At 39.7% G+C, this 126,257-nt stretch overlaps 2 protein-coding genes across 2 annotated transcripts in view; one reads left to right on the top strand and one right to left on the bottom strand.

Moving 5' to 3' along the window:
• The first annotated feature begins 8,068 nt into the window (after window positions 1-8,068).
• DCTD (dCMP deaminase) lies at window positions 8,069-72,068 on the top strand. The gene is made up of 7 exons (XM_070757481.1): window positions 8,069-8,255; window positions 15,008-15,119; window positions 16,217-16,352; window positions 24,494-24,610; window positions 35,073-35,169; window positions 38,751-38,825; window positions 70,772-72,068. Exons 1-7 carry the CDS (start codon window positions 8,215-8,217, stop codon window positions 70,779-70,781), a joined length of 588 nt encoding a protein of 195 aa, XP_070613582.1. The 5' UTR covers window positions 8,069-8,214; the 3' UTR covers window positions 70,782-72,068.
• Window positions 72,069-115,497: 43,429 nt separating this feature from the next.
• Window positions 115,498-126,257, bottom strand: part of TENM3 (teneurin transmembrane protein 3) — a 1,937,374-nt gene continuing 1,926,614 nt past the window's right edge. The window contains exons 36-39 of the mRNA XM_070757504.1: window positions 125,266-125,562; window positions 121,734-123,345; window positions 119,943-120,073; window positions 115,498-117,100 (exon numbers count right to left, since the gene is read on the bottom strand). Of these exons, the coding sequence (XP_070613605.1) occupies window positions 116,345-117,100; window positions 119,943-120,073; window positions 121,734-123,345; window positions 125,266-125,562 (2,796 nt within the window). The 3' untranslated portion in view covers window positions 115,498-116,344. The remainder of the gene's footprint in view (window positions 117,101-119,942; window positions 120,074-121,733; window positions 123,346-125,265; window positions 125,563-126,257) is intronic.

Raw genomic sequence — 126,257 nt, 5'->3', positions numbered from 1 at the left:
CTTCCCAAGCTTGACCTACAGCTAGATAAGCTCATAAGCCAGGGCATTTTAGTTCCTGTAGAGCAGAGGCCATGGGAAACACCCATAGTTACGCCTCTTAAACCGGATGGCTCTTTGAGGGTTTGCGCTGACTATAAGTCTACGCTCAACAAAGCCCTCCAACATCACCCTTACCCCATTCCAGTGGTACAACAGCTCCTTCACTCCCTGGGGGAAGGGAAAGTGTTCGCAAAAATCGATTTAGCCCAAGCTTACCAGCAGTTCCCTGTCGATGAACCAACAGCACTCGCACAGACAATTGTCACCCACAGGGGTGCATTTAAATGTACCAGATTACAATTTGGGGTAAGCATAGCTCCCGGGATTTTTCAAAGCATAATGGAATGTTTGTTGTCAGGAATTAAAGGGACCATTCCCTATTTTGATGACATTTTAATTTCAGGAGAAAACCAATCTCAACTCAACAAAAGAATAAGAGAAGTATTACATAGACTACAAGATAAAGGGTTAAGAATCAAACCTGACAAATGTGTGTGGGGAACCAACAGTGTAGAATTCTTAGGATATAGAATCGATGGGGAAGGCATACACCCCACTACTGAAAAATTAAAAGCCATCAGGGAAGCCCCAGAGCCACAGAATAGAACAGAATTGCAGGCATTCTTAGGCCTTCTAAACTTTTACTCTGTCTTTTTAAAACAGAAGGCAACAGCAGCAGAGCCTCTACACCGGCTACTTCAGAAAGGAACCCTTTGGACATGGGGGAAAACTGAGCACGAAGCCTTCTTACAAATAAAGCAGTTGTTAACTTCCGCAAGTGTAGTAGTCCAGTATAGCACTTTACTACCCGTCAGGCTTACGTGCGATGCGTCCCCATATGGCGTGGGAGGGGTCTTGGCACATGTGTTGCCAAATAATACAGAGGCCCCAATTGCTTTCTTTTCAAGGACAATGACCAATACGGAGAGAAATTACAGCCAACTAGATAAGGAGGCTCTAGCGTTAGTGGCCGGGGTGAAGAAGTTTCATAATTATCTCTTTGGCAGGAGTTTTGAATTGGTTACCAACCACAAGCCTTTACTAGGCCTCTTAGCCCCCAACAAACCAACTCCCCCATTTATGTCTCCAAGATTAATCAGGTGGGCCTTGTTCCTCTCAGGATACCAGTACGAGCTCATTCACAAAGGGTGTAAAACCATCAACCACGCAGATGGTCTCAGTAGGTGCCCAATGGCAGAGTTAGTAGAGGACCCTGCCCCATCTGCTAATGTTTTAATGATAGAGCTCGAAGATAACCCACTAACAACAGCAAGGGAGGTGGCTGCACACACGCAACAAGACCCAATTTTGAAAAAGGTGGTAAACTGTGTACTTAAGGGGTGGCAGAATGACTCTGTAGAATCTGATTTAAGTGACTTTAAAACCAAAAGATTGGAATTGTCATATGTTAAAGGTTGCCTGTTGTGGGATGATCGGGTAATCATTCCTGGGAGTCTAAAGACCAAAGTACTCACAATGTTACATGTGGGCCATCCTGGTATTGTCAGGATGAAGGGCCTAGCTAGGGGGCACTTATGGTGGCCAGGTCTGGATACTGATATTGAAAAGTGGGTAGCCAAGTGTGATCCATGCCAAGAGTCTCGGCCTAACCCCCCCCCAAAACAACTCCAGCTGAGTGGGAGCAACCTGCAGGGCCTTGGTTCAGGGTCCATATTGATTTTGCAGGGCCAGTGGGGTCACAATATTTCTTAATAGTGGTAGATGCATTTTCCAAGTGGGTGGAAATCATTGCAATGAATAATATAACCACGAGTGCCACAATTAAGGTTCTGCGCCATTTGTTTGCCACCCATGGCTGTCCTGACATCTTAGTGTCAGACAATGGACCCCAATTGACAGCCAGGCAATTTGAATTATTTTTAGATAACTTGGGGGTCAGACATGCTCTCATCTCGCCTTACTCGCCCTGGGCTAATGGTTTGGAAGAACGATACGTTCGGGTTGCAAAAGAGGCATTGCGCAGGTCAGGCCCTGGAGATGTACAACAGCATCTGGACCAATTTTTGTTAACACAACATATTACACCAAATTCCCACACACACATAAGCCCTGCTGAAATACTAATGGGAAGGAAACTTAGATCCCCACTGGATAGATTACACCCAAGGTTTTGTACTCATAATCCTATGTATGTGAACCCTGAAAGACAATTGTATTTGGGTCAAAGTGTTTTTGCAAAGAATTTTGATGGGGGTTTGAATTGGATGAAGGGAATAATTGTACAACAAACTGCTCCTAAAACATACATTGTAAAATTGGATGATGGTCGAATGTGGAAGCGGCACATTGACCATGTACGAAAGCGCATTGAAACCTCCCCTGAACAAACCGCTAAAACAGACTCTCCCACTCTAATAGACTGTAACGCGCAACCCGCATTAATGGACATTCAAATGGACTTATCCAGTCAGGAAGGGTCCTCCAGCGACGCCGAACCATCTTCATCCTCAGAGGTCGGTGTTGTGCCTGCCCAATCGACTCAGCGGGCCGGAGCCCAAACTAGGCCCCAGCCACACTGGGGAAGTACAGGCGAACCGACCTCCACCATTGGAAGCGAGGACTCAAATGAACTGCGCAGGTCGGAGCGAGCCCTGCGAAGACTGAGCAGATTGGAGGACTTCGTCACATGGCTTTCTTGAGTGATGTATTCTGACTAAGGAGGGAGGGGTGTTGTATCCTTGTAAATAGTTTGTTCCATGTGAAATGCTGTCTGAGCGGGAAACAGGAAGTCGCGCCTGATTGGCTCAGACGCGGGCTGCTCTCTTTTGGCGGGAGCTGCAAATGTATAAAAGAAGCGGTTTCTCCCCAGGTAGAGCAGACGTGTTCCGCTGATTGTCACTTCCCCTTTTAAGAGCTGAATAAAGGAACCGTCTTTACTTAGCCTGTCTCCGGACTCTTCACCTTGGATAGAATTAAAAGATATTTTCTTACATCTTTTACAATGTAAAATATACAATACTAATACTTTTCTATGATTACCCAGTATTAATCTTATCTAACTGTTGTTCGGTTGTTCCAACTACAGTATTTATATCTTGATGGACATCATTTCACTCCGATGTTCTTCTTTGGTCCTTGTAAGCTGATACCCGTGTAATCAGTGATAATATCTAGCCACCTCGTTCTCTCAGCTTCTTCTTTGATTGCCTTCATATTATATGTCCAAAATAGCTGAGATTTAGCTTCATTATTAGCACCTCCAGTGAGCACTCTTTTCTTTATCTAGTACAGAATAAAATTGCTCTTGCAGCTAGAGATATGCTCCACATCTTTCCAGCTTCCACTTTTTCAAAGGCATATTTTTTTCTTCATTCAGCTTTCAAAGCTACGTTATAATGGAAAACCTTCACTATAAGAATCTTTGTTCATTATCTCTGTGCTTTAATATTGTCTACATCTGTTGCAGTTTTCTTCCCAAGCAACATTTTTGTTTATTTCAAAGCTAGTCACCATCCTTGTAAGTTTTTGATTTGAGAATGATAATGTCTGCCTTTATTTATTCTATTGACAAGCAATGCCAGCTTAATGCAAGACAAGAAATAAAAGCAGACAGTACCTTTCTAAAGTCAAAATTCTTCTAGCTTCCCCCTCCCCAATTTTGATCTGCACCTTCAACAAGATATTCCTAGTATTCCTTGCATCCAGACATCAAATTGGTATTATCCACAGAGCTAATATTTCTTATATCAAATCCTATTTTTTCTAATCTACCATTTCTCACAATAAAGTGGTACCTCTACTTAAGAACGCCTCTACTTAAGAACCTTTCTAGATAAAAACCAGGTGTTCAAGATTTTTTTGCCTCTACTTAAGAACCATTTTCTACTTAAGAACCCAAGCTGGGAAAATTTCCCAGGAAATTTGAGAGCGGCACAAAGGCCCAACCAGTTTCCTGCCATTCCCCCTTTAATCCCAGCCATCTGGGTTGCCAGAGAAGCCTTTTGGTGACGCTTAAAGAGGCTTTGGCAGTCCAGAGCGAACAAAGCATTTTCCTTTCTCTGGGCGCTTGGACAAGGAATACACCTCTTCCAGCGCCCAGAGAAAAGAACCGCTCCCTTCGCTCTGGGCAGCCGAGGAGTCACCACAGCGCAGGAAAGGCGCCAGCTACAAAGTGAGCGAGCGAGAGGAGAGGGGATCCCTTCAGCATTGGAAGGAAGAGGCAGCAGGTAGCAGCAGCAGCAGCCAGTGTATGGGAGGCAGTGTATGGGAGGCAGCTTTGCGCCGGGTGTATTGGAGACACGTGCTCTTCCTTGCCGCCTAAGAGTCCCTCTTTTTTTTGTAAGCCTTAAAGTTTTGGATTTTTTTGATTCCCCTCACCTCACCTTCTTCCTTCTGCAGTGACTCTCCTCCCACTCTTCTTCCTCCTCCCACCCAAATTCCAGGTTTTTATTTCTTTCCTAATGGGTTTGCATGCATTATTTGCTTTTACATTGATTCCTATGGGAAAAATTGCTTCTACTTAAGAACCTGGTTACGGAACGAATTAAGTTCTTAAGTAGAGGTACCACTGTATATGATGGATCTAAGTTAAATAAGCTGAATTGTTACATATTTTAACTATAATCATATAAGCAGGTGAGACAGCCTGCTGCACCTATATTTTTAAGGACAACCCATACTTTCTTGTGACATGCATTATCAAAAGCATTTGGATTATCAATAAATCAAAATAAATATATTTTTAGAGTTTCCTTGCTTTTTCCATTATCTACTGGATGTTAGCAATGTGATCTCAGGTGCTGCTGTTCAGTCTTTTGTCATCATTCTCTATGGTAGATAATACAGAATAAGCATTATTTCTTGATTAAATCAAGAGGGTCCCATTACAGCAGTGCTTCTCAATTGTTTTCTGTTATAATCCCCCCCACCCAAGAAGTAAACATTTCACGCCTCCCCCCAACTCTCTGATCTGGACCCCAATGGAATTTCATTCATTTATTTTATTTTATTTATTTATTTTGTCAAACAAGTATAGAATTATAGTTTGAATTTTAGCGTTAATATTTATTATTTAACTTATAAGCAGCAAGCAAATCATTGTCTGGGGAAGCTGCTCTACTCACTTATCTGGGAGTAAGTCACTCTGAACTCAGTGGAGCCTGTTTTCAGTTAGGCTGGCATACACTACCTCTTCTGACACTGGGCCAGGCCAGCTTAATCAAGCTGATGTTTTGGGGTCGCTGGCCTCGCCCATAAGTGCCGCCTTTGCCAGGCACTCACGCCAAATAGTGTGGAAGGAGGCTTTAGGGTGCCATTCAAAGCTTCTTTCCAGCTGCAGCATGTTTGCCATGCCGTTTATGGCTACTGTGGCGCCTGCCAAGAACAACGAGTCTACAGAGAGGGGCGGCATACAAATTTAATGAATAAATAAATAAATAAACAAGAACCCATACAGCCACCCCATCTGGCCACCTTCTCTTCCGGGCTTGGAGTAGCGTGCAGCTGAGAAAACACTCCCCGCCTGGGCAAATCGATTGAGAGGGAGCATGCATGTTCCTCATGGTCACATGTGCCCCTTGGCATCACGCCGTGCCCCACTATTTGAGAAGTACTGCATTACAGCAGTTAGGGATGCATAATCTATTTTATCTTGCATTTTCTTTTGAAATAGTTAGGTCCTGCTTGTGAATGTTGCCACAGATGTGGGCACCTCAGGTGTAGTCAAGACTTCTTCCTTCTGTTCTTAATCAGCATTTGCTAGAGCAGAGATGGTGAACCTTTTTTGGCTCAGGTACAAAAAGATGCACACATGCATGATAGCGTGTGTGTAATTGCCCGCACCCATAATGTAATGCCCTCCCCCTGCGCTGTCCTCCCAGGCATGAAAATGGGCCTCACTAAAGGCTCTGGTAAGCCCACTGGCTTTCCAGGGTTCAGGAAAGCCTCCTGAAGACTTTGAACAGTGAAAAATGTCCCAACGGCTAGTTGGAAGTTTGAAAACGAAATGGAAGTGCAGCTGCCCTACTCAGATAGTTGCACACCTATCACACAGGCATCACACACCTTGGCCCATTTCTTTTGCAGCCAGGAAGGCTTTCCTGAAAGCCTCTGTAGCTGATAACAGAGCTCCGGATGGATCTACAGCTCTGCTATCAGCTGCAGAGACTTTTCCTAAAGACCTTTCCTGAAGGCCTCTCTAGCCAATAACAGAGTCTGGATCACTCCAGAGCTCTGTTATTGCTGAAGAGGTCTTCAGAAAAGCCTTGTGAGCTGCAGAACAAATGGGCCGAGGTGTGGGAGGCCTGGCTCCAATTGTCCAAAACCGAAGAAGTTCCTGAAATCCTCTGGCAGCGAAAAGAAGTCTGGGGGTGAGCACACAAGTGAACTTCTGGTTGGGCCATTTTTGCCATCCCCAGGCTTCAGGAGACTTTCCTAAAGTCTGGAGAGTGAAAACAGCAGAAGTGGCCAGTGCATATATGTGTGCTGGAGCTGACATAGAACAACTTCTCACATACCCTCAGATATGGCTCCGCATAGGCTCGCCATCACTTGCTAGGGGTACTATATTTAGTTGCAAAATCCAGAAGATCACTACATGGGTGCAAAAGATTTCATCATATTTTTTACTATCAAATCATCAGCCAGATTTCTGAAGCCCAGCTACAATTCTCATAGCATTTGTGGGCATTTTTCTTCTAGCATTTGCCCTCTCAATTAGAGTTCCATGCAAAGGTAAAGGTAAATTGATGTAAAGCTGATCTGTTCAAATAAGAAATGATATCAGAATAACACAGGAGACCCATTCTTTTACAAATTATTGATTTGTGCAGAAATATCAGGAAGAAGGTAACTTCAGAAGGTGTAGTATTGGCAGTGTATAGTGCCACTATGTATTGGCACTGAATAGTGAGGGCACTGTAACACACTTCAGCAGAAGCCACAGAGAGGATGAAGTCACAAAAAACAGATCACCAACTTTCAAACTGCAGTATTTCCCTGATGCAGAAATGATGGATAGTACTATAAATCAATAGTGGAGAAAAAAGTCCCATTTCCCAAATATTTATAGTCATAGTATCTACTCTGTAAAAATTTATAACACCATTAGATGATACCCAAAAATGTTAACTTTGCTGCTCAATTATGGTAGCCCAACTATATCTAAGAATTCAGTCGGTTTCTAAACAATAGGGTCAAGCATTTCCCCCACCTTGCCTAAGCCAGTGTTTTCCAACCTTGGCAACTTGAAGATATTTGGACTTCAACTCCCAGAATTCCCCAGCCAGCGAATTTATTTATTTATTCATTTTTTATTTATTTCATTTTGTCCAATACACAATACATATTGAAGAGAATAGACATGTAGTATTATATATAAAGAAAAGGGTAGAAGAAAAGATATAAAAATAGAGGAGAATGCTGGCTGGGGAATTCTGGGAGTTGAAGTCCAAATATCTTCAAGTTGCCAAGGTTGGGAAACAGTGGCCTAAGCAACAAGAGGTTTAATCCAATTCTGTCACCATGTGATAAAGTGATTCTCTTTCTAACGCTTGCAATTGTATAGAATAGGTTTACAGATTAAATCAGTTGCATACTTGTACTAAGGAATGGCCAGGAAGGGAATAGGGTACAATCAATTGCAATATGCAAATAACTTATATGGCCCACAAGAGCACCAAATCCTAAAATAAAGGACTCATTGTGGCCTTAAAAGGTTAGGGAAGTCAGGTGACAATTCCTACAATTTCTGGACACTGTAATGTTAGCTAGAACCACGAGGAGGAATTATGTGGTGTAGTCTGACTGAGATGAAATCAAGAATATTCATTGGAGAACAGGATGCAAAGGCTCCTGAAATAACATATGGCTCCATTATACTCTTGCATTAAATTAGATTTTAGTGGAGCAAAGAAAACCACCCCAGTGCCCTCCCGTCAGCACCGAACAAACTTCCCTCGCGAGGCAACTTTCCTGCCGAGATGACCCGACAAGGTCGGCGGAGCAATGCATTCTGGACAATGTAGTCCCCAAGGACGCTCAGGCCCTCCAGTGTGTTTGCAGCATCCAAAGGAGGCGAGGCTTTCCAATCGAACTCCGCCTTCCTTTCCCGCCAATTCTTATTCCAGTTTTGGCGCCAAGCGGCAAAGCGGGTTCCTCTGTTGGGAGGCGGACGCCGGTAGGACCGTGTCTTGTTCCCGACGTGGAAAAGACGCCATGAACGCTGACGGTCAGCTGGAGACCAACTTCCCCAATGGGTAGGGGCACGGGTTGCCGATGGGCTGCGCATTCATTCGCATAACGTTATTCTCTCTCTTTACACTCACTCGTGCATCCACCATGGCTGCTTAAACCTATGCCTCCCCCCCCCCATCCCCTCCACCTTTGTATACACACTTGTGTTTGCTCGAGCGATTGAATCGCGTCCCTCAAAAGCAACATGAGAAAATATTATTTTACTGAAAGAGTAGTAGATCCTTGGAACAAACTTCCAGCAGGCTTTCTTTTTAATTTTCTCCGTCTCTCTTGCTATTTTTAATGAATTAAGCAGCCGCAGTCTCTTCACTATATTTTTGTGCGGGTCCTTTTTGATTTCCGATGCCCGCAGTGCAGGAGGCAGAAGAGGACCAGAAGTGTACATTCATAAATACAATGAGGGACGTGCGGGATGCCAGCCTAACCTATTTTGTTACACTGTAGGCTCCCATTTTTTTCATTGTTCGGGTTAAGAATGAACAAACCTCGCTGAATCACAAGTTTGTGAAGTAAAAGAAACACTAGGAGAAAGAAATGGGAAGAGCAAAGGAAAAACAAAACCAGTCCTGTGAGAAGGAAGCTTATTTGGTGGGCCTGGGAGAAGAAAATTGAATGGCACATGCTGGAACTAGTGTGGCTTAATCGCCAGCTGGCTGAGCAATCCTTTTGTTTCACAGTAACATTTCATTGCAAGAACTCAGGTTGGAATTCAAATACAAATCTTAAGCAATTGCTGAATGCACTTGCTGGTCTACCATTGATTGTTGTGGACAGAATGATCTTTATTATGTGGTTTTATAGAGTTCACAGATTATAAAGTAGTGTGTAAAATTGAATGACAGAATTAGAATTTAGAACTGGGATTTAGAACGGGAGTAATCTACAACTCCAACATCATATGACAAGCTGGAAAAAATCAGTTCACTATTAAAGCACACAATGAAATTTTAACACCCGGAGGTAAATACAGGTGACTGTATTTAAGAAACTTGTGTTCATGTATAGCTTCCTTTATGTCTGGAGGAAAATCACAGTTATCCTACTTGTGTCTGCTTGGGAATGCAGAGCACAGACAGTTTTGTTGCTCTGCCTGGCAGGAAATCCTGACCAAAAGCAATACTTTATGCAGCCTGCTGTTGTCAAATCTAAAGAATTGTGGTTGTTTGCAGTTTGGAGAAGAGGCATTTCTTTCAGCGGGTTAAATTGCTAGGGATTAAATATAAGATTAGTGTTAAATATGTTGCTGGAGGTCTTTGATTTCTGAAATTTTCTTGTTCAAATAACCTTTTTCAGAATTCCATCTTTTCTAAAAATTAGAGTAATTAAAAAAATAAAGTATTCTTTACAGATGTAGAATCAGCTTCTTTTAGGTGTACAGTAATAAAGATGTTGAAATTTACATAGGTTATGAGATACATGCATTTAACTAAAAGCAGTAAAGTCTATAGTGAATGCTTGTTTTCTGTACCTTTGTGAATTTTAAACACAAGTTTTCATGATTATGAGAAAATGCTAGTTCTGATTTGCACTGATCTAAACAAACAAAATAATGAGAGTGGAATGACAATCCTAAAAAATAAAGGTAAGAGCTCTCCTTCCACATATACAAACTCAGAATTTAACCTAACAGCTTTAAATGTATTCATATTATTTTACTTTCGGAATCACTTTCAGTTTGAGTGCAGGACTATGTGCTAAACCAGTCATGTGCTGGCCACATTCATGATTGGTTTAGCAAAGGGGGAAAAGTCATGTCATGTGAAGACACTGTGACAATGCAAGTTTGACATCCTTGGTCTAATGGTTAAGGTACCAGTTAAGAAACCAGGAGATTGTGATTTCATTTCCTACTTTGGCCATAAAAGTGATTAGTCACTTTCTTTCCAATACACTTCACAATTTACAGGGTTGTAATTGTGGGGAAAAGAGGAGGAAGGTATGTTGAGATATATTCTTGACTTGTTTATAAAAACAATAAAGGTAGGCTACAAATAGATACCTAATATAAAGTAATTTAACCTGAAATTTCATTACTAAATGTTTTATTTTATGAAACATTTGTGTCCTATGGTTCAAATTTAAAAAGGAAAGCAAGTTGATTTATGCAGTAATTAAAAACGATCAGACTTGATCCTAAAAAGTAATATCATGAAGATTTTAAACTTAGCAATTACTTAAAAATACTGTATGTTCTGGTGGAGAAATAAAGTCTTTGAATCCAACCATTGTAAAACCTGAAATACTGAACTCATTACGCCATGACTACTTTAATGTCAAGATTAGGCTCACCCGAGTGTTTTAACTGATCTGCTATCATAAAATAATGAAGAAATGGCCTCACCTTGACTAGCTTTTTATCTAAGTTCAATTTCTAGAGTGCATTTTATATCTTATTTTATGATAAAGTAATGATTAGTTCTTCAGATGGGTTTCCCTAAGGACAAAATATTTAAAAGCAACATTGTTCTTCATTAATGGAAGTCTTTCTTTTAAAATCAGAGAAGATATTACTTCATGAGAAAAGTATGAGCTCGCTACAGATGTACGGCTTCTTGTTACACCATGATAGGGTTCATACTACATATTAAACTCTAAAAGCAGATTAACAAAGGATGCCTATATAATATACAAATAGAAGTTGGTATGTAATGAAAGTTAGTATGATGGTCCAATTTACACAATACACCAAGACACTGACTTGTCCTAACCTTTTGGACTTCAGGGATCACTACATAATTTTAAATTTTGCAAACCATTAATAGGAATCCAACGCACCCACTTGAAGCTCCTGGACATCCATTCTCTTTCCCACTCTTTGTCTATCTCTCTCTCATCTCTTTCTCTCATCCCTCTCTCCCCTTCTTCTCTCTCCCTCTTTTTCTCTCCCCCCTCTCGTTCTTTCTCTCTTCTCCCTTCTCTCATCTTTATCTCTCTGACATCTCTATCTCTCCCCCTCTTTTTTCTCTCATCTCTCTCTTCTCTTCCCTCTCATCTTTTTCTCTGACATCTCTCCCCTCCTCTCTTTCTGTCTGTCTGTCTGATTCTAATTCTCTGGTGCTCTCTGGGTCTTGCGGGCACTCCTTTGACCTTTGTTGATGCTGGACGCACCTCAGTTGCTTGGGGAGACTCACGACCTGCTCTCTGTTCCAACGCCCGTCCAGCTCAGCTATAGCTGATGCTCTGTCGTACTGGGTTTCAGGAGGGGCAGGAATGCCATTTCCGCCATTATGAAGTGAGCTAAATTTAACTGCAAAAATAGCGGGCAGGCCATGGACCTGCCAACAGCAGTATCAGAGAGAAATGGCCAGGCCAGCGTCTCGGTACTGAGAGGAAGTCATGCATCTCCCTGAGAGACCAAGATGCATGGAGCATCAACAAGGCCCAGAAGAAATGCCCACAAGACCCATCAAGAGATGAAACTTCACTCCCGCTCTGGAATTTGATGCAAATCTCCATTCCCTGCCCTTCCCTTCTCAGGCCAGGCGAGGAGTAACTGGGAGGGGCGGGCCAGTCACTGGTGGGTTCAGCTAACTGGAAGCCACAGGAGACGGAAGAATGAGCCACAGGTTGCTGATACTCGTTGCTTTGGCCCACCTATCCTGCCCTTCCCCTGCACCATTACCTCGTTCTGACTGGTGAGGGTTTTTACTGCAAAGTTGCATGTTTCATGTTGCTTCCTCTGGCAGAGATTTCCAACCCCACCATGAGCTGCCTGGGTGTGTCGCAGACCACCACAATTTTCTCATGGACCACCAGTGGTCCATGGATCACTGGTTGGTGACCTGTGGCTTAGTCTATCGTATTACGTGAACACAGCTACCCTGTTTCCCCCAAAATAAGGCATCCCCTGATCATAAGCCCAATTGTGCTTTTAAGTGCATGGCAATAAGGCCAAGTGCTTATTTCAGGGTTCAAAAAAAATATAAGACAGGGTCTTATTTTTAGAAAACATGGTTTACAGCTTATTTTCTGGATCAGATTTGGGGATATTCTTTAGAAGGAGGCATTTGTACAGTGCATATTGAAGATACTCTGCATCAAATTTCTCTGTATGATGTGAAATCTTTTGGTTTTCAACTAATTTTTATAAAAGAAACTGACAGTGCAAAGCAGAAAGTGTTTAGGAAATGTTTGGAATGCTTTCTGTATGCAGAGAGTTAGGAAAAACTAACTAAATCTGAGGGCAGATATAGCATTCAGCCATTTAATCAGAAGGCACTTCCCTTAGGAGTTGAGCCAGAATGTTTTAATCTTGTATATTTTATTATTATTTGCTTATCTGCTGATTAGCTTCAGAGGTGGTTTTTTTTTAATTAATTAATTTATTGGATTTGCATGCCGTCCCTCTCTGAGAAATTTCTAGTAAATAAGTTTCAACGCATTTTTCGGAGTATAAGACGCACCTTTTTACCCCCCAAAAGAGGGTGAAAACTTGGGTGCATCTTATACACTGAAATCACAGCAAACATGTACAGTGATCTCTCGGTTAGCGCGGGGGTTACGTTCCAAGACCTCCCGCGCTAACCGATTTCCGCGTTATACTGGATGCGGAAGTAAAAACCACCATCTGCGCATGTGCGCCATTTTTTCATGGCCGCACATGCGCAGATGGTGGAGTTTGCGTGTGGGCGGCGGGGAAGACCAAGGGAAGATTCCTTCAGCCGCCCAACAGCTGATCTGCTCCGCAGCGCAGAAGCAGCGAGGAGCCGAAGATGGGGTAAAGGCAAAGGGGAAACCCCATCTTCGGCTCCTCGCTGCTGCCGCGCTGCGGAGCGGATCAGGTGTTGGGCGGCTGAAGGAACCTTCCCTTGGTCTTCCCGCCGCCCAGGCAAAGGGGAAAGATCGCTTGCCGCTTTGCAGCTTGGAGCCTTGCTTCGCCTCCTTCGCTGCAATAGGCAAGCGGCAAGCGATCTTGAGAAAGAGAGAGAAAGGAGGGCGACTTGCCAGTCCACGCCCCCCTGGATGAACAGCCTCGCATGGCCCCAGCGCCGGGCTCCGCTGTTGCCTCCGCCCCCATTCGGCTCTGCAGCTGAGAGGCCTTCCCGGCAGAGCCCTCCCCAACAGCTCCCACCGCCAGCGCAAAAAAGAAAAGAAAAAGAAATCCCCAAAAGAGGCAGGCACAAAGCGGGGGCACAAGGGGAGCTGCCCGGCAGAGGTTGCTTTTTTTCTTCTCGTGGGCAAGTGGAGGGGGGGAGAGAGAAGGGAGGAAGAGAGTGTGAGAGAGGAAGAAAGAGAGAGAGAAATGATAGAAAAAAGGGGAGAAAAAAGAGAAATGAGAAAATGATTGAAGCATAGTGACAGGAAAGAAAGAGAAAGAGACAGAGAAGTGACTCTTGGTGATGACGTATGACGTCATCGGGTGGGAAAAACCGTGGTATAGCAAAAAAAACGCGGACTTATTTTTTAATTAATATTTTTTGAAAAACCGCGTTGCAGCGTTTCGCGCTAATCGAGAACGCGCAAATCGAGGGATCACTGTATATCATCTGTGCTGTTTGCTGGGAGGCAGAGGCTATTTTTCCTTGTTTTCCACCCCCAAAACTAAAGTGTGTCTTATACTCCAGTGCATCTTATATCTGAAAAATATGGTATGTTTGGAAACCAAAGCTTACGTTTGGGGAAAGCAAAGCTCTCTGAACAGCAGGAAAAATTCATTGTTATGTTTATATGCATCTTTCAATTTAATTGTGAGAGTTGCCTATCATGTTCTTAAAAAACATCAGTGACTTTGGTGCTCTCAAATCAAGTTCAACTTCTGGTTAGTCTGAGAGCAAAGGCTCACCATATTAATCCATATTCAGTATAATCTTTAGGCATAGACAAAATATTACAAATATCTTAGGTGAAATAAAATAATGCAGTCCATGATCTTTGCAATTCAGTTCAATTTGAATGACTATAAATATTTTCCTGGGTTCTTATGTCTTTAGAGCATGAATAGCAAAATATTTCACAAATCATAACCCACTTTGAACTCAGAAAACCTGTATTTATCTAGAAAATTATAAAATAGTGCACATGGGTTACCTGCTTATTCGTGTTTGCTAAAATGCAAAGCAAAGAAAGGGTTATTATTAAACTCTACCACAAAAGCAGTCAAAATGGAACACTTGACTTCTGACATTGGATTATATGTTATCAACATGGCTTATGAGCGGTATAATTGAAAATCATTATTAGCGGGCATTGACACTCAAAAATATTCAGGAAAAAGATACTGTATTTCATGTTCGCTGTTTATTTTAACTAACAAATGAAACTGCATCAGACGCTTGCTGTAATAATAGCTGACTGAGTATATCTTTATTCAAACAACTTAAGTCAGGTTTGTTGGGGCAAGTAAGGTAACCTTTGCCATATTTTTCTGCAGAAGATAATATTGAGGGATAGATAATAGTTAACATTGTATGACAAACACTATAAATTGCAGTTTTAAATGTGATAATTCAGTCTCCTTTTGGCCTTTTGGCCTGAAAAGTAATGTTCAGAGGCCACTAGGCAGATATAAAACACCAATATTTCCAATTATTAAAAAATTTGATTTGAATCTGTAACCTTCAAGGTCAGATTCTGCTCTTTTAGTTGTACTTAATTAAACTTTGGTGCTCTTCTTCTGTATGGCAATAATTGATTTATTTCTGCAGATTCAAACACTGAGGTCAAAGTGCATCTTGTATAGCTTTTAATTTTCTTTAAAAAATATCTTATTTCATGCAAACCATAACCATTTATTGTCATTGTGTAATTTCTGTAGGCATGCTTGTGAGATGACCTGTAAAAAACGAGATGATTACTTGGAGTGGCCTGAATATTTCATGGCCGTAGCATTCTTGTCAGCACAAAGAAGCAAGGATCCAAATTCTCAGGTAGGAAGATGATATTTGGGGAGACCAAGATAAGGCAACTAAGCTGAAGTCTTAGGCAAATTATCCTTTGAATAGTTACATTGAATTGAATTCATTTGGGGTTATTTCTGAATGGACATGACTAGATCTGTCTCCAAAACCTATAAGAACTATCCTGAAAATAAGCCCTAGGAGGGTTTTTTTTACCCATATGTCTAATATAAACCCTAACCCTAAAATAAGCTCTACTTAAGAGCCTGCACAGCAGGCTGGCTGCCCATTCCATGTGCTTGTCAGTTTCATGGCCATAAGGTGAGGTGTGGGCTGGAACTGCTTCATGTGCCCTGCATCAGTTTACCTGCAGCTAGGCCATCCATGCCCTGACACTTTCCTTGTGGTGGTGGCTCCGCTCTAAATCTTGCTGAAATATAATAAGGTCTTAATTTCTGTGACTGTTTAAGATAAGCAATAATATCATGATTTTTCTCCAGAAACTGGTACGATTTTGGAAGTATTTGATCAGATGTGCATTTGTAGCACCTGCTAAAATTTTGCAGTTGTGTTTGCAATTGCTAGTTCTTGGCAGGCTTGAAAAGCCACCATATATACAAAGCATTGTACAACCTGATAAAAATCAAATAGGTTGTTTCTGTCTAGGAAGGTCTGCAGTTAAAGTACCAACTTTTTAAGGCACATTGAGATAACCTGAGCTTATAATGCTAGAGGTGCATGAATGCAGGTATGTGTGCTTCAGGTTCCATGTCATGTTAGGGAATCTAGGAAGTATACCTATTGTGTTGTAGTTTTTTCTCACCCCCAAGATTCCTGTGGCTTGGAAACTGTTCAAGATCTGGTTGGTTGTTTTGCGGGCCTTGAGATCAGTGATTATGGAGCCTCATATATTTATAGTTGGTCTGTAGTTGTTCCGGTTGGTTGTCAACACTCATAAATAAATATAATATAATTTGGACTAATGTTGAGCAAGACATCATGGAATAGGCAGCCTCAAAATTTGATATATTAATTAATATTCCTGTGTTACTCTTATCCTTCTGAGCCATAGTCAATAGGTAAATGGATGACAGGAGTGAAACAGTAAACTAGATGCTCTGTTTTAGGTTGGAGCTTGCATTGTGAATTCAGAAAACAAGATTGTTGGAATTGGATACAATGGGATGCCTAATGGATGCAGTGATGATCTTTTGCCTTGGACAAGAACAGCAGATAATAAACTCAACACAAAATATCCCTATGGTAAGGAATGTAATGTAAGGTCTTTATTTTTCCTAATGGAAACAGAAGACAATATTATCGGAGATGCCTGTCACCTTTTAGGCAGGAACCTTATTTCCTACATGGCAGGGATGAGATCAACCTCCCAAACATTTACTGTCTGTTTGCAAGCAGACTGCTAAAAAATCTCTAAATTAAACTTTCTCCTTTCTCAATTTCTGTTGATTTTTTTCTTCCTATAGGACTTTTCCTGGACACAGCACTAGTCTCAGATAGTTGGGGCTGTTATTCATATGTCTAGTTTTTTTGACAATAATTTTACCAGAATAAGTACTCATCAGCGTTCCTCGTAAGCTGCGCACACGGGCCCCCCAAAATACCCCCCCGCGCACCCTTTTTCACGGGTGCGCGCTCCCCATCCCCCTGCCAGCCCGCAGGGGGCGGGGAGGCACCTGCAGTAGAAGGGAAGGGAGCCGCGGCCGCCCCTGCCTCCCCACGGTGCTTCCGGCCCCCTCGGCCTGCTCGATCTGCCCCCTCTGCTCCTCCGCTGTCTCCTACCTTGGGGCGCGGCTCCTCCCGCACCAGGAACGCACGCCCTGCCCGTCTCACAGTCCCTTTGCCGAGAGCACTTTCGTTCCGGGCTCTCAGCAAGGGGGTTGCAGGAGAGGCGGGGCAGGCGTTCTCACAGCGGAGGCCAGCGAAGGTGATATTCAATGTCGGGGGCACGCGGGCGGTTGCGCGCGCTCCCTATCCCCCTGCCAACCCACTCGGAACATTCAAAATAAGAAAAACCTTCGCCGGCGAAGGCTTTTCTTATTTTGAATGTTCTGGGTGGGCTGGCAGGGGGATGGGGAGCGTGCGCCTGACATTGAAAATCACCTTCGCCAGCCTCCGCTGTGAGAAGAACGGAGAGAGAACGAGAGAGAGAGAGCAACAGACAGCAAGATAGAGAGAAAGTGAGAAAGAGAGAGAGAGAGAAAGGGGGGAGAGAAAGAGATAGCAAGAGAGAGAGAACAAGAGAGAGAAAGAGTGTGAGAAAGAAAACGAGAGAAAGTGAGAGAGAGAAAGCAAGAGAGAAAACAAGAGAGAAAGTGAGAAAAAGAGAGAAAGAAAGAAAGAGAAAGATGAGAGAGGAAGGAAGCAAGAGAGAGAGACAGAAAGCAAGAGAGAGAAGAGTGAAAGGAAGAGATAGAGAGAAATGATAGAAAAAAGGGGAGAAAAAAAGAGAAATAAGAAAATGATTGAGACAGAGAATGACAGGAAAGAGAAACAGAGAGAGAAGTGACTCTTGATTTAAAGCATATGGTAAAAGCACTTAAATAATAACAGAGAAAAAAAACCCCAGCCCTCACCTGTTTTTATTAATAGTTATGTTTTTGGTTTTGCTGGTTGATTTAGTTTTAATAGTAATGGATTTTAGATTAATTTCTTTTAATAAAAAAGAAGGGATACCTATTCAGGAAGTGGAAGTATGGGGCTATCCTCAAGCAGTCAAGGGACCTGTGGATTATAACATAATTAATGTTCTTTTTGATTGACAGAGCCACTTCAAACTGGACTAATGTAGATGTAGGTGACAAGTTTTCTCACTGAACTTTCACCTTCCATGTTCAGTTCTCTCACATTTTTGGGTCTCTGAAAAGTGACCTTTCCCAGCAATCAATCTGGGCTAATGGCTGAACATTGGGCAGTTACCACGCAGAGATATTTTTATATTAGGACTTAGTATATAATCCAAAATGAGGCATAGATGTTTTGGCAATTTGTTAGATTTTGACTGTGACTAAGTACAGTGGTACCTCATGATACGAACCCCTCGTCTTACGAACAACCCGAGATACGAACCCGGGGTTCAGAAATTTTTTGCCTCTTCTTACGAACTTTTTTCTTCTTACGAACCCGCTGCCGAGAAGCTCCGCCGCCCGGCTGTCGCTTTTTGAAACAGCCGGGGGGCTTCTCAGTGTCCTCCTGAACCCGAACGCCGAACCCGAACTTCCGGGTTTGGCGTTCGGGAGGCCGCCGAGAAGCCCCCCGTCTGTTTTAAAAGGTGACAGCCGGGCGGCGGGGCTTCTTGGCGGCCTCCCGAACCCGAACGCGGTTTTTTGCGGGGGGGTTTTCCGTTCCAGGTTCGGGGTTCGGGAGGCCGCCAAGAAGCCCCGCCGCCCGGCTGTCACCTTTTGAAACAGCCGGGGGGCTTCTCAGCATCCTCCTGAACCCGAACGCCAAAGATGAAGAATGAAAGCAATTCAGCAGGAACTGGTTGAAGAGGTTTTACTCCTGAATGTAGCAAAAATAGAATCTCTCCTATTCTTCTATTTACAGAAAACACTTTACTACAACTATAAACCACGATACAGTAAATCAGTCCACCTACTAACCACAATACTAACCAACCAACCACAAAAACCACACCTACTGCAAAAGTGCATTGCTTCTTATTCTGTTCTAGCCCAATCAGGTTGTAGCTTAGTCGCTATGACTCAGCAGTATGACTGCTTTACATACTCACAAACTTTTACTTAAATGGAATATTACCTACCGTGTTTCCCCGATAGTAAGACACCCCCGATTTTAAGACGTATCGGGGGTTTCAGGGGGGTCGGCTAATATAAGCCGTACCCCGAAAGTAAGACATATGTCTTACTTTCGGGGAAACACGGGGGTATTGCCGCCTCCCTCTCATCTACCGGTAGCTGCCTTGCCGCAGTCGGAGCTTCCGCTCGTGCCGCAGCCAGAGCCGCGCCGCTTCGGCCAGGGCCGCCGCCTCGCCCGCCGGGTGGCCCAAGCTCTGGGCGCAGCGCGCCACCGCCAGCTGGCACCAGGCTGCGTAAGGGAGACTCTCCTGGGCGCGCAGCTCCCTCGCCAGCGCCGCGAACTGCTCCGACGCCTCCGACACATTGGGCTTGCGCAGGAAGCGCTTGCGGAGCTTAGACGACACCAGCCGGTAGCGCGTCAGGAAGTCGCCGCCGGCTCCGGCGCCCGAAGAGGCCTCACCCGGGCCAAAGCCCGAAGACGAGCCAGCCCCGGTGCCCGGGACAATATAAGACATACCCCGAAAGTAAGACATAGTGGGGCTTTTGGGGATAAAAAGAAAGTAAGACACTGTCTTACTTTCGGGGAAACATGGTAGGATAGTACTGATCCTTGACAGTTCGCACCACTTATATTTGCAAAGTTGTAGCCACAGTAGCATCACTGTAGTTTGCTTTAATCACATGATTGTGACTTCCAGTGCTTCCTGCCAGCTTCTCACAAACAAAGTCAGTGGAGAAGCTGGTTGGAAGTCATTCCCACTCCCAGTTGTTTTGCTTACCCGCAGTCATCTGGTCTCTGTTTAGGTAAGGAAATACTGTATATCTGAAAGGATGACCCAACAAATCATGGATTATTTAATGGTACTTAGAAATAACACTCTTTATTAATATATGTTCCCATAAAATTTTAAATATTCAAAATGGCAAAATATGCATTTAAAAAATATTAACTGCAGTTTACTAGCCAAAGTTTCCCCAGTTTGATATTTTACAGATGTAGTTAAGTGTATATTTTTGGACAGCAGCTTCTGAAACTCAGCTGGCAATTACTGTTCTGACTAGGAAATGTGGAAATTATCAGTTCAGTTTGTGGGTAGAATGAGGGTGGGTGGGTGAAAGGGAAAATCATAGTGACAAGCTGAGCTTGAGTATAGAAGGAATATCTTGAAATCCATGTACGTAGAATTTGCTTTGCATGGCATTAGCATAGCAGCACAATAAACCTTTGCTCCACAGGATTCTGGTTCTCAGTGGTCTTGACAAATCTTTCTAAATAATTTGACTACATAGACCAACACCCAAAGAATCACAGAACTGGTTTTGTACATCAGAGACAGCAGCCCCTGCTGCCAATATATCAAAACTAAAGTGATTTCCAGTCCCACTGAACATGCTGCAGATAATTTAACTTGCCAGCTTTGGCTTTTAGATAGTGAAGACTTTGCTTGCAGACAGTGATCACAAATAGGCAAATCATTGCTAATTTAACACATATACTGCCAAAAGAATACATTTCCTCCTAATAAATTTATAGTTTCTTTATAAAGTCTTGTGCCTCCTGGAATTTATAAATATTCATTTCAGATTGTTTATGATGGTCTGGTTATCAAATAACTATTTTAATTGTGTTTCAGAGTTCTTACTGGGCATTAATAATAGTAGTAACAGGGCAGAATTTTTTTTCTAAATGGTGTTCTTTGTGCCAGTCATCTTTTCTGTGCCCTGGTTGCCAGTTCATCTTAATTGTAGGAAAGGACTGCTTGCTTTTTTGTCATAATTCTTGGTTTTTTTGGAATACAACGTACACGTACCCCATCAAAAGAATATATCCATGCATGTAAGCTCCTATGTGAGCCCCTTTATGTAGGCAATTAGATACACTCTGGGAACAATAGTGGACATTGGCACACTTAGGGTGGCTGAAATTAGCACTACAGTAGTCCCTCACCTATCGCTGGTGTTACGTTCCAGACCTGGCCACGATAGGTGAAATCCGCGATGGGGAATTTATCGACTGATAGTACTTATTTAAGTATTTATATTGTAATTGTTTGGTAAGTTTTCATTGTTTTAAGTGTTTATAAACCCTTCCCACACAGTATTTATTTTAGATACAGTATTTACAATTTTAGATTTTTTTTTTTAAAAAAACACCTGCCGATCGAGTTCGGCGGGCTGTTTAAATCTGCCGATCGACTTCCTCAGAAACCCGCGATGAAGTGAAGCCGCAGTAGGTGAAGCGCGGTATAGCGAGGGACTACTGTATATGTCAGAGAATCGTTAAAAACTATGCAGATGAAGAAGGGAGAATACTAATGATGGTGACATCAATAAACCAGAAACAAATCAATATATGCTCCAAATAATAAGCAGGAAGTTTTATAAAAGATAATCGGAATGGACTATGAAAATATTTGTATAATAAAGGACTTCAATGCAATTGTGGACATTAAAAGAGATTACAGAAACATCAAAAGAAGTTAAAAAAAATAACACTTCCAAAACCCTTTTCTGAAATGAAACAAGAAATAGGTTTGTAGGATGTATGGAGAGAGCAAACCCAAAGACAAACCAATATACAGTCTGTTCAAATAGACACTAATCGTAGTTGAGAATAGACATGATGTGGATGATATCAGGAATGAGAACAGATATCCAAGAGATAAAGGTAGCAATAAATATACGGGCAGACCCAATCCCATAAAAGTTACATGGAAGGGAGAAAATAGGAAATTGAGATGGACAATGAATCAAACCATTCTAAAAGACAAATGATGAAAAAATAAATGGATGTTTTCTTTAAATAAAGTAGAAAAGAAGAAACATCACTGTAAACTGTCTGGGATACAGCAAAAGCATACATGCGAGGATTAGCGATAACATATAGCAAGAAGAAGCAAGAAAAAGAAACAACAGCAAAATATATTATAAGACAAGCTTAAAAGACTAGAGATAGAACTGCAGAAGGACCTGCAAAAAAGAAAAGAGAAAAGTGATTTGATAAAACATAAATTGAGCTTAATAGTGGAAGATAAAATGACACAAACAAAATGGTGAAACAAAACGTCTTTGAACACACAAATAAGCCAGGTAGATGGTTAGCGTGTAAGTTGAAGAAAGAATAGCAGAAGAAAGTGATATACAACTACTAGAAGACGAATGAGCCCTTCATCAAAATGAAGATAAAACAAAAAAAGATAAAAAGGAATTAGGAAACTACAGTCAAGAAAAATCAGTGAGAAGATACAACTAAATATCTGGAAAAGGTGGCTCTAACCAAAATATCAGACTCAGTAACTGAATAATGTTAAATGAAAGAATAACAACAATGGAAATAATGGAAGTAATCAAAAGACAAAATAATAAAATCTTTGGACCAGACAGGCTTCCTGCAGAACTTTATAAAAGTTTACAATAGGCACTTAAACTGTTATTGCTGGAAGTCCACAATGAAGCATTGTCAAAGGCCAAACTCCAAAACTTGGATAGAAGCATATATTACATTAACACCAAAGGAAGACATATATCCTCAACAGATAAAAACTACAGACCAATATCATTATTCAATGTAGATTATGAATTATACACCTCCATAATTTCAGAAAGATTAAAAAGAGTTTTAACTGAATTCATAAATGCCAACCAGAATGGTTTTTCTACCTAAAAGACAACTGAAAAATAACAGGATTATTGCGAATATTGAAATACTACAAAGTCCACTCCGAAAACCAGCTAGCATTGATCTTTCTGAATATACACATAAAGCCTTTGATTACATGAACTGGCAGTTTATGATATTACAATTGAAAAGCATGAACTTCGGTGAAAACTTTGTAAAAATAATCTAAGAAATTATACTCTAATCAAATGGTGAAAGTGATAGTAAACAGAGAAACAACAGAAGAATTTAACATAAGCAAGGGCACAAGACAAGGATATCCATTATCCATTCTTTTATTTATACTAACTCTGGAAGTCTTACTTAGACAGACCAGACAAGACCCAGAAATAAAAGATTTGAAAATAAAAAACAATACAAAGTGCAAGTTTTGCAGACGACCTGGTGTTTATTTTGGAGGAACCCTTAGAAACAGGACCTAAACTAATAAAGAAAATAGAAGAGTTTGGTGCGGTGGCAGGACTTAAAATAAACAAAGAAAAGATCCAGATATTGAAAAAGAACCATCCAAATAAACAGAAAAGTGAACTGATGGAAAAGATGGACATACAGATAACTAAAAAAGTTAACACCGTTGAGCATTGAACTAGTGCCCTAGTTGCCAGTTATCTTATTTGGAGGACAGGACTGCTTACTCTCATTTTTAGGAATACAACATATACGTGCCTCATCAAAAGAATGTATCCACGCATATAAGCCCCTAAATTTATTTATTTATTTCTTCAATTTCTATGCCACCCAACTCCCTAGGGCAGTGATGGCAAATTTATGGCACGGGTGCCACAGGTGGCATATGGAGCCATATCTGCTGGCACACGAGCTGTGGCCCTAGTTCAGCTCCAACATACATCTGTATGCTGGCCAGATGATTGCAAAGAGGCTTAGAAGATGTTTTTGGTTTCCAAAAAACATCCAAAGGGATGGAGGAGGTGTTTTTACCCTCCCCTAGCTCCAGGGAAGCCTTTGGAGCCTGGGGAAGGCGAAACGAGCCTACTGGGCCCACCACAAGTTGCGAAACAGGCTGTTTCCGGCCTTCAGGGGGCGTGGGAAGCTGTTTTCACCCTCTCCAGGCATTGAATTAAGGGTGTGGGCACTCGCACATGCGTGATAGTGCATATGCACGCTCTTTCAGTACCCGAGGAAAACAAGGTTCGCCATTACTGCCCTAGAGACTCTAGGCAGCTCACAGCAAAAATTTAAAACATCAATAGTACAAAAACCTCTAAAAAAGTTTTAAAACAATTTACAATACAACAGTTAAACCCCTGCATACCATTCATGGCCAGATCTCGCTGGTTACTACCATAAGATCTGACCTGTTGCAAAAGCCAGGTCTTTATCATTTTTCCGAAGACCAATATGGTGGAGGTATTTCAGATCTCAGGAGGTATCTGGTTCCAGAGAGCTGGGGCAGCCACAGAGAAGGCCTTCCCCCACGGACCCACCAGCCGACACTGTTTAGCTGATGGGACCCGGAGAAGACCAACTCTGTGGGCCCTTACTGGTTGCTGGGAGCTATGTGGTAGAAGGCGATCTCGAAGATAGTCTGACCCTAAGCCATGTAGGTCTTTAAATGAGCTCCTTGATGTAGGCAATTAGATACTGTCTGGGAACAATAGTGCTATGACATATTGACACACTTAGGATGGCTGAAATTACTTAGTGTTCAGCCTATGGCTTTGACTGTCCTGTAGGTGTTGGTGAATGGTCCTTTTAATGTTCTTAATTATTTCATTCCTCATTACTAGTCTGGCCAGACCACTTGACCTCCATTGATCTTGAATTTCTCTTGCCTCCCCTGCTAATTTTCTCTTATGTGACGGATTGTATTGGTGTTTGCTTCTGGAAGGAATTGGGCATTTGCAGTTAATACTTAGTTACGTTTTAGATTGATGATCTTTGATGGACATACCTAATAATATTTGTTGAAATCTTTTTTCTTTAATCAGTATGTCATGCTGAACTGAATGCCATAATGAACAAGAATTCTGCCGATGTGAAAGGCTGCAGCATATATGTTGCTCTGTTTCCATGTAATGAATGTGCAAAGCTCATCATCCAGGCAGGTAAGAAAAGGAGCCAGCTTTATTTTTGGTATTAGAGTGCTACTTATTTGGACACATAATTACAAGTGCCGCTGTTTAGATCTAAATTAATTGCCCTATCAATCTTTAACTTACTCCTTGTACTTTTTTCTATCCTTGACTGGTGCCAGGTTTTCCCATACTAATTGCATCCTCTGTGATTCTTACTTGTTTTTAATTTAAGTTTTTAACTTTCTAGACCAACAGCTGCCAAGAAACTGTGCAGACGTTGCATATCATTACTGTCGTTTTACATTGCTGACACATTGTGCATAGAATGTAAGAGGAAAAGATGGAAGAATAAACTTTGTGTGACATAAGATCTCCTGGGAATATATATGTTACATATTAATTTGAATATCAGACATGGTTAGCACTTGAAGATTTTTATCTCTTTTGTCATAAATGTCATAAGACTTCCAGGATCTTTCTTATAATTGTGTTTTTCATTACAATAGTTACACATTTTCACTACAGCTACAGTTGTGCAAGTGTGACAGTTGGGCCTTTCATCAGATTATTAGATACTGGTAAAATGCCCATCCTCGTGACAGCTTTCATAGAAAAGTCATGTAGGTTTCTCAGCCATCTGGAGTTGTGCTTATTGTACATCTCTACAGGTTCCTTGGCAGTGAGAGTCAGACCATCTCATGTCATCCATGGTAGCCTTTCTTTGCCCTTATGACTCCATTGTCTCCAGTTCTTTACCTGGAGATATTTTGTAGATAAGTGGTAGAGATCATGTGTAGTATAAAAATGATCTTAAATTAAATTCCTTACATTTCAATTCAATTTATTAGATTTGTATGCCGCCCCTCTCCCTCTCTAATTTCTAATTAGTTCTGGGGAAATTAAGTCCGCTTGAATACAAAATCATTATTAGTCAATGTGCACAGTAGTAGCTTGGTAGACTACATGTCTGACAATTAACAAATTTCCCATGCAGTTGTCTTTTACTTAAGTTCATGTAAAATAAAAAAAAAGATATGCATCATTGGGAGGGAAAACAAATCCATTGCTCACATCTGCATAGTCCCATTCCTTTTTTTGTTTCCTGCTCATTTAAAACATAGGAGGGAGGAGACAAGATGGAAACAACCTAGCAGCTCCTGAAATGAGTTTACACCTCTCACTACTCTGGCACAGTCCTTCAATTTAAAAATGGCATCCAGAAGTAAGGAAAGAAGCTGGGCAATCCCCAGTAGTAATAACAACAGAGCCCATAAATCCAACAAAGCAGGGGGGGGGAAACATCAGACGAGGACTGACTCCTATCTCCCCACTATAGAGGCAATTTAAAAAATGTGAATAGCATATCTAGAACCTCATAATCCCTTTCATCTCCAAAGAATTTGACAAACAAAAGCCAGGAATAAGAGCATCTACCCTCACCAATCATCCAAAGTTTCAGGGCAAGTCAGGGAAATAATTAAAATAGTTTTTGGGAGTAAGTCTCCTGCAACCCCCTCCCTTACAGCTATACTGTTCCCCTCTTACCATAAGGTCTACTTTTTGTCTGCAGAACAAATGGATTGGTTTTCCTACTTCAATGGATCAATGGCAACTTCCAACAAGTGTTTGATCTGCAATTCTACCGTTGACAAGTGTTTGGGGACTGCAAATAGTCCAGAATGCAGCCATGAGAGCTGTCATGGGTGTACCTATATAACACCTTTGCTCCACAAGCTGCACTGGCTTCCTATTAGTCTCTGGGCACAATTCAAGGTGTTGCTTATTACCTATAAAGCCCTATATGGCTCAGGGCCAGACTATTTATGGGACCGTCTCCTGCCGCATACCTCCCAGAAACAAATAAGAGCTCACAGAGTTGGTCTCCCCCCGGTCCTGTTGACTAAAGAATGCAGGTTGGCAGGACCACAGGGGAGGGCCTTCTCTGTGGCTGTCCCGGCTCTATGGAACCAACTTTCCCCCAATGTCTGTACTGCTTTCACCCTGCTGGCCTTTTGCAAGGCCACGAACACCTGGCTATGCCAGCAGCCCTGGGGGCCATAAATTTACATCTTCGATGGGCAATTGCATGAATGGTGTGTATGTATATGAGTGTGACTATCATTTTTTATAATAACTTTTTAATGGGGTTTTAGCTTGATAATGTTTAGCCTTAGATAATGTTTGACTTCTTTTTTACTGTTTTGCATCTATTTATATCGTACTCATATTGTTGTAAGACGCCCTGTGTCCTTCGGGATTGGGCGACATAGAAGTCAAACAAACAAACTCCTCCATGGCAATAAGAGGGTTAAATTTGGGTTTTTTATTATTAATTTTTAAAATTAATTTTAAGAAATAGAATATAAAACTCACACACAAGATAGAACAAGTGCTCCGTGATCGGTGCCCACCACCAGACAAACATTCACCTACCACCACCACCACCACCTTGGGGGTGTTTCTTATATATACCATTTTAACTCAAGAGCAATGTCTCTATTTACATACTACAAAGTGATTCCAATTGATTGGAATCGGATTCTACTAATCATATATCTCTCGGATTCTACTTGGTCTTGGATTCTACTAATCATATATCGTCTTACCTTGTCCCATCGTCCCATCAGTTGTTGCAAATCAGTTTCATTAACGGAATTCATCCTTTTATCCATAATCTCAAATTGAATATGATCCACCATGTACTGGTACCAATTTTGCATTGTCCATTTTGTCGCATCCTTCCAACCCAATACTATTACCACCTGAGTGTTTTCTATCGCTGCTTGTTTTATTTCTTTAAATTCTCCCATCACATTGCTTTTAAATTTAACCAATACTGCCATTTCCTTTGTAATTCATCCTATTAATATCCTCTTGCACTTTTTGCCAAAAATTCTGCATTCCCAAAGCATAAACACTCCTTTATCTTGATATCCATGCCAACAATTATTTTTAACATTGTGCTGGAAATATAATAACAATAATAACAACAACAACAACAACAACAATAATAATTTATTAGATTTGTATGCCACCTCTGTCTGAAGAGTCAGAGCGGCTCACAACAGTGACAAACAACGTGACAAATCCAATACTTTAAAAAAGCTAAAAACCCATATCATTAAAACCATACAACTCAGTCATACCATACATAAACTATTTTAGCCTGGGGATATCTCAATTAAACCATGCCTGGTGACATAGGTGGGTCTTCAGTAATTTACGAAAAGCAAGGAGGATGGGGGAGGTTCTAATCTCTGGGGGGAGTTGATTGCAGAGGGTCGGGGCCGCCACAGAGAAGGCTCTTCCCCTAGGTCCTGCCACATGACATTGTTTAGTCGACAAGACCCGGAGAAGGCCAACTCTGTGGGACCTTATCGGCCACTGGGATTCGTGCGGCAGAAGACGGTTCTGAAGGTATTCTGGTCCGATGCCATGTAGGGTTTTAAAGGTCATTATCAACACTTTGAATTGTGACCGGAAACTAATTGGCAGCCAATGTAGGCCGCGGAGTGTTGACGAAACATGAGCGAATCTAGGAAGCCCCACAATTGCTCTTGGGGCCGCATATTGCACGATCTGAAGTTTCCGAACACTCCTCAGAGGTAGCCCCATGTAGAGAGCGTTGCAGTAGTCGAACCTCGAGATGATGAGGGCATGAGTGACTGTGAGCAATGACTTCCTGTCCAAATAGAGGGAAGGTTGGAGACTGGACGAAAGTTGTTAAGTATGGCTGGGTCCAGGGAAGGTTTCTTGAGAAGAGGGCACACAAGTGCATCCTTGCAGGGAGCTAGAAAGGACCCCCTCCTCAAAGAAGCGTTGACAATCTCCTGGACCCAGCTCCGTGTAACCTCTCTACTGGCCAAAACCAGCCAAGAGGGAGATAGATCCAGTAAACAGGTGGCATAACTCACAGCTCCAGTGGCCTTGTCCACTTCGTCAGGTGTCACCAGATCAAACTTCCCAGACAGATGGACAAGGACGGGCCGCAGCCACCTCGACTGACTCGTTGTCAGCTGACATGGCTATCCAATCGGAGTCAAGGTCCGTCTGGATCCGAGCGATTTTATCAGCAAAAAATGTATTAAATTCCTCGGCGCTGCTCTGCCAGGGCTCCCCAACTCCCCCCTTGTTAAGAAGGGAGCGAGTCACCCTAAACAGAGCGTCCGGGCAAGATTTCACTGATGCAATCAAGGCGGCATGATACGTGCATCTTGCCACCTTGAGCGCCACTTTGTACGTCTTAATATGAGCTCTTACAAGTGTTCTATCGAACTCGGATTTACTTTTCCTACACCGCTTCTCTAGACGTCTCTTCTGCCGTTTCAACTCCCAGAGTTCCTCGGTAAACCAAGGAGCTGTCTGGGGTCTAGTGCCAGAGAGAAGTTGCAACGGCGCAATCCGGTAAAGAGCCTCCGTCGCAGCCTTGTTCCAGGCCACAGCAAGAGACTGCCGAACTGTGAACAAGTGAATCTGGTAGAACCCCAAGCGCCCTCTGAAAGCCCTCTGGGTCCTTCAGGCGTCTGGGGCGGAATCACCTAGTCGGTTCCGCCTCCCTGCGGGGGAGGATTGGAGCCTTGAAGATGAGCCACAATAGAAAATGGTCTGTCCATGACAAAGGCAAAACATCTAAACCCCCCTTAGTCTCAGACCATTACTCAGTTGCTCCGAGAGAAATATATCGGGTGCATGCCCCCTCTCGTGAGTCGGACCTTGAACTACTTGAGTCAGGTCCATGGCTATCATGGTGGACATGAACTCCTATGCTAATCCAGAGGATCCGCCTAGTGACTGTAGGTTAAAGTCCCCCAGGACAATGAGTCCAGGGAACTCCACCACCAACCCGGCCACCTCCTTGAGCAGCACAGGCAGGGCTGTTGACATGCAGCTGGGAGGCAGGTACACGAGCAACAAGCCCACCTGAACCCCTAGGTCCAACTTCACCAAGAGGGACTCACAACCCGCAATCTCAGAAGCAATGAGTCTACGTAGGCAAAAAGTCTCCTTGGCTATGATAGCCACTTTCCCCCCCCTTCCCTGGGGTCGTGGCTGATGCCATACCTGAAACCCGGCTGGGCATATTTCGGAGAGAGGAACTCCTCCCTCCAGGCCCAGCCAGGTTTCAAATATGCAAGTTGGACGGGTGTGTGATACCACTTATGCAATACTTTCCTTCTCATTTCCCTAACCCTTGTATTCTTAATTTTCCTTATATTCTCCACTATATTTTTCATCTCTTGCACGTCTACTTGTAATTCACTCTGCCACCATTTAGTCAATCCTTGAGTCACACTACTGTCCCGTGTCAACTATGCATCCAGAAGCAACCAACTACCTCTATACACAAAAAACAACTCATTGAAATACATTGGAATGCTCATAGCTTGAACTGCCATAAGACTTATGACTTCCCTATCTCAGCTCCCAAACTGCCAAAATAGAGAAACTGATTTGAAATGCTTTCATTACTTACCCAGCTCAAAAAACACTAAGCAATTATTCCTGCATTTCAAGTAATAATCTCTCTCCTCTACATTTATACAAATGAGTGAATTTCTGTGGCAGACTCACCACATCCAAATTATCAGAGTCTTTAAGGATGAGTTAGCCTGTGATCTCATCACTAGGAAAGTGACAAATGGTCAGGACCCTGCAGATAAGAGCCATAAAAAAACTTAGGCTCTAAAAGTAATTCTGACAGACTTGTCAAGAGCAAGAATATAAACGCAGAACTCATTAATCTCAGGAAGAAAGTAGCAGACAATCAAAACAACAATCCTGACATCTCTCTCCCCATGCTGGTAATGATATGGAAGTCCAGCAGCAACTTTACACATCTGCCCTATTGAAATGCTCAAATCATCTCACACTGCTGCTTTTTCTTTGACTTAGATAGGTAGAAAATTGTCAGCATGCTACTGTAACTTTTTCACTAGTAACATTGATAGTGACTCTTCGGAAGCTCCATTTCAGCTATATTAAAAAAAATACTGAAGGAACTGTCTGACAAGCAAAACAAATTCCAGCCAAGCTCTCCAAAAACGCAACCTGGAAACATACCCTCATCTGCTTCCAAACTATCCTGCCCTTGCAGGAACCTGACTCTCAAGATAAATACATCTCTCCCTCTCTTTCTCTCAATCACTGGATAAGCCAAAGGATGTTCCCCTTGCTAAAGAGTTGGGAATCAAAGTAGCATGGGCAGCAGACGTGGGATACTGGTGAGCTCTAGTAACCCACAATTTGCTTCCCATGGTGCTTTGATTCTGCTGTCTCTTTGCCAGAATAAGCTCCACTGCCCCTTCAAAAGAAGGGAATCCCAGACAAATTTAAGATCAAAGGAAGAATTGGAACAAAGTGGTAAATCATTAGATTGGTGGACATATCTACAAATAAAAGATGCCTATCAAAAAAACAAAAGGGAACATGGCTTTCAAGTAGGAAGGGGGGATCTAGACAAGACGCTCTGAGGGAACAATGAAAAATTAATTGGTAAAATTTACAAATACCTAATTCGATATGAAACAGAGGTGGAAATTGTAAAGGAAAATATAATAAGTTGGAGAAGAAATTTCTGATATACAATCGAAGTAGAAAAGTGGGAAAAGCTTTGGATTTACAATTGGCAGATGACAAAATCAATTACATTCAAGGAAAACCAGCATAAGATGTTTTTATAGGTGGCACCTGTGACCGGAAAGACTATCCAAAATGTTCCTGAAAGTCTCTCCAATATGCTGGAAATGCAAAAAAGAAAAAGGTACATTCTACCACCAATGGTGGACTTGTCCAGAGGCTAAAAATTACTGGAACAAGGTGGCTGACTGGTTGAAAGAAATAACAAAGGAAGAACTGGGGGAAAAAACCCAGAATTATATTTATTGGGTATTTTTAACAAAAAAATTAAAAAAAGTAAGATATTTGGTCATTCATATTTTGACTGCTGCAAGGATAGTTTACGCTCAACAGTGTAAAGCTGATAAAATACCCGAAGAAGGTATGATAATTAAAAAGGTGTTAGATTGTGCAGAGATGGACATGATGTCAAAAAAAATTAGAAGGGAAAGAAGATTCAGAATATTATAAGATATGGGGAAATTTTTATGATTGGTTAGAGGAAAGGACAACAGTAAAATAAATAAATTATAAATTTTCAAAAGACAGATTTTTTTAAAAAAGGCAAAAGCAATGCAAAGCAATACATTAACAAAATAATAAGTTATGAGAAAAAATTTTCTGATTTAACATTCTAAAAGAGTGGGGAAATTACTTTTTCCAAATGTTCTGTTTATATGTTTTGTTTTGTTTTCTGTTATGTTTATTTGTCTATCTGTTTGTTTGTTTTTATTTACTTGTACTTATTTTGTTTGCAATGTCTTTGTATGTATAAAAATATATAAAATAAAACAAAAGAAGGGAATCTCGGCAGACAAAAAGATGGCAAAATAGGAAGAATAGGATCTCAAGGGGAAAAGCCAGTGCAAAAATTATCTACCCAGTCCCTGGCTCTTGGCACCTTTGTTTGTTAGCCATGAGTTCACCATAATGTCATCCTTCTAATCTGGAATGTGGCTGGATGATTTGCTTCCCTATTTTGTTACATTCAAGTAAAAACAAGAGTCAATGAGAAATCACTTTGTGTTTTAGCAAACAATGTGGACTATTCTGAAGTGCGCATGTAGTCGCCATTATTTGAGTTCAGCTTGATGTCATTACCATCAATAAAGTCTGTAAAGGAATTGTACTGATACCTTCACTGTTGACTCATAGAATATAGAATGGAGGGATTCCAAAATACGCCACATAAATTGGTGCTCACTTGTCACCATGTGTAAGCAATAACAGTTAAATCAGCCAATATTTAAACTAATGGGTTTTTTTAAAATAAAGTTTCTAAATTTGAAAAGCACTGCTTTGAAGACTCCTTTGCAGACATAGCATTTATCTCTATGAGTGCTTTTTGTAGGATATTACACAGTGGAGTGAGGTCCCATTATTCTCCACAGCTCCTGACCATTTAGTTGTTCAAAAGGATGAAAATGCAAGTAGATAAATAGATATCACTTCAGTGGGAAGGTAACAGCGTCCCATTCACCTTGGTGTATAGCAATGATAGCATGCAGAACCATATCTGAGGGCACGCGAGGCATTACCCTACATCACCTCCAGCACGCATGCCACCTGATTTTCAATCTTCTTTTCCATCGTTTTCGCTCTTCCCAGGCTTCAGGAAAGCCTCCCGAAGCCTGGGGATGCCGAAAAATGCCCAAACAGCCCAACTGGAAGTTCACTTGTCCAGCTTCTTTTTTGCTGTCAGAGGTCTTCAGGAACTTCTTTCGTTTTCAACAGTTGTAGCGAGGCCTCCCATACCTCAGCGCATTTCCTCTGCAGCTGGTAAGGTTTTTCTGAAGGCCTCTGCAGCCGATAACAGAGATCCAGATCAATCTGGAGTTCTATTATCAGCTAGAGAGGCCTTTAAGACAGCTTTGCAGTTTGCAGAAGAAATGGGCCAAGGTGTGGGAGGCCTGGTTGCAACAAACTAAAGTAGTAGAGCAGCTCCACAGCTTCAGTGAAGCCTTTGTGCATACCCAGGAGGGGAGCACGTGGGTTTTGCGCATGCATGGGTATAGGCACCAATGTGCAAGCTATCATGCATGCACACTCTTTCAGCAGCCAAGTCAAAAAAGGTTCACCTCGCTGGTGCAGTCCTGTAGAGGTGTGTTTGGCTGGCTCCCTTGATTAGGAAATGGAGATGGACACAACTAGACAGGGTAAATAAGCCTTTATCTTTTTTTTAAAAAAATTATTTATTTATTTATTCATTCATTCATTCATTCATTCATTCATTCATTCAATTTTTATACCGCCCTTCTCCTTAGACTCAGGGCGGCTTACAACATGTTAGCAATAGCACTTTTTTAACAGAGCTAGGCTATTGCCCTCACAATCCGGTTCCTCATTTTACCCACCTCGGAAGGATGGAAGGCTGAGTCAACCTTGAGCCGGTGATGAGATTTGAACCGCTGACCTTCAGATCTACAAGTCAGCTTCAGTGGCCTGCAGTACAGCACACTACCTGGTGCGCCACCCTGGCTCATTAATGTGAATATATTTTTGTTTTAATATAATATAATGCCATCACTGCTAAATAAATAATTCCTCCAACACTGTCAAACTATTTACTAAAACTGCACTACTATTAATCTTCTCATCGTTCCCATTACCCATCTTCTCCCACTAATGTTTGTAACCTTGTTGCTTGTATCCTTGCAATTTATATTGACTGGTTCCTAATATGATTTGATTTCTTATATGTACCAGGACTAGCATTAAGTGTTGCACCTTATGCTTCTTGATGAACGTATCTTTTCTTTTATGTATATGTACCAAGACAAATTCCTTGTGTGTTCAATCACACTTGGCCAATAAAAAATTATATTCTATTCTATAAACTTTTGACAGAGTAAGAAATAAGTTTGGCTCTGACTGTTAGTGATGAGATATAGAGTTGGAAGCAGCAGATAGAAGGATTTTGAATTTTTATGGGAGGTGAGCAAAATTATATTCTTCAGAGAAAAATTGTGATTCTATGCTCACAGATGGACAGTAGTGGCTTACTCATCTGCCTACAGAAATGCAAACAGTACAATATGTTTTGGTAGCAGCAGTTTCTTATTTACAATTTGTTGCTGAATGTATGGCATCTGTCTACAGTTTTTAAAATATATCCTTCAACAGTTGCTTAAATAAAGACAAAAAATAATTTATTTGTGTTACAGACCTTGAAATCCTAATAATATATTTCCCCCTTTTTAAAGTCTTATAGCCTTGAGGCTACAAGTACAATTTTTTGCCTCATTAACAACACTGCTCGTTTCCAAAAAATATTTTTATTTATAGCATCTAAATTACAGAATACATGATCCAGATCTGTCATACTGATTGTAGTTGTTGCTATCATGTTAGATGACCTATTTAACTTGTTTATAATGTGCAGGATCAGCATGCTGCATTTTTACTGGTTGCATTCAGTAGTTGAGTTTAAAGTAAATGGGATTAATAGGCAATGTAGGGATTTCATTAAACAGGATACAAATTTACAAGTGATATTTCTAATATGGGGAATATTCTCCATACCTACAACATCTTTGAATCTCTGAACACGTAATTACTTCTGGGCAAACATTTCATTCCACTTTTATAAAAGCTTGACTATGGAGTCAAACATACTAGGGGTTTATACCAAAGAAATCTGCAACTGTTCCCTTTGCAGTAATTAAAATATAATGTCAGTGATCAACAGAACTCATGTTGCTGCTTCTGGCACATAGAAATTTGTACAAGAGTCTTTTTTCCCCCTTTAGCTGCATGGAAATTTTATTGAACTTCTCTTAACAGGATTTTTTTTCTCTACATGTCTAAATGAACAACTGTATTCTTGGCTTGTACTTGATATTTTTGTTTTCAATTCTGCTTTCTTTCACTATTCTAGGAATAAAAGAAGTCATTTTTATGTCTGATAAATATCATGATACTCCGGAAATGATAGCTGCAAGGCGCTTATTTGATCTAGCTGGAATTTTGTACAAGTGAGTCAACACTTTGGGATATAAATCATTAACACCACCACTACCCCCAATCCCCAATCTTCCTTTTGTATGCTGCATTGGGTGGCTATTTCTTTGTCTTAAGATTGTAAAGGAATCTGTTGCCTCACTTCAATAATTTCTCTTTTCCCTTTTACATACAGAATGGTGTAAGTTGAGATAGCAATGTTATTAACATTAAAAATAAGGTTGGGACAATAATGGGAAAGTAATCAATTGTGAACTTTTCCCAGAGCATTCTTATTATGCCAAAGAAGCAGCGATGAGCTGTTTTTCATGGACCGATTTTCTTGTATTGGACACGCTACTATGGTTTTGATACAACCAAAGCATGCAGAAAATTGTACGTTAGATTTAGTTTCTTTGAAAAATATAGCAAACTTGTCTGCAGAGAAAAGTGGCTTATGATTGGGACTTAATAAGCAAATATATAAGAAATTATTGTGGAAATAATAGCCTCTGTTCTGCCAAAAAAGAAACACATACTGTTCACAAACAACAAACATCCGTAACATTTTGTGCTTCAGCACTGCCTTAGTTACCGCAAATAGGGCCATATTCATCGTGTAATTAAGAAGGTTTCAATCATAAACAAAATGGCTGTGAAGATATAGACCTATAAAACCAAAATGGACCTCTAGATCTAAAGTGAGTAGCCCAGGTGTCCTATGCAGCCTTCAAATCTGGAAAAATCTTTTACAAAAGAAAAATTTATGCCTCTAATGAGAAATCTGCCCCTAGTCCAACAACCTACCATCTATCGCAGAAAAGGAAAAAAAGAGGGTGTCAGAAATAGAAAATGAGATTCTGCAGAGAGGGGCGGCATACAAATCTAATAAATAATAATAATAATAATAATAATAATAATAATAATAATAATTTTATTTGCAACACTTCATTGCTTTTTAATTAATCTATCCCAAACTAGTTTACAATTATTATTATAAATAAAGTAAAAACTTATAGAAACCATTTTTTAAAAGATAGTTTTTGAAAAATAATCCAAATTGTGTGATGTGACAAAATCAAGGGAATATCTGGATGAGGGACACTTTGCAGAGCATATTGGTATGAACAAAGTAGCCATCTGTGAGAATTTGAAACAGGTGTTCTGAAAGGTTCAGTCTGGCTCCAGTTTTCTAGGTTGCCTATATGGATACATAGACAATACTTCCATTGGATTGGCTGGAAAAGCAAAATGCTTACGCATGCTCATGCAGGCAGAAGCAAGCAGCACATACTGCCAACAGGTGCCCTTGGTCACTGAAGTTGCTTTGGATCTCCACTTAAAAATGCTGAATCTATTAGCAGTTATGGGCTACAGGATTGTTCCTTCATGGAGAATGCAAGTCCATCCAAAAAAAACCAACAACCCCCAATAACTATCCACAGGACATGAGAATTACCTACACAGAGAATTTCAGACCCACCAGGATTCAATTGTACCCTATTTGCTTTCATTTACTCTGTATTCAAACTTTGAACTGCAGTTTGTTGGATTTGGTTATGCATGGCAACGTTTTATTCAGATTTGATAGAGAATCAAAGCTGTATGTCATCAGCTTAACAATGACACAATATCTACAAAATATTTTTATTAAATAAAAATAGATTTAAATAAAACAATTCCAAATGGAAATAGTTTTGTCTCAAAAATAAAATCAGACTAAAGCAATCTCTGAAACCATTACTTGTAAATGTCTTTCTTTAAAGCTGCTATGTTACAAAATGAAGTTTTGGTGGTAGACTTTAAGAGAAACCCTTCCACCCTTCCACCTCTCACAATACTAAACAACACAGTATCAACAGTAGAGACCTTCAAATTTATAGGTTCTATCATATCTCAAGACCTAAAATGGTCACCTAACATCAAAAACATCATCAAAAAAGCACAACAAAGAATGTTCTTTCTGAGCCAGCTCAGGAAGCTCAAACTGCCCAAGGAGCTGCTGATACAGTTCTACAGAGGAATCACTGAGTCTGTCATCTGCACCTCTATAACTGTCTGGTTTGGTGCTGCAATCCAACCAGACTGACACAGACTTCAGAGGATAATCAGAACTGCAGAAAAAACAATTGCTGCCAACCTGCCTTCCATTGAGGACCTGTATACTGCACGAGTCAAAAAGAGGACGGGGAAAATATTTACTGACCCCTCACATCCTGGACACAAATTGTTTCAACTCCTACCCTCAAAACGTCGCTACAGAGCACTGCACACAACTAGACACAAGAACAGTTTTTTTCCGAACGCCATCACTCTACTAAACAAATAATTCCCTCAACACTGTCAGACTTTCTACTAAATCTGCACTTCTATTCTACTAGTTTTTCTCATCATTCCTTTCACCCATTTCCTCCCATGTTGACTGTATGACTGTAACTTGTTGCTTATATCCTAAGATTTTTATTAATATTGCTTCTTCATTGCTTATTTGACCCCTATGACAATCATTAAGTGTTGTACCACATGATTCTTGACAAATGTATATTTTATTTTATGTACGCTGAGAGCATATGCACCAAGACAAATTCCTTGTGTGTCCAATCACACTTGGCCAATAAAAATTCTGTTCTATTCTATTCAACACTTTCAAAGGCACTGGGAGGCTAACTATTAATGTGATTGAAATCTAATTTTTTAGTCTTCAGAATTTGAATATTTTGTATGTTCAACAGTTCTGACTGACAATTTTACCCTAATTTACTGAGATAGAAAACATTAAGCGATTAAATGTTGTATGAATTTGGTATGTGTGCCCAAGTCATTCTGTTATGAAATGTTTCTAAAATTTGTCTGTGACTGGCATGACACCAAGTATTTCTGACCAATTGGTTGGATAACATTTGTGTATAGTCATTCTCCCAAGCATACCCTTCATTATTGACTATTTCTGCCTTTTGTAATGATTTGTGAGGGTTTGACTAGGTTTAATGAATCTCTAGTACTGAATTGTCATGCTTAATGAGACACTAAATCCACATTATTTGCATATTCTTCTGTTTACTAGTAGATTGTAAAATATATACAAAGTCCCCAAATACCTCTCTTGCTAATTGCTGCAGCAGATGCTCTAATGATGTAAAAGGATGAGCTATGGTGATGGTATTAATTTTACAGTTCTAAAATGATTCTAGCTTCAGTAGTTTCTATTTTATCCTCCTTGCATAATGCGATGTTTTCTGCCTTTCCTTTAAGACTATAAGAAGCAAACTTTGGAAGTTTCCTATTAAAAATTGGCATGGAAAGAACATATAAAATGTTACAAAGATGCTACCCCCTGTAGCTAAGTTGTTAGAAATCCTTCTAACTCCTGTCTAATTTATGAACTCCAATAGCTGAAGAACATACAGACTAAGCAACCCCATGTGTCTTTTTGTCTTAGTCTTTTTTGTCCGGGTATCTCTCAGTATGGTGCACTATAATTGGCTCCTATAGAGATAAAACATAGAATGAATCCAAGGATATGCTTTTTCCTTCTTAAAATTTAGTTGGGAGCCAAAGCAAACAAAATGTTTAACTACTTCACTAGATAATATTCCTCTCTCTTTGTTGTTTTTAGAAAATTCAAACCAAAGTGCAGCAAGATCATCATTGATTTTGATTCAATTAACAGCAAACCAAGTCAAAAGCCTCTGTGAGTTACATCTAATTAAATCTCCAGAAGAGTGTGATTATCCCTTTCTTAGAAGCTGCTAATGCCTTTCATCTTGAAGTTAGGCATAACTTTTTAATAGCCACTACAGTTTAAGCAGACATCTAAGGAATGTCAGAACTTGAACGTTTGTGCTTTCTCTGCTATACATTTAAACCTTGACTTCCAGGATTTTACTAAAAATCATCTGTGAATGAAACTGTGTGTGAGGTTAGTTTTAGTGGGTAACAATGCAAAAGGCCTTCAATATATTGTGTCAATTAGCCAAGAACACATCTGACTTGAAGAGAAATAAAATTACAATTCATATTCTGTGAATATTGACTCTACAAGAATGGTTAATGAATCGCTTCAGCAGCATACAACTGTGGAAACACATGTCCTAGCTTAATTTAGTTCAGACTGGCTAGACAGTTATATAACTAGTTCTTTAACACTTTGAAATCTTCAGCTACTTAATTGCTTCTTTATATGATTTACATTTGAAAATGTTTTGCATCGGATAAAATTTTACAGTAGCTTTCATCCCCCTTTGCCCCTCTGCCCCCAAACATCTTACTTTTCTTAGAGGATGTGAATAAATCATCAGAACCAATAAGAATTTCTTTAGAGCTGATTTTTATACTCTAAAAAGTAATTTGTCCATTGATCTAAAATTCTGGGAGACAATCTATTAATTTGCAATGTTAAAACTCGCCTCTAAGTTAGTCAGTATTTTCTTCTAAGGGAAATGAACAGGGTTAATCCATACTGAGGCTACATATGCCAAATGGATCATGGTTTCAGCTTGCATTGGTTTGTTAAAATTATCATTAAGTTTAAGAAACATTGATTAAAATTTTCACAAGACTTCAGTATAGGTTCTTTTATTTGATTTTGACAACAAATATATATTTAGATACTCAAATTATTTCATTTGAAAACATGTTTTGCGAAGTTTAAAATGTATATTTGTATTGAAATTCTGTATGTTGAGTATTTTTTAATATGGCATGATTATAATATGTCTATTAAATCTTTATGAAAAATATTTTTAATTATATCACTCCCTGTGCTTGTTTCTAAATCTTGGTATTTCTTTGGTCATACACACATACATACATACATATAGACACATACACACACATACACACACACACACACACACACACACACAGTGATACCTCTACTTAAGAACTTTTCTAAATAAGAACCTGGTGTTCAAGATTTTTTTGCCTCTTCTTAAGAACCATTTTCTACCTAAGAACTTGAGCCCAGAAAAATTTCTAGGGAATTTGAGAGCCGCATGAAGGCTCGGCCAGTTTCCTACCATTCCCACTTTAATCCTGGCCATTTCAGGCTTTTCTGGGCTGCCAGAGGAGCCTTTCTGTGGCGCTTATGGAGGCTTTGTCAGTCCAGAGCGAACAAAACGTTTTCCTTTCTCTGGATGCTTGGAGAGGGAATTAACCTCTGCCAGAACCCAGAGAAAAGAAATGCTCCCTTCGCTCTGGGCAGTGACTGTCTTTCTCCTCCTCTTCTTCCTCCTCCTCCCACCAAAATTCCGAGCTTTTCTTTCTTTCCAAATGGGTTTGCACACATTATTTGCTTTTACATTGATTCCTATGGGAAAAATTGTTTCTACTTACAAACTTTTCTACTAAGAACCTGGTCATGGAACAAATTAAGTTCTTAAGTAGAGGTACCACTGTATGTATGTATGTATATATATATGTATGTATGTATGTATGTATATATATATATATATATGTATGTATATATGTATGTATGTATGTATGTATATATATATATATATATATATATATATATATATATATATATATGTTTGTTTATTGTTTTCTCACTAAAGATAAAATACAGAAAAAGAAGGGGAGGGGAAAAAAACAAACTAACAAGCATCCAACAGTAACAACAAAAACTAGGTGACCAAAAAACAACCACAAATATATCTAACATTAATCCTTGTTGAATGCTGAAAGATACATCAAAAACCTCATATATTCCCTTCTCATTATATTATTTGTGATATAATTAAATAAGGCAATACCTTCAATCATTGGTCATACTAGTCATGTTTAGTAGACTCCAGTTACATTTGGAGAGCCATTCTTGGAATAGAGGGTTAATTTCATTAAAGAAATGTAAATACTGTGTAGTTCTGGAGTATTGTTCCTAAACTGAAATAGAAAAGTTCTAGTCAAGGTCAGTAAAGGAATGATAGATTAAATATACAGTGATACCTCGTCTTACGAATGCCTCTTCATACAAACTTTTTGTGATACAAACCGGGCGTTCAGGATTTCTTGACTCTTTTCACGAACCATTTTCATCTTACGAACCCTCGCTTCTCTCCCGGCTGCTGCTGCTGTGAGCAGCGGCCAAAACAAACAATTTTAAGTTTGCAGGTTCTGATGATCCTAAGGGAACTGGGGCCAGGCTTTGCCGTGCAGGGACTTCACACCCCATCCCTTCTGCTAGAAAACGACGTGTCCAAGGAGCTCTCCGCAGCCCCCCCAGGGTGGCAGGTGGATAAAGAAAGGCTAGCGAAGTCCTTGGAAGGCAGCGAAAGAGGGGGTGTGAGAGAAGCCAGGCTTACAGCATCATTTGAAGGCAATGGGGAGGGATGGTAGTCTCTTGCAGTCGGTATGATGCGGAGCGTCTCCCATGCCAGAGTCCTCCCAGAACGGGCCTCAATCCCGGGCTGCCCGCTCGCACAACTGTCAGTACTTTCCCTTCAGGGAGAGAGCGTGCGATTCACCTCGCCCCCCCCCCCCCCGTGGTCACTTCTGCTGCGGCAGCCAAAAAAGTTCTTAGGCGGCTGTGTCTCCAGAGCTGCTGCCTGCCCATGGCACCCCACAGATGGCTCAAGGCGGCGACTGCCATCGGAGAAGTGGGCAAGTAGGAGACGCAGGCGCCCTTTCTCTGCAGCTCCCGCCATGTGGAAGCTGCGTTGCCTGGTTCCTGGATGGCCCAGCCTGAGCTGTTGGCGCTATGCCAGAACAGGGCAAGACCGGCTCAGGACAGCAGGCCAATCCTATAGCAGGAGAGTGAAAAGAGTGGTCGGCCCCCTCCTCCTCTGCCCCCCCCCTTTGAGAAAAGGCTTTGCTTTCCTGGAACTACTCGAGACGCATTCCGTGCAGGGACGGGGAGAGGGGCGGGGGGAGTGTCTCTCAGAGAGCCTTCCACAAAGACCGAAAACTCCACACTTACTGTCCGGCCGCAATGACCAGAAGGGAAGGGAAGGAAATGCACGGGCTGTTCATACGTGCGTCTTCTCCGAGTTTTCATGTCCAGGAGGCCCTACTGGGGTTCTAGGATTGTCCTGCGGAAAAGAGAGCAGCTCGTCAGAAAGACGTCGCTCCTGCTTTGCCTGCTTGCCAGGAAGGAGAGCTGCCCTCCCTCCTGGAGGATTTCTTCCCGCTGGTGTCTTTCAGGCAGGATTGGCCAGGGTGCCTTTGCCTCTGCTGCTAAAGAAATCCTCCAGGAAATAGAGCAGCTTGTCAGGGAGGCAACATCGCTCCCGCTTCCCCGTTAGCCCACTTTGTAGCAGCAGCAGCAAAGGTGCCCCAATCAATCACCCGGCAAAAGCACCCTGGTCAATTCGCCCAATTTACAGCCACAGTGGCAAAGGCACAGCGTCAATCCCACCTGGGAGCCACCAGCGGGAAGAAATCCTCCAGGAAGGAGAGCAGCTAATTGACCGGACATGCCGAGGCTTCCCGGCCTCATTTCTGGGCACTGGCCTCCCTCTCTGCCCTGCTAGAGGGGAGAAATCGGACCAAATCCGAAGCCGCTGTCAGACTCCCGCAGGACGATCCGTCTTCTCCGGGGTTTTATGTCCGGGAGGCCCTACTGGAGTTCTAGGATCGTCCTGCGGGAAAGAGCAGCTCGTCGGGAAGACGATGACGTTCCTGCTTCGCCCACTTGCCAGGAAGGACAGTTGCTTTCCTTCCTGGAGGATTTCTTCCCACTGGTGGCTCCCGGGCAGGATTGACTGGAGTGCTGTAAAGTGGTTGAATTGACCAGGGTGCTTTTGCTGAGTGATTGATTGGGGCACCTTTGCCCTGCTGCTGAAAAGTGGGCAAACGGGGAAGCGGAGCGATGTTTTCTCACTGACAAGCTGCTCTATTTCCTGGAGGATTTCTTCCTGCTGGTGGCTTTCAGGCAGGATTGGCCAAGGTGCCTTTGCCTTGCCATTGATGCTAAAGAAATCCTCCAGTGATTCCCCTCTGCCTGTCGCCGCCGCCACCGAAAACAATTTCAAGGAGGATGGAAGCCCCGCCGGCTGACCAACCGCCAGGCAGCTTCCCGCGGGTATCAATCTACCCACGAGGCTCCCTCCGGGCAGCCTGCGCTGTCTTCCCCCTCCTCCACCTGCCCCCAAACAAGGATCAGTAATGAGGCAAAATGGGTGAGTTCTGGGATTGCACGCATTATTCGCTTTTACATTGATTCCTATGGGAAACATTGTTTCATCTTACGAACCTTTCTACTTATGAACCTCATCACAGAACGAATTAAGTTTGTAAGACGAGGTATCACTTACTGTAAAATATTAGAGCAGTAAAAGATTTTCTTTGCATTTTGTTTTTTCATTAAACTTCCTCTAGCCTTTGTCTTGTTCTGTGAAAGTATATCCAGTGTAGATGAAAATAGGACTATAATGAGATTGGTGGTATTTTGCTCATCCATAAATTACTATTGGTTAGGCAAATGTAAATGTAAGTCCTACAATCTGCTATTATTGTCATACCCTTTTTCACACCAATAAATGTAATTGGACAAAATAACATGAGAAAGATCTTATGGTCATAGTGGAAAATGTATGAATATCATCAACTTTTTCATGAGAGGAATAGATTCTATGTACAACTAAAGAAATTTTCATTAATTTGAAAATAGGAAACAAAATGCTAATGTAGCCAGAAAATAGATTACATTCTTAAAATGGTAATGGTTCCGAAACTGTGGCTTTCAAGGGACTCAATTTAAAATGTGAAATAGAAAGGACTTAGTAATCCAAACCTGAGCACTGAAATAAGCATTTCTGTTAGCTTTCTCTGAATAGTAAGCCAATATATTACAGAATTTATTAAAATTTTGCAAGAAGGGAATTAGCAAAGCAATTTATATTTTGAAGTGATAATTTTTGAATTCAATATATTATAGCAATAATTAAGATTTCTGGAGGGTTTAGTCCAATTTATCTGAAGAGATACTGTTTCCCTGTTTCATAACCAAATGCATAGCATAGCACAGTGATGGCAAACCTATGGCATGGGTGGCACAGGTGGCACACAAAGCCATATCTGCCGGCACGTGAGCCATTGCCCTAGCTCAGCTCCAGCATGTATGTGTGTAATGGCCAGCTGATATTTGGATCCCACGGAGGCTCTGGGAGGATGGGGGAGGGCGTTTTTGCCCTCCCCAGTCTCCAGGGAAGCCTCTGATGCCTGGGGAGGCTGAAAAACAGGTCTACCGGCCCACCAGAAGATTTCTGGTCTCCAGAAGGCCTCCAGAGGCAATTTTCGCCCTCCTGAGGCATTGAATTATGGGTGTGGGCACTCGCGCAGGTGCAATAGTATGTGCGTCCACACTTTTGGCACCCGAAGGGGAAAAGGTTCACCATCACTGGCATAGCAATTGACAGAAAAAAATTGTTGGAAAAATTGTTATAAATAAATTTTGTTCTTCAAGGTCAATACTGTATATGGCAATATCCATGCCAAGTATTACCAGTACATCAAACAATTCAGCCTTTCCAGATGCTTTGGTCTCTCACTTCGGACAGTCATACTATCAAGGGATTATAGATTTACTGATAGCGTGAGAAGAATGCTCTTTACATTCTTTAGATTCAGAACAAATAAATATTTAAAGTACACACTTCCATTAAGAAGTCTGCCATGTTTTAGAAGTAAAATAGCAGATTGTCTTTGCCTTTTTAAGAGCTCTACCTATAGCTATCATTCTGAGTCAAGAAGGCTAAGGTTAATCAAAGCACGTACACATGTCTGATTGCTCTGTTGTTAGTTATTCTGATCTGGAGAATGAGTGGAATCGTATTGCTCCAAACTGGGAGTCAGTATAATTTTTGTTGATAGTGTGCTTGTAAGTGGCTACCTATTGAAGGAAACATTCCATATATACAAGTTCTGGTTTGTAAGACATTAATTAACAATCACAGCATTGTGACATGAAACGAAGAGGAATGTTGCTGACTTTCATTACTAATAGATAACACAAAAGGTTTGTACTTTTCAATAGACTTGCTATATTCAAAGGAGAGACAAGCAAGAAAAAGTTTGAATCCCAGTGTGACTATAATATTCCTGTGTTGATCTTCAAAGATACCATGTTATAAGGATGAAAATTGAAAAACTGTTTTAGGCTTAAAATAAGCTACTTTTGACATTTGTTTATGTCCAATAATATAAGTGTATAATACCCTAGATAACGACTAAAGAATAAAATACATGTACATGGACTTTAACTAATTATTGCTATAATCTTTATACTCCCTTGCCATAACGCCTTTAATTAGAAGGAATGCAAAGTACTTGCATTCTCAATTAAAGATAGGCATGGTTGCAGTTCTATAGTGGACCAACACCAGCAGGTGACATGGCTCCCCAAATCAACACAGATTGTGGAAAGTTCACACTGGACTTGCAGTGTGTGCCTCTCCATTCTTCCTCCGTACTCTAGGTCCTTGATTTCCAAATGAGATGCAAATGTCTGTTCATTTGGGGAGCCATGTCATCTGCTGTTGTCGGTCCATTGTATTTCACTAAGTCCAGGGTCAACACAGCCATCTACCAGAAGATTTGGAGCACTTCATGTTTCCTTCCGCAGACAAGCTTTATGGGGATGCTAACTTCATTTTTCAGCAGGATTTGGAACCTGCCCACACTGCCAAAAGCACTAAAACCTGGTTCAATTACCGTGAGATTACTGTGTTCGATTGGCCAGCAAACTCACCTGACCTGAACCCAATAGAGAATCCATGGGACATTGCCAAGAGAAAGATGAAAGACATGAGACCGAACAATGCAGAAGAGCTGAAGGCCATTATTGAAGCCTTCCATAACACCTCAGCAGTACCACAGGCTGATCGCTTCCATGCCAGATCGCATTGAGGTAGTAATTACTACAAAAGGGGCCCAAATCATGCTTATACTTTTCAAAGGTCCGAAATTGTTTTATGTACAATCCTTGTTTTATTGATTGCATGTAATATTCTAATTTTCTAGATGGAGGATTTGGGTTTTTCATGAGCTGTACCCCACAAATCATCACAATTATGACAAATCACAGCTTGAACTATCTTGCCTTGCATGTTATGAGTCTCATATATTACGTTTCACCTTTAAGTTGCATTACTGAAGTAAATGAACTTTTGCATGATATTCTTGAGTTTCACCTGTATCTAACTTTTTATAATGAAGTAACTAATTTTATTTTTGTTATATTTTATAAGGAAATAGAATAACTCCTAGGACTATGTAAACTTTGAATATGGGAAGGAAAAAAAACTTCATAGCAGCAACATCCCCCCCCCACACACACACACTCACCTTTCCACCTTTCATTAATATGATTCGTAAAGCGGTAGCATCTTTTTTGCAGGTCCACATGGAAGACCCTGGAAGAAGACATAGATTATTTATTGAATAGCAGAGATGTGTGATTTTGACTAGTCCTAAAACACTACTAATAAATCATTTTAAAATATTCCCAAATTCTGATTCTATTGAAGGAGATTGTAGCAAACAGGGGGGAAAAAGAGGAAGAGAATGACTATCTAAAGCAGTTTTTCAAAATTGTTAATATTAAGAAGTGTGGAGCAGCTTCCAGAATTCCCGTGCTAGGGAATTTGCGGAGCTGAAGTGCAACATCTTAAAGTTGACACGTTTGAAAAATACTCGTCCAAAGAAACAAAATTATATAACCTTAATTCTTGTATCAGAAATTCAGTACTAGTACAAACACATGCATATCTTAGGCTTTTGCGTTAAATCCATAGACATGCACACACACATGCACCAAAATGCTTTTCACTTTAAAGAGAACACTACAAGTCCTACAGTCCTTGAGCTTTTATTGCAATCTCTGGAGAAACAAGCTTTGTTGAAGATGTGTTCTTGTACACATATCAGGCAAATGCCTTTTTCTATGCTATATTCCATCCATCTAGGACTGCAGGCATCCCAGCTGGGCCTGTAGAGATGTGAGGAGTAAGCAATGCAAGAATATGTCTACCTGTATGGGCTGTCTGTTTTGATTTGGGGAAGAGGAAAAAAACCTCAATGACTGCTGCACAGGAAACAGACAGGTTGTGGAGAGGGAGCATTGAGGCTTTTTCTGAAAAGCCAGTAGTAATATTCATTAAAACATGCCTGATTTTTCCAGGGTCTGGAAAGAAAGTTTGAATGAGCATGGGGAATGAAATTAACCTTTACATCATTCTGATATAACTATACTGAAACGCAGGATAAAAATTTGTGTGCAATCATTGTTTAATTTACAGAAACAACGCATGAGTGAAGGAAAATAAATTTACTTTGCTACAGATTTGGTAACTACTTTGATATGAATATAGAAAAAGTGTATAAATTCATAATTTAATCTCTGCCTGATCTATATGCAGTATATTGGATGGCCATATTTTCTTGGTGTTATCCGGTTTTCAAATTCAATTGCAATTTTTATGTTCTACTCACTGGTAGAATCCTTCTGTATCTTGACATACTGTATATATAAGAAGATTACTAATCCTTTAGTAACAATTTAATACCACATATTATTTTGCGTAGTGGAGTTTTATATTAATATGAATATATTTGAACATAATGATAAATGACAGCAATGGCACCTTTGCATATAGAGAAAATCACAGCTGTAGGTTTAAATGCAGTATTCATATTAAGTCTCAGATGTACAACAATCTCCTATGCCTAACTTAGGTGACCCATAAATGAAAGAAAAGTAAGTTTTTAATATCTCTCTGGGGCAAAGAAGTAGCCAGATATAATTTCCCTTTCCACCGGAGTTCGATAGTGCTAATGTCTATAGTTAAGATCAGAATGGAGCACAGAAATTTATATCTGTCAATTGATGCCTGCTGCAATCATTAGAACTTGATAGTTTGCAATTAAGAAACAGTTACAAATCCATGGTTAAAATAAAAGCTAAAACAAAATATCCATAAATTAGTCAGATTGGGCATTTTAATCTTAGATCCTTTGGAATGAATTCAAAAGTTTCAGAAATCCAAAAACAGATTTATACAATAACACCATAGAAGTATCCAATGCCACACCATCCTCCACCCGAAAGAGCCATAAGAGCATGGATCCAAACTATTGATAGATGAGAATATACTAGAAAACATCTAGAAACATAGAAACATAGAAGACTGACGGCAGAAAAAGACCTCTTGGTCCATCTAGTCTGCCCTTAAGAATCTACATTCTTAAGAGGCCAAAAAACCCCAAAGATTGGCCAAGATACTACCCCAGTAATCCCATTGGACTCTTTCTTCCCTTTAAGAGTCAAGAAAACTTGTAAATCTGATTGATTTTTATCAACCAAGCACTGTCAATCGTAACAGTGGGGAGGCAGGGGCGCTATTTGATATTCCTCCCTCAAAAGGCTACCATAGAAACATAGAAGACTGACGGCAGAAAAAGACCTCATGGTCCATCTAGTCTGCCCTAATACTATTTCCTGTATTTTATCTTACAATGGATATATGTTTATCCCAGGCATGTTTAAATTAGGTTACTGTGGATTTACCAACCACGTCTGCTGGAAGTTTGTTCCAAGGATCTACTACTCTTTCAGTAAAATAATATTTTCTCATGTTGCCTTTGATCTTTCCCCCAACTAACTTCAGATTGTGTCCCCTTGTTCTTGTGTTCACTTTCCTATTAAAAACACTTCCCTCCTGAACCCTATTTAACCCTTTAACGTATTTAAATGTTTCGATCATGTCCCCCATTTTCCTTCTGTCTTCCAGACTATACAGATTGAGTTCATTTAGTCTTGCCTGATACGTTTTATACTTAAGACCTTCCACCATTCTTGTAGCCCGTCTTTGGACCCGTTCAATTTTGTCAATATCTTTTTGTAGGTGAGGTCTCCAGAACTGAACACAGTACTCCAAATGTGCTCTCACCAGCGCTCTGTATAAGGGGATCACAATCTCCCTCTTCCTGCTTGTTATACCTCTAGCTATGCAGCCAAGCATCCTACTTGCCTTTCCTACCGCCTGACCACACTGCTCACCCATTTTGAGACTGTCAGAAATCACTACCCCTAAATCCTTCTCTTCTGAAGTTTTTGCTAACACAGAACTGCCAATGCAATACTCAGATTGAGGATTCCTTTTCCCCAAGTGCATTATTTTACATTTGGAAACATTAAACTGCAATTTCCATTGCTTTGACCATTTATCATAACATGATATGATACTATCAGCTACCATAACATGATACTATCAGCTGTCCTATAGTTCATCACACTAAAGCATTTCACCTTATTATCTTGATTTAGGCTTGAACGTGAACTCATACTATATTTCAGTGATGGTGAACCTTTTTTTCCTCAGGTGCCGAAAGAGCATGTACACATGCCATCGCGCATGCGTGAGTGCCCACACTCATAATTCAATGCCTGGGAAGGGCGAAAACAACTTCCCCCACCCTGTGGAGGCCAGAAACGTCCTTTTCCCCAACTTCTGGTGGGCCCTGTAGGCCTATGTTTCACCCTCCTTAGGCTCCAAACACTTCCCCCGAGCCAGGGAAGGGTAAAGACGCCCTCCCCCATCCTTCAGGAGGCTCTTTGGAAGCCAAAACCACTCTCACCAAGCCTCTGTGAACCCAAAATCAGCTGGCCAGCACACATGCACGCTGGAGATGAACTAGGGCACCAGCTTGCATGCCAGCAGATATGGCTCTGTGTGCCACCTGTGGCACCCGTGCCATAGGTTCGCCATCACTGCTATATTTGGTCAATTTCTTCTTATTCTCTTCTATTTGCTAGTTGTTAATTCTGCCACATTTTCTCCTGAGATTCCTCAGTATACCAAGGGACCATCAGAGTTCAGTACGCAAGACAGGTTGCTCAAGAACTGTGTTGCCAAATGCCCAAGTCATTCTTAGATGCCAATGGGCAATCGAGCATTCAGTGGAACTATTAGTAAGATCACTGGGAACCTTCCCAAGTATTTGCCCAAAATCATCTCAATAGATAATGTGCTAGGGGTGAACTCTCCAAATCATCCCTTTCCCTTCATACAGTTATGGGTACCTATCAATTAGACTTTTTGCCCTTTCATATCGGGCCTTAAGATTACTTTAGATAAGGTAATGGTAGCTATGAAGGGACATGAACCTCCAGGCTCTACCTGGCCCAGCCCTGCAGCATGGACTGTGAAGCTATTGAACAGTAACAGGAGATTCCACCACCTGAGCACTTTAGGGAGGGTTGAGCACAGTGTTATCAGCATCCCTGTCCTGTCCTTTTGATCAACACTATACTGTCTTAAAAAATATCAGTGCCACTTCACCTTGCTGCCAAGTATCCTGAAGGATAAAGGCTTATATCTTTACCCTTCCAGATTTTAATAATATGCACCATGTCTGAATGTTCATAATCACCCAATAGCAAGGTAAAGATCTGGAGTTTACTACCAACGGATGGATGGATGGATGGATGGATGGAAAAAGAAAGGAATATGAGCTGAATGATTACAGCACTTAATTCTGTATTCTGTCTATAATAGATGTAGTGGAATTCATGAAAAATAATTTAGGATTGCAGCCAAAATGAATGTTAATTAAATAGCAGTTTAAACTTTACAATTAAGACTAATGGCTATGCTTAAAAAGCATATACATAATACATGATAAAAATACAAACACACGCCTAATAATTGAATGGACCTAGACAGAATAAAGGACTTTTAATGAGGAATGTGTGCCAAGCAGGATACTCTAAAGCACTCTTCTCATAATACAAACTGTATTGCATTTTTAAGTAGCAAAAATGCTAATTGTTTTCCTTCAATAAATAACAGGACAGAAAACAAATATCTAAAATATTTAGTATTTTTTGTTCTAAATTTACAACAGTGAGAAACAAAATCTTAACAACTGAAATCATTTATAAGTACCCAGAAGACAAATATAATATTGTTACTGTATTAACCCAACATATGCCAGCATGGAAATTAAGTCCATAAACCGTGGGATTTTACAGGGAATGTTGTTTTTCTTTAAAATGAAGCATGGCTGGTACCGAGTTATCATAGAGTTGTCTGAAATACAGTAAAAGTAATATGACTAAAGATGCATTCTTCTTTCAACTTGACTCCTTAGATATGCTAATTTTTGTGCATTTGTAAAACTTTCCAAATGGTGATTTGTTATCACTTGAATGCTCTTTCAGTGTCCTGTAATCTCCAACGAAGCTCAAAATGAGCATAATATGGACAAGGACAAGGACTCCCCCCAAGGATATATGCAGGCAGTGAAGGGCCACCAAAATTTTCACTACACCACTGCGTTCCCCCCCATCCGGGCAGTAGCCCACCCCTGAATGCAGGCATGCTAATAATGAAGGAAGTGATTTTTCAAGAAGTTTCAAAATTAGCACACTTTTTAAACTCTGCTCTTTTAACTCTGTCTTTTTAACTTTGGCTTTTTATCTTTTCTATACATTTTATAATTTTTTATTTGTAAACTGACCAGAGCCAATAATAAGATGCGGGGTGTATAAATGTGACAAACACTTCAGATAGTCCTGAAGTTATGAATGTAATGGAGCCTGCCCATTCCATTCATAACCTGAGGATTTGTGGGTGTGAATGTTGCACCTTGAACGGGATCACTCCTTCCTTTCACGCATGCTTTCGCTAATAGAATGCGTGGTTTGTTAAGTGCACATGAGGTATTTCAGGGTGGGTAAGGCTATGGGAGGTAGCTAGTGATACTGCCTGCTTAAGATCACCTAAGGCCTTCCCGACCCACTGAAATAGTGCATGCTCTCCACGATTGCTTTCTCTTGCAAAGAATAGCAAGCTGTTTTCTCTCTGGACTCTCAGCTGTGCTCATCCCTCTGCAGCTCCATTTTGGTATGCACAAGCTTCACCCAGCACTTTGTAGGCCAAAATGGAGCTCCATTTAGCCTGCGTAGGCCTCACCTGGCAATTTGCAGACCAAAATGGAAGTTCAGAGGGGTGGTGCTGCACAGACCTAAATGGAGTGAACCTCCATTTTGGTCTGCAAAGTGTTGGGTGAGGCTTGTGCAGGCCTAAACAGAGCTCCATTTAGCTGGCAAAGTGCAGGATGAATATTGCAGAGCATCTTGTTACCGTATTTTTCGCTCTATAAGATGCACCTGCTGATAAGACGCACCTAGATTTTAGAGGAGGAAAATAGAAAAAAAATATTTTGAGCCAAAAAGGGGAGAGGAAGAGAGGAAGGAGTGAAAGAAGGGAGTGAGGGAGGAAAGAAGGGAGGAAGGAAAAGGAAAGCAAGAAATGGAGGGAGGAAAGGAAGGAAGGAAAGAAAGAAAGGGGGAAGGGACAGGAACAGAGGAAGGAAGCAAGGAAACTTATGAAATGGGAGAGTAAGAGAGGAAGGACTGAAGGGAGGGAGGGAGGGAAGAAGGTAGGAAGGAGAAAGAAAAGAAGAAATAGAGGAAGGGAAGATAAAAGAGAAAGAAAAAGAGCAAGAAAGAAAGAAAGAGAAAAAAAGAAAATGAAAGAGAAATAAAAATAGAGAGGGGGAATGAAAGAAATGGAAGGAGGGAAGGAAGGAGAGAAAGCAAGAGAAAGAAAGAAAGGGAAAGAAAAAAGAATGAAAGAGCAAGAGAGAAAAAGAAAGAGAGAAAGAAAGAGAAAGAAAGAAAGGCAACTTCAAAGAAAGGCTCACTGAGCATCTCTCACTCTCTCTTTCTATCCCTCTTTCTTTCTTTCTCTTCCTTTCTCTCTCTCCTCTTCCTTTATCTCCTCTCTCTCCCTCCCTCTCTCTTTCTCTCCCCCCTCTCTCCCCCTTTCCCTCTCTCTTTCTCTCTCTCCCTCTCTTGCTATCTCTCCCCCCTCTCCCTCTCTTTCTCTCCCCCCTCTCCCCCCTTTCCCTCTCTCTTTCTCCCTCTCCCTCTCTTTCTCTCTCTCCCCCCTCTCTCTCTCTTCTTCTCACTTTCTCTCTCTTGTTTTCTTTCTGTCTCTTTTGCTTTCTTTCTCTCTCTCTCACTCTTTCTCTCTCTTTTTCTTTCTCACGCTCTTTCTTTCTCTTGTTCTCTCTCTCTTGCTATCTCTTTCTCTCCCCCCTTTCTCTCACTCTCTCTTTCTCACTTTCTCTCTATCTTGCTGTCTGTTGCTCTCACTCTCGTTCTCTCTCCGTTCTTCTCAGCGGTGATGCGCGCACGCCCTGCCCGCCTCACCTTTGCCGAGAGCACTTTCGTCCCGGGCTCCCAGCAAGGGGGTTGCAGGAGAGGCGGGGCTGGCGAAGGTGATATTCAATGTCGGTGGCGCTCGGGCGGTTGCGCGCGCTCCCTATCTCCCTGCTAGCCCACTCGGAATATTCAAAATAAGAAAAACCTTTGCCGGCAAAGGCTTTTCTTATTTTGAATATTCCGAGTGGGCTAGCAGGGAGATAGGGAGCGCGCGCAACCGCCCGTGCGCCCCCGACATTGAAGACCTCCGCTGAGAAAAACCTTTGCCGGCATTTCCTCTCGGCGTCAAGGAGGCGCAGCGGCGGGCGGAGAGAGGGAAGGGGGGGCAGCGGCGTCCCTCCTGGCCTTGGCGGGCCGCCCGACCCTCCCCACCTCCTGCAAATGCGGCGGGCGGCAGGGGGAGAGCGAGGAGCCGGTTCTGGCGGGTGCGGGGCTTGGCTGGCTGGCGGGGGGAGCGCCGCTGGTGGTGCGGAGGGAGACCCTCCTCCGGGAGGGAGGGGGCCAGGAAGCAGCTAGCCAGCCAGCCGGCGGGATGGCGCTTCCGAGTTCACAGCCTCCCCCCCCCTCCCTGCCTGCATCTTCGCTCCATAAGACGGGGCTGATTTTTCTTCCTACTTTGGGAGGAAAAAAACTGCGTCTTATGGAGCGAAAAATACGGTATTTATAAAGGCAAACAACTGCTGTGGTGCTGCAAGATTTGTAGTTTTGGGACTTGTTCGTAAATACTAGGGCTCCACTGATAACTCTGTTTGATAAGGGAAGGCTCATAACCTGGGAATTGCCTGGTTTATTTTGTACCAGACATTTCTTTCAGAAAAATAAGATACATTTTAAATTTATTGTAGTGCAGAGATATAAGATATAACCTACCAATCATTTTGAGCAAGAAATCTGTAATTGTTGCAGATGTCCTTTTACATGATTGCACATTTCACATTTAATTCCATTCCAGTTCTGTTAGATCATAGGACTAGATCCCAATGATAGTATTTAAAATTATCTATTTTGGGATTTTTGCCTCCTTCGGCCACACAATTCATTCTTGAGCCTTGTAAAAAGGACATTCTGTTAAAGAATATAACTCTGATTAGGCATATCTGGTCTTAGAAAGCATTTGGCAAGTATTTGAGCTCTGTCGAAGAAATGGATGAATGATAAATATATGTACTGCAGTAAGCCTTTGGTAGATATGAGCCACTACAAGTCTGTGGTTTTCTAGACACATATTGCCAACATAAAAGCTTCCATTTTTGGATCCTGGTCAAAGAGCTTTCTTAATAATTTACTTCTGGCAAAAGCTATACTTCTCAAGTACTGGGAAGATTGCATTTAGCAAAAGCATGGCAATCCTAATCAAGGGAGCTTTTAATCAAGTCATATGGAGGATGGAAACAAAAACCTGAGATAAATGCAAAGCTAACTACTAAAGATAGGGATTTAGAGAAGTGGCAATGGCATAAGAATGCCCAGCAAACTTCACAATAGAGTATTACTGAAATAGAAATAATAAGCAATGTTAATTTGAGCTCCTGATACAGGACGATAATAAATTAAAATGCAAGTTGTTTAAAAATAACTGGTGCAAAAGAAAGAGAATAATATGGTAGGAAAATATTTTGTGCACCCACAAAGAAATTCATGGAAATTCATACAATAGGCCCATGATGGCGAACCAATGGCATGGGTGCCACAGGTGCAACACAGAGCCATATATGAGGGTACGCGAGGCGTTGCCCTATGTAAGCTGCAGCGCATATACAGTATGCATGCTGGCCAGCTGATTTTCGGCCTTCCAGAGCGTGGGGGGGTGGAGGTTGTTTTCCAATCTAAAAATAGTTGAATAATTTTTTGGTACATTTGAAATTAATGTTAGCAGAGGTGAATAGCAGATGGGTTGAACACAAGAGCCTTCTTTAGCCTTGTGGACAGGGTTTGAAAAACAATGGACAGTAAAATAACCATGATATTGTACCCAGAGACTGCAAAAAATTAATTAGTTTTTTGGTAGAGAGACAAACTTTGCTAATACTTTATCTATAATACCTATACTTTACCTATAATATCTACCATATGGCTTAAGGATATCTTCCTTTCTTAACATTGGAGAGAACAAATTGAATTAAGCAATGTAAAGGTAAGCAAGTTTAATTGAAATACATTGACTCAATATTGTCTTTTCTCTTTGTTTACAAATCCAACTTATTAAAACCATTGGATGGTCTCTATATCTTTTAGATTTTATTAGCATTTGTAGAAATGCAAAAATGCAAAATATAAACCTTCTTTTATATAACTATGTGTAGATTTATAGCAATGGTTAAAAAAATAGGTTTTTAGAAATGATTTATAGTTCAACACCTAGCAAAGGCCAGAGGGATTCATGCCAAGGTGGGACAATGTGAATTTATTATCTGTGCAGGAAGGAAAGGAAATCAATCATTATCTCATAAAAATATTTGAATGGGTGAAATTATTACTTTAGGAGAGCCACTGCCCAGGTAAGACGTTGTTTTCTTAGTTGCTAAATTGTTAAGGGTAGCCATAACTCACTCTTCCTTACTTCATGAGCACATTTTGAGGTGTAACGCATCACTTCCTTCCAAATAATAGCCGACAAGGGCTGGAAGATTTGTTTTCCCATATGTGCTGCTTGTCCAGTTTTTCCTGATATCCTGCTTGGTTGTTTTTGTTTTGCTTCCTTTTGCTTGTTTGATTGCTAACAAAGCAGCACACCACAACAGCGACAGCGGCATTCATGGTTACAGCTTTTGTTTTCAGATGACAAATTCATGCTCTACTGCTTCAGGAGCAATCTCTCTCTGGCTATCTAAATGTCTCTTGTGGGATATCTAGTGTAAATAATTTCAGTATCAACTATACCATAAGAACTGCATGTATAAGTATTAATAGTAGCCAAGGCCATCAGAAATGGTATTTGGGGAACTTCTGTTATAAACCAATTTCTGCTGACATTCATTTGAAAAAGCTGAACTTATTGGTTCATGAAAATTGTTAGAAATACAATACAAATTAATACTAGCTGTTCTTTTAATTGACTTTTAATTAGATTTACACTCCGCTCTACTACAAACAATAAAAATTATAGCAGATTTAAAAAATTTAAATTATTTCAAGAATTTATGGACACACACACAGAGCATCTGAACTTGTCAAACATTGATATTTGTAATTTATTTATTATTTTGACAATAATAGAATAAGAACTCAGAAACAATTCTTATTCTGCTATCAAGAGGCAAGTATAAAAAGCAAGAGGAAGAAAGTAAAACAGTAAAGACAATATTAATATAATTAATAGTAGAAAGTAACAAAAATATTACAAATCAATATGAGAACGATGGGTGCCACTAGTAAAGACTTCTGGAGGATGATTGCTATGGCACAGAATTTTCCATTTTTGTTGACAGTCCTGGTCTGCCTCTACCTAAGGAACAAACTTGTGATCTAAATAATTTCTATGAATTTTAACAGTTTGCTTATTTTTGTTGTTGTTAGTTGTGAAGTCTGACCCACTGTGACCCCATGGACAACATTCAGGCATTCCTGTTCTGAAACAACATTTTGCAATGCCTGCCTTTACTTTAAAAAATGTTCCGAAAGAAAGAAAATAAATTACTCTAGACAAGAAACCAATAGTGTATTTTTTCCTTGCATTCATAAATGAATAACTTTCACTAACTTTGACTAACATTACTTGAGGATTTAAAGTCATCTTAACTAGAGATGGTATTGGCAGAGGAAAGTAGTCAGAAACAAAAATATAAATGGTAGAGCAAAGTTCTGACATCAATGAGACTAGTCCTTTTCTATAGGCAGTATGATATTTGAAATACCCAGGGGGCATCCTAAATAACGCACTTACAGAGGCTGACAATACAACTCATAAAGGTTGATAGTCCTTATAAATACCAATTAGATCTGTGTAAAATCTGGCTAGTTAATAATTTCATTGTAGCCAGAATATAGTTACCATCTTTAGCAATAAATACATTAAGGATAACATAAAAAGCTAAAACCTGGAGGGGAGGGGGAGTCCTGAAATATTTAAAACTTATTCTGCTCAATTTGATTGAGTATCTTTATGCTTATGTTTTGTAGTTTCTTAATGAATGCTATAACTTAAAAAAGAAAGAAAGAAACATTCCCTCTTAAGCTTCGGTCATTATAGCACGAAGGAAAGGCCCAAAGCCCTCTTCCTTGGCTTTCTATAAATATATAGAGTCTGCATTGAAAAGCACAACCACAGGTCTATTAGCTAATTTGGCAGCATCCCCAAATTACTATTTTGGCATCAGATATGAGCCATTACTCTGAAGAGAAGGCTATGGACTATTTAAATTAAACCAAGTACTCTGATATCTTTTTGAGGTGATCTATTAATGTGCTTTGAATCAGCAGAGCATAAGTACACGTTAACTGTTGTTCCAAAAGTTGGAATATAATTAATCTGTGCTTAGTGATACCTGATATGTATTTTTAAACAGAGTATAAGACTTGTCCTGTTGTACCAAGTCAACTTCCAACACTATAAAAATAATACAGGTACCCCTCAACTTACAACCACAATTGAGCCCCAAATTTCTGTTGTTAAGTGAATTTTACCCCATTTTATGACTATTCTTGCCACAGTTGAATTAATCATTGTAGTTGATAAATTAGCCATCTGGTTGTTAAATGAACTTTGCTTTCTCATTGAATTTGTTTGTGAGAGGATTGCAAAAAGTGAATCATATGATTTTGGGGCAAACACATATGAACAGGGGTGCGTTCCTCCCAGTTTGCACCAGATCGTCTGAACCATTAGTGACCCGCTGGTGATGTGACAATAGCGACACAATTCTGATTTGGTCGGTGCCTGTGGGCTCCGCCATCGGTTTTGTTTTGTTTTTTGAAATTTTGGTGAATTTTTCCATCTTTGGATGGCTTCCCCTCTTCCGCTGCTTTAAAAAGAGCCCTCCTGCCCTTTCCTGGGTTAATACTTACTTTTATTTCTTTGCCTGAAGCACAGCTGATCAACTGTGTTTTGGGCTGAATCCTGCTACTGAGCATGTGCGGAAGTGAAATTGCACAAGTGTGGGCGCATGAAACATGATGCAAACCAGTGGCAAAGGTAAGTGGAACCCACCCCTGCACATGAACCAGTTGCCAAGCATCTGAATTTTGGTCACATGACCATGAGGATGCTGCAAATGTCAAAATTGTGAAAAAGAGTCAAAAGTCATATTTTTTAGTGATGTAACTTTGAATAGTCACTAAATGAACTGTTGTAAGTTCAGGACTACCTATAACAGTATGCAATGGTCCACTGGAAAAACACTAGTATATCCAGAATACTCTTGAGTAACACAAGAGTATCCAGTGAGTAATACACTTTAGTTCTTGTAATTAAAATTTAGTTTTACTAGGGTTTTTTTCTTCCCTAGGTAATCTGTGCTGGTACATTATAACAGTGATGGCTAGATGGCAGTGATGATCAAAGGCTTGATGATGATCAAGCAAAACTTTCATTAAACCTTCATGGCTGCCATATTGAATTTTTTTAAGCATAACTTGGCAACCTTGTAATGTAGACAAGAGGGCCAGTCTCTTTCCTTCTCCTTATGATTCCCTGACATACAGGTGTTTCTATAAATATGATGTCTGTTGTAATCTCTGAAAAAGTTTATATAATAATGTGGATTACTTATCAATTGAGAAAGAAATGTATGTAACTGTCAAGAGTGATTCTAATAAAGTTCTTTCTTTAAAGTTTTACTTTTTGGAAATAACAATGTCCAAGGAGTTCTTTTTTGGGATTTATTAGCTATACAGTTGACATTAACACTTTTAAAATTGTTGGTAATTTTGCCAAATCTGTTAAACACATTATAATTCTTATGTGTGTGTGTGTGTGTGTGTGTGTGTGTGTGTGCATTTATTTTTTCTCCTTATCATTTATTAATAAAATTAATCATTTCAATAGGATACTTCATTGTAGGATGTAATATTTGAGACACCTTTTGTTTTTCTAAATTGCTATCTAATTTTTTTTTAAATTTCATTTAGTATTTGTAATATTTTACCTGCCTGCCAATTATTATAAGGAATAAGCACAGAGGATTCTAAAATAAATATTTGGGTAATAATTAAATAATTATGACTGAAATTTTTCACTGGGTTTTTTTTGTGTATACAGTACTTTATTTTTAAAAATGATTTAATTTATAAAAGGCTTGATATTAATTTATAATAATTTGGTGATATGAAAGAATGAAAAACTTAAGTATTTTAAACTTTTATTTCATACAGTATATTCTGCTTGATCATCCAGATTCTTTTGATTCCATATTTAAATCCATACATTTTATTTATTAATTCCAGTTATTATCTCTGTCTTTCTATGTACTTTAATTTTTTCCATGATTATTTTGAAGTTTTTCTTCGATGAAGCTAATGTCTCACTTTGCCCTGGGGCTAATGTCTCAGCCGCCCTGAGTTTAAGGAGAAGGGCAGCATAGAAATCTAATAAATAAATAAATAAATAAATAAATCTCTAGAAAATAAATGTTATGATGTTCCCTAATTATAATAGACCCATTAATATTATGCGTTCATATAGGTTTACTGAAGAAATGGATTTACTTTTATTCTTCTATGGTGCTGTAATTGTTAGTTAAATAAGTTTAGAAATGTGGATTTGAAACTCTTTAGCTGCATCCAGCCAAAGGCCTTTTACCAAGAAAGATTTTATTTAAAACCTTTCTAGTTTGTTCAGAAACTTAAAGTCCTTTAATAAAGATTTAATGTTCTTTCTGTATTTACTAGCAATTGTGCTAAGCCTAATTGCTAATATTGCTGAAAACATGTTTGTGCCTTGATTTAGATACCATATTATGTTTGTTTACATTTCATATTTCAGATATGAAAACTGATTGCAGAAAACATGCACTCAGCTTTTAGACATATTCGCCAACAATTTGGCTGCTGTGCTAAATTCATTGCAAGTAAAACAGTATTTACATTTATATTTCTAATATTTAATATCATGCTGACTAATCCAAAGGCGTCTTACAGTGACTTAAAAATGTGATAAAGTAAAATACATAAGCACATATTCAAACAGCATAATGAAAACCCAAAGCAATATAAATTCAAATCAACAAGGTCAGTAAAAACTCGGTTCCAAACTCAGCAACCACACGACTCCTGAATAAAATTTGTTTGCTCTCCCTATCATGTTTATTTGATGCTTACTCTGAAGACATGATGATCTGCATTTAAAAACACAAGCACTGTTCAAACTGTTAAATATTGTACTGGGAATAATACTAGTGCTTGCAATAAAATAAATAAATAGTATTATAATTACTTTCATAGCATGATGATGCAGAGTCATGGTGAGAAAATGCAGCATCATGATGTGAAGCTACAAAGCATCACAGCTGGGGTTGAATCTTATCAGAGCTTGTTAGTGTTTTGTAAGCAATTAAAATAAGTAGTAGTCTAAATCAATTGGCTATCTCCAATGTACTGTTAACTTAAGGAACTCTGTCACTTGTATTTAGCAGTAACTTGGCAATATTGTTCATATCACGCATAGCTGCTATACTCCAATATTTCATGGTGACAGAAGGCAGTAAACAAGATACAACAGAGTTGTTATCATATTCTGTGTTTTTGTAATAGCAGTAACATTGGTTGTTCACCTACAGTAAATGTATGAATGTTCAAAATGCCTTCCAAATGAATGATTTATATCTTTTGCTATATATGAAAATATTCATATATTTGAATCCTGGACTTCTGCTCTACAAAGTTATATAATTCTACAAATTAACTAAAATCAATACTATGCAATATCAAACCACAAAGAGTATGGCAATTTACAGCAGCACTCCATAAATTGTTATCCATCTGTAGTATTTTACCATTCTGTTTTTTATATTAGTTTTAGGAATTAAATATTATAAGAATTCTACAACAAGAAAGAGAAATGTAATGTATGATAGCCCAGTCCAGTAGGTAATCTTCTATTCAGATTATGTTTCAGCCAGTCAGCTATACAGTACAGGAATAAAGCAAACCAGTAGAACCCCAATTTTCTCTCTGTCCATTGTATTTGTATTTATTTACTTGAGTAATATAGCTGCCAATTTCACATACGTGACACTAGGTCAGTGCTTCTCAATTATTTTCTATAACAGCTCCCTACCTAGGAAGAAGTAAACATTTTACACTCCCAACTCTCTGCTGCTGCACGTCTTGGGGCCCGCCCCGTCCGACCTGCCATCCCCAAATTGCCCCCCACCGTGAGATGCGCATCCTACCTAATGCTTGTACCGGTACCTCTGTCACATTCCTCAGCATTGTGTCCAGGGCAGCACATTCTAAAAGAAAATGTCTCATGAGTTTGAGAAGTTTGATTGAACTTGCATGACGTTTTCTTTTAGAATGGGCTGCCATTTTTCTCATATTTCGCTGTGGCCAGTAGGGGTCCACAGAGTTGGCTTTCTCCAGGTCCCATCCGCCAAACAGTGTCGGTTGACGGGACCTCAGGGAAGAGTGGCTCCGACCCTTTGGAATCAACTGCCTCCAGAGATCCGCATTATCTCAACCTTACCGGTCTTCCGGAAACCCCTTAAGACCTGGCTTTTCCGGCAGGCCTGGAATTAGGCTGATTGCAAGTATGTATGATTTTTGTATTACTGTTATTACTGACTTATTATTATTAGATTATAACTTTTTATTGTTATATTTATTCCGATTGTTAGCCACTCAGAGTCTGTTGGAGTGAGCAGCATTTAAATACAATAAACAAACAAACAAACGCTGAGGAATGTGACGGAGGGACTGGTACAAGTGTCAGGTATGATGCGCATCATACACCCTGCGGCAAAAAACCCCCATGTTCCTCAGGGTCATGTGCCCCTCCTGACCTTGCTCTGCGCCCCCTCAGAGGCCCCCACCCCACTATTTGAGAAGCACTGCTCTAGGTGGTTTGTAATAAAATAGATAAAGCACATAAAATACACAATGTAACAATAAAAGCACATAGCATTCAAGCATCATAAAATGACCCTCAACAAAAGTGAAGCAATAGGCCCAGGCACAACACTAAGTTTTCAAAGCCTTGCGAAAGGCCAGCAAGGCTCAGGCACCACGGCAGAAAGGGTGCTCCTCCTAGACCCGGGGTCCCCAAACTTGGCAACTTTAAGATTTGTGGATATCAACTCCCGGAATTCTGGAAGTTGAAGTCCACAAGTCTTAAAATTGCCAAGTTTGAAGACCTCTGTCCTATACCTGCTAGCAGACATGCCTTTGCCAACAGCATCTGTGAAGCATATATCTCCTGCCAGAGCAAATAAGAAGTTCTCTCAGGATTTATAGCACAAAACAGGAAATAAGAAACTTTAATTTTAAAAATAATCCTAGTAACAAGCTAAATTTGCCAGCATGGAGATAAAAAGCCTGTTGACTTTTTTTTGTTGTAAGTTGAAGTCTCCATCTTAAAATTGCCAAGGTTGACAGATAACCCTTGAGTAGGGATGCAGGGATATGGAAATGTCAGGTTTCCTTTTCTTTTAATAAGTCAAAAAGTATGAAATTCGTATTGGGGAAAAGTATATAGAAATTAGGTTTATGTGGCAATATACAAAAGGGAACTATTGTTTACTACAATTTATAAAGAGATATAATATATCTTGGCTTTGGTTACTGCTAAGCCAAAAATTATAAAAGCAAAAGTGCTCTTTTTGAAATTCCAAAGCAAATTTAATGGTTCGGAATAACTACTGTAGTCCCTATGGAGATTCTCAGTAATCCAGGTCATGGTTGTCCCAAAGGTACTTTTTTTCAAGAGGCAGCTAGACTTTCTTGTTTTCCTTTGAAGACGTTTAGTTTCTCATCCAAGAAGCTTTTTCAGCTCCAGAGCTGAAGAAGTTTCTGGGATGACAAACGAAACATCTTCAAAGAAAAACAAGAAAGTTCAGTTGCCTCTTGAAAAAAAATCAGTTTGGGACAACTACTCCTGTGGTTTGTATATTTGAGAAGATCCAGATTGAAATTTCCAGTCAATCAAAAATTTCTCTCTTACCTCTCCTCTATCTCTGTGAACCTAGCAGTATGAACCAAGTATAATGACTTGAAATGAGCCTTAAAACATCAACAACAAAACAAAGGAAATACAAGTTTGGTTTGAGTTCCTTCTTTATTTTGGCCTTTGGGTCAGTGCTAGTTGGAGGAAGAATCAAACTAAGTCTTACATACTGTAATGAAAGAAAGAGGTCCATTGTTAAGTTCTAAAACCAGTGGCTCTCCAACTTGCTTATGTGCCTGTGATAATAACTTGAGCCACACTTGACTAAAATAGAGGGTTCAAAGTAATTTACAGAAGAGGGCATTTCCCTGGGAGTTATAGAGAAAGTAGTCAGATCGACCAGAAAGAAGCCATGGGCAAAAGAAAACAAGAGCTTTTATTTGGATGTGGCTGTTCTGTAAGGAAGCAGTAGAAAAAGGAACCAAATAATACAGAAGTAAAAAAAAATTTAAACTAGCCATTCTGAGAACAGGATAGTGAGATCAAACAATTGTGGCCTGCCGGAAGACAGGGAGGAAACTCATTTGTCTCAGGCCTCTCATAAAGCCTCGGGAGACAGCCTTGGAACTGCAGTTCTTTTCAGAGAGTCACTATGTAATGAAAGGAAGCAGACATGCACTTCATTATCTCCTTGCTGATTTGGATCAGCAGGTGGCTTAGACTCGCTGTGGAGTAGCAATTTTTATATTGCTCCTCAGCAAATAACTTGGCATTAAGAGTTTTATGTTATATCGAGGAGTAACATTAGCATTAATGAATGCTAATAGAGCACTTTGCCCTGAGAAAACTGCCTATTTGCATCCACGTATCCAAGTACAAGGTCAGTGCACATTATGTTCAGGATTGTGACAGAAACTAATAAATTAAAGCTTCCCCAGAAGCTGTTCTACACTTGCCTAAAAATGCACAGTGATGGTGAAAGTCAGGAAGAGAAGCGGCAGCCCGTGAGGACTTGAGGGCGTGATATGTATCTCTTTCTTTCCGCATCTTAGGTCACAGTCCTTGGGTATTGTAACATTTTGAGGTGGATTTTCAGTCTCCCAAGATGGAATTGAAATATTAGCTCCCCGTGTTTGCAGAATTGTGTGAGACATCAGATCACATACCCAGATCATTCAATTTCTCTGAAGCCAGAGGATACCTCTCTCCTAGCAATATCCATCCAGTATATATGCACTCACCTATGATTAACCTTACTTGGCCATTAAATGTCACAATTCTTCAGTACACATGAAGCTGAAAGAATATACGTTTGTCAGGAAAAGGTGACAATGAGAGACGTGAAATGACATTTTTTGTGTGGGGATGGGAATTGTTGTGACTTGGCTGTGAAAGGAAATTGCTTTTTCTATAAATCTTGGGCCTCACGGAATAAAACACACATTTCTTTCCAACTGGAAAGCCATTCTCATTGACATAATGAAGGTATTGTAAGTTGTGACTTTTTGCAAACTTAGAGGAGGGAAAAAAGCAATCTGCAATCTTGACAGATATGCTCCTTCTAGGATTCGCTGTTCACCAAGCGACCTCAATTAATTTATGAGAAGGACAGCAGACGGTGAAGTCTCCAGCTCAGCCTTGGTGGTGAGGTCCCTGTCTGAATTAATGTTCTGGTTATTTAAAGAAGATTTATATTAAGCTTTTCTTTCATTCCAATTCCATGAGGACATTAAAATTGTAATGGAGGCCATTTGTATGCATTTGTTGAATTCAGTGCTATTTGTTATCCAGCAAAGAAAAAAAAGGGGGGGGGAGATGATGAGAAAGAAATACTCCAAAATTCTGCAATCCATTAAAAAAACAGTAACACAACAAACAGAAGAAAAACATCTGTTGTGACTTGCTGATATAGTAACTATGTGAGGAGTAATAGGTGGAAAAGCTATCTTTGACTTAACCTAAACCACCCTAGCAAATGTAATTTGGACATCGACTTCCAGAGTCAGTCTATTCTAAATAAAGTTGTCCAAAAGAAACCTTCTCTTTAAAAGATGGCTTACAACTGGATATGAATATCTCTCTTTTTTTAAAAATATTTTTTTATTAATTTTCTTAAAATAGACAGACACACATACAAACATTGAACACAAAATGGGGATACATTTTCCCCGCTTATCTTGAAAGTATAAATTCAAATACAGAAAAAGAATACATGATTAGATATATATTGAATATTTAAAAAATTGCTAAATTAGAGTTAAGGTTTTTCACATTGTTACTAATATATTTATAAGACCAAAATTCTTACTATATTACTTATATATAAACTAATTCTTATATATAAACTAATTCTACCTTAGTCATTAAACAATAAATTTGAACTAATGTTAGTATTATTATTACCCAAGTAAAAACAAATACAAGTTAATTAAAAATAAATTGTATATCTTATTTTTTCTTATCTATCCATTTATAAACATTGTTCCATGCTTCATAAAACTTAGTATCTTCTTGATCATTTAAACGTCTTGTCATCATATCCATTTCAGCGCAATCTAATAATTTTGCTATAACTTCTTCTTCTTTGGGGATTTCCTCCCCCTTCCAATTTTCCGCATACGTGATTCTAGCCGCTGTTAATATGTGTATAATTAAATATAAAATTTCTTTCTTGTAGGTCTGGTTGGTAATTCCTAATAAATAAAATTCCGGGGTGTTTTCAACCTCCTGCTTTACCATTTCTTTTATTATTTTCTCTATCATCTTCCAATATATTTTAGCTTTACCACATGTCCACCATTGATGGTAGTAGGTTCCTATTTCTTTCTTACATTTCCAACACAATGGAGAAGTTTTAGGGAACATTTTTGCTATTCTATTTGGTGGGAGATGCCATCTGTAAAACATTTTAATTTGGTTTTCTTTTCATGATACTGATTTGGTCATTTTCCAATTGTTGACCCAAACTTTTTCCCATGTATCTATGTCTATTTCTTTACCAATGTTTTTGCACCATCTTATCATATTATCTTTTAGGGTCAGTTCTATATTTTTATGTGCAAGAAGGAATTTATAAATTTTCCCTATTGTTTTTGTTTGATTAAGAGTAATTAAATTACTTAACAAATTTTTATTTTTGTTAAAAATATAAAGTGTTTTATCTTTCTGGTATCTAGATCGAATCTGGGCATAATGCCACCAATCTATTGTTATCCCTTCATCTTGTAATGTAATCCTAGATTTTAATTTCATTTGGTCATTTAATAAATCTTTATATCGTATAATTTTTTTGTCTTTTGTAGATTTTGGGTGTATTATTGCTTCTAGAGGGGCAAGCCATTCTGGAATAGTTAAAAAGTGGTTTTTCCTTATGTCTTTCCAAACTTCTAGTAGATATTTCCTTAATGTATGTCTTTTAAAATATGAGTGATTTTTCTCCTTATCATACCATATGAAGGCGTGCCATCCAAGCATAAGATCATACCCTTCTAAATTTAATATTCTTTTATTTTCTAGAGTAATCCAATCTCTAATCCATGTTAGGGCGGCCGCCTGATAATATAATTTCCAATTTGGAAGTCCAAATCCGCCCCTTTCTTTGATATCTTCTAAACAATTTATTTTTATTCTTGCTTTTTTCCCTTGCCATAAAAACTTTTTAACTATATTTGTTAAATTTTTGAAGAAAGTACTCCCTGGGTTTATTGGGATTACCTGGAATAGAAATAAAATTTTAGGTAAGATATTCATCTTAATTGTTGCTACTCTTCCTAAAAAAGATATTTTCAAATTATTCCAAATTTCTAAATCTTTTTTAATTTTTGTCAATAATTTTAAATAGTTATCATTTTTTATAGTTATTGTTTTAGCTGTTAACCAAATTCCTAAATATTTTACTTTTTTAGCAATCTTTATTCCAGACAACTGGATATGAATATCTATCACTAGTCAGTGCAATTTGAAATGATGACCTTTATGCCTGAATGAGTAATCACCACCGTAGTGAACACCACACATGGCATTTATAGTCTGCCTTCTAATTGTCCTGGAGAATACCGAAGTATGTATTACATATGCACATATGTATACATATACATACATATACATACATCATTCACAGAGAGAGAGAGAGAGAGAGAGAGAGATTTCCTCCCATTCTCCATTCTGCTAGTTGTTGCAGTGCAGTGAGTGGAGTTAGAGAAAACAGGAGGAGAACATTTATTTTCAATCTCAGTTATTAACACAGATAAAAACCTAAATGGAAGTGGATTTGGAAATAATTCATTGTTGATACAGAGGTAAGATATTTGATCTAAATAGCTACTAATTGTTATACCTTTGCTATGGAACCATTTCCTTGTTAGGGTAATTTTGTTACACTTTAATAGACATTCAATGGCTCTTTTCATTTGTTCGTGAAGCATTAATAAGTCTGCTACTGATAATGCAAAACCTAATAATACCTGGGCTTTTTAATGAAACCTGCACATAAAAACATGGCAAGCACTTCACTGAGTAGTTTCTTAGATTAAAACAACATCCTTTATCTTACTTATTTCAATTTATGCCAACTGAACAGCCATTTGTAATGTAGAATGCAATTGTACAAAGCTCAAACAATTCAATGCGGAGCATGCAAAATTGAATTTCGTATTTCTGGAAGGTAGAGGGGTTACAGGAAAGAAGTTCTTGAGAAGTTTTAAAAATTGATATCAAATTGCATCATACCAATATGTTTCGGGAAATGAATATATTTGTTTGCAAAATATATTTGCAATTCAAAAGGATTTTATTTATTTCTGCATTATTAAATAAAGAACACTCTATTACAATATCTTGGATGACTTTTCCAAATACCACAGCTGGAGGACCCTAACTCCTTTAACAATGCTGTCTAATGCCTATTCAGACATGGAGATGTGCTCTAGTTTTCTCTAGTGTTTCAGGCACAGATTTTTCTACTAAAACTAATAAAAATATCATGGGCTCTCAATTATTACCAAGAGATTTCCAAGTGCAATTTAAAGTGTTAGTTGTACCCTATAGAACCACAATGGCGAAGCTTTTTTGTTTTGTTTGCCAAAAGGGTAGTGTATGTGCTAGCACACGTGCACATACCCACAACCATACCTCCCCATGCATGCACACACCTGTGTGCGTCCCCTGCGCATGCACACAATCCCCCCTGTCCCCACGCATGCTCACAGGCCTCACTGAAACCTGGTATGGTGAAAAAATGGCCAAACCGGAAGTTCAGAAAAAAGGACTTCCAGTTTGCCTGTTGTGCTGTTTTTCTCTGAAGCTTCTGAAGAGTAAAATGGTCTTCCCCAAGACTGAAAATCAGCTAGTGCGCATATGCCTCATGTGCCCTCCGATATGGCTCTGCATGCCATCCGTGGCACGCGTGCCATAGGTTCTCCATCAGGGCTATAGAGTGATAAATTATCTCCGGTACCGCCTTCTGCCGCACGAATCCCAGCGACCAGTTAGGTCCCACAGAGTGGACTTCTCCGAGTCCCGTCAACTAAACAATGTCGTTTGGCGGGACCCAGGGGAAGAGCCTTCTCTTTTATTATTAAATAAAGAACACTCTATTACCCTCTGGAACCAACTCCCCCCAGAGATTAGAATTGCCCCCACCCTCCTTGCCTTTCGTAAGCTCCTTAAAACCCACCTCTGCCGTCAGGCATGGGGGAACTGAGATATTATTTCCCCCTAGGCCTCTACAATTTATGCATGGTATGTTTGTATGTATGTTTGATTTTATAAATAAGGATTTTTTAGTTGTTTTAGTATTGGATTGTTACATGCTGTTTTTATCACTGTTGTTAGCCGCCCCGAGTCCACGGAGAGAGGAGGCATACAAATCCAATAAATAAATAAATAAATAAATTAGTTAATGGATTAGTTAATTAATTAGTTAATTAATTAATTTAATAAATAAATAAATAATGGTTTGAAGAAAAGGCACCACCAAGACTGCGTTCTTCCACAAGAACTGTCCTACCCAATATAAACATTTTGTGGGAAATTACTTGTAATTCTGTACTGCCATGAAATTAGCAGGCTAAGAAGATGTGCTTGTATTGTGGAATAGTCTCCCCTAGGAAATTAGATTAACTCAGGCACTCCTTAGCTTTCTAAAATAAGTTAAGAGAGAATTTCCCAATAAAGATCCTTAATAAAATTAAGTACTTATTAAGGATTTACATAGCTCAGGTTTAAAAGTATTATTGTTTTTATTGCTTTACATTATTATATATTAATTATTATCTGGATTACGGATTTTTTTTTTACTACCAAGAGTCACATGACTGTCAGGATAAAAATATGGGAAGTAGATAGGTGTGCATGAGAGAGGGAGGGAGGGAAGGAAGGAGGGAGAGGGAATGATATTCAGGATGCATTATAAAAAGTAATTAATTAGGGATATGGCTGGTATAAAAATGTATACTTTTATCTTTAGATATGTTTATGTCTTTATATTGCATTAATATTTCTAAAGCTGATTGCATATCCATTTTCATCTGCTATAATCCTTCCCTCTTCACTCTAATGCACATTATCAACTTACCCAGGTTTATTCATAAATTATGCCTCTTCTTGAACTTACAGTAGAACCCCAACTTACGAGACTAATTGGTTCCGGAAGGAGGCTCGTAAGTCAGAACGCTCGTATGACGAAACATTGTTTCCCATAGGAAACAATGTAAAGTCAATTAATCCGTGCAACAACAAAAAAAAACCGCTGCCGCCGAACGCGGAAATTAGCGTTCAGAGACAGCTGCGAAGTGGCGCGCGTGTTTTAAAACGTCAGAGCCGGCCTGGGGGGCTCAGGGGGAAGCCCCCGAGCCCCCCAGGCCGGCTCTGACATTTTAAAACACGCACGCCACTTCGCAGCTGTCTTCTGAAGCCGGAACGCTAACTTCCGCGTTCGGTTTCAGAAGACAGCTGCAAAGCGGTGCGCGTGTTTTAAAACGTCAGAGCCGGCCTGGGGGGCTCGGGGGGAGCTCGTAAGTAGAGCTGCTCGTATGTCGAGGTTCCACTGTATACCACAGTTCTTGGAAGTTCTCATGAACCTCCTTCCAGCATGTGTCTACTTAGTTATGGTTCAGCACAGTTATATAACATGATTGAAGTGCAATTCATTAAGACCTAGTTAATAACAATAAGAGAATTATTCTCTCTCTCCCTCTCTCCTCTCTCTCTTTTCTCTCATCTAATTATATCTACCAATATGTCTCTGTCTGCCTACCTACCTATCATCTATCTATCTCTACATTTGTATAAATAATGCTGTGTTTCAATTTCAATGGTTATATGGCTAGACATTGGTATTTGAACAGTGCCGTGTTCAAGATACTTAATAAAACTAACAAAACCAAAGTTTTATCAATTTTTAAGGGTAGCAATTTCTTCTCTTTTCTCCTAGATTCTGGTGAAATTAACATCAGGAGAATTTACCCAAACATTTGACCTTGAAGACTTTCAAATCCTGGGATTTCTGGAAAATATTCATGGTGAACTAGATGTCCCTTTTTGAATGTGACACTCTATATGGCAGAGTATGTGGAACAGTGGTGGGTTCTAACTTGCCTTGCTGCCGGTTCGCTTCCTCCCATGCTGTGTGGCTGCTTTACATGTGCATGCGCAGTGGCAAAAAATCCAAAAAATCTTCCCTCCAAGCTGAAAACAAGATGGCGACCACATGCACAGTGTCAGAAACTTAGCTTTGGTGCATGTACAGGAAAAAAATAACAGACCCCCCCGAAAAGTCTTTTAAAAATCTTTTTTTAAAAAAACATGGCAGCGCCCACAAACCAGCACCGACTGAACCGGTTCCGTGCATTATGATGTCACCAGTGCATCACTACCGATTTGGGTGAACTGGTCCAAACCGGGATGAACACACCTCTGATGTGGAATATAAATATGACATGCAATAAAAATTATATGAAAAAATATACACTGAATATACAGTATAAATGAAACTGAGTGATGTCATGATATTTAGAAAGGATATATACATATTAATGCAGAATAATTTTTTACTGATTTTACAAAAAAGATCTGTTAAAGCTTTGAATGATTTGTTGACAAAAGACAAAAACATGTTCAAAAGAAATCAATCCAAAAGATTTTTATTTTAGTAGATTAAAACCTAAGATTGTTAAAAGTGGGGGGAGGGAATATAGCATTGGCTGATTTGATTAAGGTTAAAATGGTTATGTAGTTATTTCAGGTAGTCCTTAATGGACTTATGGTAAGAAGAAATAAGTGATGAAGTTTTAAGATTTTATTAGTATTCAAGAGATGAATAATGAGAAGAAGAGTACATTGATTGCATCTTAAAATATGTTGATAATTTATTAAAATTGTTTGTAGTTAGAGAGGTATCCCAAATGGGGGGAGTACTTTTTTCTATTTTTTACTTCCCTTTTTGCTGCACCTCATATTTTTTTTATTTTACATACACACCCACACACCCACACACATACATTTTGTAATTTAAATTTGTTTTTATTTTAACAATTGTAATCTTAATGGAATTATTTTTTTATAAAAGATTCTGAAGTAGTATTATGGTCCAGAAGAGGAGACATTATGATGAATTGTTCCTGTATGTATTAGCTTCACCATAATATTTAAAAAATCCAGTCATTTGGAAAAGGCCCAAAATAGTGACTTCGCTTAATAGTCAGCCATTGTATGTATTCATTATTAACTCTTTCTCCAATTTGGTCAAGGGCTTCATGAAATAAGCTGCTTCTCTCATTTGTGTGTGAATCAGGGAAGGCAAGGAGCAATTGGAGATTTTCCTGCTGTTTTGAAAGAATGCTTAATGTTTCTTAATTGCTCACAATCTTTGTGGAAATTAATCCTCTAGAACATTTTGTCTAATGTTGGATGTCATAATGATTAATCTGATAATGGAAGTCAAGATGATGTGTAAGCTTCTCAGGTGGTCTCTAATTCAAGCAATGACCACATCCACTTCTATTTAGTTTTAGAAATTACTTTTATATCCCATAGAAAGACAAATGATTGTGCTCATTATCATAAAAATGGAGGAAGTTTAAAATATGGCAGCTCTAGTATTAATAATGACTGAAGTTGATATTAGATGTAAGTGAAGATAGAGCTCTTCTGTCTTTAGTAGTTTTCTAAAAGAGAGGATTCAGCATTTTTAGCACGACCAATAACACTTGTTTAAAATTTATTTTCTAAATAATTGTTAATGGTTTAGATCAGTAACCCATCCTCTCATATGTCTGGTCATAATAAGTGAATTGTGAAATAGTCACTTTTAAGTGTTAAAACTACAGAAATCAATGGTGGGTATAGCGCATAAAATACATTTTACAATAGAATAACATTTCACAGATGATACGCAAAGCAAAAACCATTGAAACAGGACCATGACTTGTGACTTCTTCATTGGCTATGGTCTGTTAAAAAAGAAATCTTGCACCTTTAAAATTGCACTTTATAAAACTCTTCTATATCCTTCCTTTTGGGTGGGGGGGCACGATATCTTGTCTCTGGTATGCAACTTCACTGATGCTTTAGGATAATAGTCTTCCTAGGCACATAATGCAGCTGTGGAAATACAGTAAATCCTTGAGGGGTGAAAACATGTTTTAAAGCATTGATTGTTGATTCTACTTGAGAAAGTGGGTGAACAAGTCAGGGTCACCTTTACATTTTCACCCTAGGCTTTTATTCTGTGGAAGCATCTCTTTGCTAATGTAAATTATGCTTTCTTAGGGCCCTAGTTACTGGGAAACATTTCCCACAGAGTAGCAGGCATAATGTTCAATGCTTTATTTTAATTATTAAAATGCAATACTGCAAAATAATCATTACTCTATTGTTACAGAAACACTTACCAAAGATGCGGTCCTGGCAATGCATGTATCATCCATTCCCTTTAATGGATGATTGCTGTAATGAGGGAGCGGGGAAGTGGAAAGAAGCCCACTGTTGAACTGAGCTTTCGGCGGGACGGCCTGGTATCGATTTGACTATTGATTCTGCAAGAACATTTTTGCTTTTTATTTTCCAAACAAAATCTCCACCTTCCTCTTGACAGATCAGATGGCCCTTTATTTTCTTACTTGAAATACTACTGAATACAGGTTGTTGACAGCGTTATGCTTTTGCACAATCAGCATTTTAAAAAGCGTGGCATGAGTCTGAGCAAAAGTCAAATTGTCTCCCAGGAATTCCAACCCATTAAAGCAATTGTTGGGAGAGAAATGCAGGCTAGAAACATCTGCAGCTTCCCTCTGCTTCTGTTTGGAGCCTAGCCTAAAAAGTTCATTTGGAGCTCCCAAGGTGCCTTAAGGGTTTCTAATTGCTTTGAGGACAAGATCTTGAAGCAGGGCTGAGAATGTGACTATAACTAAACTTATTTTTGGATGCCAAAGTCAGTGTGTGTTTGTTTGTGTGTGTGCACATGTGTGGGTCTTCAGACTTGTATATTAAGCCTGTATAATTTATACACAATCAAGCTATGCATTTTTGTCACAGTAAAATGATTGTTTTATCTGAAAAACAGTGAAGTATCAAGATTTACAAAACAGTGAGACTTTTATTTTATATATTTATTTATTGTGTTTGTCAATCAAGTATAGGGTAGTAGTTTATATAAACATAACATAGAAAGTAAAGATAAAAAAAGATAAAAATGGGACAGGGATGGTAGGCACACTTGTGCGCTTATGCACACCCCTTACAGACCTCTTAGAAAAGGGGAGAGGTCAACTGTAGACAATCTAAAATTGAAGATTTTGGGGTTGGGGGAAGAAACAACAGAGTCAGGTAGTGAATTCCAGTCGTTGATCACTCTATTGCTGAAGTCGTATTTTCTGTAGTCTAGTTTGGAGCAGTTTAAACTTAGTTTGAATCTGTTACGTGTGTTGTGGTGGTTGAAGGTGAAGTTAACAGGAAGGACATTTTGGTATATGATTTTGTGAACTATGGTTAGATCAGTTCCGAGGTGACAGTTGTAAATTGTCTAATTTCAGAATTATAAGTCTGTATTTTGTTGCAGGAGGAGGAGTGAAGGACTCTTCTTGTGAAATATGTCAAGGAATTACCAACTCACAATGCTGGGTTGGCTGCACCACTGATTCAACAAGTATGGATGTATGCCTTGTTTCTTTTATAGAATATTAAAAAATCGTGCGATAGAACACTATATAATCTGAAGACACTTGAAAGGGAAGGATCGTCCATTTTTCACCATTATGGAGAATGGGAGGTTGCATAGGAGAAGATATAGAATACAACTCAGAAGGCAACTGTTGCAATCATTCAGAAATTTCTCTATATGAGGAATTTCATGCAATTAAGAGAAGTGCTAAGTGATAATGGAAGGGCTACATCAGAGGTCTTCAAACTTGGCAACTTTAAGACTTATATTTAAGCATTTAATTTAAGAATTCTCCAGCATACCTGGCTGGAGAATTCAGGGAGTTGAAGCCCACAACTCTTAAAGTTGCCAGGTTTGAGGATCACTCGACTACATAGCATGATATTTAATTAAGATTTAAATGAATAGATAGATGCTGGCCGCATGGCATACTTTCTAGAAGCAAAGCATTAATTTAAAAGATATCTGTGTGAAGTGCAGAATAGACTTTTATGGAGGCCTCTCAAATAATGCCTTTTGTCCAATAATTTGTATAAAAATGTTTATTATGCTCGTGCAAGTTTCAGCAAGATAGGTGAGGTTAGTGATCTCTTGCTTGTTTCTTCACTCAATTTTCAAGCAATTTTATCATTGCTGAAATCCCTCAGAGTCTTCAAACTAATATTTGAGTATTTCTGATTTTATACTTTGCATTATTATAGTTGAAAGCCTTTACACCTTGAAGCCTTAGAGAAAACATTTGAGATAGAAAGAGAGATGTGATATTTTGAGGAGATGCATAAAGGCATAGGGGGAAAACCTACACCTCAGTGTTTTTGATTGTACAGTGCTCAGAAACCATAACATAATTCTGTGTAAGTGACCTGTGTGAATTCTTTCATTTTTTTTATTATACCATTATGTTTAAAGAAAGATTAAGATGGTCTTGATTTGTAGCCAACTTTATTTCTATATGGTTTCTTTACCTTGCACAGTAGAAAAGGCAAGAACATGTCAGAAGTCATAGAAGGAGAGACTATTCCTGATGGCAAACTAATCATTTGCAATCTTTCAAGAAGCTAAATGAAAGATCACATTCAATTTGATAAATGATTAACTGCACAATTTACAATTTCACAAATACTAAAGAAAACTGTGCTACATTTTTGTAAGATTCTTTTGTGATTGATTCAATTTTAAACAAAATATACTGCTCAAAAAAATAAAGGGAACACTCAAATAACACATCCTAGATCTGAATGAATGAAATATTCTCATTGAATACTTTGTTCTGTACAAAGTTGAACGTGCGCAACAGCATGTGAAATTGATTGTCAATCAGTGTTGCTTCCTAAGTGGACAGTTTGATTTCACAGAAGTTTGATCTACTTGGAGTTATATTGTGTTGTTTAAGTGTTCCCTTTATTTGTTTGAGCAGTGTATATTTTCAAAGCATACTTGAATAGCTTCTTATTAACTTATTAAATGAAAACACAATAATAAGAATAAATTTAGCTGTTAACTACATTTTATAGAGAAGTTACAGACGTGGAAAATACTTTGTCTAGTCTGTATAAAAATATGGCACTTAATTTATTAGCTACTCGGAAATTTTGTCAAATCCTATTCACCAAAACAATTTATACTCTCTCAAAACCTGCTTCCTCATACTGCTTGTTTGATGCTTTTGAAACATCAATATTTGGGATAGAGATTTTCTTGGCTATTTGTGATACATTCAAAAATGGAACAAACTAGCTTAGTTCTTGCAAATCGCTTCTTGCATAATGAATAAAAATGGGGGGCATTTAATGCATAAAAATGGGGGGCTTTTAATTCCATAGATAATGTTCACTACTTATCTCCATTTCAAGTTACTAATTACTTTATAATCCTAAGGTGCTACCGTGTTTCCCCGAAAGTAAGGCAGTGTCTTACTTTCTTTTTACCCCCAAAAGCCCCACTATGTCTTACTTTCGGGGTATGTCTTACATTGGAAAGGAGGCGGGCGAAGGAGGGCGCAGCTCTGGCCGCTCGCCTCGGAGCCGGTCGGCCTCGCTGGCCACTTGCAGCTGAGCCACCGGCGCCACCGCCTCCTGCTGGCAATGCACAATGGCCCTCCTTGCTCTCCCTTCTCCCCCACCCCACCCCAAGGTTGGGCTTCTCCACGCGCTTCCGTTCAGCCCCAACTCCGAGCGAACCACCTTCCCTCTTTCCCCAACGGAGCGGCGTTGCAAAAAAACAAAACAAAAAAACCAATCACATCTTACCTCTCCCCTTCCCCCAACCCCGGCCTCTTTCACACAACCCGACCTCTTTCTTTCTCCTTCACGGCCGGTTGCAAAGAAAAGAAAAGCGCAAAAATAAAAAAAGAGAGTCCCGAGCCGGAAGAGTCACATTACCTGTGTGGCAACCGAGGGTCTGGCAACCGAGCGCGGACGTCGGCCACCTGTCCCGCTCCCCCGAGTTCGCGCCCCGTTCTCGGCTTGGCAGCCCGCGCGACTTCCCCAACAAAGGAGAAACTTCTGTGAATCGTGAGCCGGCGGCGAAGCAGCTGGCTGGGGGCCGGCCGAGCAGGCTCGCGGGCGGCCAATGGGAAAGTTGGGTTCGTGCAGGAAGTGCAGCCGCCGCCAGTGCTGCCGCCGACCCGGCCTGGTTGGAGAGGAAGCTGCTCCGACCGACCGACCACCGGCAGCAGCAGCAGCAACCCCGAAGTGTGTGACCCGGGGGCGGGCAGGGGAGGCAAGGAGTGCCTTCGCGCTGGGACGGAAGTGGAGGGCTGCTGCCGCCTCCGCCGCACCCTTGTCGGCCTTGTTGGGGAAGTCGCGCGGGCTGCCAAACCGAGAACGGGGCGCGAACTTGGGGGAGCGGGACAGGTGGCCGACGTCCGCGCTCGGTTGCAGATCGAACGTGCGAAGAGGCACCTTTCACCTTCCGCCGCTGCTGGCTGCCCTCTTTTGCCCAGCGTCGCTTCGGAAGCCGCCGAATGCCATCAGGGGGGCGCTTGGCGAGCGGAGAGGCGGTCGCCAAGCGCTCCCCTGACGGCGTTTGGCGGCTTCCGAAGCGACGCTGGGTGAAAGAGGGCGGCCAGCAGCGGCGGAAGGCGAGAAGTGCCTCTTCGCGCGCTCGATCTGCCGGAGAGCCGGAGAAGGAGGCACCTCTCGCCTTCTGCTGCTGGCCGCCCTCTTTCGCCCAGCGCCGCTTGAAAGGACCCCCCCCCCCTTGGCTTCTGCTGGGGGTGGGGAGGTCCGGACGCCCCCTTCTCCGGCTCTCCGGCATATGGAAGAGGCACCTCTCACCTTCCGCCGCTGCCCGCCCGCCCAGCGCCGCTTCGGAAGGTGAGAGGTGCCTCTTCCATATGCCGGAGAGCCGTAGAAGGGGGCGTCCGGACCTCCCCACCCCCAGCAGAAGCCAAGGGGGGGGTCCTTTCAAGCGGCGCTGGGCGAAAGAGGGCGGCCAGCAGCAGAAGGCGAGAGGTGCCTCCTTCTCCGGCTCTCCGGCAGATCGAGCGCGCGAAGAGGCACCTCTCGCCTTCCGCCGCTGCTGGCCGCCCTCTTTCGCCCAGCGTCGCTTCGGAAGCCGCCAAACGCCGTCAGGGGAGCGCTTGGCGACCGCCTCTCCGCTCAGCGCCGCTTCGGAAGGCCGGAACCCTCCCTCCCTCCGCAGACCCAGAGAGAAAGGAGGCGCGGAGCGGGGAGAGCCGCCTGGCAGAGTGCTTGCAGGCGGCGGCGGGGGGGGGACGATGGCGGGGGGGACGTATGTCGAGGTACCGTGTTTCCCCGAAAGTAAGACATATGTCTTACTTTCGGGGTATGGCTTATATTAGCCGACCCCCCTGAAACCCCCCATATGTCTTACAATCGGGGGGGTCTTACTATCGGGGAAACACGGTATTATGGTGCCTTTGGGGACCAAAAATTTCCTTCTGTTTATAGGAGCCAGATTTTAAACAAATGGTTAAATAGAGATAAAGGGCAGAAATGCTATTTCATTTTATAGATCTAGTACATGGATTTCACACTTAAAAAGTGACTCCAGAACACAACAGATTTCACTCTGACAGAGGCTTATGTGGACTGATTTACCAGATATAATGGGTGAAAAACCAATATATAAATCTCCGTCCTGTTTGATTTCTGTGCTTCTGATGTTCATATAACAAAGCAAATAACTAATCCATAAGCACTTAGAGAAAAACGAATTGGTGCTCGTAATCAATCTATTGTTTATAAAGCTCTGCAAAATTACCCAAGACATCCCCTTTTTTCTAAGTTAAATAGCTTTAGAGAATCCTGAATCTGACCTGATTATTGTACACTTCTAAAGTGTTATAGATTCTAGATTTGTCAGTTTATATTTTGTATAGGGTGATATATGCATGTATGGAGTGTTAATGTATTCTCAGTGTCTATGAACATCTAAAAAAGGCAATCCATTCAAAACAGGGCCTGATAAGAACTGATTGGGATACATAGAAATCCTGTTTACCAACCACTTTATTTCTTTCCTAATAGAAATACTCCTGTGGTGTTTTGAAAGAGCCATATGTTACAATAATGTGCAGTACTTAGTAGCGCATGGTGTACTGAGTAGAACAATAATAATGGACTATAATTATACGTCTATTAAAAACATGCTGTAATAAGCTTTAACAGATGAAAGCTGACCTTAGTACGCTACAGATAGGTCACATGTCACAACCTGAGTTTCAATTATGTGTTTATACTTCCTGCAAAAAATTATCTTACTTTTGGTCTTGTTGGAAAAACAGGTTGGTCTTTGTTATGAATTTCAGAAATCTGCTTCTTCTATTCTGATCTGCCTTGATGTGAATGTGGAATACTGAAATATAATTAAGCTAAGTCACATTACAGAACAGAGGCCTTTTAGGCCGAGATGGGCTGCTAAGGTGGAACGGTGACGTGTGCTCGCCCCCGTGGCTCCAAGTGCTAGCGGAGTCCAGTGCAATTCGGCTACTGCACCTGGAGAGGTAGCAAAATTGCACGCGGACATGCAGGGGTGCCCGTGGCTGCATCTGGGCAGGTAGCAAAATCCGCACATGATTTTGCTACCTGCCCATGTGCAATAACAGAATTGCGCTGGATTCCGCTAGCACTCACAGCCAAGGGGGTGAGCACACGTCACCATTCCACCTTAGCAGCCCACCTCTGCCTTTAGGTATGAATAAATAGATAATATTTCTATAGTATCTGTAAACTACATTTTTCCATTAAATATCTATTTTTAAGGGCATTGAATAGAAGAGCAACTATTTCAGTGTAAGAAAATGGGATGACATTCAGACAGTAATGCATCAATGAAAAATAATTAACCAAGCTGGTCTCCGAGTATCAAAATATGATAAAAGGGTCAGGGTATTGTGCTTAATTGTATCCCTTCATGAGTTGTGGAACAGGATTAAATGCATATGAAGTTATGCCAGGATGAGAGAAGGGAGATGTTTTTTCTTTTCCTTTGGGAAAGGAAAGATGAGCTCAGAGAATTCAATAACTATTTGTGTTAAACTGTATTGTGAATAAAATACAATTGATGCCATCATTCCTTGTGATCTTCTTAGCCACTTGGGATCAATTCTCTTCTGAACTTCTAGTGATGGCCAATGTTGATATTTTTGCTAGTTTGAGGCACTCAGTAAATAAAGTGAAAGTAAAATAAGATTATCAAACAACAACAAGAAAACTACAGCACTTGAAGACTTGGCAATAAACAACACATTGGCTAATGTCCACCAACATGGACATTGATAAGAGTTCCAGAAAACCTGTTGCTTGACTTCCTTAGTTCCTCCATTGTAAATACATATACAGAAAATTGCGCATAGATGTTTTGATGTATGCAAGCTGCCTTCCTTCTAACAATGATATTATTGTACCTAGCAATACAATATGCATTAAAAAGTCAATATGAAGCTTTAGCGAGATCTGCTCTCCATCATATCTTGAAAAGCTAGGCACTTGTAATTGCGCATTTAATTAATTCAGCACCATGGGAGTACAAAGTTAGTGAAATTTACATTTGGGGGCAATCTGATAGTCCTGAAAGTGTGGTCTAGAAATAATTCTATTTCTCTTGCCTACACTTAAAATACAGTTGAAGCAGAGGTGGACTGCTAAGGTGGAACGGTGACAGGCGCTCGCCCCTGTGGCTCTGAGTGCTAGTGGAATCCAGCGCAACTATGCTATTGCACCTGGGCAGGTAGTGAAATCGCGCGCAGACACGCAGGTGCGCCCGTGCTTCAGCACGGTTATTACGCTAAAACACGGGCACACGGGCATGTCCGCATGCAATTTTGCTACTTGCCCAGGTACAGTAGCATATTTGCGCTGGACTCCACTAGCACTCAGAGCCACAGGGGCGAACACATGTAACTGTTCCACCTTAGCAGCTCACCTCTGAGTAGAAGTAAAATGACTGGTTCTCTCCAAGGCGCAGGCAATAGAGTGTATCTAGAAGCATAATCTAGAGCCAGTCCTATTCTCATTTCACTAGCATAAAACCAGGTGCAGTTTTATGGACTTTGCAGACCCAGTACAGCAACAGGTTTGAGGTTTTGAGGCTTTCCCCCTCTAAATTTATTTTGCAGGTGTGTTATGAGATGTTAAAGTGAAGAGTTTAGAATAGGACATACACAAACCCCAAGTAAAAATTAAAGCATATACAACACAAAAATTACGATGCAGTAAAATTCTGCTTGGGAGAATGACCCCCATTAGTTTGATATATTGACTAACTAACAGACGTTTTGAGTACTCCCCTCAAATTCCCTCACCTCAGCTTACCCTTTTGCTAACATGAAACTGCATTAGCTGTGATAGGTATGCAGGTCATTGAAAATGCCATTGACCCGAACTATTCATTGGCAAACACAGAATATTAGCTTGGATGGACTTGCTGACAAAGACCCATCAGCTTATTAAACACAGAGTGCACTTTGGGGGAGGGTGTGCAGAGTAGGTAGCCATTAGCCTCTTTGCTTTCCCCCTGCTCAATCTGCAGAGGAGGGCGTTTTTCTGGAAGGGAAGGTGCATGCATAACATTTATAATATTCAGGCTGCCCTGCCATTGTTCTGTAATGCTGATATCTCTGTTCAATTACAACTTGGACAGTATGCCTTTTTGGAATAGATGAATAATTCCCCGAGTGTCCCTGTTAGTTATGTGCGCAGGAATTTGCATGTGTTTTGCTCTTTAGATTTGGGGTGCATTTAGTTCCATCTGTTCCTGCTTTGGGTCAAGACCTCCCCATGCTTCAATGTTACATTTCAGTTCCTGACCAGGAGAGGGAACCATTGCTACTAGAGTTTTTAAGGTACTGTATTTGTTTTAAAGTGACAGAAATGGTGGTCACCTCACTTCATACTTGTTTCTCTTCTACCTCTTGGAGGAAATCAATGTCAGGTTTTAACAGGACCAAATAATATATTAAAACTCATTTACCTGACAAAGTCCAGGTAAAGAGTTGGATTTGCTGCATATATTTCAATTTCATTTTGTACTTTAAAATAACAAGCTATTAAGTTTTCAGCTTTCTAATGATTAATTTTCTGGTTTGGAAGCCTTTGAATTTTGACATGCCTTCAACTCAGGTGGTGTCCTGTGAAATGCAAACAGTTGTGTTGAAGTAGCATGCTAAAGCTGCACTTTAATAAGTGACTGACACTGTTTCCTCTTTGAAGATTAGATTTTTCTCTCATTCCAGAGAAGCACACCACAACCCAGAAACTTCACAGACTTGAAGGTAAACAGTAACAATAAAGGGAAAAAAGATGTAAAGGAGACGCTGTAGTCAGAATCTAGAAACGTCTGATTCTGTTTAAATATTATACACTATGGTTATATTGTAGAATATCTGATAGTTAAACTCAATCAAATCAAATTTCTCTAATAAAATTTGTGCATCTTTATAATCATCATGGATATAGATTTCTGTGGTTTTAAAAAAATCATTATTGCATCTCTTGTGCCAATACCAAGTGTGCAGGCAATTCTGACTCTACTTAAAATAGTTCGTTTAATGACTGTTCGAAACTACAATGGCACTGAAAAAATGGACTTAGTTATGACAATTTTTCACACTTACAGCTATTGCAGCAAAATTCAAAAGCTTGAAAACTGACTCATATTTATGATGGTTGCAATACCGCGGGATCATATTTCTGACTTTCTGTTGTGATTCAGCCTGAGGCTCCTCAGGGAACGGCTGGAACTCTGCCGGCTCCATGCTCAGAGGGGGAGGACGAGGAACAGGAGGAGGAGGAGGACCAGGCAGATGGGGAAGAGGAATGTCAGGACGAGGAGGGAGAACAGCCTGAGACCCCCGGGGGGGGAGCTCTCCCCAGCGAGTAGCCTGGAGTCATTAGATGAGAACGCACAAGCCATCATAGATATGAGGCAGAGAAGGGCAGCACAACGAAGGGGACAATTAGCCAGGTATTTCCATCCCTAATAGGCAACAGCTGGGGTTGGGTGTGGTTCTCCTCAGAAAGGTTGAAAAGGCAGGCCCGCCCTTCCTGTATTGTGGAGAGTTATCTTTTGGGAGTCCTGTGACCTTGCTTCGATCCTTGGCGTCTCTGATTCTGGCTTGTGGCCTCGAAGGCTGAAAACTTGGGGGAGGCATGGGTTTTATTATCTACAGTGGTGTGTGTGCCAGCAAGAAGCCTGTTGTATTGTCTGGCCGTCGTGACTCTTCTTTGAAGCTTCATAGCATTCCAGTTCGTAAGAACAGTTTTTGTTATCTGTGTTTGTTTTCAAAGATATAAAAGGACTTTGCTTTTTACCAGCGTGTCTGGCTACTCTTTTTAGTTGGTGTTGACGTCTGGGGGAACCCAGACAGAACACTTTCTGATAAGCAAAGTTGATGGGGAAGCCAGATTCACTTAACAACATGTTACTAACTTAACAATTGCAGTGATTCACTTAAGAACAGGCAAAAAACGTGGCTAGAAGAAATACTAGAGAGAAAAATTAAAAGAAACCTGATTTTTTTCTGTTAGGTATAGCCTGTGAAAATTTTGAAAAAGACCAATTGTTTCTAATCCTCCATATAATGATAGCAGTGAAAGGAGTGCTGGCACAATATTGGAAAAATGTAAATATGCCTATTGAGGAAGATATAATAGAAAAAAATACAACGTGTGCAGAAATGGATAGTTTAACTAAAGAAATAAAAAATATAGATGAGCAAAAGTATACTAATTGTTGAGGGGGCGTGTCCGTGTGCAATTTTGCTACCTGCCCAGGTGCAGTAGCAGAATTGCGCAGGACTCCGCTATCACTCAGAGCCATGGGGGTGAGCACATGTCACCTTTCCACCTTAGCAGCCCACCCATCTATGCACCATATGCTTTTGCATATTTCTATATAACATATATTGAGTTGGAGTTTTTTCCAGGCCTTCATTATTTGATTCTTTTCTCAATTCAATTTTCTGTCTCTCAGCTGTACACTTTCTTTCCATAATGGAAGAGAGAACATTCCAGGCTCCAGGATAAACCATAATAATTTAGTCTATCTATGACTAAAACTAGAGCTAGACTTAAGTAACTGTGGTTTTTCTATCACCATGTTATTTCTTAAGTAAAGTTTTTTTTTTCATGCAGAAAGCACCATCAAGACATTTTTCTACAAAACTTAGACTCTTAACTTTAGTAATTCTCACTCCATGCCTTCTTTCCATCATATAAAGCTATCTGCTACACAACACTCGGCACTCCAGGTTACTTTATACACCTTAATTTCAGGTTATGAAGGAGTTTCTTTTTGCTGCTCAATGCTGTCACTAGCTCTGTGTTTACTTAAATTTTGTCTGATTCTGGCTGAGAGGTAGGACAGGCTTCAGAAACTGTTTTGAGTTGCTTCTCTCTAAAAGTTAATTGAAACATCATGATTGAACTGCAGGCAGCCCCTTCTTCATCTTGTGTCAACGTATTTATTATCTTGAGTGTCTTTAACTCTCGTTGATATTTATGCATCCTGGATCAATGGATGAGTGGTTAAATCTATTTCACCTAGGGTTTTGCACATTTTTTTCACTCTAATGCAGGAAAATGTATGCTTGCGTTGGCTTGTGTTACGAACATATCTGATGAAAAAGCAATTAGTAGATTTCCAACAACTGTAATTTTAATAGGCCAACACATGTGTTATATATCATCTTCTTTTAATGATACATAAATGTTAGACTCTGCTTTAATGGACTAACAGGGATCCTTCTCAACAGTAATGAATTTCCCTAATTTCAAAAGCTAGAAAGCCAACCATCCCGTTTTGGGATCTCCCTGCTCATTCTCTTAAGCGAGATCCTGCATTGTTCAACAGAGGCCTGCCTTGATAGTCTCACTGATATCAAATGGGTGCTTCTGCATGAATAGGATAATCTCCATTTTGGTTCTTTTCCACCAGATGCTGTTTGCTCCCACACATGCTGTTTTTACTGTAATAATCTGTGCAATTTGTTTCTTAAAGCCAAGATAGATAAAGGGTAGAATTGCATCTGCCTATCACACTACGTTTAAGGGATATATAATAACATTGTCAGTGCTCATTTTCACCCTGCTAAGGAGGCACTGCGAAATTGTCTTTAGTTGTTCTGTCATTAAAGTGGTAGCTTCCCTCTTGTCCTGACCCAAGGCTTGCTATCTAAACAATTTACAGCAGGGGTGTCAGACACAATTTCATTGAGAGCTGCAACAGCATTAAAATTGCCCTCAAAGGGCCAGTTGCATCTATGACTATGACTGGCGTGGTGGGCATGGTAGGTTGGGCATGGCCAGCTTGATGCCACTCACTGGGTACGTCTGATTCGGGACAGCTGGGTCAGGATGGAAAAAGTCACACTGGTCTCAGAGACAAGTCAATGATGCAGTCGGGCAGAGATTTATCTAGCTTCTATTGATTGCCAAAGCCTGCTCTGAGCCCTGGCTCTCATCCAGTAGTGGGTTCTAAAACCCTTTACTACTGGTTTGTATATGTACATGCGTCCAATGCTTCTGTGCATGTGCAGAAGTGTTCCTGGCTGAGCCTTCCACTGCCAGGGCTACCAGTTCTAAGGACCGGGACAAACCAGGAGCAACCCACCCCTGCTCCCATCCCTGTAAAGCAGGGATGTCAAACCTGTGGCCTGTGGGCTAGATGCGTCGCATGCTGCCCCCGCCTGGTTTAACAAAGAAGCAAAATTCCCAATGCATCACATGACATCGCCTTGATGCCACGAGTTTGAGAATCCTGCGGTATAAACTATGAGCACTGGCTCTTATTGATATTTTGGCTTTGGCTTTGAGGGAAACTAGATACTTTTTAATGATTTGACATGAAGTTATCAGTCATTCAGAGGAAGGAAAGATATATTGATTTATTGGAATATTAATCTCCTATCTTCTTGCTAACCAGCCCTTTTTCTAGCTATTGTGATTGGTTAAAATTCAAACTGGCAAAGTTGCTCTGAGTCATTCTGTTGTTTGCTTGCATCCTGTGAGATTAGTCATGGACTCAGAAGATGCAGAGACCGTGGAGGCACAGTATAAGCATTCTGTGTTCCTGGCATCTGAGACTGACAGTGAAGGGGACATGGTGTCGGAGGTTGAAGAGCAACCAGGGCCTTTTGCGCTTCCTGAGATGACTGACTCAGGAGAAGAGGAGGAGCCTCTTCTGGATGCTAGAGTACGCAGGGCATCTAGGGGGCATGAGTGGCTTGCTAGGAGGAGATTTGCACATGAATAGCACTGCTGGCTATTGGATTACACTCTCACGCTATTTAAATGTGAGGCGCGCCATGCCTTTTTGCAGAGAACAATGTAGTTCATTTTGGAAACATCTAGAAACATAGAAACATAGAAGTCTGATGGCAGAAAAAGACCTCATGGTCCATCTAGTCTGCCCTTATACTATTTTCTGTATTTTATCTTAGGATGGATATATGTTTATCCCAGGCATGTTTAAATTCAGTTACTGTGGATTTATCTACCACATCTGCTGGAAGTTTGTTCCAAGGATCTACTACTCTTTCAGTAAAATAATATTTTCTCATGTTGCTTTTGATCTTTCCCCCAACTAACTTCAGATTGTGTCCCCTTGTTCTTGTGTTCACTTTCCTATTAAAAACACTTCCCTCCTGGACCTTATTTAACCCTTTAATATATTTAAATGTTTCGATCATGTCCCCCCTTTTCCTTCTGTCCTCCAGACTATACAGATTGAGTTCATTAAGTCTTTCCTGATACGTTTTATGCTTAAGACCTTCCACCATTCTTGTAGCCCGTCTTTGGACCCGTTCAATTTTGTCAATATCTTTTTGTAGGTGAGGTCTCCAGAACTGAACACAGTATTCCAAATGTGGTCTCACCAGCATTCTATATAGTGGGATCATAATCTCCCTCTTCCTGCTTGTTATACCTCTAGCTATGCAGCCAAGCATCCTACTTGCTTTCCCTACCGCCTGACTGCACTGTTCACCCATTTTGAGACTGTCAGAAATCACTACCCCTAAATCCTTTTCTTTTGAAGTATTTGCCAACACTGAACTGCCAATACAATACTCAGATTGAGGATTCCTTTTCCCCAAGTGCATTATTTTACATTTGGAAACATTAAACTGCAGTTTCCATTGCTTAGACCATTTATCTAGTAAAGCTAAATCATTTACCATATTACAGACGCCTCCAGGAATATCAACCCTATTGCACACTTTAGAGTCATCGGCAAATAGGCAAACCTTCCCTACCAAACCTTCCCCTATGTCACTCACAAATATATTAAAAAGAATAGGACCCAGAACAGATCCTTGTGGCACACCGCTTGTAACCTGACTCTGCTCGGAATACTCGCCATTAACAATAACTCTCTGATGTCTACGCTTCAGCCAGCTGCAAATCCATTGAACTATCCAGGGATTAAGTCCAATCTTCACTAATTTATCTATCAGCTCTTTATGTGGAACCGTATCAAAGGCTTTGCTGAAGTCCAGGTAGGCAATATCCACGGCACCACCTTCATCCAACACCTTTGTGACATAGTCAAAGAAATCAATGAGATTAGTTTGACATGATTTGCCTTCAGTAAAGCCATGCTGATTTGGGTCTAATAAGTTATTGTTTTTTAGGTGCTGATTTATCCTCTTTTTGAGTAGAGTCTCCATCATTTTAACTACAACTGATGTCAAGCTAACTGGCCTGTAGTTACCAGCTTCTTCTCTACTGCCCTTCTTGTAAATAGGCACAACACTGGCCATTCTCCAATCCTCAGGAACTTCTCCTGTTAACAAGGATTGGTTAAACAAATCAGTCAGGGGGGTAGCAATGACAGATCTGAGTTCTTTAAGAACTCTGGGGTGGATGCCATCTGGACCCATTGCCTTATTTATCTTTAATCGTTCAAGTTCTTCTAAGACATCGGCTTCTAAGATCACTGGAGCTGAATCCGTACAGCTGGAAGCAATGCTATATCCCTCTATAGTATTATTTTGTAAGGTGTCTTTTGAGAAAACTGAACAGAAGTAGCTATTGAAATGGTCAGCGATCTCCTTATTCCCATTAATGCATGTATTATTCCCGGTACTAAGCTTCGTGATGCCGCAGTTTTTCTTCTTCTTATCATTAATATATCTGAAGAAGGTTTTATCTCCCTTCTTTACAGATTTGGCAATTTCTTCCTCTTTTGAGGCTTTAGCAGCATATATTATCTGTTTCGTCTCCTTCTGTCTCATTTTATATACCTCCCTATCAGCTATACTTCCAGACTCTTTATACCTCCTATAGGCAGCCTTTTTTTCATTGACTATAGCCCTTACATCATTGCTAAACCATAGCGGTTTCTTCTTCCTTTTACCTTTAGTTATTTGTCTTACATACAGTCCAGTGGCTTTTAAGATGGTCTTTTTTAATACAGTCCACTGGATGCTCGCTCCTGCCATTTTATCCCTCCCCTTTAATTCATTATCTAAATATTCTCCCATTGCATTAAAATTTGTTTTTCTGAAATCCAATACTTTGGTTGCATTATAGGATTGCTCACAATGAGTTTTTACATCAAACCACAAACATAGATGGTCACTGCAACCTAAATTTTCTCCCACCTTGACATCTGAAACCCAATTCCCATTCGTAAAAACGGGTATCAGCTGTTGTATTTGGCTTGTGTTTCAAAAAAGCACATTCTTGGCTTTCCTAATGAGCTTCAGCCTTCCAGTTAGCTTCTGACATCTATGCTTTTGAAATCTTGCTTTACTTGGTAATTATTGCTGTGTGTCTCTTCTTTCTGGGAATGTGTATATCTAATTACTGGGGGCTCGGCGCTAAGACAGAACACCTTCCTTGCAGTCTGCTAGTATGTTCCCTAACATTGAACCCATCTAGGTCTCCCTACTAATGGGCTCGCTACTAAGCAGACAGAACCACTGCTTTGTTTTCTCAGAATTTAGACTTTTAAATAAGGTTGATTTTAGAAGATGGCACTTTGTAGCATACTAGCTTCCCATTTATTATAATTTCCTATAGTTTTAAAAATACAAAGTCAGGTGGGCAGGAAGATTGTCAGGTGTTTTAAATCAGTATCAGGGTTACCACATTGCCAATCCCTGATGGATTCAAATTGGGCTTTAAATGCCATTAATTTCCTGAGTATGCCTGTTTCCAATCAATTCTACAATTCCCCTTTTAAAGAAAATCATATCTAGTCAATTTCATAATGACTTCTACTCAATGTTACATCATAGATTAGAAAGTTACCAGTTTGATCTCTTCTTGACTAAATAAGCACCACATAGCAGCTTTATTGTCTTGTTTATTTTTGTGGAAGTGCTCAGGATCAGCATTGACTTAGATCTCCCAGAACTGGTAATTTCCTGAACTGGGATTGCATGAATATGTGCTCTATGGGTCCAGGAGTCTTCTCTTCTGTGACATAAATAGGAAAAATTTCCAAGAACAGGTTACTATCATTCTCATGGATTTTCCATAATAAGAAGATTGATAACATTTACTTTAATTGGAACAGTGTGAATGCTCTAAGCTTAGTTTTGATACTGAATTATTTTAAATAATGTTTTAAAAGGTCAATTTTCTTTTGAAGATTATTTAAAGGAGCTCTATTAAAATAACTTGACAACTATAAGATATGTGGCCTTCAATTCCCAGAATTCCGCCTGCTGGTTGGCAAATTCTGGGTATTGAAACCTACACGTCTTAAAGTTACCAAGTTTGAAAAACACTGCTTTAAAAGAATGGTGGCTACTATGGGCTAGTTGGCCATACGACTGAATATGCGTCTCACTTTCTAAGTAACGTGAGGCAAGGCTGCTCAAATTTATCTTTCTTTGGAGAAGGAAACAGTAGAGATTCATGGCTCTTGTTATGTGTGATGTTTTACAAATCTGTTTTTGTAATGTTAAAGCAAATGCATGCACATTGCTATCAAGCAGTTGTCAGTTTGCCAAAACATCACATTTCTCAAAGAGTCACAAATCATAAAGTACCTCTTTTCTAGTCCCCTTCTTTATTCTTTTTTTGGTCCCTAAATCCTATTTTCTCTCACACAAGACTTTAGTTGTAAAAGATCAATTTATACTGACCATATGGTTCAATCCAAGTATTTTTCTGGACAGCTCAGATTCGGATGGATTGCTTCTCCTAAGGATTTTTAAATTTTCATTTCCATGTTGTTTCACAACCCCATGAAGACCCAGATCCAACATTCATTAATGGGATACAAGCTGAACCAACCCTAGTCAGCAAGGTGTTTAAGTATATAGAGGATGGAAAAATCACCTGGCTTATCCCCTCCTGTTGTCTGTTTCAACACTAACGGGAGATCTTTAGCCATCAAAGAAATACTTGCCAATACTTACTGCTTAGCTGTAATTCATTTAAAACAAACAATATTCAGTAACAAATGTCCAAATTGCTTGCTCTTCCAAGTCAAGACTTTCAAATGTATTAGCTAGGAATGTCAGGATGTCCAAATGTCCAATATATCTGGAAAAAAAGTTATTTGTCTCTGGAACATATTAATACTTTTCAGTCTTGATTTGTGCTCCAAATTGTCTAGCTTGATCTGGGTTTGCCTACCATGGACTGGTGTTTTCCACCCTCAAGATTGTTTTTTTAAATGTCTATTTTAATTTATTAAATACAGTGGTACCTCTATTTAAGAACTTAATTTGTTCCGTGACCAGGTTCTTAAGTAGAAAGGTTTGTAAGTAGAAGCAATTTTTCCCATTGGAATCAATGTAAAAGCAAATAATGCATGCAAACCCATTAGGAAAGAAATAAAAGCTCAGGGAGAAGGAGAAAGAAGAGGAGGAGGACAGTCGCTGCTGAAGGAAGAAGGTGAGGTGAGGGGAATAAAAAAACCCAGGGACTCTGAAGCGGCGAGGAGGATCATGCGCCTCTCATACACTGTGCCAGAGAGAGAAACCCAGGCGGGCAAGAGGGGGGAACCTCCTGCTCCTTTGACTGAAAGGCAGCTGTTGCTGCTGCTGCTACCTGCTTCCTCTTCCCATGCTGAAGGGCTCTCCTCTCCTCTGGCTCACTTGCTTTGTAGCCAGCGCCTTTCCTTCACTGTGGTGACTCTTTAGTTTGGCTGTAGACAAGTTGATACGGCCAGGGCGAAGCACCCTTTTTTGCCTTTCCGCGCCCAGACGCAACCTCATTCCGGGCGTATGGGAGGCAGCGAGAGGGAGTCACAACAATGAAGTGGTTTATTCTCTCTCCAAGCGCACAGAGAAAGAAAAATTCTTTGTTCTCTCTGGACTGCCAAAGCCTCCTTAAGCGCCACTGAAAGGCTCCTCTGGCAGCCCAGAAAAGCCCAAGATGGCCGGGACTAAAGGGAGAATGGCAGAAAATTGGCCGGGCCTTTATGCCGCTCTCAAATATCCTGGGAAATCTTTTCAGGCTTGGGTTCTTAAGTAGAAAATGGTTCTTAAGAAGAGGCAAAACAATCTTGAACACCCGGTTCTTATCTAGAAAATATTCTGCTGGCCCGTAATTACAGGGTAATTGGTCCAAAAAGACACACACCACACGATAGAAGGAAAACCAAAAGTCTTTATCAACAGAAAAGCAGAAAAAGCTCCCTTTTTAAATGTCAAAGGGATTTTCTGATACACACAAGGCACAGGTTAAATGCAATCCAATTTCTCACCCAGTAACTGGGAAATTGAGTCCAATTCCAAAGTCCAGAAAGTCCACACACAATCTTGAACAGGGAAACAGTAAAACCACGATCTTGACGAAACTATGAATCAGATAAACTTCCACGAGGCTAAATCAGCACACTGTTCTTTTTATCTGTAGCACTAATTACAGCAGCCCCACCCAACCACAGGTGGCCTCACTTACCTCCTGTAATAATCCTTCAGTTGTTCTCTCCTATGCATCACTCTACGCATGCGTGGGTCCGTCATAAGTTCTTGTTCAGAATCCAAGGATGATAAGGATGATTGATCTCCTCCTGAGATGTCTGCCAAACTCCCCTCTTCCCTGCTACTCATGCTTCCTTCGTCAGAGGAGCCTTCATCGTGAGATTCTATCGGGAGCAAAACAGGCCTGTAGCATGTGGATGTTTTCCCCACATCCACCTCCACATTCCTTGGGGCAGGAGCTGGGCCAGAGCCAACCACAACAGAAAAGTTCTTAAGTAGAGGCCTTCTTAAGTAGAGGTACCACTGTATTCTCAGCTCAAATATTATCTTCCGAAGATGGACTGGAATATCTGCCTGAATCCAAAGATACTTGCACTGAACTAGTAATTATCTAGAGAAGCATAGTAGAGTCAAGTGGGATGACTTGAATTTAATTATGTGGCACCAAGCAGGTCTGTCTTAAATGAGCAGAATCATCTGGGAAGCTTTTGAATGTTTAATAAAACAAATTAAGTAATCTCAGCAGCAGCCTATTCTTTGTATTGTTAGTTGTTTTGGTTTGTCTAGCCAGGAGGTCGGGGACACACGTGCGTGTGTTCATCTGCTGTTTTGCTGTTATTTCAGGTAGCAGGTATTTTAATGCCATCTCTGTTACTAATTATTGCTTCAGTAAACAACAGCTGTTCAGATGCTGCTCAGCTTCTTATTTCTACCTTTACAAAGATTTGACAGAGCTCAGATAATAGATGGGTATTGCTGAAAGGGGAAAAATGTTATAATCATTTCACTCCCCTACTGCTAGCAATTTTATGGGCCTTGTTATGGCAGGCATATTAATTGCAAGTGAACTGATGTTAAGCAAATTAAATGGCTTTAGTGCAGTATGTGTATATGGACACTTGGTTGGAGACAGTTTAACAGCAATATTCTAGTATGTTTAGACTTTAAATTGTATCTCACGTTAGAAAGCGATGTGCTATAAAAAGACATAATTGCCACAGTACAATACTGACGATGTGCTGTTAGCGATATTTCAGGAAATCAAAAATCCAAAGCAAAACCTTTCTCCTGCCTCAGGCACACCATTCTGAGTCTTTTCCAGACCACTAGGCTTTGTATTTCCCAAGCCCTTTCAGTGTTAAAATAACATCAGAATGCTTCTGCCTTGTCTAGCTTTTTCCGATACGGAAAAGTGGGAATGCTACACCACTTTTAACGATGAGCATGTCAACCTTTAGAAGTAGCAGAGGAGAGCTCATCATCTCCACCTTCCTGCCTTCTAAACACCTTCTGTCACTCACCTCTATCACTCTGCTAAATAAATAATTCCCTCAACACTGCAAACTATTTCATAAGTCTGCACTACTATTAAACTTCTCATAGTTTCCCACAACCCCATCACCTCCCACAAATGATTGTATGACTGTAACTTTGTTTATTTTATTTATTTATTTATTTACTTATTTACTTATTTATTTATTTATTTATTTATTTATTAGATTTGTATGCCGCCCCTCTCCGTAGACTTGGGGCGGCTAACAATAATAATAAAACAGCATATGACAAATCTAATATTTAAAATAATTTAAAAACCCTTATTAAAAACCAAACATACACACAAACGTACTATGCATAAATTGTATAGGCCTAGGGGGAAAGGAATATCTCATTTCCCCCATGCCTGATGACAGAGGTGGGTTTTAAGGAGCTTAAGAAAGGCGAGGAGGGTGGGGGCAATTGTGATCTCTGGGGGGAGCTGGTTCCAGAAGGTCGGGGCCGCCACAGAGAAGGCTCTTCCCCTGGGTCCCGCCAAACAACATTGTTTAGTTGACAGGACCCGGAGAAGGCCAACTCTGTGGGACCTAACTGGTCGCTGGGATTCTTGTGGCAGGAGGCGGTCCCAGAGATATTCTGGTCCGATGCCATGAAGGGCTTTATAGGTCATAACCAACACTTTGAATTGTGACCGGAAACTGATCGGCAACCAATGCAGACTGTGGAGTGTTGGTGTAAGGGAAGCCCATGATTGCTCTCGCAGCTGCATTCTGCACGATCTGAAGTTTTTGAACACTTTTCAAAGGTAGCCCCATATAGAGAGCGTTACAGTAGTCGAGCTTCGAGGTGATGAGGGCATGAGTGACTGTGAGCAGTGACTCCCGGTCCAAATAGGGCCACAACTGGTACACCAGGCGAACCTGGGCAAACGCCCCCCTCACCACAGCTGAAAGATGTTTTTCTAATGTGAGCTGTGGATCGAGGAGGATGCCCAAGTTGCGGACCCTCTCTGAGGGGGGCAATGATTCCCCCCCCCAAGGTGATGGACAGACAGATGGGATTGTCCCTGGGAGGCAAAACCCACAGCCACTCCATCTTATCAGGGTTGAGTTTGAGTCTGTTGACACCCATCTAGACCCTAACAGCCTCCAGATACCGGCACATCACTTCCACTGCTTCGTTGACTGGTATTGTTGCTTGTATCCTTACAATTTATATTGACTGGTTCCTAATATGATTGGATTGCTTATTTGTACCCAGACTATCATTAAGTGTTTTATCTTTTGATTCTTGAAAAACTTTTCTTTTATGTACACTGAGAGAATATGCACCAAGACATATTCCTTGTGTGTCCAATCACACTTGGCCAATAAATTATATTCTTCTATTCTCTACAATGTACAGTAAGACTTTTGGATGTCAATCTGTTGTCTTTCAAATTTTATCATTCTGATCAAGTCTGACACATCATAGAGAGGTTTCACTTCAACTACTGAGTAATGACTAACCAAGCGGAGGGGACAGTTTGGGTGGGCAAAAGCAGTCAGACTCTGGACTGCAAAACTCCAAAGGCATTTGCTCCTGTACTGGCAGCCACAGTAGATTCAGGATTAAAAATGTAAAATTGCAGTGACCTCCTAAGTGGAAGTGACAAGTGGAGGGAGGGAGGCATAAATAATTGCTACATATGGGATGGCTATTGTGTTGAGAAAAATGCCCGGAGGTGGTGCTGGCAAATTAATATGGCTGTCTGGAAATGTGTTGCGTTCAGAGCCAAGCCTTTTAACCCATGTGAGAGAACAGAAAGTGGTGATGAACAATTTTTGTGATGCTGTTTCTACTAGGGCTGACGGATGGATTAGCAGGCTTTTTACAGTAAAATCTGTGGGCTCTTTTGTTCAGAGTCCATGCAAGATTAAGGAGGGCTATCGGGCTGAGGGATTTCTTTTCATCTGAAACAAAGCTATGCATGTTATTTGTTTAAAATAGTGTATCATATATTTCATTTTCTGGAACACGACCTTTAGCTGCTTGCTTCCCACAAGTAAACTACCTAGAAATGAAGCCCACTTGAGAAACCCTCTTTCCTCCTTCCAACTTGATCACTATGATGGCCAGGAGTTCTTTCAAGACCACAGCTAATTTGGCTGGTGGATTTGGTGGATCCCTTGCTTCTTTTTCCAACCATTCCAGGAAAGCAAGCACCAATCACTTTCTTTCTGTCAGCATATTTTGAGCCTAGCTCAGAGGGAAAAACCTCTCACAGTTTATTGCTCTTTTTGTCACCTGAGCTAGGCTATGAAATATGAACCAACGCTCATTAATTTCAGTTAGTAATCACCACTATCATTGTTATCATTGTCATCATCAAAATGGCCATTAATGTGATGAACCTATTAAAGAGAATTCAATCAAGACAGTTACCAGCATTTCACTTCCTTCTGTCAGGGTTCCAACCGATGCCCTAATGCAGTGATGGCAAACCTATGACATGGGTGTCACAGGTGGCATGCGGAGCCACATTGCTGGCATGCGAGCTGTTACCCTAGCTCAGCTCCCATGTGTGTGTGTGTGCTGGCCAGCTGATTTTTGGCTTGCACAGAGGCTCTGGAGGGCATTTTTGGGAGGGTGGGAGGGGGCATTTTTGGGAGGGTGGGAGGGGGCATTTTTACCCTCCCACAGCTCCAAGGAAGCGTGGGGAGGATGAAAAACGAGACTACTGGGCCCACCAAAAGTTGGGAAACAGGCCGTTTCCGGCATCCAGAGAGCTTTTGGGGGGTGGTGGAAACTGTTTTCACTCTCCCCAGGCATTGAATTATAGGTCTGGGCACTTGGGCATGTGCGATAGCGTGCACCCACACTTTTGGCACCTGAGGAAAAAAAGGTTCACCATCCCTGCCCTAATGCCTCTGTCTATGGGAACTCGAGAGCAGGTCAGGAATGCTTCGTGAGTTGTCATCATCATTGAAACTGTTGAAAATCAAAAACAAAACAAGGGGCAGCCTTTCAAAGGAGCAGTGAAGCCCCAAATGGTCCCTGAAGTCAGGAGGTGGCGGAAAGCCCCCCATAAGATTGGAAAGGCCACAAATTAGAGGAAGATATTGGTGTAAGCTAGAATGAGGTGGACTTAGTGGGCAAGACTGGTCTGCTAAGAAATAAGCAGAGCAGAGAGGGGAAAACACTGTTAAAATGTGGATAGAGAAAATATAGATGAAAGTCACCTTTCTAGGAGCCTGATAGTCCAATGCAAGGTAGCCAGCCCCGAGTTTTAAATTGGTGTCCAGTTTAAAATGATTCACAGGAATTAATCAGCAGCTAAACATTATTTTTTTTTAAAATTAAGATTGTGCTAAAATGCCTGAGAGTTTTTTTCTCAATGGTAAAGGTTTGTAGTGTGATTGTTAGGTAAAGGAGAAAGGCAGGATATTCTATCCTTAGGTTGAATGAGAAAGCCTGTCCCTCATTTTTGCAGGCTATTTGGATCTCAGGCACAAGGGTAAAGAACTTTTCCTGAACTTATGACAATGCCAGGAAAGCAATCACCGGGTCATAAATCCTAGTTCCATTTTGAATATTGGAAGCATAATGTGCATGCTTTTGTATAATTTTATTTCTAATTAGATTTATCATCTGCTTTCATTCCTAGGGCCCAGTATTGTGTACATGATTTTCCTTCATCCAGCTCTTTCCTAACAATAATCCTCTGAGAAAATCCTCTGGTTGCACCAGGTGTGAAATTGAATAGGTTCTGACAGGTTCTACTGTAGTTTGAGTAGTTTAGAGCAGTGTTTTCCAACCTTGGCAACTTGAAGATATCTGGACTTCAACTCCCAGAATTCCCCACCCAGAAAATGCTGGCTGGGGAATTCTGGGAGTTGAAGTCCAGATATCTTCAAGTTGCCAAGGTTGGGAAACACTGGTTTAGAGAACTGGTAAATACCACCTCTGGCTGGCCTTAGGGTGAGATGGAAATGAGATTTTACAATATCCTTTCCCCTGGAGTGGGGTGCCCACCAAGCCTCACCCATAAAACTGGTAGGATTTTTTTTTGGAATTATTTCGTTGGACTAGCAAAAAAATAATCATCATCATGATCCATCAAGTTTCCATGACTAAGAATGGCCTCAAAGCTAACTGTATGCTTGGAGGATTACTACACTTGTTCTTGTTGTTCCTATAGAAGAGAATGTCTGTAACTCAGGGTTGAATTCAGTAGTGGGTTCTAAAACCTTTCCTACCAGTTTGTCTGTGTGCGCAATGGTTCTGCACATGCGCAGAATCATCGTGGGTGGGTGGCAGAGCCTCCCGCCACTGACGCTACCAGTTCTCAGAGCCAGGCCAAACTGGGAGCAACCCATCACTGGTTGAATTGTAGTGTTCTTGGTGGTATCTGAGCTTGGTTTGCTTTTTCAAAATGATTTACCCAATTAGGTAAATTCCTGATGATGTTACCTAGTTTGGTAATGAAATATCTACAGTCAACCAACCAGCCAGCCAGCCAGCCAGCCAGCAACTAACCTACCTCAGAATGAAATACCTGTCATTTGCCTCCTCTCTGAAGTGGCAGGATTATTTGCTAAGTATTACATGATGCAGGTTTAGCTTATTTAACTTGTCAACTACTATATGGACCCTTTATGGAGAAGCTAAGCACCATCCTGGGCATTTGTATTTCAAATGAATACATTCAATTTGGCAAAACTATGATTATAAAGTGATTTGCTGTGGATCTGTGAGCTGGGATGGGATTAGAAAATCAAGAGGTCCTTTCCCTTTTTTTGTGTTAATATTGCATGGATATATAAATCCTTTGATCATTGGGCCATGACTGCCATCATGTAGTTTTGGCTCACCTCCAACATCATTGAAAATAAGCACAAAAAGTTACAATACTGAACAAAATCAAAGTGTTATCAAAATCAAAGCAGCTTGTATTATTCCTAGCTTCTGAAGTTATTAGGAAACTCCCATTATTTTATTATGTAGTTATAATATAAGGAGAGGCAAGGTTGAAGTGCATATCAATCTGGGGTTTTTTTTGTTTGACTGAATCTAAATTTTTAAAGAGACAAACATTAGACGATAGCTTCATGTCTCTCATAAAGCTTCCATTTTTACATGGTTAATACTACAAATTAATCTTCTTCTCTCTGTCTGGATTTTTAAAGTTTCTTTTTGCTGTTTGGCAATTTGTAGCCTGAACAGCTAAATGACAGCAAGGGTTGTTCATGCTGGGACCTGCTACATTCATCTGGCCAGAATAACAATTTCTTGGCAGCAGCTCCATTTTGATCTAGCAGATGAAAAGAATCTGTTCCATAAAGTTTTTGCTGGGGGTGAAAAGAGATCTTAAGAAGGCTTTTCCCCCCCTCTTCGTAAGGCCCAGAAATCAGTGAGCTGAAGCATGAAGTAGCAGTAATAGCCTTTATTTGTGAAACTCTGTGGGCAGTGCTAAGCTGTTAAAATGCAGGATAATTAGAATTCTTCAAACAATAGCAAAAGAAATGCAGACTTGGCTCAAATCAAATGAAGTATCCCCTCTCCCTTCTTCCCAAACTATCTTCCAATTTCTCCTCACCACTAAGTGTCATATTTGTGGTAGGATGCATATGGAGTAAACATAAGTTCCTTAAGGGTACAGCCCTCTTCATAGTTTGTAGAGAAGCACATTTATATGTAACATCTTCCCTAACCCATTGGGAATCCATGCAATTTATATAAATATTTAAAATCCAAGTTTTTCCCAACCTTCCTCTCTCCTGTTGTTGATATCTACAATCATGTAGATTGAAGTCAAAGTCACATTTTGGAACCACATGGTTATTGTCACCGAAAGAAGCATGTTGAACTAATTTTTTTTATCTGGGTATTACTGTAGGTTGATTTTTCCACTTTTAGTCTGTTTGGAGCTTTGAAGGATAAAAGTGGGAGAAATTTTCAGCAAGTCATTTCAACATTAAGCTCTTCCACTTTTTAAAAATCAGCATTTTTAAAGCCCAGAATCAATCAAATCCAGATAAAATGGTAACAGAGAGTGGGGGGAACCAGTTATTTCAATGTATAATTTGTAAATAGTGTTTTAATATTTGCAGTAAAAGGCTATGAAGTTTCAGAATGGATCAAGGAGGGATGCTTCTTTAGAAGGGGAGGCTCATTGGTGCTTTGGTAAAATGTGCTTATCTTTCTCTAGTATTTACAGTTTATGCTTGCAGTAACTACAGCCTAGAACAGCGGTCCCCATTTATCCGGCCCGCGGGTGAGTGACAGGAATACAGGATGCGTCTGCATCCTGTGCTCCTGGCCACTGTTCCCTCTAGCCTGTGTGGTGCGCAGCTGCACAGACAAAAAACAAACATGCACAGGTTTTTCAAACCCTGCACGGTAGAGCCTGCGTCATTTCTCCCGCCCGACAGCTGATCTGCTGTCGGCTGAGAGAAACCCCCGTGGGCTCTGAGCCCCGCCCGACTTCTCTGGCTGTGTCCGGAGATCACGCTCCGTCCAGGAAACAAGAGGCAGCGGTTGGATGGCCTCGCCACCTGTGCGCAGAAGCGGTGCCCTGTGGAAAAAGCGGCAGGCATAGACTTGTGCCTACACCGGAGCTGTCGCCTCGCCCTCTCTCCACCTTTCCCATAAGTTGACTTGCCGGGAGTCTCATTTTTTCAGCAGAGAGAGAGACAGAGACACACCCCTCAACTTCATTCATCCTGCCTGCTTAGACTTCTTAATATTGGAATTGTTTGTTGAAACAATAATTGATCACATTACATGGGTCTCAGCTATGTGTTAAATTGAAATACCTTTCTCACAGGATATTTTGTGGGCATTAAAAAAACCACCCTCATAAAAAATCACCTTCTTATTTGGAGTCCTCTCATTTTTCAAGAATTATCTCATATTTTTTAGACATTGGCTTTGTTAAACGTTAAGCGTACTTTAAATACAGATTGATAATCTGAGCGGAGCCTCTCCCACCCCCCACCCCCCCGAGGCGCATGATGGGGCACAGACGTTTTTGTGAGAGAGAGGGAAAAGAGAGAGAGAAAGAAAGAGAGGGAGGGAAAGAGAAGTGGAGAGGAATGAAGGAGGGAATGATTGAAGGAAGGAAGGAAAGAAGGAGAAATGGAGGGAACAAGGAAGGAAGAATGAAATGAATGGAGGGACAGAGAAAGGAAGGACTGTTTTGGGGAGGGTGGTAATTATTTTTAATTTTTCTCTTAACATTAATTCAAACAACATAGTGTAACATCTAATTTTCCATGAATAAAATGTGGTATTTTGTTAGTAACTAATATCAATCATCAAAAAAGTTGCAGAAGTTTTTTTTCTAATTTTGCATCCAGTTACATTCATTTTCTTTTAATTAAATTCCCTCCTTAATGTTCCTTCAAAAAGTACATCAATTATATTTCTAACTTATTAACCATTATGCCAAAGTGCTTCCTTCTTTCTTTATACATTTTCTATAAGCCAAGAAAACCTTGTATAGCCAATCAGATGTTAACAAAAGAAAATTAAAAACAAAACATAAACATATGTGAATTTCAGACTTCTCCCCCCCCCCCCTAAATGGTATGTTCCCATTTTGTTTTTTACTTTAAAATAAGGTATGTATAGTGTGCATAGGGATTTGTTCATATTTTTAATAGTCCGGCCTTCCAACAGTCCAAAGGACAGTGAACTGGCCCCCTATGTAAAAGGTTTGGGGACCCCTGGCCTAGAACCTCTCAAATTAACCTTTTTTAGGGAAAGCAATTGGTGTTGCTGTTGAGAGTCGCAGTTCTTTGCACTGTGTCGAGGCTAGCTTTACTGCAGTCAGAACTAAACTAGATGTAATTATGTCAAATGAGTGTGCCGAATCAATTTGCCACTGCAGTCCTATAAAGTGTCATTTTGGGAGGCAATTAAAGGGAAACATACATGGCAAACAGAGGGGAGTCAAATCCTTCTCTCTCTTCATGCCTTCCTATTTTCAAAGCTCCTTTTTCCTAGTTATTACTCTGTCTCACAGCTGCAGAAGGAAGGCTATAATATCATTTCAGCTGGAAACACTTTCCATGGGTTTCTCGTGCACATCATGGTCAGTTTCTTTTGTCTTTTATTTAGGCTATATAGAAATGCTACTTTCTGCAATATCCCCCTCCTTCCACTTTTCCACAAAATTAGAAAATTGTGCTGCCTTCTCTCTGCAAGCACCTGACGTACCCATCAGAGAGGCTTTGGCACTCATTGGACGTTAGGAGAGTTCTCTGGATATACATAGACAGACCTGTCCTTTATGTAAGATGGCGGCTCTTCTTGTAGCTTTTCTTGGGTATCTGGGTGTGTTCTGTGACCATTGGCCGTTGGATTTGCGTCACAATCACCATAAAAGTTATCTTCCCTAACTCAACCTGCAGGGATCACAGCGCACTCAATGCGCAGTGCTGCCACCACCATGGCCTGGGCCACTCAGGCATCTTTGGGGTGCGTTAAGCGACCACCTGGGCTTCACCTTCTCAATTTATTTGCCATTACAAGATTGAGAAGTATGTGTCGGCAGAAGTAGCCTTTGGACAACAGGTGTTGCAGAGCTTGATCAAGGAGGTTCCCTAGGCACAGACTGTTCCCTCCTAAGGGGGAACATTTGGCTTAAGCATGTCCCATCCTGAATGTTGGCTCCACCCACAATGGAGAAGGGGCATTGGTCCTACCTAATAAGCCTCTTCTCATAAGAGGGAGCCAGCATTTAGTCCCGCCCATATGCAGTCTTGTTTGTCTGATTTCTCATGCAAAATTTGCTTTGGACAGTGGGTTTCGATTGTTGGAGCTTTTGACCGGATGAGAGCCTACGATTATTGGCCATTGTCTGAGTTTTGCCATGTTGAATTTAGTCTTCAGATTCATCAAAGTTGGGGGTTAGCAGGGCAGATCCTGGCAAAAAAAAGACAGACTCGGTCCTCATTCTGAGTAGACAAGAACAGCCCATCCTGAATGCTGGTTCCACCCTATGATAAGAGGTGTATCAGATAAGACCAATGCCCCATATCTCTATCTCTATAATGGAGCAATTTTGTGCACCTGAGCCTAAAATATTAAGCAAAAGCATTTCATTTGTTTCTGTTACCATGAAATCATGGATCAGCTCTTGAAATGTCATTGTATGGCAGTCCGTTAGCCAGCAAGTTCCTTGCCTTCCAAAATATTGTGCGCCTACTAGCCGCTTAATAATGCCTTGCCTTTTCTACCTACACTTTCATGTTGTGCTTCTAATTCTGCCTGATTCTGCCTGATTCTGCCTACCATACCCAGATGTCCTGGGTGATCTCTTCCCAAACTGAACAAAATCAGGCCAGACAACCCACCAATTGGAGCATTGTGCCACTCACCACTTGGTCCACTTGAAGGGACAGCTTCCTGAAAACCTCCAGAATTGCATCTTAAACTGCCCCCCTTCCCTCCCACCCTCTGGTTCTGCTTAGATCCGTACTGACCTGGGGCCCAGGGAAACCTGGAGACCTGGTAAAGGGCCGGCATTAGTAGGGGTCTGCTGAGGGATGCCCTTCCTGGGAAGGGACAGAAGGACTTTCTGCCTGTCATGTGATTCTAGCAGAATTGGCTCTAAGGAGTCCCCAGAGATTTTGTTCCTTTATTGAGGCCAGATGCCACTTGTGGCAGGTAACCACAGGCCACTGGCCATAGCCTTGGATGCAAAGCGGGAAGCATGCAGTGTGGCATCAGCCAGAAACTGAGTAGCTGCGAACACTTTATTCAAGTTCTGCTGGGCCCTCAAGTTCAAGGTGTGGATGTGGTCTTGCAGATGAGTGATGTGGAAGAGGCCCTGACTGCCCAGGTGGCTACCTGGTGAGCTTTCATCAGGGCTTGTTCCGTTCTTCTGTTCTCCGGCTTCAGTAATTCAACCGACTCACCCAGCATGGTGGTAGGGGGCAGGTAAGGCCAAGATCGGTGCATCGACTGAACAGTGATCAGATCAGAAAGGTCAGAAGCTATGTTGAAGAATTTTCAGTCTGTCAAAGATGGAATGAGGCCCAACGCTGGGATCGACTACTATTTCTGAACACAACATGGAACAGTCCCTTGGGACATAGTCACTGCTGGAGAAGGAGCATTGAGTCCTGATGTGGCTCGATAGGAGGAACTTAAAGAGGCTGGGACTTAAAGAGGCCAGGTGGAAAAAGGGCAGATGAGGGTGACATTCTCTTATCTTCCAAAAACTCAAAGTCACCACCATTTTCCTCCTCCTGCCAATAATCTTGGCTGCCAACGTCAGAAACATCAAACAAGCAATCTGGATGATCTAAGTGCATGCTAGAGCCCGTGTGTGTGTGTGTGTCTGCAGGCCTCAAGATCTCAATCACACATTCGGGATTCAGTGGTACCAATCAACCAAAGGATTGAAGGATCAGTACCGCTACTGCGATCAACAGGTGGAGATTAGCTGGATCAAAAGCTGCAGGAGGCCCTAGAGCTGTGTGGTGACTGGTGGCCTGGTAGTTGGTTCAGTTGGGGCTGTGGCCAGCATCACAGGTGGTTGACTGGAGAAAGAGCCCAGTCTAGAGGGGCCCTAGATGTCTGAGCTAGATCTGGGGAGACCTGGTGTATCTAGGGCTAAATGATCACCAGTCCCTTCTCTGGTGTGGCAGGTATCTGGACTATTTCTTGGAGGATCTGTTGCAGATATTCTGTAGGGCCTTGTCCCTGCACTTCTCTGCTTTTTCTTCCACCCTAGAGGTGGTAGAGAGGGCAGGGTGATATGAGTCTGCGGAGTCTGCGGAGAGGGGTGGCCTAGAAATCTAATAACTGAATGAATGAATGAATGAATGAATGAATGAATGAATGAATGAATAAATATGACCGCATCCTGAAGACTGGGATTGGACATCCTCCGGATCAGGCCTGTTGGACTTTTTAAGTTGTTTGCCACCTGGCTTGCCACTCAAGAGAGCTGTGTCCACTGTCTTGGGAAAAGCCAAGCCGACTGCTGAATCAAAAATGGCCACACCAACTGACGATTTCGGTGGCAAGCATTGAAGGGATCCTCCAGTGAGCAAGCTGTGAGGGAATAGGATGTCTTTTTCTACAGCCTTATGATCACCTAAGTACAATTGGCAATTGGCAATGGTTGTGGAGAAGTGCACGATTTAAAATGCAGGGTTCACAGGAGATATGCAAGCTCTAGATTCCAGCGGATTGAAAACTCCTGGATGGGGCCTTATCCTCTTTCAGTGTGGTGGGCTGGGGAATGGCTGGAGGATGGCAAGCCCTCATGACCACGCTGCCTGAGCACAAGGCTTTGGTGACCGTTGGGCGCAACAAAATAAATTAATCCTTCATGCTGCCTATCAGCTGGAGCAGAAGATGGTCGCTGCCATGGTTAGAGCGGAACCCAGGGCCCCTTTTTGTCCATGCTCTAAGGGCGTGAAGGAGCTGAAAAACCAACTTCTGTGGCAAACTGGGCCAAAGCCCCTCAAAGTCGATGCCACCCTGCTTGGCCCGACACCTACCAAAGTGGCCAGAGCCAGAGCTCTGCTGACTCTTTGTGCTCTCAAGATGGAAAGCAAGAGCCCAAACTCACACATCAGATTTTCTTGTGAATTCCAATCGGTGAAACCAGCCATCAGGATGGGAGCAAAGTTTTGCCACATTTGTCTTGCTGAGGACGGAGGCGATGCTGGGGGCTAGCAGGGTGAATCCTGGCAAAAAAAGACAGATTCTGTCCTCATTCTGAGCAGACGAGGACAACCCATCCTGAAATGCTGGCTCTACCCATGATAAAGAAGTTTAAATTGTTCCTCCACATGATTGTTCCACAAAAGAGGGCTCAGATGTATTTGATGATTTTGGGGGATACTTTCCATGATTCAGATTGTACTGATATTTGGAACAGAGGCTATTTAATACGCATAATCAGAACATGGAACAATTAAAAAGTGCACAATTGAGTTCTTACATGGATTATGATTGAAAACAATCTTTTGGCAGAGATGTGAAAGACAGTTTTGTCTCTGCTGTAGAATTTTCTCAAGTGGTTTTAAAGCAAACAACCTAGTGAAACACTTCCATTTTCTATTAAACCAGATAGGTTTTTAAGTAATTCCTGTGGAAAACCCATTGCTTTCATTGCCTACTAAATTGTATTGAGACAATTTCAATGAAGGATGGAAACAGCACGTTCTCAGGGGGTCAAGCATGAGTTTTCTGTTCCTACATGTCTCAGGTTAATTAGATCTTGTAATTTCACCTCCCGGAATGTTTTGTTGGTACTCACTGGAGGAATGTTTATGTAATAATGTTAAGATAAAGCCTCTGAAGATCTAGTTGTTTTTCAATATGTGACATTTTAAACGATGCAATATAGCTGCAGTTAAGAGCTTGATGGAGCAATCAAGAGTATCACCATTGCCCCCACCTTTTTTAAATGGATCCCTTTAATATTAACATTATATTGTTGAAAGCTTTACATTTAGAAATTATGTATTTTTAAGTCAGGTTACTAAAATATAAATATTTACTAAATTAAACTTTAATAACAATTTTTTTTCCTCTTTCAGAAAGACTGAGAGTTATAATCTCTCCTTCTCTCTCTCTCTCTTTTTTAAAAACCTAGAAATGAATCTTTCCACCAAAATTCTAGAAATGTATTTAAAATTACTTGGTTTCAGCTCTGGTATTTTGTAAATACCAGAGCTAACATCCATGTGTATAATTAAAATTCTTGTCTCCAAATGATATACATGCTCAACAAACCCATTGTTTTAGGATCTAGATCTAATCAAGATTACATGTTAATACTACTGATTACATATCTTGCAGAAGTGGTGGGTTTTTTGTCCAGAGCAGAGCTGTCAAATTCATGTAATGCCGCCATGATGATGTGAGTTTGACACCCCTGGTTTAGTTAGTAACCATTGACTGCTTGTGGATAAGTTAGCACTTGATTTAATAAAACAAAATTAACCCCTACTAGCTAACATTCATCCAAGTAGTGACTAGTGACTGACATAGAACTATGGCTTGCTCAATTGTCTACAGTCTCAATTCAATTATTTAATGATCCAACTGCTAATTTTTTGAGACAGCCTGTAACTGCAAGTAACAATGGTCATGAAACTCATTCCCCCAACCCCCAGCAAATAATTAGACTTGCCCAATTTAGAGTCCAGTCAGAATAACAGAGTCGGAAGGGACCTTGAAGGTCTACTGGTCTAACTTCTGCTTAGGTAGGAAACCCTACACATCTTCATAAAAACTGCCAGTGTTGGAGCATCCGCAACTTCTGGAGTCAATTATTCCAGTGATTAATTATTCTGTCAGGAAATTTCTCCTTAGTTGTTTATTGGTTCTCTGATTATTTTCAATCACATTCTCCTTTACATCAGTTTAACAATTGAGCCAAACTTAATTTGAGAGCACGGAAAACCCTAGTTTACAATGACAAATAATGACTTTCCTTTATATATAACTTTTTTTCCTTAGAAAAAAGGAGGGGGATAACTATAAAAAATACTAATAGAAAAGAAATTAAAATGAATTAGAAAACTGGACCTGGTTATATTGAGTTCTGAAATATGTTTCTTTAGTCTGGCACTTTATATCACAATCTTTATCAAGATTCAGCTCTACAAATAGCACTAATTTAATAGCCATTGAGACAGATTGGGGTTTTCTAGGGCTTATTTAAAGCATTTCTAGAAAATGCACATATCCTTCCAGTAAATGACTAAATGACCCCTAATCTCATCTGCAATTAATAAGTGAAAAAATGTAAAGCATTTGATTTCTAACAATAAATACAGCTTGATGGTCATCTTGCTGGACATTTGGTAGCCACCATCACATCCTGAACATAAACTATTTCAACTTCTTCTCTCAATATACCACTATAGGCATTGTATGCCAAAACTAGGTACAGGGAGTTTTCTCGTCATGCCATCATTCTACTGAGCACCTAATCCCCACAGCACTGTCTTACATCTATGTATGGCTGTACTGTAGTACTATTATTATCCTTTGCATCTTCTCTACTAACTACTCTTATTTGTATTATTATGACCATTGTTACTCTCTTGCTTTGCATGTGCACTGAGAGCTTTTGTACCAGAAGCAAATTCCATGTGCATCTAATCACACTTGGCCAAATAAAGCTATTTTGTTGTATTCTGTCTTCTCTTTTCACTGCTATAAGCAATTTTTTCAAAGATTAGCTTAATTCTCTCACAGTTAAAAATATGGTTTGATCCTACTAATTAGCAATCAATTAGCAATATAGAGAGATATCTACTGTAGATAGATAGATAGATAGATAGATAGATAGATAGATGATTCAATTCATTCAGTGATGATTCAATTCATTCAGTGATGAATCCACATACAAATAGGAGGTTGAACAACTTACCTTGTGGTGAGACCAGAACAATCGGAAACTGAATACATTCAAAACTGTAGAAATGGTGGTAGACTCTAGGAGAAACCCACCCATACTTCCACCTCTTACTAGACAACACAGTATCAACAGTAGAGACCTTTAAATTTGTATGTTCAACCATATTTGCAAGACCTAAAATGGATGCCTAAAATTAAAAACATCATCAAAAAAGCAGAACAAAGAATGTTCTTTCTGCACCAACACCGAAAGCTCAAACTGCCCAAGGAGCTGCTGATACAGTTCTACAAAGAGTCACCTGCACTTCTATAACTGGTTCTGCACCCAACAAGACAGACACAGATTTCGGAAGATAACTACCAACCTGCCTCCCATTGAGGACCTGTATACTGCACGTGTCAAAGAGGGCTGTGAAAATATTTAAACACCTCACATCCCGGACGCAAACTGCTTCAACTCCTATCCTCAAACAACGCTGTAGAGCCCTGCATTACTAGAATTACTAGGCACAATAACATTTCCCCCCAAATGCCATCACTCTGCTAAACAATTCCCTCAACACTCTCAAACTATTTACTAACTTTGCACTACTATTAGTCTTCTCATTTCCATCACCCATCTTCTCCCACAAATGACCCTATGACTGTAACTTTGTTGCTTGTATCCTTGTATCCTTACAATTTATATTGACTGGTTTCTAATATGATTTGATTACTTATTTGTACCTGTTGTAACTTATGATTCTTGACAAACATTATGTACACTGAGAACATATGCACCAAGACAAATTCCTTGTGTGTCCAATCACATTTGGCCAATAAAAATTCTATTTTATTCTCTTTTCTATTCTAGATAGATGATATATTATGTTGTAATTGATGTATTTTTAATTAGTGCTCTTTGAAACTAACTACTGTAGTTAGTATAATTCTGCACGTATTGCTACTGTACTGATATAAAATGGAAGGTTGTTTATAGAGATGTACATACTAGAAGGTACATATGAATGCAGCTTGTTTACGTCTAAAATCCTTAAATTGTGTTTCCATATTCACATCTCTCTAGTACTTCAGACAACTCCTTCCTTTATGTTTTGCATCAAAAAAGCTACTTAGAGTTCATAAAGAACCAATGACTCTGGAAGGTTTACAAGTAAAAAATATGAAACAAAAACTATACAACAAGGAACAAGAATGAAACACAAAAATCAGACAGAAGCAAAAAGCAAGATCTGAACAGCCTAAATGGGATTTTTGATTATTCTCATTGTCCAGGTTTCCAAGGTATCCAAAATACAAGCTGAATGGGAGCATCTGAATCTCAGATGGAACCTTCTTCTATAGCGAAGCCCCAGCTACCAGGAAGGGGCACTTCCAGGGTCCTGATTGATGACACACCTTAGTTAGATGAATCTGGAGCATGCCAACCCTGCCTGTTTTGAAAGGTTTCTGAATTTTTTAAAAAAGAAAACATATCATTGCTGTATGTATATAGTTTTTTTTATAAAAATGCAATTTTTTTCCACTGAAAAAAATGCTTTTTACATATTGAAGGTGAACACATATTGCACCTGAATGCAAAAAATATTGCACGTAGAGCTAAGTAAATATTTAGAAGTTGGTTGTTCTAACTCCTGCACAATTTGTAGTGTTAATTACTAAACATTTCAAATTCAGAAGATTGGTCAGTGAGAAAAAAAGCCCCCTTTTAAAGCTAAAAATGTCAGCCACCGCTAAATGTCAAAATTTTGCTAGCTTTATTATTTTTGTGAGCCTTATAAAGTACAGTTGAGGAAAGTTTCCTTTTTGTTTTCTAGACCTTTGCATTTGTTTGTAGAGTGTCAGCAAATTTTAACTGAAAAGAAAATGTACAAGAACTTGGAAAAACCATCAAAACAGTTATTTGTTTAACAGTGGTCTTTACAGCTTTCTGAATTATATTTTATTTCTGATACCAATTCCTAGTTTGCTGGTGATGATTTTTGTACTATGTGGAAAAGTATGCTTAATTGCCTTGTTTAGCTGTGCTATTGTCTAATTTGGGTTAACAAATTCATTTTAGGGCTAAATAATGCCTTTCATAGGGCTGTGCAATGATCAGAATACAAAAGGGTGAAGGGAAAAGGTGTTTGTGAACTTATTGACAGGCTCAAATTACAATTCCTTAAAGTACCCACATTCTTTCATAGATTTATGCAGCTTGAACAGTGAGATCCAATGAAAATGGTTTTGATTCAACTTTATGCCCATTGCAAGCGCCTTCTGAAATCACCATATTGCCCTAATACCAAAGACACATTTTTTAATTGGTAAAACACAACGATCCCTTTCCTTGGCCATACAACTGCAGAGGTCAATGGAAACTGCAGTATCTAATGGAACTTTTACGTGGAACGTGAGCTTAATCTCAGTGGTGATAAACTTCTATTGCCTGATGCCAAGTATGAAAATAATGTCAGGGCACTGCAGTGAGACAAATATGGATTGGGTTAGATTTCTAAAGCAGTGAACCCAGGGTCTTTTATACAGAAGACACTTAACACATCCAATCTAGTTTTGTGAATTAATCTGGACCCTCAAAATGCCCCAATAATAAAAATAAAAAACCCTGAAGAAGTTAGTTACAAGTGGCCCTGACAATTTTGACATTTGATTTTAATTATCATATCTGTGCGATAGATACCATTAAACTTATTCATGAATCAGTGTAATGTATATTCATATATTAAACTCTTATTCCTTGTCTTCTTTTTAGTCTCTAACCTGAAAATGGATTTTTATAATTGAATTTATGGCACTATATTAGCCCAATGACTGTTTTGAGTTGGGAATGGTGCATGTTGTACCAAGGCATAGAAATTGCTTGGTAAGAACTCTATCTTATTAAACTAATGGGGTTATCTTTTGCTGAAATATTATAGTTATTTTGGGGGATTTTGCTAAGATTTATAAACATTCAATAAAGTATGTTTTAAATGTTGACTGTCTCTGCCACTAACATTTGGGACTACAAATATTAGATATTCTAAAATAAAAAGATATTCTAAAATATATATTTTTTAGAAATCATTATTTTCTTTCACCTACAATAAATGATACAAATCAGGAATTGAATTATGCCTTATGTAGTTTGTGAATTATTTAGAATTTGCAATAAGCTGCTCTCATTCAAGTCGCCTCATCTAAAATATGAGCTGATATTTTAGACTTACCTGTAAGGATTATAATTAGACAATGAACATCCTAAAAGGATATAAAAATTGGAATGATTAATAAATAATTCATTACTTGTGAAAAGCTGTAAGTGTACAGACAGTCTTTTTCCATTTAAAATGAAGAACTAATTTCTGTTATTGGAGTAGATATATACAGTATGTGTAGGGTTATGTGTAGCAGACCAGGAACATGATTTGCTTGCTTGACATGTTATCAAGCTGCAGATTTCTATACAAGGAAGAGCCGGGGTGGCATAGCAGTGTGGGGGCAATATGCTGGCTCTGTTAAAAAGTGCTATTGCTAACATGTTGTAAGACGCCCTGAATCTAAGGAGAAGGGCGGCATAAAAATCAAATGAATGAATGAATAAAAATCAATAAAAAACAAATAAATATTGCAATGCCCTTCTTCCATGCGGGAGAAAGGATGTTTGCTTACCTGAACGCCTATTTTCAATTGGTTGCGCAGTAGTCCAGCCCCACCCTACAGAAAGCTTGTGGGATCTGGAGCCGCCCTGTCTCTAACATTATGTGCAAGTCTCCTTTTTAGCCATCACTTCATCGATAAGTGGGGCATGCTGAGGGAGACAAGGAGTGGCCGAAAAATTCCAATTCACATCAAAATACACTGTCGCTATACATAAAACATACTGAATGATTTGAAGATGCCACTTCCCTGTGAAAGGTTCCTGCTCATGATCAGTTAGTTAAATGAATCTTGTTATTTTTAGCATGAGAGACTCAGCTTCAATCTTTTTTTTTTTTAAGTGAAGCTTAACTTAGTTAATACTAGTGTAAAGTATTTCTCTGGTGATCCCTCCCTGCCATAGTTTGCTTGGCAGAAGGTGCGGGAAACAATTCCCAATCGTGGAGCAAATGAATCAATGCTAATACAACCAGATCACTTTGCATCTATAAAGTTAAAACAAAAAGTAACAGAACATTTGTAATATCTGACACACATAGTTAAAAAAACAAATTTAAACACAGACACATTGGCTCGGCTTTTATTGGAAAGCCTAGATGCAATCTATAGTCATCAAGTTGTGGAAAACTTCAGGATACATATAAAGTTTGGAAGGCAAATGAAAAGAACAATACAAATTAGACAAAAAATACATTTCAAAATTGCATGAAAACATTTTGACTGGCTTTGCCTAAAATACTCTGAATTTCCATAGGCTGATTACTTTAATACAGTTTTTAAAAAAACTTTTTTAGTTTACATTTTCCCCACAGTCACTATGTCATGTAGGAACATATCATATTTTTTTACAGTATGAAAAAGATCTACTAAAAACTTATGAAGAAAATTAATTGGCCATTATTCAATTTGAGCCAACAAATAAAAGTTTGAGTTATTTGTGAAAGCACAAGCACGCATCAACAGAAATCTTAGTGCTATTCCAATTTGTCACACATCGTAATTGTTGCAGTATTTCTATAGAACAGCATATTACTGTATTTCCAGTATGAGCCCAAAATAACAGAAAACCATTGCTTTAAAAAAAAAACCCTCTGCAATTCTATCAAACAAGAACTATAGACAGGCTGTACTGAGATTTAAACTTAGATAGAAAATAATGGCACTGATTAGCATTTTTTAAATCCTAATTTCTAAATTTGGATTCTTTATGTTTCTGAAAATTAACAATAATGTATTTATTTACACTTTAAATGTAATAAAATAACACTGGTTCTAAATGTATAGATTGTTGTTCTGTATAGGTTGTGCCCAACGAGACACAGATAAGTAATACTGTGGCTTGCTTGATCATTCCATAATTCTTTTACAAAATACACATTGTGTAACTGAAAGCACAAGTTTATCACACAATCTCTGTGCCAAAAGCAATTAGAAACAATTTTTAAAAATTCATCTAATTTTTTTACATGTTTCATATGTATTTAACTGGCATTTCCATCTTGATTTTTTAGCACAGAAAAATGAAAATGGACTAGTTTTCCCCAAATAAATAATATTTTTGAATATATGTTGCTAAAAATAGTACAAAGGATGGAATTAGGCTATTGAGATTTTCCTTTTTCCTTCCCACATATAAATTATGCAATACTAATACCGATAAAAAGTTTAAATGTATTTTCAAATCATGCAACATTCAGCTCAATTGCAAGTTAAATTGTATTATTATACTTATAAAAAAGGATTGGGGATCAAAATATTGTTTCAATGTGTTTTTCCATAAGAGGGTTACCAGAAACTGCCAGTATTTTTTTTTGTGCCTGAAAGGTTTTTTTTAAAATGGAAGCTGAGCATTTCCAGTTTTTACACAATCTTCTGCACTAACAAACTAACTAGAAAAATGTGAAAAGGTAGTCATTACAGAATTTTTAAGTATGTTAAACTTCGTGAGACAGGTATTTTGACTGATTTGTTAATAAGGAAGTGCTGGACCAATTCAGTGCGAGGCTGGTATTTGGCATGAAAATTATATGCCATCCTGGATTTTATCAATCATGGAGATATATTTAGAAACTATGCAGAAATATTCATTTTGGTTGATGTATTCAACAGGAGAAATCTGATACTATAACTTGGTTTCAGAAAATTATACATGGTTTACATTAAATTCTTCTATCAGCACAACTCAAATCCTAACACACATTTTAAACATCATGATACCCACAAATACTGATTAGATATTATCCTAAAATTATCAATTTCTTGGATGTTTTTTTCAATTTGTTTTACTTGATAGGATAACTTCCTTTTTGTTCCATCTCCCCAGATACAATTCAATTTTTTTTCTATCTGAGAAATGAGTGCCTTTTTCACACATGCAAAAAACCAAACCAAAACTAAAGAAACCACAAAGACTCACAAGTTCCCAGACACAAGCAATTCAGTTATTGCTTTCTCACTAGCACACATTGGCAACAATCAGGATGGCTGGGAGGTGTTTCTTTATCCTGTCCTTTGCAAGTTGAACTAAAAATGTAAGGAACATCCCCCTCAGCCCTATGATGTCATGGTGTTGTCATGGACAGATTCTTACTAATTTTCTGTCCATTTTTTCCCCTTGTTTCTCATTCTCTCCTGTGTCTAAGAGATATACAGTGGTACCTCAAGATACGAACCCCTCGTCTTACGAACAACTCGTGATACGAACCCGGGGTTCAGAAAAATTTTGCCTCTTCTTACGAACTTTTTTCGAGTTACGAACCGGCGTTCGGAGACTGCTGGGAAGCCGCACGGCTGTTTTAAAAGGTGACAGCCGGGCGGCGGGGCTTCCCAGAAGCCTCCCAAACGCCGGTTCGTAACTCGAACAAAGTTCGTAAGAAGAGGCAAAATTTTGCTGAACCCCGGGTTCAGTTTGGGAGGTTGCTGGGAAGCCCCCCAGGCCGGCTGCGACCTTTTAAAACAGCTGCGCCGCTTCCCAGCTGTCTCCCGAAGCCGAACGCGGAAGTTCGGCTTTAGCGTTCGGCTTCAGGAGACAGCTGGGAAGCGGCGCGGGTGTTTTAAAAGGTCACAGCCGGCCTGGGGGGCTTGCCAGCACCCCCGAACCCGGGTTCGGGGTTCGGGGTGTGCTGGCAAGCCCCCCAGGCCCGCTGCGACCTTTTAAAACACCCGCGCCGCTTCCCAGCTGTCTCCTGAAGCCGAACGCTAAAGCCGAACTTCTGCGTTTGGCTTCGGGAGACAGCTGCGAAGCGGCGCGGCTGTTTTAAAAGGTCGCAGCCGGCCTGGGGGGTTTGCCAGCACCCCCTCCGAACCCCGAACCCGGGTTCGGGGGGGTGCTGGGAAGCCCCCCAGGCCGGCTGTCACCTTTTAAAACAGCCGTGCGGCTTCCCAGCAGTCGCCGAAAGCCGTTTTTTTGCAGGGGGTTTTTTGGTTGCACGGATTAATTGACTTTACATTGTTTCCTATGGGAAACAATGTTTCGTCTTACGAACCTTTCGTCTTACGAACCTCCTCCTTGCACCAATTAAGTTCGTATCATGAGGTATTACTGTATTTATGAAAACATTCATAGAAACCACCTAAAAAGATCCTGTTTTATGAGGCTTCTATATGACGTTGCTTAATCCTTAGAAGACAAAAGAGCTAATTACCCCATGTTTATAAATTCCAACATGGATACAGATATATTTCCATGATACAATTAACCTCCAGCTGTCCCAGTTAAACATATTGTGAGAAGCAATCCTGTATGTTTAGAACAGCATCAACTTGCCTTCATGAACCATTAAATATCTTAGCTTGCAGTCCTAAATTTATTCATCAAAAATAAATCCCACAAAGGAATTTACTCCTGTGTAAAGAAGTACGGAAATGTTCCTTTTATCACATGACACAACTTCACATTCCCCCCCTTTTTTAAACCCACACATTAGAAAACTGCAAAATGAATAATTACACCTTGAGCTCTGAAAGAGAACAAGGCATGTCCAGCCTACAAATCTTTTATGGTAAACAAATGAGTCTTGCTGAATTGTTCTTCCTTCCTTTTAGCAGATACTGATGAAACCATGCTTGCCAGGGCTCAAGCAAAGAGAGAGGAGGGAAGAAGGAGAGAGAGCAAGAGCGAGAGAAGGGGGGGGGGAGAACTCCATTTCCTTCTAGTCTGTGATTTCTCCATCCTTTTTCAGAAGTAATCCAAAGAGAAAAACCCACCATGTTAAAGTTAATACAAAAATATTAACACTTCTTTCTATCCAACTGTTGTACACTGTTATATCTCTACATTATAATTCTTGATACTGTACAGCTATAACATAATAAAAGGTGCAATTCTTTTAAAAAATTCACACACTGCATATTTTTATTATTTTATTTAAGTATAAACTTTTTTAAACACTTTACATAAATTAACTCCTCTGAGACTAATATTTGATGTACAGTAAATTGTAATTCATATAAAAATCCATAAACAACTTGTCTCACATAATTTACAAAAAAATCAAGCTTCCTTTGCTTCTCTGTGACAAGAATTCTATTTGCCATTTCCCCCAAGGTAAACCCCATGATCACTGTAAAATCCATTACCAAATTTTGATTGTAGAATAAATTGCTTGTGCCAGTGTCCTTTCAAAAAGCAGCACTGTTAAAGCCATTGGGGTGTCCATACACAAAGAGTCTTGTCCCCCGCTTAACATGAACAGAGATTATATACCACATCCTAGGCAGAGAAGGGGAGTGAGCAGAAGAGAAGGAGGAGGAGGAAGCGGGAGAAGGAAGAAGAGGAAAAAAGACTAATTCTTGTAAGTAAAAGTCAACAATTTAGTAATATTTGGAAACACTGTTATCACTTTCTTTTTTAGTTACTGGAATACTCTGCCAGTTGGAAACTCTTTAGATCTTTCTTTTTTGTACTTTCAGTCCAACTTGAGTGCAGCGATATGCATATGTAAACATATTCTTTAAAGCAGATCACCTTTAAGGTCATTCAGAAAAAAAAACATAATTCCAGTTTTTCTTTTTAACATTATCATTCTTCTGGAAGGCTCTTTTTTGTTGTAGAGTCCATTCAGATTGTGCTACAGAAAAATCTGAGCAAAGATGTATATTTAGGCTCAAGTAATAATGCAGCAAACTATTTGGTCTCCCCTCTTAGAAGACACTGGCACAGGGTCCGTCTCTTTGGCAGGCCAAGCTCAACCAATGTGTTACCTCTTTCCAATCTCACTTTGCCTAAGGAACTGTATATTGTTAGCACTGTCAGCTAATTCGGGGTATTGCTCAACAGAGAGTACATAGTACCCATCATATCCTTGAACTTTTCCGGCACTCAAAAGTTGCCTCTTTTCCCCTTCTGTCCATAGCCTGGCCCCTTCCTCTCCATCTCTCACTCGTTGCTGTTCTCTGGCCCAGGCATTGGAGAGAGCCCTTTGCCTAGCCTGTTCTAATATCCGTGCCTTCTCCTCATCAAGCGTCATGCCATAGCGAACATGAAGAGCCAATGCACCATACTGCATTTCAACATCAGCAAACCTACGAGTCCTGCCATTCACTACAGTGGTGGACTGGGAAACTGTGACATTGATGCCATTCTCCAATGCCTTCCGGCCACTTGTCAATCTCAGCGTGCCCAGATCACTCTCAGGCGAAGTGGTTTTAATGAAATAATGTGTGTCCTTTCCCTCAACAGTGAAGTGCAGGTTTTCTAGGTAATATGCACTATTCAGAACAGCTGCCACCTTGATACAATCCTCATTTGCAATGTTAAGCACATTGGTCTGTACTTTGCCTTGATTGACAGCAAGCATTACTCCTTTTCCAATCAAAGATTTCACAGTTGCAAACCACAACCAGGATTTCTCGCTACCAGGTCTGCGCTTGCTGATCTGGACTTCTGCCATCTTTCCTAGGGATAGGAAAGCCTTTGCTTCCCTTGCCACTTCTTGTTGCACTCCAGAAATTGGCTGAAAAGAAGAAGACAGATTTCTTTTTTTACAAGCCTATAAATTCCAACAGACAAGCATTTATTGGCATGGAGCCTACAGCTGACAAAATGATATGCCACAATGACACTGCTGCAGCTAATTGAATTCACAGACTGGATTCCACTCTTATAAGTTCTACTTTGCTTGATATATTTCAATATTTATTATTATTTTTGATTAAGAAGTTTAAAAAGTAGCACTGAATCACTCCAAAGAAAAATTCAGTGAATCTAACTATTCTTAATTTGATAATTAACCAATCAAAATAAAATTAGAAACACTGAAAGCAGAGATCTGCTATGCTTCACTAGGTTTTTACATCAGTCTTTATTATATTAATTTATACACCATGAAATTGTAGAAAGATAAAGTATTGTCCGAATAGGAAGATGAATGCAATAAATAGATTTGCTAAAGAATTAAAAACAAAAGGTATCTTTGATGCATACTTATAATGTAAATAATTACCAAAATAATTATTACCTGCATTCCTATAAATAATTTTCTAGAGCTCTCCTTTAGTGATTTCCTCATTGCATAAATGAAAAATGTCTACCATGAAAGTTTTATACTTGCTTATATATTCTGTTCAATTTTATTTGGTATCATCTATTTATTATCGGGCATTTTTATATGCTATAGCTTCAACCAGAAAGGCAATGTAAACTCTTCCCTGAAATCTCTGAACTTTCGTATCTTCACACATAAAATGTACCAGATACAGAAACGTGTGATAAACTTCTCTAGAGCAGTGTCCGTATCCTTGGGCCACAATGGCATGTAGAAGTAACTTTGGACCACTACTATATCTACCTAATCTATCTCACAGAAATTCATTGCATTTTCAACTTCTGGATCTGTGAAATGATTTTCTCCGCTGGCTTTAAATTTCTACAACTTTAATTTCACAACTTTTGCCTTGCTTTTGATTTAGGAGTAAGTGTCCAGATATACCATTAGGAACCAAAGGTTTGTTTTTGGAGATTCATGTCACAATAGAAATTCAATTTTAAATTGTTATGAGGCCTTATGCTGTGAAAGTTACATTCAGTGCTGGTGGACTTTTAGAGGTTTTAAAGCTGCATGTGGATTTATATTACATGAGTTTCTTCTCTACTTCTTTTCTTGTATTCTCTTTTGTGACTTCATTTTCTACTTATTCCTTCCTAATCTCTCATGTTCACTGTTATGATAATGCCTTTGGGCTCTGCTTCCCTTCATTCCCTCAACACTGTGCACTGTCTCTTTGTGCTCCCTTTACATTCTTCCACAGGGAAACCGGGCATCTTGGATCACTGATGGGCGTGACCCCATCAATAAAAGACCTCCATGATCTCATTGTCACGTTTTGCCTATACAGTACTTGATCTTGAACAAGATATGAGAGAACTCAATAGATTAAGAAATGAGCTATGAGTAAAAAGGATAATAGTTTTCTCTACAATGTTTTTACATTTCTACAACCTCAGAAATTCAAATGTACTAAATAAATATTGATATCAGCAATTGCAGCAGATAACTTATCCCAAGATTTAATATCCAGTTTGAGAAAAGGCCGTGGTGAATCCTTCATATCACTTATGTTAGTTTTTGTATGCAGGGGAAAGAAATTATACATATTTTTTATAATGAAAGGACTAAGATTTCTGCTGTAAAAATATCAACAAAATGTTTCTAGATTTATATAACATGAAATTATTTTGACTCTATATTTTAATAGCCTGGTAAGTCACAAAGCTCCTTTGGAATACAGTGTTCCCTCGATTTTTGCGGTTTCAAACTTCGTGAGAAGTCTATATCACGGTTTTTCAAAAATATTAATTAAAAAATACTTCGTGGTTTTTTGCCCTATGCCACAGTTTTTCCCACCCGATGACGTCATATATGTCATTGCCAAACTTTTGTCTGCCTTTAATAAATATTTTTTTTAATAAACTTTAATAAATAACCCTGGTGAGTAATAATCTAAATGGTTGCTAAGGGAATGGGAAATTGCAATTTAGGGGTTTAAACTGTTAAGGGAAGGCTTGTGATACTGTTCATAGCCAAAAATAGTGTATTTACTTCCGCATCTCTACTTCGTGGAAATTCGACTTTCGCGGGCGGTCTCGGAACGCATCCCCCACGAAAATCGAGGGAACCCTGTACACCTGAAAGGTTACCAGCTATTTAATGTTTGTCATTTATTGCTGGTACTGATAATTTGAGGGTTAATGGATTTTTGATTTCTGTATAAAATGTATAATTGCTATTTTCCTAAATGGTACATATGACTTTCTATTTTACATTTCATAGATTTTTGTAACTGATTTACTTTTATAGTTCTATTTGGCAATATATATATTTTAAAACAAGGTGTTTGAGTTTGGGCTTCATATAATGTAATACATTTTACCTGGGGTGATTTTATATTCAATATTTTATCTTCACATATAAAACACGGTTAATATTAAAGGCAAGTAAAATTGTACTGCTGTACAATATGCATAATTTATATCACCTGTTATTCTGTTTCTTTCACATTCTATTTTTTATTACATTGTTCACTTTTAGCCGGGAGGCAGGGTGCTGCTATCAATCCAATCTCTATAGCTTCCATTGGGAATGTTATAATTTGAAGGGGGGAAAAGAATTTTAAAATACTATTATTTATTGATAAATCATTTCCTCCCTCTCACTTCAGTTTAGGAAATGTTAAAATTTAAGCCTAATCTTTAGTTATCTGCTATATAGTTTGGGACAAAAGTATATCAAGAAACATCTCTCCAATATGTTTTGATTTTTTAAAATTCAATGTATGCCTCTGAGGATTTTTTCTTACCGGTACATCATCCCATTGCTGACTCTTCACAAGTTCATAGGAAGGTTCAGTTAAATCAAATTTAGGCACAGGGAAACCTGGGATCGCATTGTGCAGATGAAAACCAAATGTCACCAGCCAGCTGTTAACATCTAGAAAGCAATTATAAAGTAAGTTAGAAAAACGTCATATGTCCCTCAATCTGTGATTGAATTTAGTGGAGCATAATTTGAATGAATGTCGGTGAACTGGATAATGCTCTGAGCTTTAAAATATATTTGGAGAAGAAAATCCTTGGCAGGGCTGCAGTTTATTTGTTTAAACGTTGTCCTCATTTATATACCCAGAGAATGTACCCAATTTATGACCCAGAGAAAAGAATGTAGTGAAGTTATTATATAATCCAGAATAATCTGAAGCAATAATTATTATCTATTGATGATTACATGTGATCCACATAATTTCTTTATGCAGATAAGATTATCTCCTTAATAAACATAGGGAGAGCACTAGATCCTCACATCCCGTGAATTCAACTATTGCAAGACAACAAGGAACGGAAGAAACTGTAGGTGAAGAATACTGCTATGTGACCATACAGTATGAGCATGACTATTGCCAAAAAATGGTATTTGGACTTCTTTTAGAAAAAAGCCTCGTTAGTGAATTAGTAAAATCTTTAAGATCCTAATTTGCAATATATTTGGTCTACTGTTCCAATTATGTAATTCCACAATGCAACTGTGACTTATCCCAAATTACTGCAATGTAGTAAGTATTAAGCTGCAGTAGTGCAATGTAGTAAAAATTAAGCAGGAATGTACAGGTAGCTTGATTCTCTCTGGTACATCGTAGGATAAGTGTTAGGTAAATAAGTTGTACAAATAATTCATTGTGAAAAAGGGAAGGATAGTTCTTAGCTATTGAGTGCAGCTGGCATTAATATTTCAAGCGATTTACAATGAACCTGTATCCATTTCTTTGAAAGAAAAGAATACAATGGTGTCCAAATATATAGTATATTTATCAACAAAATGAAAGTATATTATGAATTAAGATTTTGGATACAAAAATGCTTAAATATTAAAATATCAGATTTCTCAGTTTAAGGCCTTTCTATTAAGTAACTTGAAAACATAGTAGAGCTATGTAAATCAAAAAGCACCACTATTTAAACTACAGATAAATCTACAACCATAAATAGCAAGAAGGAATTTTTGCACTGCTTGGAAAAATTTCCTTTTAAAGATCCAAGGTGTTATCATGCAAGCAAGGAATCCTAGTATGTTTCCTAGATATATTGGCCATCTGGCAAAATAGCACTCATAATATACAATAAATTTGCAGATTTATAAACTGTTGCCATAGTAACCATGTAGTCAAACGGAAACATCAAAAACCCATTTTCTTTTGAATCCTCTAAGAGATAAAATATTCTACAGAAACAGAGAACAAGGCCTATTATGAAGATTTTTGATAAGTCTTATTGTCTATTAAGTCACTACATCTATCATTGGCTACAATGAAATTGTTCCCTGGGAAAAAGAAAGAATCCTGAATCTATAGACACAAGATCTCAGAGAGATCTAATGAAGAAAAACAATATAGTTATTTACTATTTTATCTGTGTATACTTCTCACTTATGTGAAGCAAGGTAGATTACACATACATTATACCTTAACAAAGTACTGTATATTCCTACTCCATATACTTTTATATATCAGATGCTGTAATTCTAAGTTGATATACATGTACAATGTAATTTGATAAAAACAATAAGAAATTGTACTTTATTAAATGTACATATTTACCTGTGATATAATCTTTCACATCATGTATTCTGCTGGCTGGATTGTTATTTCTAAACATGTACAGATTAAAAGGAGCTGGATCTTTCCCTATTTTTTTCCAAATTTCAATATCAGGTGTAGTCCAACGGCCTGCCAATATGTCATAATCTCTTTGACCAAAATGAATTAGTTTGGTTAGTGGGTCATAAAGACCTCCATGGAATCCTATCACCAACTGGAAATCAAGGTTAGAATCAAAATAGATTTCGCCGTAGGCAGTGTACTGAATCTGCTTTAACATTAGACCATTGCTACTGAAAACAGCTAGCGGGGTTCCAGTGTTGTCTGAGGCGATATAGAATTCATCTCCGCTGCTAATCTCCATGGCAAATAAATGTCCTTGCAAGTCATAATAAAGAGAAGTGATTTCAGAACTTGAGTGGTTATACACGTGAGTTATTCTTGTTGGATATGTCAGATCTGCATAAAAAAATTGAAGATGCTGTCCCAGGCTGGTTTTACTAGAAACACGTCTTCCAAGCCCATCATAACGATATATCACTGTCCATCCACTGCCTTTGCTATAAACTCTGGTAAGGAGGCCCTTTGAACTGTATTCAAATATCTCGGTGCCCCTCTGTCGCAGGAATCCATCTTCATCTAACCGGTATTGGACATCACCAAGTCGAGTGATTCTGTCCCTCAGATCATATCGTAGTGGTGTCAATCGAGCACTACTACTTGGATTCAACAAGTGGAGATTGCCATTCAAGTCGTAGTTGTAGCGCCACATTATTTTTTCATTAAGGTAAACTGTCTGTAACTGGCCATCAACATCATATTCATAACTGTACTTGGTAGTGTTAGCAAATGGGCCTATTTTAATTTCTCTTTTAGTTACTCGGCCCATATTGTCATACTGAATTGTAATCCAGTACATAAGCGAACGGAATATTTCATACTGAATTTCCTTTATGCGACCATGAGCATCAAAGTGTTTTGTGTAAGTCATTACTGCTGTTGAAATTATCTGATTAATATCATAATAAATAACCCCAAATTTTCCAAACTGCTCAACTTTTCCAGATATATCATCGAACTGGTAGAGATCAATAGGCAATGGAGTTTCATTGATAACACCTTGCATGCTAGTCACTCTGAAGCTATTGTCATAGCTGTAGTCAAATCGGGCATTTACCATTCCATCTTCACTAAAGCGGAAAATCTGCCTGTCAATCAATGGACCAATTTGCCTGTATCTAATGGTGCAAATAAAGCCATCACTCTGGAGGTTTACTGTTTTCAGAACTCCTGCTGTTTCATCATAAGTAAAACTCACTCTTGTGCTATCATATAGAATTTCAGAAAGCCTGGTCTGCCTTCGGTATTTGAACAAGATTCTCCGGCTGGTGCCCAAGAAAGCAGTTTGTAACAGCTGTCCTTCTTCATTGTAGTCCATGATGACAGAGGCATTGCTTTCTGGAGGATTATAGATGTTCCGATAGTAGCCGATAGAACGGATAGTCTGCATAGTGTGGCGAGCTACACTGGGCATGGTAATTGCAGAAAGGCGATCCAGTAAGTCATATTCAAAGATATACTGCCGTTGGCTATGCAGTAAGAGAACCATTGACTGAAAAAGAAAACAGAGTTTAATCAAGTGCCAAAAGTATTGGTAGACTAGCAACACTGTTTTTACTAAATCATCATTATTCAAATTGAGTAATTCTTGACCTTACATATTGGTAATTGTCTAATTCATTTGGATACTTAATTGTAAGAGGATCTGTAATGAATCGCTCCAGATTCATAATGTGTTCTTCTTGTGACTGTGTCATCTTTTTATCAAGTATTCAATGCCAAACAGCAGATTGTCAATGGACTGGGATAAGTCATGTTTAATACTAACAAAAGTGAGGCTGTCTTAAGCCAGCAACTCAAGAAGGGAACAACATATGGAGGAGACAATTTCACTCCTGTAATTAGAGATAATTTACTGAGAATTTTACTAGCCTGAAGATCCCTGAACTTCCTCTTTTATATCTATTTGTCAGATGGGTGAAGCAATTGGCTTGTTATTTACATCAAATTTTGCAGAGTTAATTAGTCACCAAATGATTCCTTTTGTAAAGCTTTGGCATTACACATCACTACCACTGTTATTTTATATTACTCACATGAAGATGTATAAAACTCTCAGCATCTGTCACTGTTGGTAGCTGTTTCCACCTAAGGCAAATTCTACTCTGTCCCACTAAAGGACATCAAATTAAATAATGATAAAAGACTTCTTATGCTTTGTTCAGTATTGCCATGCTAGGGAGTATATAATTAAGTATGCAGCACTGATTTAATACCATATTTCATTTTGGACAAACTCCCCCCCCCACCCTAATTCTGAGCCAAGAATAAATAAGCAATTTTGCTGGATGGATATGAGAAAAACACATTAATGTTTGTGTGTATGTATATATATGTGTTTGTAAGAGACAGAGAGGCACATATACACAATGAAAAATCATTGTTTAAATTGTTACATTTATGCTGCAGTTTAGAACTCTTTATTAAGTTTGACTTGATAGTGAACATGCTGTTCTTTCTTGGTGCAAGGTGAAAAAAATTTTGGAAAACATTTTTAGATTCCCTTTTCAGATTTAGCCTGGAAAACTTACAGTGTTTTTACTATTCAGTTATAAAATTCTGTGTTTTTATTGTGTTAACAGATATTCTTAAGAGTAACTTCATTTGAAAAAATATAACATTAAATAAACAATCGTTACGATATTGAGAAAAGCATTAGGTTAACATGACTGCTCATAAAGAGTACCTCCAAATACATTGACTCTGTTTGCCACCTAAATGTGCTTCAATCTCATTGAAATCCTAGAAATTTTTAATCATTCCCCGTGATATCAATGACATAATTAAATTCTATGAAATTGTATCCACAGGCAACAAGCTAGTAAATTCCAGGAAATCAAACATATCTTGCATATTTATGTATCTCAATCAGTTTTCTGGGATGGATTTTCCTTAAACTCAGTGCAACAGTGAAGATGTGGGCTAGGACCAAAGAGACCATGGTTCAAATGACCACAAAGTTAGAAAGTTTCCTGGATGAGTAGGATCCAGGGGTGGGCTACTTGCCCGGATGGGGCGGGAACGCAGTGGGGTAGCAAAAATGGAGATCCACCCCAGAGAACCCAATTTGCACTGAAAGATGTTGAAAGAAAATGCAGGGTGTCCTGCATAAGCCACGCCCACAGTGTGGTAGTAAAATTTTTGGTAGCCCTTCACTGGGATCAATCATTACTGTTTAGCCCACCTGATTTTGCAGGGCTGTTGTAAAGATACAACAGACTAGAAGAATGAATCAGAAAAAAATCATATATGTTACTGCACAATCTTGGAGTAAAATGTGCATGTGTGCATGCACATGTACACACATTCCTTCTATGCCTAAAACTGCAAATATGCAGCAATAATTTTTAACATTTTATACAGAAATAATTCTTTAATAGAACTGTAAACCAACATTCCAATAGTAGATTACCTTTTCAAGATATGTGTAACTCCATGTTTTACCATCAGCGAATACTCTAGATACAATCCTTCCCTGTCCATCATAATCTACTTTTTCACTAGTGGTGCCTCGTTGGATGCTACCTATTTGACCTGTAGATGAATAGGTAACATTGACAGCCATAAGCTTGCTGCTTGGGAACCAGAGAGTTGGATGTCCTGAAGTATCATAGGCGATTCTCAGTAGAAATTTACGATGATCATCATAAATCTTTTCTGTCTTTGAAGTCCGATCAAAGTCAACTGAAAGGAGGTTCCTACCATTAACCTTTTATGAAACAAATAAGACAACAAAATAAATAATGTGTTCATGGGGGCACTGAGCTCCTTAATATTTCTTTATAGAATCAGCCACTGTTTGAATACTATTGTTTAAAGATCATTTACAATGATTGATTTTCTTTGTCAGTAAATTAATTTAGCAGCTTCTTAGTATAATAGCCAGGGATTAGGTTGCCATTTTAAAAGGTTTCATTAAATAAAGATGCACTGACATTTATTCAAAATGTTTTCAATTAATGCTGATAGAATTTAGTTAAATGTTAATATAATTCAACAATATAGCCATTGAGAACTTTTATACTCAACAAGATTTACAGAGGAAATTATGAAGACATAGCAGAATTATCACTATAATAATGAAAAATCAAAATAAAAGGCCAACAAATATGTAGGGAAATGTAAGAACTGCTTTTCAAATAGATAATCAAAAATACACACTGGCAGTTCTTTCATATAATAAAATTAGCTTATTTTATAGGCAACAAAATTTCAATGTTCATTTACTTTTTAATTTTATAAGGTGTATTATATTACACATAGAATATAATAGGAAGAATTTTTGGAAATAATTCTCTGGCTAATGGATCATCTGAGCTGCATTGCTTGAAGCCAGAAAGAAATATTTAAACTCTACAAAAAGTAATATTCTTAAAGCAGACAATACATTATTCAGACTTTCAT

This window comes from Erythrolamprus reginae, chromosome 7 (assembly GCF_031021105.1).
Source record: "Erythrolamprus reginae isolate rEryReg1 chromosome 7, rEryReg1.hap1, whole genome shotgun sequence".
Lineage (NCBI taxonomy): Eukaryota > Metazoa > Chordata > Lepidosauria > Squamata > Dipsadidae > Erythrolamprus > Erythrolamprus reginae.
The sequence above is the reverse complement of the archived record's forward strand: the minus strand, read 5'-3'. Positions and strand labels throughout refer to the sequence as shown.

What these genes read in the sequence shown, in the direction of transcription:
- DCTD (XM_070757481.1), top strand. Translation starts at nt 8,215, where the DNA reads ATGAACGCTGACGGTCAGCTGGAGACCAACTTCCCCAATGG. An exon ending in GAGACCAACTTCCCCAATGG is followed by an intron (nt 8,256 to 15,007) that starts GTAGGGGCACGG and finishes TAATTTCTGTAG; the next exon opens with GCATGCTTGTGAGATGACCT. An exon ending in GCAAGGATCCAAATTCTCAG is followed by an intron (nt 15,120 to 16,216) that starts GTAGGAAGATGA and finishes GCTCTGTTTTAG; the next exon opens with GTTGGAGCTTGCATTGTGAA.